We start from the raw sequence: 144,179 nt of genomic DNA, 5'->3' as shown, positions 1-144,179 counted from the left end.
CTAGTTACGCCCCTGACTACTACCTAAACTGGGGACACCAATAGACCTGGCTACTTATACTGTACTTAGAGGGGCAGGGCCGGCCCGCTCATGAGGCGGGGTGAAACATTTGCCTCAGGCGGCAGATCTGGGGGGCGGCACCCGCCTGTCCTTGGATGCTGGGGGCTGCCCGCCGAGCTGGAGGGGTAGCTGGCAGAAAAGTGGTATTGGGCCTAGCGGTGGGGAGGGGGGTCGCCCCCCCCCCTCCCTTGCTTGGGTCCCCCGATCTGCGCTGCTCCTCCAGCGTTAAACCAGCATGCATGTTATTAAGAGGCAACGGGTGGGGGAATCACTCACTTCTTCCGCGTTCCATCGTGTGCTCCACTGACGTCACTTCCGGCAATGCCGCCCACTGTATTGTAAGTGGACGGCCTTGCAGGAAGTGACGTCAGTGGAACGCGGATGATATGCACGCTGGTTTAACGCTGGAGGAGCAGCGCAGATCGGGGGACCCAGGGGAGGGGGGGGGCAACCCCCCTCCCCACTGCTAGGCCAATACCCCCTTTCTGCCCGCTACCCCTCCAGCTCGGGGCCCCCCCCCCCCACGGCTGGGGGGGGCGGCGATTTTTTATAATTTTGCCCCAGGCGGCAAAAAGTCTAGGGCCGGCCCTGTAGAGGGGTGTGGGAATGTTGGGGTGGAGGGTCCTGGAGGAATGTTTGGGTGGGAGGTCCGTGGGGTTGGAAGGTCGTGGACGGGGGGCTTATAAAACTTTTTTTCTATGGGGCCCAGTCATTTCTAGCTACGCCCCTGTCTACACAGCCTTGTAAATGATAGTCCATAGCATTATTGGGACACGGATGTGTGGAAGGGCAGAAAGCTACATGGTCTTCGACGTGTTGGGGGGGGGGGGGGGGGGCACACCCTAAGTGCAGCTGCAGAGCACTAAAAACCCCACTGAGGAGCCGTACTGAGCTATGCTGCTGTGAAGAGAGAAAATTGGTTCTGAAGCAGCGCTAAAAGCAGGTCACATACATTTTCATGTCTGGAGGTCTCAATGAAGGGGCTGGGGGGGGGGGGGGCATGACCAAAATGAGATCTACTTACCTGGGGCTTCCTCCAGCCCCTGGAAGGCTATGTGCCCCTCGTCGCAGCTCCGCTCCCAGCTGGTCTCCCGGGGTCCCCTCCGTTGCAGACGCCGTTGCGACCCGGCGAGATTGGTATCTTCTGCAACTGCGTGAGTGCACTTGTGCTCTTGTGGCCAGGAGATACTCAGTACTGTAGAGGTGATGCATTACTCAAATAAATTTGCGTAACTCTCATAGGGATGGTCGGAATGCCAATTTCCGATTCCGCGGTAAATCCGCATTCCGTCATGTACCGATTACCGATTCCACTTTCCGCTACCAATTTCCGCATTCCAAGGCGGAATTTCCGCCGGAAATCGCGGAAATTCCGCCCGACTTTAACATTGATTTTCTCAAAAACTGTAAGGTCTTTTTGAAAACTTTTTTTTGCATCTTGTTCAGAAGACTCTGATTAATAAACCCTGAAAATTTGGTGTTTCTAAGACTTACAGGGGCTTTGCTATTAACGCATACGTACAAAAAGGGCGCCTGGACAAAAAGGGCGCGGGGTGTAAACTCTAAATAATAATTAATAGAGATGGGACGACGAATCCGGCGAATCCACGAATCCCTCGAATATTGGGAAATATTCGAGATTCGTGGATTCGAATCCCGACGCCATTTTCCACTTTACGAATCCGCCGAATCCCGACGCTGCATCGCCGCGCATCCGCCGCTCGCACTCGTCCTCCTCCGACCCGCGCCTCCTCCGCCCGGCCGCCCGCATACTTTGTATCAACTCACCCGTCCAGTGGAGCGCAGACAGAGCGGCAGACCTCTCGCTGACTTCCTGGTTCCCTCTAGTGACGGCTTTTACAATGACGTCATCAGTAAAAGCCGGTCCGGCCACTAGAGGGAACCGAGAAGTAAGGACGAGGTCTGCCGCTCTGTCTGCGCTCCACTGGACATGTGAGTTGATACTTATGCAGGGGTGAGCGAGAAGGCACGGGGGACGGAGGAGGCCATGGGGGTGAGCGGAGGAGGCACGGGGGGGGGAGCGACACCTACCTACCTACCACTTTACCTACCTACCTGCCACTATACCTACCTAAAGGCCCCCTATACGTACCTACCTACCTACCGGGCACTATACCTACCTACCTACAGGCCCCTATACCTACCTAAAGGCCCCCTATACTACCTACCTACCACTATACCTACCTACCTACAGGCCCCTATACCTACCTAAAGGCCCCCTATATGTACCTACCTACCTAAAGGCCCCTATACCTACCTAAAGGCCTCTATACCTACCTACCTAAAGGCCCCCTATACGTGCCTACCTACCTAAAGGCCCCTATTCCTACCTACCTAAAGGCCCCTATACCTACCTACCTACATACCTACCTATACTTAAGGCCTTATACCCTGCTACCTATACTGAAGGTCCCTTTAACTACCTACCTACCTACAGGACACTATACCTACCTACCTACCGGCCACTATACCTACCTACCTACCTACAGGCCACTATACCTACCTAAAGGCCCCCTATACGTACCTACCTACCTACCTACCTAAAGGCCCCTATACCTACCTACCTACCTAAAGGCCCCTATACTTACCTACCTACCTACCTACCTAAAGGCCCCTATACCTACCTACAGGCCTCTATACCTACCTACCTACTTAAAGGACTCCTATACGTGCCTACCTACCTAAAGGCCCCTATACCTACCTACCTAAAGGCCCCTATACCTACCTACATACCTACCTATACTTAAGGCCCTATACCCTGCTACATATACTGAAGGTCCCTTTAACTACCTACAGGACACTATACCTACCTACCTACCGACCACTATACTTACCTACCTACCTACAGGCCACTATACCTACCTAAAGGCCCCCTATACGTACCTACCTACCTACCTAAAGGCCCCTATACCTACCTACCTACATACCTACCTATACTTAAGGCCCTATACCCTGCTACCTATACTGAAGGTCCCTTTACCTACCTAAAGGCCCCTATACCTACCTACATACCTACCTATACTTAAGGCCTCTATATACCCTGTTACCTATACTGAAGGCCCTATACCCTGCTACCTATACTGAAGGTCCCTTTACCTACCTAAAGGCCCCTATACCTACCTACATACCTACCTATACTTAAGGCCTCTATATACCCTGCTACCTATACTGAAGGCCCATATACCCTGCTACCTATACTGAAGGCCCCTATACCCTGCTACCTATACTGAAGGCCTATATACCCTGCTACCTATACTGAAGGCCCATATACCCTGCTACCTATACTGAAGGCCCATATACCCTGCTACCTATACTGAAGGCCCATATACCCTGCTACCTATACTGAAGGCCCATATACCCTGCTACCTATACTGAAGGCACATATACCTTGCTACCTATACTGAAGGCCTATATACCCTGCTACCTATACTGAAGGCACATATACCCTGCTATCTATACTGAAGGCCCCTATACCCTGCTACCTATACTGAAGGCCCATATACCCTGCTACCTATACTGAAGGCCCATATACCCTGCTACCTATACTGAAGGCACATATACCCTGCTACCTATACTGAAGGCACATATACCCTGCTACCTATACTGAAGGCCTATATACCCTGCTACCTATACTGAAGGCCCATATACCTTTCTACCTATACTGAAGGCCCATATACCTTGCTACCTATACTGAAAGCTACCAATATTGAAGGCACCCATACCTAGCTAGCTATACTGAAGGCACCTTTACCTCGCTACCTATACTGCGGGCAACTATACCACGGATCGCACAATTCGTATGTGCAGGATTCGTTAGATTCGGGATTCGAAAGGTTCGAGATATTCGAGAACCTTTTTAGATTCGGATCCGGATTCGGATTCGAAGAAATTGTGGATTCGTCCCATCCCTAATAATTAATCATTAATAGGGTTTATAAATATAGTGTGCTATATTTCGTTTACAAATAATGTTTAACAAAATTATAAATCATTAAATAATGTTTATGAAATCGGAAATTGTGAAAACGTTAATCTTCCCTGTTTCAAAAGTTAAACTTATAATTACGTTTATAAAAAAACCAATAATATATGTTTAATTGTTATAATTGTATATTATTGTGAATAACCGTCATTTATGGTTTGTTCTTATAATAAAATCTGAAAATATTGTTTATAAAGATGATATAAATATAACTACGTTCGTAATAAGTGTTGTAATACATTAGTAATTATTACTAAAATTTTAATAAAACTATACCTAAGCCTACTCTTACACAGAACCCTACCTGTACCTATCCCTAACCCCTAGACTCCCCTGTTGGTGCCTAAACCTAAGACCCCCCTGTTGGTGCCTAAACCTAAGACCCCCCTGTTGGTGCCTAAACCTAAGACCCCCCTGTTGGTACCTAAACCTAAGACCCCCCTGTTGGTACCTAAACCTTAGACCCCCCTGTTGGTGCCTAAACCTAAGACCCCCCTGTTGGTGCCTAAACCTAAGACCCCCCTGTTGGTGCCTAAACCTAAGACCCCCCCCTGTTGGTGCCTAAGTAACCCTCCCTGTACCTACCCCTAACCCCTAGACCCCCCTCTTGGTGCCTAAACCTAAGACCCCCCTGTTGGTGCCTAAACCTAAGACCCCCCTGTTGGTGCCTAAACCTAAGACCCCCCCTGTTGTTGCCTAAGTACCCCTCCCTGTACCTACCCCTAACCCCTAGACCCCCCTATTGGTGCCTAAACCTAAGACCCCCCTGTTGGTGCCTAAACCTAAGACCCCCCTTTATTATGTGGATAATAATGTTTTACTAATTGTGGATTCAAAAAATATTTTGCAATTTACGTTACGTACTGATCGCTTTATTTTGTGAATAATAATGTTTTACAAACAGTAAGGGATAAAACTTTAAATAATGTTTTAATTATTTAAATAAGATAAATATGTTTAGTATTTTCATAAACGTTATTCGGCACGGGTGCATTTTATAAACGTAAATCACCACAAGTTCAGTTATAAATCATTAAACATCGCCGGGCGCCGTTTGTAAACTTTATTTAGCTCCTGGCGCCGTTTATAAACTTTATTTAGCTCCGGCGCCCTTTTTTCCTACTCGGCGCCCATTAAACGCTATTTATTATGGGAGTGAATGGCGGTGCCCTTTTTGTCCACTAGCGGCATGCGCCCTTTTTTCCCAGCTCCGCTATTAACTGCTAAAGTCGGTGGATTTTTACTGTAATGTAAAAGGCAGAAAATAGGTAGATGCAGATTTTCTGCATTTTACATTACAGTAAAAATCCGCCAACTTTAGTGGTTAATAGCAAAGCCCCCTTAAGTCCTAGAAACACCAAATTTTCAGGGTTTATTAAACCGAATCTTATGAACAAGATGCAAAAAAAAGTTTTCAAAAAGACCTTATAGTTTATGAGAAAATCGATGTTAAATTCGGGTGGAATTTCCGCGATTTCTGGCGGAAATTTCCGTGATTTCCGGCGGAAATCCGCCTACGACACTTGCATTACCGATTTCCGCATTCCGATGCGGAAATGCAATTTCCGATCGGAATTTCGGAAATTACATTTCCGCGGAATCCAAATGAGCATCCCTAACTCTCAGAATCTAGATGTTGGAATTACATGAATTCTGAATCTGGACTTTCAAAATTAAGTTGCAAGATTTTGATGCGAAAGTTAGAATTTTTAATTCTGCAAAACCTGCACACTTATCTCTAATTATTAGCATCTTATTGACCGACCGTCATTCGCAGTATAATCTCGTTAAAATAAACTCAGGTATAGTAAACATTCCGGTATAGTAAACTACCTATCCAGATCCTGGCCAATATCCATTATAAGTCTATGGGAGCAACACCTGGTATAGTAAACCCAGATATAATAAAACTTCTGTTATAGTAAACATATTTTTGTCCCCATGTGATGCTGACTTTGGATATAGTAAAAAGTGGGCAGAGCATGAGTCACATGTCAGAGTGAAAGCCATGGTCGGCTGCTCTCTTCAGGCTGGTTGCAAGTGAGTTGATGCCTGATAAGCTTTTGTAAGGGAAGAGTAATGGTACAAGTGCTGGCTATACAGTACTGTACAAATAAGCAGCCTGGCTAAAATGAGGATACCCACACTCCGGGTATCTCTTCCCTTGCTAGCAATGGCGCTCCTGGCAGCGTGTGGAGCGCAATACAGGCTGCCTACACTTGTAATGCAGATCAGAGCGGGCCTACTTGCTGCAAAACTAAGAGTGGAGATGAGAGTGCTAAGTCCTGCCTGCGGAGGTATTGGAGCCACTCACATTCCAGAAGCGAGTGGCTTATCAGGATTGGCTGCAGTGGTGCTCAGCAGAGCTCGAATATTCGAGTAGCTCGAATATTCGAGCTCTTTTTCAGCTATTCGAGCTCGGATACCGAGCTCGAATAGCTGCAGCTATTCGAATGGGCTATTCGAGTAAACTCGAATAGCTCATTCACTATTCGAGCTATTCGAGCTAACAGCGCTATTCGAGCTCGAATACCGAGCTCGAATAGCGTCATAGCCCAGATTGATGTCCTTAGAGCCAATCAGAGGGCTCCCAGGCCCTCTGACGGCAGCCAATCACAGAGGGGGACCCTGGTCAGCCCCTACCCTATAAATAGCGGCCGCCATGTTCCGTTTTTCCGTCCTTGCCTGACTTTGTACAGAGAGAGATCTGCTCCTTTGTGCTTTGGCTTAGTAAGAGCTTTATTGTGGTCAACTACCTAGCGTTTTTGCTCACATACACCTCCTATATACACCTATATTGTTGTTAGTTAGATAGACATTGTATTTTACTTAGTAGCTTGTGTGTTACATAGAGACAGACACAGCTGCTGCAGGCAAGCTCACAGCTTTAGGCCTCAGGGCCTTGCCTGTGTGGGCAGCTGTCCTCCTGTCCTCTGTTAGTTTATTATACCAGTGTTTCTGCTGTCCTTTACTATTGATTGATTGTATTTTGTAGTAACTGTACTAGGACACTCACTGTCACTGTTTGTTCATAGCTCCTGCGTGTGTGCGTGCACAGTACACACACTCTATTTCCTTCTGATTACTATTGATTATTGTAATTTCTAGTTGTACTTACTAACTACTTACTACTAGGGACACTCAGTCACTGTTCATAGGCTAGCTCCTGCGCTGCGTGTGCGTGCACTGTCAGTACACACACTCTATTTCCTTCTGATTACTACTGATTATTGTAATTTCTAGTTGTACACTTACTTACTACTTACTACTAGGGACACTCAGTCACTGTTCATAGGCTAGCTCCTGCGTGTGTGTGTGCGTGCACTCATTACACACACACACACTCTATTTCCTTCTACTTAATCTGATTACTACTGATTATTGTATTTTCTAGTTAGTGTACTAGGGGACACACTCACTGTTCACTGTTCACACTTATACTGATTACTGAATTATTGTATTTTGTATTAGTACTGTACTAGTAATCACTTAGCGATCTAATCACTTAGTGATTAGTGTCACCTCACCCACCAACCCACTCCATTAAAGTACCCCACTTTTTCACCCGCCCTTTTAAAAAACTTTTTTGTTTACGCCCAAAACATCAAAGATGTCTGGAAGTGGCAGCCAGCGCGGTTTGGGCAAGGGGAAGGGCAGCAAGGGAATCAAGAGGAGAGGGAGCAGCATTGTGGCAAGCCGCGGCCGCGCCACCATGCACAGTTCCGCAGCAGCAGCAGCTGCGTCAGTGGCTAACATTCCTCCTATAGCCACTGGCCGTGGACGCCTTGGGCGCCGCCCAGCAGGAGCAACTCACGCTGCAGAGACACAGCAACAGCAGCAGCAGCAGCAGCGTGTAGTACCTGCTCCTATTTTCCTCCAGCCGGGTCGGAAACGTCCCATTGAGGAAAAGGATGCAGACACTGCGGTGCAACTGATGACGGAGGATGAGCAGCCCGCCATCAGCTCTGCATCCGAGGCCTCCACCCTCACCACCACCACCACCCCTGTTCGCAGCAGCCACCCAGCAGGGCCTGGGGAGGAGGCCAGTTCACCGTCACAAGTTGGCAACCTGTCACTCAGCAGTATTTTTACCCCAGGCACCATCAGGGTATTGTCTGCTGTTGTTGGCGATTTGGAGGAGGAGATGCTGATGGGCACTTTGGGGGAGGAGGGATTGGACAGCAAGACTGTGGCGACAGTCAAGCAGCCCATCCATGCATCAGGAGAGGAGTTTGGGGGGTCATCATCCCAGCAGGACATGTTTCAGGAGGGGGAGGATGATGATGATGATGATGACACGGTGATAGACAAAGACTGGGTGCCACCAGCTCCAGGGGATGTCGTCATTAGCAGCTCTGAGGAGGAGGAGGAGGATGCGCTTGTGGGCCTTGCAAGGAGGCGCATCATTGCAAGCATTGGCAGCAGTAGGCAGGTCCCACAGCCTGCTGGTGTCTCAGGCTCAGCAGCAGCAGCAGCATCTGCCAGTACCACCACCAGCCGCACCCAAGCCCCCGCCCCAACCACCACAGGGAGACAGGCAGCAGCGGCTCCAGGCCGTAGGGGGTTGTTTTTGTCACCGATCTGGCGATTTTTCACCATGCCCACAGTGTACAGCAAGTACGCCACTTGCAACCACTGTCAGCGGAAGTTGAGCAGAGGTGCAGACCCCTTAAAGTTCAGCACCAGCTCGCTCATCAACCACCTTGCTGCGAAACATTTCCACCAGCATGAGGAGTTCCAGAGGCTGAAGGCATCTGGTGCTGGCAGTGGCACCACACTCATCACTGAACAGCCTTCAGCAGCAGCAGCAGCAACAGCAGCCACCCGCCCTCCTGCTCCTCCAGCAGCACCAGCAGGAGTGCGGAAACGCACTGCTCCTCCCCCCTCTGCAACTCCTGCCGCCGACACTGAGGCCTGTTCTGGCAGCCAGTCCTCAGTGGCCTCCTCTGCTGTGTCCGCTGATTCCCGTGCCAGCAAAAGGCCACGCCAGAGCCTTTTGAGCGAGTCCTTCCAGGGGGTAGTTAGGGCTCTGCCTCCCAGCAGCCGTCGCGTACGTCAGCTGAACGGCTTGCTGGCACGGGCCATGTGCTCCCAACTCCTGCCGTACACGCTCGTGCAGGAGGGGAGCGACATGCGTGCGCTGCTTGCTTGTGCAGCCCCAGACTGGCAGCTCCCCAGCAGACACTTTTTCGCCCGCAAGGCCATTCCTGCACTGCACCGCTTTGTGATGGCCAATGTGGAGCGAGGGCTGGAGCACGCGGTTGGTGAAAGGGTCCACGTCACCATGGACTCCTGGAGCAGCCGCTTCGGGACAGGCCGCTACCTGTCCTTCCCTGTCCACTGGGTCAGCTTGGTGGAAGGGGGTGAGGATGGGAGAGCAGCAGTGGGCACAGCAGCAGCAGCAACACAGTGGGTGGTGCCACCCCGCAGGGTCAGGGGAACTGCAGCAGGTTCCTCCGATCCTCTGCCATCCTCCGGCACACCTGGCCAAACCCCCCGCCTCAGCAGCAGCGTGAAGGCCCGCCACTGCCAAGCGCTGCTGCAGTTGGTCAGCCTTGGGAAGACCAAACTGACGGCAACCCATGTGTTGGCCAAACTCCAGGAGCAGGAGAGGATTTGGCTGACCCCCAGAGGCCTCAGAGTCGGAGAGGTGGTGGCCGACAATGGGGCCAATCTGGTTGCAGCAATTGACAGGGGAAACCTGACCCACATCCCCTGTCTTGCCCACGTGCTGAACCTGGTGGTGCAGAAGTTCTTGCGCACCTACCAGGGGATGGGCGAACTGCTGGAAACGGCAAGGAACGTTGTGCGTCACTTCCGGCGCTCGGCTGCAGCCTGCGCGAGCCTGGAAGACGCGCAAAAGGAGCTGGAGCTGCCACGCCATCGGCTGATCCTTGACGTTCAAACTTGCTGGAACTCCACCCTGGCGATGTTGGAGCGTCTGGTTGAACAGAAGCACGCTGTCAACCAGTACCTTGCCCTGGCCACTGTTTCCGCCGCTCAGAGAAGGGACAAGACCAGCAACATCCCATCCATCGTCCCCGATGATGACTGGAGGCACATGCAGCAGGTGTGCTTAGTGCTGGCTCCCTTTCTGCAGGCCACTAACATGGTGAGCAGGGACCATGCTATGGTCTGCGAGTGGGTGCCCCTGGTTTGTCTGCTGAACAGGGCCCTCAATGCTTTGCTGGAACAGGGAGCGGCAGCCTTGGACCAGCAGGAGTGGCAAGCAGCTGCACAGTCCACCTCTGAGGGGGAGGAGGAGGAGGACTTGGTGGAGGTCCCTGACCTTGCTGCTGATGAGGGGGATCAGCACAGCGCAGCTGAGTTGGTGCGGGGGTGGAGAGAGGATGAGGCGGCAGAGGAGGAGGATGAGGACAGCACTGCCGTCGATGTGCCAGCACACATGGCCCGCCTCTTCCCAATGGCAGCGCACATGCTGACGTGCCTGCGCAAGGACCCCAGGGTGATCCAGATGAAGCAGAGGGAGGACATCTGGATCAGCATGATGTTGGACCCACGCCTCAAGGGGAAGTTGAGCCAGTTCCTGCCGCCTGCAGGAGGAGACCCAGCGCAACAAATAAGGAGCTTGCAGCAGGCCCTTGTTGAGCGCTTGGAGGAAGCCTTCCCCCAGCCTTCCACCCCCACTGTCCAGCCAGCACAGAGGCAGCAGCAGGTGCCTGCATCCAGCAGCAAGCGCCCCACAGACATGGTGTCTCTCAGCAACGAGCTCTACAGGACTGTAGAGGCTCCAGCAGCAGTGACTAGAGAGGAGGTGCATGCAGCAGCATCCTCCTCCGGTCACAGCCAGCACCTGACCCGCATGGTGGCTGACTACATGGGGTCCTACAGCGGGCTTGACAGCGATGCCCCTGTTGATCCCATGGAGTATTGGGTCAAGCGCCTGGAGATCTGGAGCGAGCTGGCGCAGTACGCCCTGGAAGTGCTGTCCTGCCCCCCTTCCAGCGTGCTGTCCGAGCGCTGCTTCAGTGCAGCTGGTGGCGTGGTCACCGAGAAACGCTCACCGCTCACGTCTGTCTCACAAGTCTGTGGACAGACTGACATTTCTCAAGATGAACCAGGCGTGGGTGGAAGGCGAGTTCCTGGCCCCTGTTGTCGGCGAGAGGGGGACATGAACTGGCTGCCGGAAGAACCATCGTTAATGTGCCTTACCACCCTTTACCACCTCCTGGCTCCTGCTCACTAAGCCAGCCTGGTTCACTTTGACTATTACGTCGCCTGCAGCCACACATTTTACATCTACAGTGGGCTGCTGTGTACTGCCCTTCTGCTGTCTGTCTGTCTGTGTTTCCCACTGCCAGGGTACACAGATTTACCTTCTGCTGCCGCTCTGCCACCAGCTATTACGTCAAACAATAGCTATATCTGTGTAATTTGCTGTAAAAAAAAAAAAAAGTAAACCATTAAAAAAAAAAAAAGGTTTAATTTTTCTGAGGTGCCCGGGTTGAAAACTGTGTTGTCCCAGTTGTGTATTGGACACGATGTGGGCTGCACGACCGCTGTCTGGGACCTCCTGTTGTGTTTATTTACAGCCCTGGTATCAACGCTAGGTACCAGGGCTATTATGTCACGCTGCCTACCTACCTGCTGCCACACTCACACTACTCTCCTCCATTCCTCCTGCTGCTGCTGCTGTCTGTCTGTGTTTCCCACTGCCAAGGGTACACAGATTTTACCCTCTGCTGCCACTCTGCCACCAGCTATTACGTCAAACAATAGCTATATCTGTGTAATTTGCTGTAAAAAAAAAAAAAAGTAAACCATTAAAAAAAAAAAAAAAAAGGTTTAATTTTTCTGAGGTGCCCGGGTTGAAAACTGTGTTGTCCCAGTTGTGTATTGGACACGATGTGGGCTGCACGACCGCTGTCTGGGACCTCCTGTTGTGTTTATTTACAGCCCTGGTATCAACGCTAGGTACCAGGGCTATTATGTCACGCTGCCTACCTACCTGCTGCCACACTCACACTACTCTCCTCCATTCCTCCTGCTGCTGCTGCTGTCTGTCTGTGTTTCCCACTGCCAATGGTACACAGATTTTACCTTCTGCTGCCACTCTGCCACCAGCTATTACGCCCAACAATAGCTACTCTCATTACTCCTCCATTCCTCCTGCTGCTGCTGCTGTCTGTCTGTGTTTCCCACTGCCAAGGGTACACAGAATTACCTTCTGCTGCCACTCTGCCACCAGCTATTACGCCCAACAATAGCTACTCTCATTACTCCTCCATTCCTCCTGCTGCTGCTGCTGTCTGTCTGTGTTTCCCACTGCCAGGGTACACAGAATTACCTTCTGCTGCCACTCTGCCACCAGCTATTACGTCAAACAATAGCTACTCTCATTACTCCTCCATTCCTCCTGCTGCTGCTGCTGTCTGTCTGTGTTTCCCACTGCCAGGGTACACAGAATTACCTTCTGCTACCACTCTGCCACCAGCTATTACGTCAAACAATAGCTATATCTGTGTAATTTGCTGTGAAAACAAAACAAAAAAAACATTAAAAAAAAAGGTTTAATTTTTCTGAGGTGCCCGGGTTGAAAACTGTGTTGTCCCAGTTGTGTATTGGACACGATGTGGGCTGCACGACCGCTGTCTGGGACCTCCTGTTGTGTTTATTTACAGCCCTGGTATCAACGCTAGGTACCAGGGCTATTATGTCACGCTGCCTACCTACCTGCTGCCACACTCACACTACTCTCCTCCATTCCTCCTGCTGCTGCTGCTGTCTGTCTGTGTTTCCCACTGCCAAGGGTACACAGATTTTACCTTCTGCTGCCACTCTGCCACCAGCTATTACGTCCAACAATAGCTACTCTCATTACTCCTCCATTCCTCCTGCTGCTGCTGCTGTCTGTCTGTGTTTCCCACTGCCAATGGTACACAGAATTACCTTCTGCTGCCACTCTGCCACCAGCTATTACGTCCAACAATAGCTACTCTCATTACTCCTCCATTCCTCCTGCTGCTGCTGCTGTCTGTCTGTGTTTCCCACTGCCAGGGTACACAGAATTACCTTCTGCTGCCACTCTGCCACCAGCTATTACGTCCAACAATAGCTACTCTCATTACTCCTCCATTCCTCCTGCTGCTGCTGCTGTCTGTCTGTGTTTCCCACTGCCAGGGTACACAGAATTACCTTCTGCTGCCACTCTGCCACCAGCTATTACGTCAAACAATAGCTACTCTCATTACTCCTCCATTCCTCCTGCTGCTGCTGCTGTCTGTCTGTGTTTCCCACTGCCAGGGTACACAGAATTACCTTCTGCTGCCACTCTGCCACCAGCTATTACGTCAAACAATAGCTATATCTGTGTAATTTGCTGTGAAAACAAAACAAAAAAAACATTAAAAAAAAAAAAAAAGGTTTAATTTTTCTGAGGTGCCCGAGTTGAAAACTGTGTTGTCCCAGTTGTGTATTGGACACGATGTGGGCTGCACGACCGCTGTCTGTGACCTCCTGTTGTGTTTATTTACAGCCCTGGTATCACCGCTAGGTACCAGGGCTATTATGTCACGCTGCCTACCTACCTGACTGCCTGCTGCCACACACTCATCCTCCTCCTCCTGCTGCTGAATTTACCTCCTGCTGTCTGTGTGTTTCCACTGCCAGGGAGCACATACAATGGCGCTTCCACCATGCGCCACCAGCTATTTGTTACGCTCAAAAATAGCTGCATTTCTTTAAAAAAACAAAAAAAATATATATACTTTTTATTAATACTTTGTGATATTATTTTTAAAGGTGTCCGGGTTGAAAACTGTGTTGTCCCAGTTGTGTATTGGACATGATGTGGGCTTCACGACCGCTGTCTGGAACCTCATGCTGTGTATTTACGGCCTGGTACCATCGCTAGGTACCACACAGCCTATTATGTCTCGCTGCCTGCCTCATTGACTGCCTGCTGCCACACAATCATCCTCCTCCTCCTGCTGCTGCTGCTGAATTTACCTCTTGCTGTCTGTGTGTTTCCACTGCCAGGGAGCACATACAATGGCGCTTCCAACATGCGTGAGCCACCAGCTATTTATTACGCTCAAAAATAGCTGCATTTCTTTAAAAAAAATATATAAAAGAGTAATAAGGGAAGAAGAAGAAGACGATATAGAAGAAGAAGAAGATATAGAAAAAGAAGAAGAAGGAGAAGAAGAAGAAGATATAGAAAAAGAAGAAGACGAAATAGAAAAATAATAATAATAAGAGGATATATCTTCTTTTTCTATATCTTACATACTATGTAACTATGTAACTATATGTAAGATATAGAAAAAGAAGATATAGAAGAAGAAGATGAAGAAGAAGAAGATGAAGAAAAAGAAGATGAAGAAGATGAAGATGAAGAAGATGAAGAAGATGAAGAAGAAGAAGAAGATGATGAAGAAGATGAAGATGAAGAAGATGAAGAAGAAGAAGATGAAGAAGAAGAAGATGAAGAAGAAGATGAAGAAGAAGAAGATGAAGAAGAAGAAGAAGAAGAAGAAGAAGAAGAAGAAGAAGAAGAAGAAGAAGAAGAAGAAGAAGAAGAAGAAGAAGAAGAAGAAGAAGAAGAAGAAGATATAGAAGAAGAAGAAGAAGAAGAAGAAGATATAGAAGAAGAAGATATAGAAGAAGAAGAAGAAAATGAAGAGGAAGAAGAAGAAGAAGATATAGAAGAAGAAAAAGAAGAAGATATAGAAGAAGAAGAAGAAGAAGAAGATATAGAAGATAAAGAAGAAGAAGAAGAAGAAGAAGAAGAAGTATATACACTACTGAACAGAATTTTGGACACAACTTCTCTTCTCTTTCCACCTTTTTTTTTAAAGGAACATCCCCACATAATCACTTGCTGTTGTTACTTGGAAAAAAAGATGTTTCTTGCATCATTCACCCTCAAAACAAGTGTTGGAAGCTATTTAAGGCCAATTCGAATAGTCAGATATATCTTCTTTTTCTATATCTTACATACTATGTAACTATGTAACTATATGTAAGATATAGAAAAAGAAGATATAGAAGAAGAAGATGAAGAAGAAGAAGATGAAGAAAAAGAAGATGAAGAAGATGAAGATGAAGAAGATGAAGAAGATGAAGAAGAAGAAGAAGATGATGAAGAAGATGAAGATGAAGAAGATGAAGAAGAAGAAGATGAAGAAGAAGAAGAAGAAGAAGAAGAAGAAGAAGAAGAAGAAGAAGAAGAAGAAGAAGAAGAAGAAGAAGAAGAAGAAGAAGATATAGAAGAAGAAGAAGAAGAAGAAGAAGATATAGAAGAAGAAGATATAGAAGAAGAAGAAGAAAATGAAGAGGAAGAAGAAGAAGAAGATATAGAAGAAGAAAAAGAAGAAGATATAGAAGAAGAAGAAGAAGAAGAAGATATAGAAGATAAAGAAGAAGAAGAAGAAGAAGAAGAAGAAGAAGAAGTATATACACTACTGAACAGAATTTTGGACACAACTTCTCTTCTCTTTCCACCTTTTTTTTTAAAGGAACATCCCCACATAATCACTTGCTGTTGTTACTTGGAAAAAAAGATGTTTCTTGCATCATTCACCCTCAAAACAAGTGTTGGAAGCTATTTAAGGCCAATTCGAATAGTCAGTTTGAATAATGAGCTCGAATACCGACTCGAATAGTGAGCTCGAAGTCCGAGGTCGAATCGAATAGTAAAAAATATTCGACTCGAATATTCGACCGAATTCGAATAATTTACTATTCGAATTCGAGCAAACTCGAATAATAAAAAGGGGTATCCGAGCATCACTGATTGGCTGTATTATGAAGAGAGGCTTCATTACTGGTTTAGGTGTGAGCAGAAAGTTTGCAGGATACGTGCTGCAAGTCCCGCCCACAGAGGTATCAGAGCCACTCACAGGAAGCGAGTGGCTGCCTCAATTTAGTGACTGCCCTGAGGTATTCAGTACTTAACCTTGTATTCCACCAAATGCGCTTGTACTGTAGCTCCAATGGGAGGAGAGAGTTGTTCCTTTGCAGCAGAGAATGTACAAGGGCATACTGGCACATTTCTAGGACAATTTGTGATATCATGGGTGTAACAATCACCCCTGCGACCCCTGCTATCGCAGGGGGGCCCAGAGGCTTTGAGGGCCCTTCTCCTCCCTCTCCCCAACCGAAAGTGAAGACAATTAGCAGAAAACCCTCCCTGTTTACTCACAACAACTATCCTCCTGCTATGCAGAAGAACATTGCGTAGCAGGAGCGTCTATACGTTTTTCCTGCTTCCAGATATTGCTTCACAGCAGAACACTCCCTGCTGGCATTCGCCAGCTCCTGATCATGTGACCCTTATGGGGTTCAAGGACCAAGGGGGCTCCATGCTAACATCGCTGCTGGGGGCCCCTATTAAATCTAGTTACGCCCCTGTGTGATATAGGAAACCACTTTCCCTGGTACCTTAAAGTTTACTATAACAAAATAATATTGTATCTATTGTATCACGCATTTCAGTACTACAGATTTTTAGATTTTTCCGTTTTTCACAGCTAACTCCTCTGCAGATCACGATGTTCTCCTGGTAAAGCAGAAGATTTAGGGTGCGTCACAGAATTTCACATCAAGTGATCACTAGTGGACGAGTAGTTTGCACTGATCCACCGTTTTCCGCAGCAAACATTACCAGCCTCTCCCCGGATCTATCCAAGGCGTCTCTGTCTGCCGCTTATCACAGGCTGGGATTGATTTGACATTTCAGGCCGATATATTGTTCATATCCCGGCGTGACAGTTTGATCTGCTCTGGCTATCATTACTGGTAGGAGGACAAGCTTTCTCAATGCTGCATGGAAGAGATGGATTTTCTAGCATCTAAATTAGAAGAAGTAAGCATTACAGTCTTCAGCTATAGGAAATAGAAGCCATTTTTTTCTCTTCATTTATATGTCTTACAGCTGGCAGCATCTGAACAATGCTAAGGCCAATAACTCATATGGAATGATTACATTTCCCTGGTGCGTTAATGCTTTAAAGAGGGACTGTTGTGAAATTCTTATAAGTTAAAACATATACAAATAAGAAGTATACTTCTTCTAGAGTAAAATGAGCCATAAATTACTTTTCTCCTATGTTGCTGTCACTTACAGTAGGTAGTAGAAATCTGACATTACCGACAGGTTTTGGGTTAGTTCATCTCTTCATGGGGGATTCTCAGCATGGCCTTTATTCTTTTTAAAGACACTCCCAGATTTATATAAAGATGCTGGCCAGCCTCCATGTTCGCAGCACACTTTTTTGGCAGTTGGACGGAGCAACTGCCATTCACTAAGTGCTTTTAAAAATAAAGAAAACCCTGAGAATTCCCCATTAGAAGATGGGCTAGTCCAAAATCTGTTGGTAAGGTCAGATTTCTACTATTTACTGTAAGTGACAGCAACATAGGAGAAAAGACAATTATGGCTCATTTTACTCAGGATGAAATGGACTTCTTTTTTTTATGTGTTTACAAGTATGTTAAATTTTACGATTTTTGCGACAGAGGTCCTTTAGGTAACCCTGAGTAAACCTGATTTAAATTAAGCATCTCCTAAAAAGCACCTATTTTGTAATTTATATACGTTAAATGTAAAGCTCTATCTCACAGTTTCAAGGACCAATGGATGTCAGCAGCACTGTTGATTAGCCAGAGTGTAGTGCAGGCGCGATAATAAACGTAGCAGAGGCCGCGCTAGTGAAGTATCATGGCTGCACTACACCACTATCGTGCGGTAATTAGAACGAATGCATTTAACTTCACGCTACACTGAAAGGAGCGCTCATACCATGCGCTCATTTTAACCCGCAATGCTTGTGTACGGTTCGTTTACCGCTTTGCAGTGAATCAAACCCAAAGTACCATCAAACAACCAGCAGCGCAAGCACCAAAATAAATAGAGTTCATTTGTCATAGAAAAACATCCAGCCATATAGGTACATGTTGATTTGATAGAAAAAGTACAGCATAAATGGCAAATACTAGGGAGAGGACGCTTACAACTTAGATAAGAATCAAGACAGAGGTATAGAGTGCCTCTTGGCTGGCACTTATTACAGTTGTCAATTATCCAGAGATAAGCAAGCCGATACTGCTCTCTTTTACACACACACAGGACATGCTTGTTAATGCTTTCAAATGTTCTTTTATGTACCTAAGAGTCGTTACTGAAATTTTAGTTTTGGGAGTATAATCTCACTTTAAGGGAGCATTTGAAGTTTCCAGACCTGGAGCATGGTGATCAAGGTGTAGAAGAGAATTCTAAAGGAATTGGTGAGATTTATGAGACGTTCTGGGTGGTAGAATATGAGGGGACCAAAGAAGAGAACAGTAAAGTGTTGTAACGTCCACGGAAGCAGCGGCTGCGGGCTCGCAGGGTGTCTCCGCAGCCGCCTCGCTTCCCTGCTCTGGGACTTCGCCCGTTCCTCTGGCGTCTAGTACGCCGAGGACGGGGTTGTCCATTGCTCATAGGGTTGCTGTATCGCGCGGGCGCGCGCGGAGACAGGACCTTTATGCGGGGAGGAGGCGCGTCATCTGACTGGCTGGTCGGCTGATGTCAGAGGAGACTCACGGTGCTCAGGATTGGCTGATTGGTGGTGGGCACGGCCGTGGGGTCTCCTCCGCTTCAAAAGCCTTCAGTCTTCACTCGCAACCTGTCTGCTGTTGCGAATACTTAAGTGTTAGCGCTCAGACCTTAGATAGTATCCAGTGTGCTTTGATCTGGGAGGAAACCAGGGATTTCACACAAGACTAGGATTATTGTATGATTGTATATTTGATATTCTGTGTATTACTCTGCCTATCCTCTGACCCTGCTCTTGCTTATCGATTTTGTACTTCTGCCCATCTGACTCTGTTGCTGAACTCTGCCTGATATCTCACTACTCTCTTGCCTGTCGATTTTGCACTGTACCTGCCCGCCTGTTACTGATCCTAGCCTGTCTTTCCATTCTACTCACCAGTGAACCCTGTCACTGGTGAAGTGCTCTTTGCTAGTACTCATCAGCTCCTCTGGTGAGATCTAGTCCATTAATCTATTACTGTGTACTATAGTACCCACCAGCTCCTCTGGTGAGGTTTAGCAAAACTATTCAGTTACTGTACCTATAATGCCCACCAGCTCCTCTGGTGAGGTCTAGTTAAACTATTCAGTTACTGTTCCACCAAGCACTATTCAACTTGCTATTCTGCTAGCTATACTTGCATTATTGGTGATTCTGCAGATCACCACATAATCAGGTATAGCGTATTATCGGTGATTCTGCAGATCACACATAATCAGACGTCTGTGTTGCTACACCAATCGTTACAAGTGTCATGGAACGATCTAAGATTGCAAGTGGGATGGTATCCAGAAATTAGTGAAGAAATGTATGGAGGGGGTAACTTATGGGGAACTTTATAAGAGAGAATTGGATGTTTGAACTGGATCCTTTGGGTAATTGGCAGTCAGTGGTGTAAATGGGAAAGAGGGGCCACATCAAAGTAACAGGAAGAGAGGAGGATGAGCAGCATCTCAGGATATATAGTCGTGTCACTAACTGTCCCTCAGAGGTGCTCAAAATCTAATCCCTACCATAGACATATCCATCGTAGTCTAAGGCCAGTTTAACTTGTGTGTGTTTTTGGGGTAAGGAAGGAAAGCCGAACTTCAGAAAACGTAGGGGGGCCCATCAAAGCTTTACTGAGGTGATCACTGATTTAAAGTTCCATTCATGATCTTTACAAAGCTTTTGTGAGGAAACGCGGAAAGCCGCCGCGTGTGCCAAGAGCTAGGCGGCTGACTCCGCGTCCTGCGCGGCGGTTTGCACGCGTCTGGGTGTGTGGTGGAACGCGGAAAGGCCGCCGCATGTCCTGACAGCAAAGCGGCTGTTTGCATGCAGCAGCGTGTGCTTGGTGTGGCTGGGTCTGTTAGTGCACTTAGGCAGATGGAGAGCTATGCACGCGCGGGCCTGAATCCAGGACCTTTATACTAGCAGGGGAAGTGTCAGCTGATCAGGAAGGTCAGCTGATTCCTGCAGGACTCATGATTGGCTGAATGGTTCGGGCGGGGCGGCAGTGTCCAGCAACTATATATTCTGCTGCTTGGTCAGTTGCTGGTTGCCTGTCGTTGCGATCACAATGTGGGAGCACGCAGACCCGTAGTCAGATCCTTAAGTGTGCCGGGACCAGCTGGAGCTGTAATCCTACACTTAGCTAGATTCTGTTGATAGCTTAAAGTACTAGTTTGATTGTGATTATCTGTTATGACTTTCTGCCTGTCTGACTACTCTCCTGATATCTGATCCTGTACTTTGTTTGTCTGTGAGTTCTCGACCCTGAGAACTATCTCTATCGATAGGAGATAGTTCATGCCCTGTATGTGCTGGGCACCTGCTCCACAGGGCCAGCGCTGTATTTGCTGGGCACCTGCTCCACAGGGCCAGCTCTGTATTTGCTGGGCACCTGCTCTCCAGGGCCAGCACTGTATTTGCTGGGCACCTGCTCCTCAGGGCCAGCGCTGTATTTGCTGGGCACCTGCTTCCCAGGGCCAGCGCTGTATTTGCTGGGCACCTGCTCCACAGGGCCAGCTCTGTATTTGCTGGGCACCTGCTCTCCAGGGCCAGCACTGTATTTGCTGGGCACCTGCTCCTCAGGGCCAGCGCTGTATTTGCTGGGCACCTGCTTCCCAGGGCCAGCGCTGTATTTGCTGGGCACCTGCTCCACAGGGCCAGCTCTGTATTTGCTGGGCACCTGCTCTCCAGGGCCAGCACTGTATTTGCTGGGCACCTGCTCCTCAGGGCCAGCGCTGTATTGGCTGGGCACCTGCTCCCCAGGGCCAGCGCTGTATTTGCTGGGCACCTGCTTCCCAGGGCCAGCGCTGTATTTGCTGGGCACCTGCTCCACAGGGCCAGCTCTGTATTTGCTGGGCACCTGCTCTCCAGGGCCAGCACTGTATTTGCTGAGCACCTGCTACCCAGGGCCAGCGCTGTATTTGCTGGGCACCTGCTCCCCAGGGCCAGCGCTGTATTTTCTGGGCACCTGCTTCCCAGGGCCAGCGCTGTATTTGCTGGGCACCTGCTCCACAGGGCCAGCTCTGTATTTGCTGGGCACCTGCTCTCCAGGGCCAGCACTGTATTTGCTGAGCACCTGCTCCCCAGGGCCAGTGCTGTATTTTCTGGGCACTTGCTCCCCAGGGCCAGCACTGTATTTGCTGGGCACCTGCTCCCCAGGGCCAGCGCTGTATTTGCTGGGCACCTGCTTCCCAGGGCCAGCACTGTATTTGCTGGGCACCTGCTCCACAGGGCCAGCTCTGTATTTGCTGGGCACCTGCTCCCCAGGTTCTCCAAGCTTGTTACTATTCTTCTGTATTCTGATCTTGTACCCTGTCATTCTGATACCCTGTTGCCGAACCTCGGCTCGCTCTTAAACTCTACATCTGACTCCTGATTCTGTACCCCGATATTTCTGATACCCTGTTGCCAAACCCTGCCTGTTTATTAGACTCCGCCTCTGCTTTCTGTATCTGCACTGTATCTGTCCGTGTGTTACGACCTGGCTTGCCCGACTTCGAGAACTGACCTTGCTGTTAGAGGCAGTTCCCAGATCTGTTAGTGACGCCCTCTCCTAGGTGTCACTCACGTTCTGTCCTTCCTACGCTCCGCCTGACTCCTCCCCCGGGAGAGTCCAGGCCTTCGGAAGGAATCTGTATTGCTGCAGTACTTCATACAGTACGGCACTTGTTTCTGAGGCTTAGTCCTCACGGTATTACTGTTGCACCAAGCACTCACACTACTCAGGTGTTCAGAGGTTAGCATTATATCGGATTATCGGTGATACTGCAGATCATCAATAATCGGATATATATCTGTATTCCCAGTGATACTGCAGATCACCGAGAATCAGACCCTCTCTGCTACACCGATCGTGACAGAACGACAGGCCCAAAAAACATGGTGACACTTGATGAACGGATCGATGTGTTAACCGCTACTCTTAAGGAGGTTAGGAAAGCAGTTGATACATTACAGACTCAGGTTAACCAACTGACTGAGTCAATTAAGTGTATTTTTAACTCTGTTGCACCAGTGTCACCCCCCTCTGTAATTCAATCTAGAGTACCCTCACTAGGGAAATTCGTAGGGCACCACTCTAGGTTATCTGAATCAGAGAGGACGCGAAGACGCCTAGAGGGTCTTTGCTTCTATTGCGGACAACATGACCATTGGGTACGAGATTGCAGGAAAAAGTCAAGAAAATTTTTTTGGGGGATGGTGAGAGGCCCGAGTTCTAAGGAGTCTGCTGCGCCATCCCCGGGAAATACGGGATCTGGTGCTAGTTCAGATCCCGGTCTCCAGAAACCATGTGCTGGTGTATCTGAACTCCTGGTGGGAAGTCTGTCGCTCAAGTCTTTCCCCGATTTAGATACCTCCCGTCCGTCTGATAAATCTTTTCCATGTTCACAGTGTAAAGAGGATTTTGTATATTATGCGGATCTCCTCAATCATAGAAAGTCCCACGTACATCCTGCACAACCTATGATTCCTGAGAAATCGCGTTCTGGTGAGAACTCATATAGGGGAAGTATGACCTCACTGGGAGCGGAAAATAGTTTTGAAGAACAGATAGAGAGCTACTATGCGGATAACATTTCCGAACTTTATGAGAGTGATGGCTCTATCTATAGTCATGAATCTGCTGCGCAAGGGTCAAGCTTGCTTATTGCAGCAAATCGAGTTCAGGAGTCTGAAACCGTACAGTCTTCAGCTCCATCATCTGACCAGATTCTAAGTAACCAGAAACCACATTCATGTTCTGAGCAGAAATTAGATCTTGTTAATCATAGTAGGCCCCACTTTAAGGGATACATATATTCATGTTCTAAGTGTGGGGACTCTTTTGTACCTGAGGGACGACCTGTGACTAATGGGAAATCTCACACAGGTGAGAAATTATACGTGTGTCCTGTATGTGAGGAGAAACTTCTCAGTCATGGGAAGTCTCACACCAATGAGAAAACGTATTCATGTTTTGAGTGTGGGGTCCCTTTTGTACCCGAACTACCGCCTGCAGCCCATGGGAGATCTCACACCGGTGAGAAGCTATACTGGTGTTCTGTATGTGAGGAAGAACTCCTCAGTCATGGGAAGTCCCACACTGATAAGAAATCACATTAATGTTCTGAGTGTGGGAAATGTTTTTCGCCTGATCCACCGGTTGTCACTCATGAGAAATCTCGCACCTGTGAAAGGTTGTATTTATGTTCTGAATGCGAGGAATTTAGTGACTATCACATTTATGCCTTGTTCCAAAATCCTGAATCTGACACAGGACGGTCCTCGACTTTGGTAGCTGACCTCGCTATCATTGTCTCCTGGGGATCTGTCTGGGGCGTGTCCGGAGTCCACGCCTCGGGGGGGTACTGTGAGGAAACGCGGAAAGCCGCCGCGTGTGCCAAGAGCTAGGCGGCTGACTCCGCGTCCTGCGCGGCAGTTTGCACGCGTCTGGGTGTGTGGTGGAACGCGGAAAGGCCCCTGCATGTCCTGACAGCAAAGCGGCTGTTTGCATGCAGCAGCGTGTGCTTGGTGTGGCTGGGTCTGTTAGTGCACTTAGGCAGATGGAGAGCTATGCACGCGCGGGCCTGAATCCAGGACCTTTATACTAGCAGGGGAAGTGTCAGCTGATCAGGAAGGTCAGCTGATTCCTGCAGGACTCATGATTGGCTGAATGGTTCGGGCTGGGCGGCAGTGTCCAGCAACTATATATTCTGCTGCTTGGTCAGTTGCTGGTTGCCTGTCGTTGCGATCACAATGTGGGAGCACGCAGACCCGTAGTCAGATCCTTAAGTGTGCCGGGACCAGCTGGAGCTGTAATCCTACACTTAGCTAGATTCTGTTGATAGCTTAAAGTACTAGTTTGATTGTGATTATCTGTTATGACTTTCTGCCTGTCTGACTACTCTCCTGATATCTGATCCTGTACTTTGTTTGTCTGTGAGTTCTCGACCCTGAAAACTATCTCTATCGATAGGAGATAGTTCATGCCCTGTATGTGCTGGGCACTTGCTCCACAGGGCCAGCGCTGTATTTGCTGCGCTGTATTGGCTGGGCACCTGCTCCCCAGGGCCAGCACTGTATTTGCTGGGCACCTGCTTCCCAGGGCCAGCGCTGTATTTGCTGGGCACCTGCTCCACAGGGCCAGCTCTGTATTTGCTGGGCACCTGCTCCCCAGGTTCTCCAAGCTTGTTACTATTCTTCTGTATTCTGATCTTGTACCCTGTCATTCTGATACCCTGTTGCCGAACCTCGGCTCGCTCTTAGACTCTGCATCTGACTCCTGATTCTGTACCCCGATATTTCTGATACCCTGTTGCCGAACCCTGCCTGTTTATTAGACTCCGCCTCTGCTTTCTGTATCTGTACTGTATCTGTCCGTGTGTTACGACCTGGCTTGCCCGACTTCGAGAACTGACCTTGCTGTTAGAGGCAGTTCCCAGATCTGTTAGTGACGCCCTCTCCTAGGTGTCACTCACGTTCTGTCCTTCCTACGCTCCGCCTGACTCCTCCCCCGGGAGAGTCCAGGCCTTCGGAAGGAATCTGTATTGCTGCAGTACTTCATACAGTACGGCACTTGTTTCTGAGGCTTAGTCCTCACGGTATTACTGTTGCACCAAGCACTCACACTACTCAGGTGTTCAGAGGTTATTATATCGGATTATCGGTGATACTGCAGATCATCAATAATCGGATATATATCTGTATTCCCAGTGATACTGCAGATCACCGAGAATCAGACCCTCTCTGCTACACCGATCGTGACAGCTTTACAGCAGTCTTTAAATTATATTACATGCCACGGCAGTCAATGGCCTCAATTCTGGTAGCTATATGAGGTAAATATTTTTTTGTAGGTAAAATACCTCATGAGGTAAAGCATGACTAAAACCTACCAAAATTGCTAAATGTCATTACTTATGAGGTAAATTACCTCACATGAGATAATTTGTTTGATAACCCTACCAGAATTGAGGCCAATGAGTCATGCTGAATAACCAAACCACACTCCTCTTCTCTCCAAAGCAAAGAAAATAGACCTCACCCTTTTTATGTCAAAAATGTTGACTACAGGCACACACAAAGGTTGTGCTGCTTTTTTATCTTCCAAAACAAGAGCAACTTATCCGCAATCAGTATTTCACTCTCATGTGTTTATCAAACTTTTGACACCAGAAACGATAATATAGCAAGAAAAAGAGAAGAGTGAAAAGATTAAAGATATAATTTTGAATAAAATTTACTGAGGACAGAAAAAAAACAACAAAAATAAGTTCTACATTTTAACAAACTTACAAAGTTACTGAGAAATGCCAATAATTATTTCAATTAACATGCCTTCAATGTCCCCCTTGTTGTTCGGCAAGTGCTGAAGAAGATGAGACGATAGCGCGAGACAAAGAGCCGCCATTCGATTTTCACACTCTTCTTTTGGAAAATGTTGTCTGGTAATTGGACTTTATCAGACTAGCAGGATATTGCTTATGCGGACCAGAAGATGGTTATTTTGAATTATTCAGGTGGGTTATTCAAAAGAGCCTTTGATGGAGGGGCCCAGAGAAAACAGATGAAGGCCCTAATATTAAACGACAGCAAATAAATTAAATAGCGGCACGTTCAGAGGAATCTCAGTTCCCGGTGAAGGAAGGTCCTTCTCTCATCCGCTTTTATCTGCTTTGAGTAATTATCATCTTGGTAATTTAATCTCCTGCTTTGAGCGGACATCTGTAAGGTTATTTACAAGAACAGATGAACTGTAAATCTTAATAAGCGTGCTAACTTAAAGGGAAGGTCCAAGCAAAAAAAAAAAATGAGTTTCACTTACCTGGGGCTTCTACCAGCCCCATGTAGCCATCCTGTGCCCTCGTAGTCACTCACTGCTGCTCCAGTCCCCCGCTGGCAGCTTTCTGACCTCGGAGGTCAGGGCCGCATTGCATACATTTTTACGCATTCCAGCTAGTGCAGGAACAAAAATTTATGCGTTGCACCACTAACGCGTAAAAATGTATATGTTAATGTTCCTGCACTAGCGGGAATGCGTAAAAATGTACGCAATGCGGCCCTGACCTCCGAGGTCAGAAAGCTGCCAGCGGGGGACTGGAGCAGCAGTGAGTGACTATGAGGGCACAGGATGGCTACATGGGGCTGGTAGAAGCCCCAGGTAAGTGAAACTCATTTTTTTTTTTTTGCTTGGACCTTCCCTTTAAAACAAGGTAAATCAAATTCATTAGCTGATTATCAAATGGCTGGCAACTGGTTAATTAATCAGCAGGTACTGAGTACAGTGGGCTCAAGTCAGTGGAAAGAGCAGTGACCATTGGAGCTTGTTGAAGTTGGTCAAAGTTTGGACAAGTCAAGGTGCCAGTGTGTCTTGCATAGTGGAGGATGGAACGGGACAATAACTGTCATGAGCTGCCTCTTGCCAACTGTTAAAGAGAACGTTAACCAAGGATTGAACTGCATTCCAATCAGTAGCTGAATATTATTATTATTTATTAAGCACCGACATCTTACGCAGCACTGTACAGAGTATATTGGCTTGTCACTAACTGTCCCTCAGAGGAGCTCACAATCTAATCCCTACCACAGTCATATGTCCATGTATGTATCGTGAAGCGTATATATCGTAGTCTAGGGTCAATTTTCAGGGGGAAGCCAATTAACTTATCTGTATGTTTTTGGGATGTGGAAAGAAACTGGAGTACCTGGAGGAAACTCACACAGACATGAGGAGAACATACAAACTCCTTGCAGATGCTGGCCTGGCTGGGATTCAAAACAAGGGACCCAGTGCTGCAAGGTGAGAGCACTAAGTACTACACCACTGTGCTGACCACCAAGCTGGTACCTCCTTTCCCTCGAGAAATCTTTACCTTTTCTCAAATAGATGATCAGGGGGGTCTGTGTGGCTGAAATTGTGGTGAAACACCTCCCACAGTGTGATGTCATGACCAAGGTCCTGACATTGTGAAGGAGGATAGATCGGAACTAGATGATTGGCTGAGCAGTTGAGGGGACTGGGAGCAGGTGCACTGGCTGTGCCTCCAGATATGACAGCTATATAGTAACTGAAATGTGTAGAGGTAAGGAATCCGGGCACCAGCCAATATAGTCCAAAACATCACCTTTATTGCATCCACAAAACAACCAACATAGATTGAAAACGGTAACCCTGTGAAACGGCTGTCAGGCCATACACTTTGCAATCCATGTCGGTTGTTTTGAGGATGCAATAAAGGTGATGTTTTGGACTATATTGGCTGGTGTCCAGGTTCCTTACCTCTGCACACTTTGGTTAATACCAAGGTCATCAAGGCGTGATTTGTACTTTTTACCACCTAAAGGTGGCCATACACTGGTCGATTTGCCATCAGATTCGACCAACAGATAGATCCCTCTCTGATCGAATCTGATCAGAGAGGGATCGTATGGCCACCTTTACTGCAAACAGATTGTGAATCGATTTCAGCCTGAAACCGATCACAATCTGTGGAGGTGCCGCTGCTGCCGCCCCCCCCCCTCCCCCCCGCATACATTACCTGCTCCGGCCGGTGCTGGGACAGGAAGTTCTGTGTAGCTCTGGAGCCCGAAGCGGAGAAGAAGAACAGGGGACTCGCGCTGGCTGGAGCAGGTAATGTATTTCCGCTGTATTGCGTTGGTCGTCGGGCATTCGAACGCCGCTAACGACGCCTTCTCGACCCGCCAGCGAATGAAAACAATCTTCCGCACGAATGGGCCGACGGGAATCGACGGGAACGATCGATTTCGGACAGAAATCGATCATTCTGTCAGTGGTGTGCGCGGCGATTTCACAGCCGTTTCGATCACTGTGATCGAAACGGCTGTATATCGGCGGGAAAATTGTTAGATGTATGGGCCCCTTAAGGCCCACTATCATCAACTTGCCCTGGACAACAGCATCCTAAACTTCCCCCCTAACAAGGCAGGGATAAGATTGTTAGCTCCTCAGAGGACAGTTAGTGATGGCAGAGATTACATTATAAGGTCCTCTGAGGACAATTAGCAACTTGATGGCAGGGATTAGATTGTAAGCTCATTTGGTGAGTGACAGGCATCTCAGAGATCACTGTAAGTGCCCGTTCACTGCCTCTCCATCCCCCGAGTGCCAAACATTCGTCAGGCTAACTGCTATTGCCACCCTGCTGCCCACAGCCAGCCCCTTGCTTTCCTGGTGCCCTAGGCCATGGCCTTTGTGACCTTGCCAAAAATCTGGCCATAAAGGTCATGACAGTTTACTGTCTGTGAATCTCGTTGCATTGGCCTCAATTCACTAAGCTTTATAAAAACACTTTATCAAACGTTTGATAATTTACCTCATGGGTAAAATCTATTTTTGAATGCTCTAAGGTGTTATAGATTTATTGAACGTTTTATCGATAAAACATCTGATTCAAAATTAGATTTTACCCATGAAGTAAATTATCAAACGTTTGATAAAGTGTTTGATAAAGCTTAGTGAACTGAGGCCATTGTGGAGGATAACGTCTTTTTCCAACTGCCAAGCAAGCAATATCTCCGCCTGTGCACAGAACTCTCAGTCAGTGCTGCTCATCACGCCCTTGTGAACACGGAATAGCCATGATCACAAGCATTTTTTCACTATCCGACATCGTGATCCAAATCCATGATCACATAGCGATCATGGATTCAGTTCTGAATGCACTCGTAATCATGGTCCAAATCCGGCTAGTGATCACGGATTTAGCCGTGATCACAGCCATGATTAAAACCGCCAAAACCTGCTGACTTTAGCGGGTTAGTAGAAAAGCCCCCTTACATGATAAAAACACCAAATTTGCAGGATATGTTAAGTAGAACAGTGGGAACAAGTGGAAAAAAGACCTAACAGTTTTTGAGAAAATCGATTTTAAAGTTCCAAAGGAAAATAGAAAATAGTATACATTTAAATGCGGTAATAGCAGTAAATGACAGTTAATGTATTTGCCGCATTTACATGTATACTTTTTTCCTTTGAAACTTCATTTGAAACTTTAAAACCGATTTTCTCAAAAACTATAAGGTCTTTTTGAAAAAAAAAGTCCCCCCTTGTTCCCACTGTTCTACTTAAAGAGAACCCGAGGTGAGTTTTACAAATCCTATTCAGGGCTGGATTTCTGGGAAGGTCAGAAGGCCATGGCCTAGGGCGATAAAAATCAGATAAGATCAGTAGGGCGGCAGGACTTGGAGTGAGAAGAGGTCATATGTCAAAGTAAATCACCTCTTCTGGTCCCGCAGCGCAGCCAGCCAGCGCCCTGCTCTGCACTAATAGCTGAATTCCACAGTTCCCCAATCCCTGCTTCTCTCTCTCACTTCCTGATGTGTTATGACAATCAGCATCTGCTGTCACCTCCTGATAATCTTTTCCTCTGTAAAATGGACATACAAGTCAATATGAGAAATGCCAGAGATTTACATTACAAAGCAGATAGAACTAAGTTCCGCTGAGTTTTAATGCAGGCATTCCCAAACATCAGTGAGCTCTGCTAGTTTCTTCACTTTCTCTTTTACAGCTGTGACACTGACCCCAGCAGCTTTAAATTACACTCGTATCTCTACCTAAAATTAGGGCTTTAGGTTATCTTTCTTCCCAGCCAGCAGTGGTCTCTTCTCTTCCTTAGTTAACTCTTTATTGACTCATTTTATGTCCTTCCGTTCCTACCATCTATGAGAACTGCAGGAATAAAAATGCTGTTTGCTTCCCTTTCATTGCTAAACTGTCACTTTAAAGGGCACCTGAGCTGTTACTACCTCTATGCTAGTGTGTATGGTTTGGCATCCTTATACCTTCCTGTAGCAGTAGAGCATTGTACCATCTTAGTTATCAGCGAAAGCAGAGAGTTTTGAATCAGGATGATACCATATATTGGTTTAAAAGAAAAAGAGTAAGCTTTCTGCTAAAAAGCCTTCTTCAGACTTTGTTCCTATATACGGTCAATATGTGAGAGCACACCACCATATGTACTTTAAGCATTCAAAAGAGATGCATAGATTTTTCAGCAAATATAAATAAATGTCATTCAGATGTTTTAAAGTGGAGCTGAACTGTTGCACAGGACAGAAGGACAACATAGAGAAATACACCCTGTATGTATTTAGAGAGCCTGTCTAATTCCCTCTCATCTGTGTCTAATCACAAGTTGTACCCTGTGTCACCTGACTGCCACAACAATTAAGCTCATTTGAAAGCACAGGATGTTAACAATATGTCTGCTTCCATGAAAGCAAGAAGTAGGCACACTGCAGATTTATTGCAGGATTTATATCAGCTGTAACACAGAAATGTTTTTCTTTAAAGAGACACTGAAGCGAGACTAAATCTCGCTTCAGGTCTTATATATAGCAGGGGCACGTGTGCCCCTGCTAAAACGCCGCTATCCCGCGGCTAAACGGGGGTCCCTTCACCCCCAACCCACCCCCCGCAAAAGATGGTCGGCAAGTTGGTCGTGGGGATTGTCTTCCTGGAGGCAGGGCTAACGGCTGCAGCCCTGCCTCCAGTCGCGTCTATCAGACGCTCATCGCCGCCTCTCCCCCGCCCCTCTCAGTGAAGGAAGACTGAGAGGGGCGGGGGAGAGGCGGAGATACGCGTCTGACAGACGCGCATGGGGCAGGGCTGCGGCGGTTAGCCCTGCCCCAACCAGGAAGCACTCCCCCGCTGCACGGAGGGGGTTTGGGGGGACAGGGACCCCCGTTAAGCCGCGCTATAGCGGCGTTTTAGCAGGGACACGCATGCCCCTGCTAGCTATGAGGTCTGAAGCGAGATCTATTCTCGCTTCAGACTCTCTTTAAAGGTTATGTTGTTGCATATCTTTTAGAGCAGAGAGGATGTTATGAGTTCAGGTCCACTCGCTCCTGCCCAGATGTGCACAGCGGCGGTTGGTGACAGCAGGCCTAGGGCACTAGGGCACTGGAAAGTACAAATTCAGCCCTGACTGCGGCCACCTACTACTATCTACACTTATCCCTGGCTACCTATACTGCGGCCACCTATTACTGGCTACACCCATACCTGGCTACCTATACAGCGGCCACTTATTACTGGCTAAACCTATTCCTGGCTACCTATACTGCGGCCACCTACTACTGGCTACACCTATCCATGGTTACCTATACTGCGGCCACCTATTCCTGGCCACCTATACTGCGGCCACCTACTATTGGCTACACCTATTCCTGGCTGCTTATACTATTAATTGTATAATACCGTATACTGTGATACCGTCATACCATAGTATTATTTTAGAAAGATTAGAGCGAGAAAGAAATTACATTAGGGGTGCACAGTGTCAAGGCAGCGCACAGGGCCGATTCTGGATCGATTTCATGCTGAAGTTGATTGGGAATCGGCCTGTGGTGTATGGGCAGCTGACAGATCTCTCTCTTCTGAGAGAGAGAGATTTGTCTCTTGGTTGAATCTGCCCATACATCGCTAGATCTATGGGCACCTAAAGTAGGGTTGTATCTGATATTGCAGTATATAAACTTTATTCAAAACAGCAGTAAGTAGCTAAGAGGTTAGTTAGGGAGGCATGGGCATCCGCACATAGGCAAAATGGGACAGGGCCCCCCAGGCCGTCAAACGGCCAGCTCCCCCCAACTAAGGGTGCTGGTAGTACCAACCCTGGGGCATCTCTGACCCAAATTTGGGTCAATGGCACTGACAGAATCTGATTTAGGGCCCGAAAACTCCCAAAAATCGTCATTGTTCAACTGTGATTTTACAACTGTCACTTTCCAACTGTAATTTTCCAACTTCCATTTTCATCTGTCACTTTCCAGCTGTCATTTTCCAACTGCCACATTTCAACTGTCATTTTCCAACTGTCATTTTTCAACTGTCACTTTCCAACTGCCAAATTTCAGCTGTCATTTTCAACTGTCATTTTCCAACTGCTACTTTCCAACTGTCATTTTCCAACTGCCACTTTTCAACTGTCACTTTCCAACTGTCATTTTCCAACTGCCATTTTTCAACTGTCATTTCCCAACTGCCAGATTTCAACTGTCATTTTCAAACGGTCATTTTCAACTGTCATTTTCCAACTGCCATTTTTCAACTGTCACTTTCCAACTGCTATTTTTAACCACTTGAGGACCTAGGGCTTTCTACCCCTTAAGGACCGGCCACTTTTTTTCCATTCAGACCACTGCAGCTTTCACGGTTTATTGCTCGCTCATACAACCTACCACCTAAATGAATTTTGGCTCCTTTTCTTGTCACTAATAAAGCTTTCTTTTGGTGCTATTTGATTGCTCCTGCGATTTTTACTTTTTATTATATTCATCAAAAAAGACATGAATTTTGGCAAATAAATGATTTTTTTAACTTTCTGTGCTGACATTTTTCAAATAAAGTAAAATTTCTGTATACATGCAGCGCGAAAAATGTGGACAAACATGTTTTTGATAAAAAAAACCCATTCAGTGTATATTTATTGGTTTGGGTAAAAGTTATAGCGTTTACAAACTATGGTGCAAAAAGTGAATTTTCCCATTTTCAAGCATCTCTGACTTTTCTGACCCCCTGTCATGTTTCATGAGGGGCTAGAATTCCAGGATAGTATAAATACCCCCCAAATGACCCCATTTTGGAAAGAAGACATCCCAAAGTATTCACTGAGAGGCATAGTGAGTTCATAGAAGATATTATTTTTTGTCACAAGTAAGCGGAAAATGACACTTTGTGAGAAAAAAAAAAAAAAAAAAGTTTCCATTTCTTCTAACTTGCGACAAAAAAAAATGAAATCTGCCACGGACTCACCATGCCCCTCTCTGAATACCTTGAAGGGTCTACTTTCCAAAATGGGGTCATTTGTGGGGTGTGTTTACTGTCCTGACATTTTGGTGGGTGCTAAATTGTAAGCACCCCTGTAAAGCCTAAAGGTGCTCATTGGACTTTGGACCCCTTAGCGCAGTTAGGCTGCAAAAAAGTGCCACACATGTGGTATTGCCATACTCAGGAGAAGTAGTATAATGTGTTTTGGGGTGTATTTTTACACATACCCATGCTGGGTGGGAGAAATATCTCTGTAAATGACAATTTGTTAATTTTTATAACACACAATTGTCCATTTACAGAGATCTTTCTCCCACTCAGCATGGGTAGGTGTAAAAATACACCACAAAACACATTATACTACTTCTCCTGAGTACGGCGATACCACATGTGTGGCACTTTTTTGCACCCTAACTGCGCTAAAGGGCCCAAAGTCCAATGAGTACCTTTAGGATTTCACAGGTCATTTTGAGAAATTTCGTTTCAAGACTTCTCCTCACGGTTTAGGGCCCCTAAAATGCCAGGGCAGTATAGGAACCCCACAAATGACCCCATTTTAGAAAGAAGACACCCCAAGGTATTCCGTTAGGAGTATGGTGAGTTCATAGAAGATTTTATTTTTTGTCAAAAGTTAGCGGAAAATGACACTTTGTGAAAAAACACAATTAAAATCAATTTCCGCTAACTTGTGACAAAAAATAAAATCTTCTATGAACTCGCCATACTACTAACGGAATACCTTGGGGTGTCTTCTTTCTAAAATGGGGTCATTTGTGGGGTTCCTATACTGCCCTGGCATTTTAGGGGCCCTAAACCGTGAGGAGTAGTCTTGAAACGAAATTTCTCAAAATGACCTGTGAAATCCTAAAGGTACTCATTGGACTTTGGGCCCTTTAGCGCAGTTAGGGTGCAAAAAAGTGCCACACATGTGGTATCGCCATACTCGGGAGAAGTAGTACAATGTGTTTTGGGGTGTATTTTTACACATACCCATGCTGGGTGGGAGAAATACCTCTGTAAATGGACAATTGTGTGTAAAAAAATCAAAAGATTGTCATTTACAGAGGTATTTCTCCCACCCAGCATGGGTATGTGTAAAAATACACCCCAAAACACATTATACTACTTCTCCCGAGTACGGCGATACCACATGTGTGGCACTTTTTTGCACCCTAACTGCACTAAGGGGCCCAAAGTCCAATGAGTAACTTTAGGATTTCACAGGTCATTTTTGTTTCAAGACTACTCCTCGCGGTTTAGGGCCCCTAAAATGCCAGGGCAGTATAGGAACCCCACTAATGACCCCATTTTAGAAAGAAGACACCCCAAGGTATTCCGTTAGGAGTATGGTGAGTTCATAGAAGTTTTTATTTTTTTGTCACAAGTTAGCGGACATTGATTTTAATAGTTTTTTTTCACAAAGTGTCATTTTCCGCTAACTTGTGACAAAAAATAAAATCTTCTATGAACTCACCATACTCCGTACGGAATACCTTTGGGTGTCTTCTTTCTAGAATGGGGTCATTTGTGGGGTTCCTATACTGCCCTGGCATTTTAGGGGCCCTAAACCGTGAGGAGTAGTCTTGAAACCAAATGTCGCAAAATGACCTGTGAAATCCTAAAGGTACTCATTGGACTTTGGGCCCCTTAGCGTACTTAGGGTGTAAAAAAGTGCCACACATGTGGTACCGCCGTACTCAGGAGAAGTAGTATAATGCGTTTTGGGGTGTATTTTTACACATACCCATGCTAAGTGGGAGAAATATCTCTGTAAATGACAATTGTTTGATTTTTTTACACACAATTGTCCATTTACATAGAAATTTCTCCCACCCAGCATGGGTATGTGTAAAAATACACCCTAAAACACATTATACTACTTTTCCTGAGTACGGCGGTACCACATGTGTGACACTTTTTTGCAGCCTAGGTGCGCTAAGGGGCCCAACGTCCTATTCACAGATCATTTTGAAGCATTTGTTTTCTAGACTACTCCTCGCGGTTTAGGGGCCCTAAAATGCCAGGGCAGTATAGGAACCCCACAAGTGACCCCATTTTAGAAAGAAGACACCCCAAGGTATTCTGTTAGGTGTATGGCGAGTTCATAGAAGATTTTATTTTTTGTCACAAGTTAGTGAAAAATGACACTTTGGGAAAAAAACCAATAAAAATTAATTTCCTGTATATTAAGGAGAGACGCGCACAAATGTCTCAAACCGGATAAGATCAGAAAGGTCTCACAATTTCAAGCACTGGAGGAATTTCCAGGAGATCCTGTCAGACAATGTCCTAATAATCTTTATCCTTGGACCAACATTTCCACATGTAAAGAAGAAGAAAGACAAATATAGCGTAATCCTGCGAGTACGCAGACTCCTTATCAAAAAGGAAAAGGCCGTCACCAGGATCCCTTAATGTGCCAAATGCTAGAAAGACACCTCTAAACCAGTAGCAGTGCCAGGACACCCCCCCCAAGTGCCCGAACTCACCGCACTGGCCTCCTAGATCTCCGGAGGTAGGATTGAAGGTATATGGGGGTTTTTTCCAGAGATGTCTCAAGACCTTGGTTACAGCCTGCCCATCCAACTAGAACTTAAAGACAGCGGATATAGCGTAATATTGCCAATTTATTAAAAAAAGTTAAAAACGGATTCACTCACAAGCCTCGCAGGGTAACAAGCGTGTATCAAAAACAGTTAGGGTCCCCGGGAACCGCTCAGCTGCTTTAGCGTCAGATCCAAGCTCGCTCCGTCTCCCCGCCGGCACTGCTTCCTGGTCCAGTCACGTGCATCAAAGCTCCGCCCTATGCATTTCGTCAATACGTTGACTCATCAGGGGCTGTTGATGCACGGGTGACTGGCTGAGTTATACTGACTAAACTCCTCCCCTCCTATGCATATCGCAAAGCTCTATTAAGAAAGATTAAAAAAAGGTAAAAAAGGGGATTTTGCATTGCGGAAACCCGTAGGATCCTCAGTTCAAACCTCTGAGCGTCCCCTCACATAATAATGACCTAATCTAATACAAATACAACAACTCCTATTCTACATCGATCCCCACCCCCATACACATTTCAATGCCATTGCTTACAACCTCTCTACTTCCTGCCTTGAAACTAAGCTCATAGCAAATAGATCTACCCATACATATATCAGATATCCTGAAACCCACCATTATCCATTATTAATGAAGCAGTTTATATCCAGGTCTATGTTAAGACCTTTGGGTGCTGCGGATTCTAAATCGTGAATCCATCTAGTTTCCTTCTTGGATACCTCCCTCACTTTATTGCATCCTCTCCATGATGGTATCAACTTCTCCACTCCGCAGAAAAACATTTTAGTTGGATCAGATCCATGTTTTTCCTTAAAATGCAAGGATACACTATGTAACATAAATCCCTTTTTGATATTATTTATATGTTCTCCAATGCGCTCTTTAAGCGATCTGGTGGTGCGGCCCACATATTGTAAGCCGCACTCACACCAGATCACATACACGATATAAGTGGAGGAACAATTAATATGGTTACGTATTTTAAAAGTTTTACCATTTACTGCAGACACAATCTCCTTTGATTTGACCGGCTTTGCCTCCCTACAGCACTTACAGGACCTGCAGGGAAAAAACCCATCAGACTGCCACCCGGTTAAACCTGGTGGTCTAGGGGGTGCAACACAGCTGGGGGCCAGGGCATTCTTTAGGTTCTGAGCCTTCCTATACACAAAGGATGGTCTCGGGGGTATAGCTCCCCCCAAAACATGGTCTCCCTGCAGTATACCCCAGTGCTTATGAAAAGCTCTTTCCACCTGTTTGAATTGTGCAGAGAAGTTGGAACAGAAGGCAAAAGGGTCAAAAACATCTTGGGTTCTATCCTTTGAGGTATGTATAAGGGGTGTTCTATCTAAATTGGCCACCTCCTGCTGAATTCCCTCTAACCATATCATATTGTAACCCTTTTCTCCAAACCTCTGTTTGATAACCTCAGACTGATGGGTATAGTCTTCAATTTTAGAGCAATTCCTCCTAATGCGTATAAATTGTCCCTTAGGGACTCCCTTCAGCCAATTGGGGTGATGACAACTTGTGGTCTCTATATAGCCATTCCGGTCAGTTGGCTTAAAATAACTTTTAGTCCCAAAATTAGTCCCTTCCCTCTCTATCACCAAGTCCAGGAAGTTGATACTTACCTGACTGCTCTCTGCGGTCACCTGGATGTTAGACCTCAGTCCATTAATATCCCTTATAAATCTATTGAATCCCTCCTCATCCCCCTTCCAGAGGATAAGGAGGTCATCAATATACCTTTTCCAGAGCAATATTCTATCACCCCCCAAGACAATGGACTCCTCCTCCCACAGGGCCATGTACAGATTTGCTAGGGACGGAGCAAAGGCCGCCCCCATTGCACATCCGTACACCTGTCTAAAGAATTCCCCCTTGTGCCAGAAATAATTCCTGGCCAGGGCAAAGTCTAATAATTCCATTAAAAAATTAATTTGTGCTGTAGGGAGTTCTGATCCACAAGAGAGAAAGTGTCTTGCAGCTTCAACCCCCCCTTCATGGGGGATGTTCGTATATAAGGAGCTTACATCAGCCGTTGCGAGAATGACATTCCCCTCAATCTCCAGTCCATCCAGGACCTGCAACACATGTTTGGTGTCCCTCAGGACCCTAGGTAGTCCAGAGATCAAAGGCTGAAGAAAATGGTCCACATACTGTCCCAACCTATGTATCAGAGAACCTACACCACTCAGGATCGGTCGACCAGGAGGGTCGGTCAAAGATTTGTGGATCTTCGGTAGTTGGTAGATGACTGGCACCCTGGGGGCAGAAGGGACCAAAAAATCGCACTCCTGTTTCCCCAAGAGGCCAGCCATCATACCTTCATCCAACAATAGGGATAAATCCCTCTTGTATTTAGTGGTCGGGTCCCCTGACAATTTCTCATAGGTGCTAGGATCGTATACTAGCCTATCCAGCTCTCTAAAATATTGTTCCTTGGTTAGAATCACCGTACCACCCCCCTTATCAGCTGATCTCACTACGAGATCTTTCTCTTTTAGTAATTTATCTACGGTCTCTTGGTGATTTTCAGTTTGTCTCGGTCTGATCTTTCTAAGATCCATCAAAACCCGGTCCTTAAAAATTTCCACCGTATTTCTATTTGAAGTATCCTGAGGGTTAAAAGTTGAGGCTGTCCTAAATCTAGTCGACCCTCCTACATTATTGGCCCTACTATTTGGACCCTCCTTTTGCAAGAAATACTTTTTGATATTTAATTTACGAGCATATTTATGTACATCAATAAATGTCTGGAACTTATTCACACTCTGTTTTGGTGCGTATTTCAAACCATGGTCTAATAATTTCCATTCCTTTCTATCCAGTTCTATCCCACTTAAATTAAAAATACCTGCTCCTACCACTGCTTTCTTTTTTTGTTCCCTCCTCCCGGCTCTGCACCCCCTTCTGCTCCTCTTTTTCTTGGGCTTGGGTATCGATCCCCCATATACTCCCCTTCGCCCCATTCCTCTCTCCAGAGTTTGGGGCGGGGTACTAAAAAATGGGCCTGTTCATAATCTCTCTGTTCATAATCCCTACCGGAGAGGGGTTGAAACCTGTTAAAGGTAGGCACAGGTGGAGGTCTTTGATATTGATCATTCCTCCTTATGTTATTCCAGTGGGGGGGCTTATTAGCATTGAAATTCTGATTATTAACATTTCTATACTCACCTAATCCTGAAGGTCTGGGTATATAGTCCCCCTTAGGGTTTTGTGGTACTTGCGTTGCTGGAGGGGGTACATAAGGCGTTGTTGGGGTCGGTTGTTCACTACTCAATGTATTATTAGGTTCTTTGTCTCTTTTCTCTTTTAAACGCTTTTCAACTATAGGTTGCCATTTATATGCAATTTTCCGTTTATGGGCATCTAAGTCCCTGGCGAATTTTTTCTGTTTATCTAAGATAAGATTTTTCTCAGATACCGCTAATTTCTCCTGAATTTTCTTACTCCTCACATTATACTGTTCGGTGTTTTTATGTGGTTCTAATTTTTCTTTCATTTGTTCAATTTCCCCCCCTAATCTTTGTAACCTTCCTGTTTTTCTCTTAATTAACAGTTCTATCAGACCCAACCCACATTTATCAAAATATTCCTCCCATTCCTTGTTGTTTTCCTCTGAATCCTCTCCATCGTTTGGTACTAAATCCCACCTTATCCGTTTGGGTATTATCCCCTCTTTATGATATTTATTTAGAGTGGCTATATCCCACCATGTTTGTTGTTCTCTATTCAAAGTTGTGTGCAATTGCCTAAATTCATTTTCTACATTTACCACTACCGGCGCTGTCTCTTTAAAGATTTCATCCAAATCAATGGCCTTACGTCTATTCTTATCAAACAAATCCATAGCAGCATATAAACACAAAAATACAGATACAAATTTCAAATCAGATATGCGCTTCAGGAAGTAAAAACAAATTCAGTGGTTCGCGTTTCTCAATGTCACTGTGCAAACATATATATACTGTATATTAAGGAGAGACGCGCACAAATGTCTCAAACCGGATAAGATCAGAAAGGTCTCACAATTTCAAGCACTGGAGGAATTTCCAGGAGATCCTGTCAGACAATGTCCTAATAATCTTTATCCTTGGACCAACACTTCCACATGTAAAGAAGAAGAAAGACAAATATAGCGTAATCCTGCGAGTACGCAGACTCCTTATCAAAAAGGAAAAGGCCGTCACCAGGATCCCTTAATGTGCCAAATGCTAGAAAGACACCTCTAAACCAGTAGCAGTGCCAGGACACCCCCCCCAAGTGCCCGCACTCACCGCACTGGCCTCCTAGATCTCCGGAGGTAGGATTGAAGGTATATGGGGTTTTTTTCCAGAGATGTCTCAAGACCTTGGTTACAGCCACTTCTTCTTTACACTGAATTTGTTTTTACTTCCTGAAGCGCATATCTGATTTGAAATTTGTATCTGTATTTTTGTGTTTATATGCTGCTATGGATTTGTTTGATAAGAATAGACGTAAGGCCATTGATTTGGATGAAATCTTTAAAGAGACAGCGCCGGTAGTGGTAAATGTAGAAAATGAATTTAGGCAATTGCACACAACTTTGAATAGAGAACAACAAACATGGTGGGATATAGCCACTCTAAATAAATATCATAAAGAGGGGATAATACCCAAACGGATAAGGTGGGATTTGGTACCAAACGATGGAGAGGATTCAGAGGAAAACAACAAGGAATGGGAGGAATATTTTGATAAATGTGGGTTGGGTCTGATAGAACTGTTAATTAAGAGAAAAACAGGAAGGTTACAAAGATTAGGGGGGGAAATTGAACAAATGAAAGAAAAATTAGAACCACATAAAAACACCGAACAGTATAATGTGAGGAGTAAGAAAATTCAGGAGCAATTAGCGGTATCTGAGAAAAATCTTATCTTAGATAAACAGAAAAAATTCGCCAGGGACTTAGATGCCCATAAACGGAAAATTGCATATAAATGGCAACCTATAGTTGAAAAGCGTTTAAAAGAGAAAAGAGACAAAGAACCTAATAATACATTGAGTAGTGAACAACCGACCCCAACAACGCCTTATGTACCCCCTCCAGCAACGCAAGTACCACAAAACCCTAAGGGGGACTATATACCCAGACCTTCAGGATTAGGTGAGTATAGAAATGTTAATAATCAGAATTTCAATGCTAATAAGCCCCCCCACTGGAATAACATAAGGAGGAATGATCAATATCAAAGACCTCCACCTGTGCCTACCTTTAACAGGTTTCAACCCCTCTCCGGTAGGGATTATGAACAGAGAGATTATGAACAGGCCCATTTTTTAGTACCCCGCCCCAAACTCTGGAGAGAGGAATGGGGCGAAGGGGAGTATATGGGGGATCGATACCCAAGCCCAAGAAAAAGAGGAGCAGAAGGGGGTGCAGAGCCGGGAGGAGGGAACAAAAAAAGAAAGCAGTGGTAGGAGCAGGTATTTTTAATTTAAGTGGGATAGAACTGGATAGAAAGGAATGGAAATTATTAGACCATGGTTTGAAATACGCACCAAAACAGAGTGTGAATAAGTTCCAGACATTTATTGATGTACATAAATATGCTCATAAATTAAATATCAAAAAGTATTTCTTGCAAAAGGAGGGTCCAAATAGTAGGGCCAATAATGTAGGAGGGTCGACTAGATTTAGGACAGCCTCAACTTTTAACCCTCAGGATACTTCAAATAGAAATACGGTGGAAATTTTTAAGGACCGGGTTTTGATGGATCTTAGAAAGATCAGACCGAGACAAACTGAAAATCACCAAGAGACCGTAGATAAATTACTAAAAGAGAAAGATCTCGTAGTGAGATCAGCTGATAAGGGGGGTGGTACGGTGATTCTAACCAAGGAACAATATTTTAGAGAGCTGGATAGGCTAGTATACGATCCTAGCACCTATGAGAAATTGTCAGGGGACCCGACCACTAAATACAAGAGGGATTTATCCCTATTGTTGGATGAAGGTATGATGGCTGGCCTCTTGGGGAAACAGGAGTGCGATTTTTTGGTCCCTTCTGCCCCCAGGGTGCCAGTTATCTACCAACCACCGAAGATCCACAAATCTTTGACCGACCCTCCCGGTCGACCGATCCTGAGTGGTGTAGGTTCTCTGATACATAGGTTGGGACAGTATGTGGACCATTTTCTTCAGCCTTTGATCTCTGGACTACCTAGGGTCCTGAGGGACACCAAACATGTGTTGCAGGTCCTGGATGGACTGGAGATTGAGGGGAATGTCATTCTCGCAACGGCTGATGTAAGCTCCTTATATACGAACATCCCCCATGAAGGGGGGGTTGAAGCTGCAAGACACTTTCTCTCTTGTGGATCAGAACTCCCTACAGCACAAATTAATTTTTTAATGGAATTATTAGACTTTGCCCTGGCCAGGAATTATTTCTGGCACAAGGGGGAATTCTTTAGACAGGTGTACGGATGTGCAATGGGGGCGGCCTTTGCTCCGTCCCTAGCAAATCTGTACATGGCCCTGTGGGAGGAGGAGTCCATTGTCTTGGGGGGTGATAGAATATTGCTCTGGAAAAGGTATATTGATGACCTCCTCATCCTCTGGAAGGGGGATGAGGAGGGATTCAATAGATTTATAAGGGATATTAATGGACTGAGGTCTAACATCCAGGTGACCGCAGAGAGCAGTCAGGTAAGTATCAACTTCCTGGACTTGGTGATAGAGAGGGAAGGGACTAATTTTGGGACTAAAAGTTATTTTAAGCCAACTGACCGGAATGGCTATATAGAGACCACAAGTTGTCATCACCCCAATTGGCTGAAGGGAGTCCCTAAGGGACAATTTATACGCATTAGGAGGAATTGCTCTAAAATTGAAGACTATACCCATCAGTCTGAGGTTATCAAACAGAGGTTTGGAGAAAAGGGTTACAATATGATATGGTTAGAGGGAATTCAGCAGGAGGTGGCCAATTTAGATAGAACACCCCTTATACATACCTCAAAGGATAGAACCTAAGATGTTTTTGACCCTTTTGCCTTCTGTTCCAACTTCTCTGCACAATTCAAACAGGTGGAAAGAGCTTTTCATAAGCACTGGGGTATACTGCAGGGAGACCATGTTTTGGGGGGAGCTATACCCCCGAGACCATCCTTTGTGTATAGGAAGGCTCAGAACCTAAAGAATGCCCTGGCCCCCAGCTGTGTTGCACCCCCTAGACCACCAGGTTTAACCGGGTGGCAGTCTGATGGGTTTTTTCCCTGCAGGTCCTGTGTGTGCTGTAGGGAGGCAAAGCCGGTCAAATCAAAGGAGATTGTGTCTGCAGTAAATGGTAAAACTTTTAAAATACGTAACCATATTAATTGTTCCTCCACTTATATCGTGTATGTGATCTGGTGTGAGTGCGGCTTACAATATGTGGGCCGCACCACCAGATCGCTTAAAGAGCGCATTGGAGAACATATAAATAATATAAAAAAGGCATTTATGTTACATAGTGTATCCTTGCATTTTAAGGAAAAACATGGATCTGATCCAACTAAAATGTTCTTCTGCGGAGTGGAGAAGTTGATACCATCATGGAGAGGATGCAATAAAGTGAGGGAGGTATCCAAGAAGGAAACTAGATGGATTCACGATTTAGAATCCGCAGCACCCAAAGGTCTTAACATAGACCTGGATATAAACTGCTTCATTAATAATGGATAATGGTGGGTTTCAGGATATCTGATATATGTATGGGTAGATCTATTTGCTATGAGCTTAGTTTCAAGGCAGGAAGTAGAGAGGTTGTAAGCAATGGCATTGAAATGTGTATGGGGGTGGGGATCGATGTAGAATAGGAGTTGTTGTATTTGTATTAGATTAGGTCATTATTATGTGAGGGGACGCTCAGAGGTTTGAACTGAGGATCCTACGGGTTTCCGCAATGCAAAATCCCCTTTTTTACCTTTTTTTAATCTTTCTTAATAGAGCTTTGCGATATGCATAGGAGGGGAGGAGTTTAGTCAGTATAACTCAGCCAGTCACCCGTGCATCAACAGCCCCTGATGAGTCAACGTATTGACGAAATGCATAGGGCGGAGCTTTGATGCACGTGACTGGACCAGGAAGCAGTGCCGGCGGGGAGACGGAGCGAGCTTGGATCTGACGCTAAAGCAGCTGAGCGGTTCCCGGGGACCCTAACTGTTTTTGATACACGCTTGTTACCCTGCGAGGCTTGTGAGTGAATCCGTTTTTAACTTTTTTTAATAAATTGGCAATATTACGCTATATCCGCTGTCTTTAAGTTCTAGTTGGATGGGCAGGCTGTAACCAAGGTCTTGAGACATCTCTGGAAAAAACCCCCATATACCTTCAATCCTACCTCCGGAGATCTAGGAGGCCAGTGCGGTGAGTGCGGGCACTTGGGGGGGTGTCCTGGCACTGCTACTGGTTTAGAGGTGTCTTTCTAGCATTTGGCACATTAAGGGATCCTGGTGACGGCCTTTTCCTTTTTGATAAGGAGTCTGCGTACTCGCAGGATTACGCTATATTTGTCTTTCTTCTTCTTTACATGTGGAAGTGTTGGTCCAAGGATAAAGATTATTAGGACATTGTCTGACAGGATCTCCTGGAAATTCCTCCAGTGCTTGAAATTGTGAGACCTTTCTGATCTTATCCGGTTTGAGACATTTGTGCGCGTCTCTCCTTAATATACAGTATATATATGTTTGCACAGTGACATTGAGAAACGCGAACCACTGAATTTGTTTTTACTTCCTGAAGCGCATATCTGATTTGAAAAATTAATTTCCGCTAACTTTTGACAAAAAATAAAATCTTCTATGAACTCGTCATACACCTAACAAAATACCTTGGGGTGTCTTTTTTTCTAAAATGGGGTCACTTGTGGGGTTCCTATACCGCCCTGGCATTTTACAGGCCCAAAACCGTGAGTAGTCTGGAAACCAAATGTCTCAAAATGACTGTTCATGGGTATAAGCATCTGCAAATTTTGATGACAGGTGGTCTATGAGGGGGCGAATTTTGTGGAACCGGTCATAAGCAGGGTGGCCTTTTAGATGACAGGTTGTATTGGGCCTGATCTGATGGATAGGAGTGCTAGGGGGGGTGACAGGAGGTGATTTATGGGTGTCTCAGGGGGTGGTTAGAGGGGAAAATAGATGCAATCAATGCACTGGGGAGGTGATCGGAAGGGGGTCTGAGGGGGATCTGAGGGTTTGGCCGAGTGATCAGGAGCCCACACGGGGCAAATTGGGGCCTGATCTGATGGGTAGGTGTGCTAGGGGGTGACAGGAGGTGATTGATGGGTGTCTCAAGGTGTGATTAGAGGGGGGAATAGATGCAAGCAATGCACTGGCGAGGTGATCAGGGCTGGGGTCTGAGGGCATTCTGAGGGTGTGGGCGGGTGATTGAGTGCCCTAGGGGCAGATAGGGGTCTAATCTGATAGGTAGCATTGACAGGGGGTGATTGATGGGTAATTAGTGGGTGTTTAGGGTAGAGAATAGATGGAAACACTGCGCTTGGGTGGTGATCTGATGTCGGATCTGCGGGCGATCTATTGGTGTGGGTGGGTGATCAGTTTGCCCGCAAGGGGCAGGTTAGGGGCTGATTGATGGGTGGCAGTGACAGCGGGTGATTGATGGGTGGCAGTGACAGGGGGTGATTGATGGGTGGCAGTGACAGGGGGTGATTGATGGGTGATAGGTGATTGGCAGGTGATTGACAGGTGATCAGTGGGTTATTACAGGGAAGGACAGATGTAAATATTGCACTGGCGAATTGATAAGGGGGGGTCTGAGGGCAATCTGAGCGTGTAGGCGGGTGATTGGGTGCCCGCAAGGGGCAGATTAGGGTCTGATCTGATGGGTAACAGTGACAGGTGGTGATAGGGGGTGATTGATGGGTAATTAGTGGGTGTTTAGAGGAGAGAATAGATGTAAACGCTGCGCTTGGGTGGTGATCTGATGTCGGATCTGCGGGCGATCTATTTGTGTGGGTGGGTGATCAGATTGCCCGCAAGGGGCAGGTTAGGGGCTGATTGTTGGGTGGCAGTGACAGGGGGTGATTGATAGGTGATAGGTGATTGGCAGGTGATTGACAGGTGATCAGTGGGTTATTACAGGGAAGGACAGATGTAATTAATGCACTGGCGAATTGATAAGAGGGGGGTCTGAGGGCAATCTGAGCGTGTGGGCGGGTGATTGGGTGCCCGCAAGGGGCAGATTAGGGTCTGATCTGATAGGTAACAGTGACAGGTGGTGATAGGGGGTGATTGATGGGTGATTGATGGGTAATTAGTGGGTGTTTAGAGAAGATAACAGATGTAAACGATACATTTGGGAGGTAATCTGACGGCGGGTTTGCGGGCGATCTAATGGTGTGGGTGGGTGATCAGATTGCCCGCAAGGGGCAGGTTAGGGGCTGATTGATGGGTGGCAGTGACAGGGGGTGACAGGGGGTGATTGATGGGTGATAGGTGATTGGCAGGTGATTGACAGGTGATCAGTGGGTTATTACAGGGAAGAACAGATGTAATTAATGCACTGGTGAATTGATAAGGGGGGGTCAGAGGGCAATCTGAGCGTGTGGGCGGGTGATTGGGTGCCCGCAAGGGGCAGATTAGGGTCTGATCTGATAGGTAAAAGTGACAGGTGGTGATAGGGGGTGATTGATGGGTGATTGATGGGTAATTAGTGGGTGTTTAGAGGAGAGAATAGATGTAAACAATGGATTTGGGAGGTGATCTGATGTCGGATCTGCGGGCGATCTATTGGTGTGGGGGGGTGATCAGATTGCCCGCAAGGGGCAGGTTAGGGGCTGATTGATGGGTGGCAGTGACAGGGGGTGATTGATGGGTGATTGACAGGCGATTGACAGGTGATTGACAGGTGATTGACAGGTGATCAGGGGGGATAGATGCATACAGTACATGGGGGGGGGGTCTGGGGGGGGGTCTGGGGAGAATCTGAGGGGTGGGGAGGTGATCAGGAGGGAGCAGTGGGCAGGGGGGGGGGATAAAAAAAAAATAGCGTTGACAGATAGTGACAGGGAGTGATTGATGGGTGATTAGGGGGGTGATTGGGTGCAAACAGGGGTCTGGGGGGTGGGCAGGGGGGGGGTCTGATGGGTGCTGTGGGCGATCTGGGGCAGGGGGGGTAAAAAATCAGTGTGCTTGGTGCAGACTAGGGTGGCTGCAGCCTGCCCTGGTGGTCCCTCGGACACTGGGACCACCAGGGCAGGAGGCAGCCTGTATAATACACTTTGTAAACATTACAAAGTGTATTATACACTTTGTATGCGGCGATCGTCGGGTTAACATCCCGCCGGCGCTTCCGTATGGCCGGCGGGATGTTGCGGCGGGTGAGCGGCGCCAGGCGGAGGCGGAGGATCGCGTCACGGATGACGCGATCGCTCCGCCCATGCCCCTACAAGGACCGCCGCCAATTGTCAATACGGCGGTCCTTGCGGGGTGCACTTCCCGGCCGCCAATTGTCAATACGGCGGTCGGGAAGTGGTTAAACTGACATTTTTCAACTGTCATTTTCCAACTGTCATTTTTCAACTGACATTTTTAAGCTGTCATTTTCCAACTGTCACTTTCCAACTGCCATTTTTCAACTGTCGTTTTCCAACTGTCATTTTTCAACTGTCACTTCCTAACTGTCATTTCCAACTGCCAAATTTCAACTGTCATTTTCCAACTGCCATTTTAACTGCCATTTTCCAACTGTCACTTTCCAACTGCCATTTTCCAACTGTCGTTTTTCAACTCTCACTTTCCAACTGTCACTTTTCAACTGTCATTTTCCAACTGTCATTTTCAACTGTCATTTTCCAACTGTCATTTTCAACTGTCATTTTCCAACTGCCATTTTTAACTGCCATTTTCAACTGTCACTTTCCAACTGACATTTTTCAACTGTCACTTTCCAACTCATTTTCCAACTGCCATTTTTCAACGGTCATTTCCCAACTGCCAGATTTCAACTGTCACTTTCTAACTGCTATTTTTAAACTGCCATTTTCAACTGTCATTTTCCAACTGCCAAATTTCAACTGTCTTTTTTCAACTGCCATTTTAAACTGTCATTTTCCAATGGTCACTTTCCAACTGCCATTTTGCAACTGCCATTTTGCAACTGTCATTTTTTAACTGCCATTTTTCAACTGTCATTTTCCAACTGCCATTTTTAACTGTCACTTTCCAACTGTCATTTTCCAACTGCCATTTTTAACTGTTACTTTCCACACTTTCCAACTGTCACTTTCCGACTGCCAAATTTCAACTGTCATTTTCCAACTGCCATTTTTAACTGCCATTTTTCAACTGTCATTTTTCAACAGTCATTTTCCAACTGTCATTTTCATTTGTCATTTTCCAACTGCCACTTTTCAACTGTCACTTTCCAACTGTCATTTTCCAACTACCATTTTTCAACTGTCACTTTCCAACTGCAATTTTTCAACTGTCACTTTCCAACTGTCATTTTCCAACTGCCATATTTCAACTGTCATTTTTCAACTGTTATTTCCCAGCTGCCAGATTTCCACTGTCATTTTCAAATGGTCATTTTCAACTGTCATTTTCCAACTGCCATTTTTCAACTGTCACTTTCCCACTGCTATTTTTCAACTGTCATTTTCCAACTGCCATTTTTTAACTGTCACTTTTCAACTGTCATTTTCCAACTGCCACATTTTCAACTGTCATTTTCAACTGTCATTTTACAACTGTTGTTTTACAACTGTTGTTTTACAACTACCAAATATTAACTGTTGTTTTACAACTGTCATTTCTCAAATGCCAAATTTCAATTGCCATTTTTCAAATGCCATTTTCCAACTGACAAATTTCAACTGTTTTTCAACTGCCATTTTTCAACTATCGTTTACCATTGTCAATTTTCGAGTGCCATTTTTCAACGGTCGTTTATGATTGGGAGAATGACACCACCAGATGACTCACGTTCACCTATTGCGATCCAAGCAATAGAGGTCCCGTCATCCGGAACCCATCTGTCTCCTCTAGAGTGCTGCCGCTCTGTTACTACTACTATTACTACTTCCTACTTCCTGTCTGATCTGAACGAGCGGCTGCACTGTAGAAGAGACAGATGGGTTTCATATGACGGGATCTCTATCGCTTGGATCATGGATAGGTGAGTGAGCGTTTGCCATCTGCTGCTATCATACTTGCTGCAGCTGTGGTTCTCTGTGGGAAGGGAGGGAGGAGTGGGCAGCGGCAGAGCGCACAGTAGCAGGAGGGGGACCCAGGAGGAGAGCCCGGCTCTGAAGACAAACAGCAGCGCATGGCATAATTTGCCAAGACAAGACAAATAACATTTATATCGCGCTTTTCTCCTGGCGGACTCAAAGCGCCAGAGCTACAGCTACTAGGACGCACCCTATAGGCAGTAGCAATGTTAGAGAAACTTGCCTAAGGTCTCCTACTGAATAGGTGCTGGCTTACTGAACAGGCAGAGCCGAGATTCGAACCCTGGTCTCCTGTGTCAGAGGCAGAGCCCTTAAAGGGACTCCGAGCAGTGCCTGTGGGTATGCCTTTAAGCATACCCACAACTAATTAATTACATCCTCACACCTACCAGCATGATGTTTGTAATTATATCCCCCTGGGTTTCTTATATTTCATTGTATTGTGCTGAATCGAGCTGCCGACTTTGGAGAAAAGTCGTCCTGTGTAATACAATGTAACTATGGAAAGATGCATATCATTTTGAAGCTCTCTTTCTCCTCTTTTTAATGATAGATAAACTGCCACCTTATGCCTTTTAGTTTTCGCTATTTTCGCGATCGAAATCGCGGCCACAGCAATTTTGATCGCGAAAATAGCGAAAACTAAAAGGCGTAAGGTGGCAGTTTATCAATCATTGGAAAGAGGAGAAAGAGAGCTTCAAAATGATATGCATCTTTCCATAGTTACATTGTATTACACAGGACGACTTTTCTCCAAAGTCGACAACTCGATTCAGCACTGCTGTGGCCGCGATTTCAATCGCGAAAATAGCGAAAACTAAAAGGCATAGGGCGGTGGTTTATATATCATTGGAAAGAGGAGAAAGAGAGCTTTCAAATGATATGCATCTTTCCATAGTTACTGCACTGCTCAGAGCCCCTTTAACCATTATACCATCCAGCCACCGCTGACAGGATGGCGAGGGCTGGTTTATGTGCTCTGAATGGGGCCCCAAGCGACTGCTTTTGTTGCCTGGTCAGTAATCCGGCCTGCTGCAGACTGCTCTAATAGTGTGGAGCAGCTGGAGGAAGCTTCTCTTCCTCTTTTTCAACGGCGTCCCCGGCTTCCCTGTAGATGTGAATCAGCATGATTTATTCCCCGGCTCCCCTGTAGATGTGGGTCGGCGTGTTGTTTTTTGGCAGGACGCGCGCAGCTCAGAGCTGCCTTTATAGGCTGAGGAGGCGTGTTTGATGGGGTGTCAGCTGTGAAGTCATCAGCTGACACCTTTTTGCAGGAGGTGCTGTCAATTCTGGGGGCTGGGCTTTTGCTCTGCCTCCTGGGTACTTAAAGAGTAACTGTCAGGCTGCAAAAGCTAATTTAAACCTCTATTCTCCTGTGTTAAACAGTTTAGAAGGAAGCCAAAAAGGCAATACTGAAGTTAAAAATCTCTCTTATGCTAGGAATACACGGTTCGTTTTTGCCTTCGTTTAAACCTTCGATTCGTTCGGTAAACGAATCGAGTGTTGAAAACGTATGTGAAAATAGTCATAATCTCATTATAGTTTCGATTAATAGACCCCAAAAACGAACGACTAGTGATCGAACATGTTTGATATTATCTCTCTTTATCCATCTAATCGAGCCATTGGTAGGCTTGATGGCTGTTCAGATCGATTATATATTCGTTTATGCTAGTCCGTCCCTGTAAAAAGGGATTTTCGTTTCGTTTCTTTGCAGCCTTCGATCATTGGAAAAACGAAACCATCAGAATCGGAAAAAAAAACGAAACCGTGGGTGGTGATATTAACCGTATGACCGATTATTTCGGGATCGAAAAGGACAAAAGGCACAATCGAAACGAAGGTTTAAACGAAGGCAAAAACGAACCGTGTATTCCCAGCATTAGTTTTGATGTGTGCTTATCAGCAAGGATGTTAGACCCAAGCTCTTAAGAAGCCGAGAGCCGCATACCATACAGCAAAGCATTCTGGGGCCCTCCCCTCGGCTGCTAGTGATAAGTTACAGGGCTCGTGTTACAAAAGCAGCAGCCCACAGCACTGAAAAAACTCCCGGCAGAGTACACTGCAGAAGTCGGCTATTGTTCCTAGCCACATGGCTAATTAATATTCACTGCACAGTAGTGTTTTACATTACCGATCTTTTGTGTGAGTCTAATCATCAGGAAGCAGGCAGGACATGACGACACATTTGGCTTCATAGGAGACAGACAAACATGGAACCTGCCATGAGCTGTCAGGAGCATCATTCTCTGCAAATACTATATAAAGATACTGTGAAATCCAAACGTGGACAGTGAAATGCATATGTAATGTAAGTACAGCCAATGTTTAGCTACTGATATATGTGTTTATTTTCTCTGAGACCCTATACCTAACAGCTCCTCTTTAAAGAGACTCTGAAGCGAAAAAAAAATTATGATATTATGATTTGTATGTGTAGTACAGCTAAGAAATAAAACATTAAGATCAGATACATCAGTCTAATTGTTTCCAGTACAGGAAGAGTTAAGAAACTCCAGTTGTTATCTCTATGCAAACAAGCCATTAAGCTCTACGACTTTCAAAGTCGTGGAGAGGGCTGTTATCTGACTTTTATTATTTCAACTGTTATTGAACTATTTACTTTTTCTCTGCCAGAGGAGAGGTCATTAGTTCACATGACTGCTCTGAAATAATCATTTAGAATGCTGAGTGTTGTGTAATCTGCACATATTAGAGAATGATGCAATGTTAGAAAAAACACTATATACCTGAAAATAAAAATATGAGAATATTTTCTTTGCTGCTAATCTTCTAGTAATTATTCATAGTACACAACCAATTCACTATATCATATTTTTTTTTCGCTTCAGTGTCTCTTTAAGGCCAGAGTATTCACTTGCTCGTTGGCCTTGATACTAATCAGTTCGCTGGTTCTTGGCCCTAGCTAGTGAGATATTGAAAGCTACATTTCATATATTGGGCATCATAATATTGTATATTATCTGTGTACCGACCTTTTGCCTGCCTCTTGACCTCGCTCTTGCCTAGCCCTTCTGTACCACTGCCATCTGATATATGTGTATGACTCGGCCTGTCCCTGACTTTGCTACTGTTTGATCCTTCCAATATGACTGACATCTGACTTATGTGTATGACCCTGCCTGTTAATTGACTACAATTTTGCCTAACTCTATTGTACTTCACTCATCTGCTCTTGTGAATGACTTCGGCCTGACCCTGACTACACTTTTCTCACTAAAACTGAGATTTACACTAGTTACGCTAGATCTCTTCACGTATCAGCGTGATATCAAGTCTATAGGTGTCCCCAGAATAGGTAGCCAGATCTATAGGTGTCCCCAGAATAGGTAGCCAGATCTATATGTGTCCCCAGCAGGAGGGGTGGCAGCACAGTGAAGGGGGAGCAGCGGGCACAGCGGCAGGGAAGGGGGGCCACCTGCCCCCCTTCCCTTACATTGGGGCTGCCCCTTCTGTGTTCCTCCCTTCAGAATTTAGTATTTCCAAAGTGAGGCAGGCACACCATCCGTTTCTCGGGGTGCTTGGCGAGCTGGCATAGGCAGTGCCACACTCAAAGTCCAAACTCACAGATCTCACCAGCACACCACAGGTTAAAGCGCACCTTTTATTGTGCCAGTATCCACAGAATCCAACAATTGTTTCGGGGCCACGCAGGGTCCCCCTTTGTCAAGGCATATGGTTACATCACACATAAATGATCATTCCTCTATATACACACCTAATCACCAACCCCACCCGGACAAAAGTGACCTCACGAATGACATCATGGTTATTAGCATAAGTAAACACAATCTGTTTGAGCCCAATGCTATCCATCATGGAGTTATTTACATTATACACATACATAAAAATGTGCACCACCTAACTCTATCTGCGTACCTACCATTATCAGGTGCGCCCAGATCGCTCCTGGCGTGCTTGGGTCAAATTGTTATATTCAAACTTCCTGAGCCTTCCCCCTCCGTCCGTTACCCATCACTGTTAGCCTAATCCAGCGGAGCGCTCGCCGCCAATACCGCCCATGGGCGTGGACACCGCTCGTTTCGCCGCTCCAATTGGCTAATCAGCACGTTGATACATGATGACGCGTATGCGGCTTCCAAGTCGCATGCATCACATAGGGAAAACAACACAAGCGTTTTCCGCATTGTGTAGTAATGGAGCCAGGCGTGCCAGTGCGTCCTAGCCCCGCCCCTCCGGTATCCGGCCATCCAATCAGAGAGATGAGGCGAGCGTGTCAATAGACCTCAACCTCGCCCCCATCTCTCATGCTGTCTCTGACATCACGTGGCGCCCCACACATTATGTACCTAGGTATTACTGCCAAATAGCATCAAATGATGCCAATTTACGGCAAGAATACCCATTCCCTTTATAACTGTCCACAGGACTAGCAATTGCACAGCAGTCGATCAGTGGGGCAATCATCCCCACATCAACTGTGCGTAGGTTAGGTTACTTCAGGAGGGGAAAGTTTGAAGCTGAATAGAATATTCAAATAATTTTAGTTACTCACCACCTTACGATCTCTGGGGCACCTCATAATGAGAGACGCTGTCAAGGGAAGCCGGGGGGACAGGGAAGCGGACCACCCTGAGATGAAGGGAAGGCTCTAAGAAAGAAAAAGGGAAACAGAATTTTTATGTCACTCATATTGCAACAAAACATGATGATGCAGTGAAAATAAAAACAAGTTTAAAAATCCAAAGACATCCTGCAATAAAAAAGAAAGATTAATGTCAATATGATGACGCTTGCTGGTACATTATCGTTCCCCTAAGAAACATGTTAGCGGATTGTTCTTATTTAGACCCTTAGGGACAACCGTCCCCATTTCAAAAATCCAAAAGGCTTCTCGCTGCAACAGTTTTCTCTCCCAGTCGCCTCCCCGTTTAGGCTTATTAACTTGTTCTATGACTACCCCTCATATTTGGTGAGCTCTATGGTTGTTTTCCACACAGTGTATGGCCACCGGTTTGGTGTAGTCAAGATTCTCACCCTTTTCTTTGGCTGCCCACGCCACCCTAATGTCACTTCGATGATGTTGGAAGCGTTTCTTAAACGGATTAGTGGTCTGTCCTATATAAGCTAGGCCACATGGGCACTTTAACATGTACACACAATGATCCGTATTGCAATTGAAATATCCGTTCATTTTATATTTTTTGCCACTATTAGGGTTCACAAATTCTGGGCCCGTTATGATAGAATCACAGATATTACAATTGTGGCATCTGTAGCAACCCTTTTTCGTTGAGAATACAAATTCTTTTTTATATTTTGGTTGGGGGTCGGCCTGTACCAGGAGATTCCTAAGATTGGCACTGGATCTGTATGCAAACATGGGTCTTTCCTTTATTTCAGGGGCAAGTGTCCTGTCCGCTTGGAGAATATCTAAATTCTTGATGGTGGCCTTTTTAACCAATCCCACATTCTCACTGTATGTTTGTACAAACGGTATTCCTTTTCTGGAATTGACGTTTCTTGTGCTTCTCCCATCAGCAATTTCAAATGCTTTCTTTTTGGCTCTCTCTAGCACCTCAACAGGGTAACCCCTTTCTAGGAACCTCGCTTCCATCTCCACCATATTTGCTCTACACATCTCACTATCCTTACATATCCTCAGAACTCTGAGGAATTGGGATATGGGGAGGCCCTCCCTCAGATGTTTCGGGTGAGCACTTTGGAAGTGCAACAAGGTATTCCTATCCGTGGGTTTGCGGTATAGGGTTGTGGTCAGGGATCCTTCATCATTAATCACCATTACATCCAGAAAAGGTATCTGGATCTCTGATACCTCAGGGTTGAACACAATGCCTTCAAACATATCATTAAGAAAGTTCACAAACTCATAAAATTCTTGTTTGGTTCCGCTCCAAAGGACAAAGATGTCGTCTATGAATCTAGCCCACCACACCACATGGAGATTGTATGGTGTAGAGGTATAGACGAACTCCTGCTCCAACCATCCCATAAAAAGATTAGCGAAGGCCGGTGCAGCCGAGCTCCCCATAGCGGTGCCTCTATGTTGTTTATACCATTGTGTCTCAAATCGGAAGTAATTTGATGTCAAAATAAGCTCCAAACCTTCTATTATAAATTCAGCGGGGATTTTGGGATGCTGAGATTTGTTCAAAAAGTGACGTACTGCTCTTAATCCGGCCAGATTTGGTATAGATGTGTACAATGCCCCAATGTCCATTGTACACAATAGGGTATCTTCTGTTACCTCTCTTATGTTCCCTAGTTTAGTAAGGAAATCATTGGTGTCCTTCAGATAGGCTGGCATGCTTCTCACCAATGGTTGTAGGACGAAATCGATAAACTGGGCCAAAGGCTGTGTTACCGATTCCGTTCCAGAAAACCCAAGCTCAGACAGCGAGGCAGGGGCAGGACCCTCGGGTTCTTTTCAACAGGCCAGAGAAGCAGACGACCCCGGAGGAGCAAGCGCAAAAATAGCGATAAAAAAACACCAAATGGAAACAAGGAAAGTGACCAACCGTGCCCGGTAATTAACCTATCACAACGATGCCTAGACCAAGCAGAGAGGAGCCTATTATCCAAGGGACTATCATTTTGCCCCAATAACCCCAAGAGTGATTTCCAGCTGGAAGTGGATATGTTCAAATTCGAACGCACTTTGAAAATCAAGCAATTCTTCTTCAGGCAACCGCCTAAACCCCAGAGCCAGACACAGGAGGTGAATCCTTTTAAATTAAAGAGTAAGTTTGTGCCACCAGGTAACTTTCCGAGCATTGAAAGTTTCAGCAACATGGTCAAATTTGAGACCAAACGAGGAGAGGGGAGCAGGAAGTCGCACCCTAACTTGACCAGAGCAGAAAGGGAAGCTATTAAACGCCTGAGGGATGATGATACTATAATCATAAAGCCAGCTGATAAGGGGGGAGCAATTGTGATCATGGACTATGAAAAGTATAGAGAGGGCATACTTGACATGCTGAGTGATACCAGTAGTGATGCTCAAATACCCCTTTTTAAAATTCGAGTTTGGTCGAATTCGAATAGTAAATTATTCGAGGTCAGTCGAATATTCGAGTCGAATAATTTTTACTATTCGATTCGACCTCGGACTTCGAGCTCACTATTCGAGTCGGTATTCGAGCTCACTATTCGAGCTGACTATTCGAATTGGCCTTAAATAGCTTCCAACACTTGTTTTGAGGGTGAATGATGCAAGAAACATCTTTTTTTCCAAGTAACAACAGCAAGTGATTATGTGGGGATGTTCCTTTAAAAAAAAATGTGGAAAGAGAAGTTGTGTCCTTAATTTTGTTCAGTAGTGTTACTGTATATACTTGTTCTTCTTCTTCTTTATCTTTCTTCTTCTTCTTCTAGATCTTCTTCTTCTATATCTTCTTCTTCTTCTTCTATATTGTCTTCTTCTTCTTCTTCTTCATCATCTTCTTCTTCTTCTTCTTCTTCATCATCTTCTTCTTCTTCTTCATCATCTTCTTCTTCTTCTTCATCATCTTCTTCTTCATCTTCTTCTTCTTCTTCTTCATCTTCATCTTCTTCTTCTTCTTCATCTTCATCTTCTTCATCTTCTTCTTCTTCATCTTCTTCTTCTTCTTCATCTTCTTCTTCTTCATCTTCTTCTTCTTCTTCTTCATCTTCTTCTTCTTCATCTTCTTCTTCTTCATCTTCTTCATCTTCTTCATCTTCTTCTTCTTTTTCATCTTCTTCTTCATCATCTTCTTCATCTTCTTCTTCATCTTCTTCTTCATCTTCATCTTCTCCTTCTCCTTCTTTTTCAATATCGTCTTCTTCTTCTTCTTCACGTATTTCTCTTTTCAATTTTTTTTTTAAAGAAATGCAGCTATTTTTGAGCGTAACAAATAGCTGGTGGGCGCACGCATGTTGGAAGCGCCATTGTATGTGCTCCCTGGCAGTGGAAACACACAGACAGCAGGAGGTAAATTCAGCAGCAGGAGGAGGAGGATGAGTGTGTGGCAGCAGGCAGTCAATGAGGCAGGCAGCTCGCCGTGACATAATAGCCCTGGTACCTAGCGGTGATACCAGGGCTGTAAATAAACACAACAGGAGGTCCCAGACAGCGGTCGTGCAGCCCACATTGTGTCCAATACACAACTGGGACAACACAGTTTTCAACCCGGGCACCTCAGAAAAATTAAACCTTTTTTTTTTTTTAATGGTTTGTTTGGTTTTGGTTTTGCAACCAATATAGCTATTGTTTGACGTAATAGCTGGTGGCAGAGTGGCAGCAGAAGGTAATTCTGTGTACCCTGGCAGTGGGAAACACAGACAGACAGCAACAGCAGCAGGAGGAATGGAGGAGTAATGTGAGCAGCTATTGTTTGACGTAATAGCTGGTGGCAGAGTGGCAGCAGAAGGTAAATCATCTGTGTAGTGTACCCTGGCAGTGGGAAACACAGACAGACAGCAGCAGCAGCAGCAGGAGGAGGTGTGGAGGAGCAGTGTGAGTGTGGCAGCAGGTAGGCAGCGTGACATAATAGCCCTGGTACCTAGCGGTGATACCAGGTCTGTAAATAAACACAACAGGAGGTCCCAGACAGCGGTCGTGCAGCCCACATTGTGTCCAATACACAACTGGGACAACACAGTTTTCAACCCGGGCACCTCAGAAAAATTAAACCTTTTTTTTTTTTTTAATGGTTTGTTTGGTTTTGGTTTTGCAACCAATATAGCTATTGTTTGACGTAATAGCTGGTGGCAGAGTGGCAGCAGAAGGTAATTCTGTGTACCCTGGCAGTGGGAAACACAGACAGACAGCAACAGCAGCAGGAGGAATGGAGGAGTAATGTGAGCAGCTATTGTTTGACGTAATAGCTGGTGGCAGAGTGGCAGCAGAAGGTAAATCATCTGTGTAGTGTACCCTGGCAGTGGGAAACACAGACAGACAGCAGCAGCAGCAGCAGGAGGAGGTGTGGAGGAGCAGTGTGAGTGTGGCAGCAGGTAGGCAGCGTGACATAATAGCCCTGGTACCTAGCGGTGATACCAGGTCTGTAAATAAACACAACAGGAGGTCCCAGACAGCGGTCGTGCAGCCCACATTGTGTCCAATACACAACTGGGACAACACAGTTTTCAACCCGGGCACCTCAGAAAAATTAAACCTTTTTTTTTTTTTTAATGGTTTGTTTGGTTTTGGTTTTGCAACCAATATAGCTATTGTTTGACGTAATAGCTGGTGGCAGAGTGGCAGCAGAAGGTAATTCTGTGTACCCTGGCAGTGGGAAACACAGACAGACAGCAACAGCAGCAGGAGGAATGGAGGAGTAATGTGAGCAGCTATTGTTTGACGTAATAGCTGGTGGCAGAGTGGCAGCAGAAGGTAAATCACCTGTGTAGTGTACCCTGGCAGTGGGAAACACAGACAGACAGCAGCAGCAGCAGCAGGAGGTGGTGTGGAGGAGCAGTGTGAGTGTGGCAGCAGGTAGGCAGCGTGACATAATAGCCCTGGTACCTAGCGGTGATACCAGGTCTGTAAATAAACACAACAGGAGGTCCCAGACAGCGGTCGTGCAGCCCACATTGTGTCCAATACACAACTGGGACAACACAGTTTTCAACCCGGGCACCTCAGAAAAATTAAACCTTTTTTTTTTTTGAATGGTTTGTTTGGTTTTGGTTTTGCAACCAATATAGCTATTGTTTGACGTAATAGCTGGTGGCAGAGTGGCAGCAGAAGGTAATTCTGTGTACCCTGGCAGTGGGAAACACAGACAGACAGCAACAGCAGCAGGAGGAATGGAGGAGTAATGTGAGCAGCTATTGTTTGACGTAATAGCTGGTGGCAGAGTGGCAGCAGAAGGTAAATCATCTGTGTAGTGTACCCTGGCAGTGGGAAACACAGACAGACAGCAGCAGCAGCAGCAGGAGGAGGTATGGAGGAGCAGTGTGAGTGTGGCAGCAGGTAGGCAGCGTGACATAATAGCCCTGGTACCTAGCGGTGATACCAGGGCTGTAAATAAACACAACAGGAGGTCCCAGACAGCGGTCGTGCAGCCCACATTGTGTCCAATACACAACTGGGACAACACAGTTTTCAACCTGGGCACCTCAGAAAAATTAAACCTTTTTTTTTTTTTTATGGTTTTTTGGTTTTTGGTTTTACAACCAATATAGCTATTGTTTGACGTAATAGCTGGTGGCAGAGTGGCAGCAGAAGGTAAATCATCTGTGTACCCTGGCAGTGGGAAACACAGACAGACAGCAGCAGCAGGAGGAGGAATGGAGGAGTAGGCGAGCAGCTATTGTTTGACGTAATAGCTGGTGGCAGAGTGGCAGCAGAAGAAGGTAATTCTGTGTACCCTGGCAGTGGGAAACACAGACAGACAGCAGAAGGGCAGTACACAGCAGCCCACTGTAGGTGTAAAATGTGTGGCTGCAGGCGACGTAATAGTCAAAGTGAACCAGGCTGGCTTAGTGAGCAGGAGCCAGGAGGTGGTAAAGGGTGGTAAGGCACATTAACGATGGTTCCGGCAGCCAGTTCATGTCCCCCTCTCGCCGACAACAGGGGCCAGGAACTCGCCTTCCACCCACGCCTGGTTCATCTTGAGAAACGTCAGTCTGTCCACAGACTTGTGAGACAGACGTGAGCGTTTCTCGGTGACCACGCCACCAGCTGCACTGAAGCAGCGCTCGGACAGCACGCTGGAAGGGGGGCAGGACAGCACTTCCAGGGCGTACTGCGCCAGCTCGCTCCAGATCTCCATGCGCTTGACCCAATACTCCATGGGATCAACAGGGGCATCGCTGTCAAGCCCGCTGTACGACCCCATGTAGTCAGCCACCATGCGGGTCAGGCGCTGGCTGTGACCGGAGGAGGATGCTGCTGCATGCATCTCCTCTCTAGTCACTGCTGCCGGAGCCTCTACAGTCCTGTAGAGCTCGTGGCTGAGAGACAGCAGGTCTGTGGGGCGCTTGCTGCTGCTGGATGCAGGCACCTGCTGCTGCCTCTGTGCTGGCTGCTGGACAGTGGGGGTGGAAGGCTGGGGGAAGGCTTCCTCCAAGCGCTCAACAAGGGCCTGCTGCAAGCTCCTTATTTGTTGCGCTGGGTCTCCTCCTGCAGGCGGCAGGAACTGGCTCAACTTCCCCTTGAGGCGTGGGTCCAACATCATGCTGATCCAGATGTCCTCCCTCTGCTTCATCTGGATCACCCTGGGGTCCCTGCGCAGGCACGTCAGCATGTGCGCTGCCATTGGGAAGAGGCGGGCCACGTCTGCTGGCACATCGACGTCAGTGCTGTCCTCATCCTCCTCCTCTGCCGCCTCATCCTCTCTCCACCCCCGCACCAACTCAGCTGCGCTGTGCTGATCCCCCTCATCAGCAGCCAGGTCAGGGACCTCCACCAAGTCCTCCTCCTCCTCCCCCTCAGAGGTGGACTGCGCAGCTGGTTGCCGCTCCTGCTGGTCCAAGGCTGCCGCTCCCTGTTCCAGCAAAGCATCGAGGGCCCTGTTCAGCAGAGAAACCAGGGGCACCCACTCGCAGACCATAGCATGGTCCCTGCTCACCATGTTTGTGGCCTGCAGGAAGGGAGCCAGCACAAAGCACACCTGCTGCATGTGCCTCCAGTCATCATCGGGGACGATGGACGGGATGTTGCTGGTCTTGTCCCTTCTCTGAGCTGCGGAAACAGTGGCCAGGGCAAGGTACTGTTTGACAGCGTGCCTCTGTTCAACCAGACGCTCCAACATCGCCAGGGTGGAGTTCCAGCGAGTCGGAACGTCAAGGATCAGCCGATGGCGTGGCAGATCCAGCTCCTTTTGCACGTCTTCCAGGCTCGCACAGGCTGCAGCCGAGCGCCGGAAGTGACGCACAACATTCCTTGCCGTTTCCAGCAGTTCGCCCATCCCCTGGTAGGTGCGCAGGAACTTCTGCACCACCAGGTTCAGCACGTGGGCAAGACAGGGGATGTGGGTCAGGTTTCCCCTGTCTATTGCGGCAACCAGTTTGGCCCCATTGTCGGCCACCACCTCTCCGACTCTGAGGCCTCTGGGGGTCAGCCAAATCCTCTCCTGCTCCTGGAGTTTGGCCAACACATGGGTTGCCGTCAGCTTGGTCTTCCCAAGGCTGACCAAGTGCAGCAGCGCTTGGCAGTGGCGGGCCTTCACGCTGCTGCTGAGGCGGGGGGTTTGGCCAGGTGTGCCGGAGGATGGCAGAGGATCGGAGGAACCTGCTGCAGTTCCCCTGACCCTGCGGGGTGGCACCACCCACTGTGTTGCTGCTGCTGCTGTGCCCGCTGCTGCTCTCCCATCCTCACCCCCTTCCACCAAGCTGACCCAGTGGACAGTGAAGGACAGGTAGCGGCCTGTCCCGAAGCGGCTGCTCCAGGAGTCCATGGTGACGTGGACCCTTTCACCAACCGCGTGCTCCAGCCCTCGCTCCACATTGGCCATCACAAAGCGGTGCAGTGCAGGAATGGCCTTGCGGGCAAAGAAGTGTCTGCTGGGGAGCTGCCAGTCTGGGGCTGCGCAAGCAAGCAGCGCACGAATGTCGCTCCCCTCCTGCACGAGCGTGTACGGCAGGAGTTGGGAGCACATGGCCCGTGCCAGCAAGCCGTTCAGCTGCCGCACGCGACGGCTGCTGGGAGGCAGAGCCCTAACCACCCCCTGGAAGGACTCGCTCAAAAGGCTCTGGCGTGGCCTTTTGCTGACACGGGAATCAGCAGACACAGCAGAGGTGGCCACTGAGGACTGGCTGCCAGAACAGGCCTCAGTGTCGGCGGCAGGAGTTGCAGAGGGGGGAGGAGCAGTGCGTTTCCGCACTCCTGCTGGTGCTGCTGGAGGAGCAGGAGGGCGGGTGGCTGCTGTTGCTGCTGCTGCTGCTGAAGGCTGTGCAGTGATGGGTGTGGTGCCACTGCCAGCACCAGATGCCTTCAGCCTCTGGAACTCCTCATGCTGGTGGAAATGTTTAGCCGCAAGGTGGTTGATGAGCGAGCTGGTGCTGAACTTTAAGGGGTCTGCACCTCTGCTCAACTTCCGCTGACAGTGGTTGCAAGTGGCGTACTTGCTGTACACAGTGGGTATGGTGAAAAACCGCCAGATTGGTGACAGAAACATCCCCCTACGGCATGGAAGCGCTGCTGCCTGTCTCCCTGTGGTGGTTGGGGGGGGGGCTTGGGTGCGGCTGGTGGTGGTACTGGCTGATGCTGCTGCTGCTGCTGCTGAGCCTGAGACACCAGCAGGCTGTGGGACGCTGCCAATGCTTGCAATGATGCGCCTCCTTGCAAGGCCCACAAGCGCATCCTCCTCCTCCTCCTCAGAGCTGCTGAGGACGACATCCCCTGGAGGTGGTGGCACCCAGTCTCTGTCTGTCACCGGGTCATCATCATCATGCCCCTCCTGAAACATGTCCTGCTGGGATGATGACCCCCCAAACTCCTCTCCTGATGCATGGATGGGACGCTTGACTGTCGCCACAGTCTTGCTGTCCAATCCCTCCTCCCCCAAAGTGCCCATCAGCATCTCCTCCTCAAAATCGCCAACAACAGCAGACAATACCCTGATGGTGCCTGGGGTAAAAAGACTGCTGAGTGACAGGTCGGCGACTGATGGTGAACTGGCCTCCTCCCCAGGCCCTGCTGGGCGGCTGCTGCGAACAGGGGTGGTGGTGGTGGTGGTGAGGGTGGAGGCCTCGGATGCAGAGCTGATGGCGGGCTGCTCATCCTCCGTCATGAGTTGCACCACAGTGTCTGCATCCTTTTCCTCAATGGGACGTTTCCGACCCGGCTGGAGGAAAATGGGAGCAGGTGCTACACGCTGCTGCTGCTGTGTCTCTGCAGCGTGAGTTGCAGATGCTCCTGCTGGGCGGCGCCCAAGGCGTCCACGGCCAGTGGCTATGGGAGGAATGTTAGCCACTGACGCTGCTGCTGCTGCTGCGGAACTGTGCATGGTGGCGCGCCCGCGGCTTGCCACAATGCTGCTCCCTCTCCTCCTGATTCCCTTGCTGCCCTTCCCCTTGCCCAAACCGCGCTGGCTGCCACTTCCAGACATCTTCAATGTTTTGGGCGTGTAGACAAAAGTTTTTTAAAAGGGCGGGTGAAAAGTGGGGTACTTTAATGGAGTGGGTTGGTTGGTGAGGTGACTGAGTGAGTGTCCCCTAGTACAGTAAGTAAGTAGTAACAGTCAGGAAGTACAACTAGCAGTTACAATAATCAGTAGTAATCACAAGTAAATTTAGTGTGTGTACACTCAGACAGTGAGTGCACGCACGCAGGAGCTAGTAGCCTATGAACACAGTGACTGAGTGTCCTAGACTCCTAGTACAGTAAGAGTAAGTAGTAACAGTAAGTACAACTAACTAATTACGATAATCAATCAGCGATCAGAAGGAAATAGAGTGTGTGTTGTGTGTGTACACTCAGACAGTGAGTGCACGCACGCAGGAGCTAGTAGCCTATGAACACAGTGACTGAGTGTCCTAGACTCCTAGTACAGTAAGAGTAAGTAGTAACAGTAAGTAGAACTAACTAATTACAATAATCAATCAGCGATCAGAAGGAAATGGAGTGTGGGTGTGTGTACACTCAGACAGTGAGTGCACGCACGCAGGAGCTAGTAGCCTATGAACACAGTGACTGAGTGTCCTAGACTCCTAGTACAGTAAGAGTAAGTAGTAACAGTAAGTAGAACTAACTAATTACAATAATCAATCAGCGATCAGAAGGAAATGGAGTGTGGGTGGTGTGTGTACACTCAGACAGTGAGTGCACGCACGCAGGAGCTAGTAGCCTATGGACAGTGACTGAGTGTCCTAGACTCCTAGTACAGTAAGAGTAAGTAGTAACAGTAAGTACAACTAACTAATTACGATAATCAATCAGCGATCAGAAGGAAATGGAGTGTGGGTGTGTGTACACTCAGACAGTGAGTGCACGCACGCAGGAGCTAGTAGCCTATGAACACAGTGACTGAGTGTCCTAGACTCCTAGTACAGTAAGAGTAAGTAGTAACAGTAAGTAGAACTAACTAATTACAATAATCAATCAGCGATCAGAAGGAAATGGAGTGTGGGTGTGTGTACACTCAGACAGTGAGTGCACGCACGCAGGAGCTAGTAGCCTATGAACACAGTGACTGAGTGTCCTAGACTCCTAGTACAGTAAGAGTAAGTAGTAACAGTAAGTACAACTAACTAATTACGATAATCAATCAGCGATCAGAAGGAAATAGAGTGTGTGTTGTGTGTGTACACTCAGACAGTGAGTGCACGCACGCAGGAGCTAGTAGCCTATGAACACAGTGACTGAGTGTCCTAGACTCCTAGTACAGTAAGAGTAAGTAGTAACAGTAAGTAGAACTAACTAATTACAATAATCAATCAGCGATCAGAAGGAAATGGAGTGTGGGTGTGTGTACACTCAGACAGTGAGTGCACGCACGCAGGAGCTAGTAGCCTATGAACACAGTGACTGAGTGTCCTAGACTCCTAGTACAGTAAGAGTAAGTAGTAACAGTAAGTAGAACTAACTAATTACAATAATCAATCAGCGATCAGAAGGAAATGGAGTGTGGGTGGTGTGTGTACACTCAGACAGTGAGTGCACGCACGCAGGAGCTAGTAGCCTATGGACAGTGACTGAGTGTCCTAGACTCCTAGTACAGTAAGAGTAAGTAGTAACAGTAAGTACAACTAACTAATTACGATAATCAATCAGCGATCAGAAGGAAATAGAGTGTGTGTTGTGTGTGTACACTCAGACAGTGAGTGCAGTGCGCACACGCAGGAGCTAGTAGCCTATATGAACAGTGACAGTGAGTGTCCCTACGGGTACAGTAAGAGTAAGTAGTAAGTAAGTACAACTAACTAACAATAATCTATCAGTAATCAGAAGGAAATAGAGTGTGTGTACACACAGACAGTGAGTGAGTGCACACACGCAGAAGCTAGCTAGTAGCCTATAAACAGTGACAGTCAGTGAGTGTCCTACTCCTAGTACAGTATAACTACAATACTATTAGTAAAGGACAGCAGGAATACTGGTATAGATGAGAGAAATAAACAGCTGCCCACAGAGGCAAGGCCCCCCTGAGGCCTAAACCTGTAAGCTTGCAGCAGCTGCCTGTCTCTAATGTAACACACAAGCTACTAACTAAAATACAATGTCTAAATAACTAACAACAATATAGGTGTGTATAGGAGGTGTATGTGAGCAAAAACGCTAGGTAAATGACCACAATAGAGCTCTTGCTAAGCCAAAGCACAAAGGAGCAACTCTCTCTCTGTACAAGTCTCAGGCAAGCACGGAGAAACGGAACATGGCGGCCGCTATTTATAGGGTAGGGGCTGGCCAGGGTCCCCCTCTGTGATTGGCTGCCGTCAGAGGGCCTGGGAGCCCTCTGATTGGCTCTAAGGACATCAATCTGGGCTATGACGCTATTCGAGCTCGGTACCGAGCTCGAATAGCGCCGGGTTGCTCGAATAGCTCGAATAGTGAATGGGCTATTCGAGTGTACTCGGATAGCCCATTCGAATAGCTCCAGCTATTCGGAGCTCGAATACCGAGCTCGAATAGCTGAAAAAGAGCTCGAATATTCGAGCTACTCGAATATTCGAGCTCTGCTGAGCACCACTAGATACCAGTACCTATGCATGTCTGGGCAGCGATCCTACCAATGACATTAAACAAAGGTTAGGAGAATTGTTGAAACTGGGTTTGAACAGCGGTTGGTTAACTGAAAATGAATATGACTATATGCACATTTCCTATCCACAGAGACCAGTAATATATGGGCTCCCAAAAGTTCATAAGGGGACAAACCCACTAAAGTTCAGACCAATTGTATCTGGAACGGAATCGGTAACACAGCCTTTGGCCCAGTTTATCGATTTCGTCATAGAGGCACCGCTATGGGGAGCTCGGCTGCACCGGCCTTCGCTAATCTTTTTATGGGATGGTTGGAGGAGGAGTTCGTCTATACCTCTACACCATACAATCTCCATGTGGTGTGGTGGGCTAGATTCATAGACGACATCTTTGTCCTTTGGAGCGGAACCAAACAAGAATTTTATGAGTTTGTGAACTTTCTTAATGATATGTTTGAAGGCATTGTGTTCAACCCTGAGGTATCAGAGATCCAGATACCTTTTCTGGATGTGATGGTGATTAATGATGAAGGATCCCTGACCACAACCCTATACCGCAAACCCACGGATAGGAATACCTTGTTGCACTTCCAAAGTGCTCACCCGAAACATCTGAGGGAGGGCCTCCCCATATCCCAATTCCGCAGAGTTCTGAGGATATGTAAGGATAGTGAGATGTGTAGAGCAAATATGGTGGAGATGGAAGCGAGGTTCCTAGAAAGGGGTTACCCTGTTGAGGTGCTAGAGAGAGCCAAAAAGAAAGCATTTGAAATTGCTGATGGGAGAAGCACAAGAAACGTCAATTCCAGAAAAGGAATACCGTTTGTACAAACATACAGTGAGAATGTGGGATTGGTTAAAAAGGCCACCATCAAGAATTTAGATATTCTCCAAGCGGACAGGACACTTGCCCCTGAAATAAAGGAAAGACCCATGTTTGCATACAGATCCAGTGCCAATCTTAGGAATCTCCTGGTACAGGCCGACCCCCAACCAAAATATAAAAAAGAATTTGTATTCTCAACGAAAAAGGGTTGCTACAGATGCCACAATTGTAATATCTGTGATTCTATCATAACGGGCCCAGAATTTGTGAACCCTAATAGTGGCAAAAAATATAAAATGAACGGATATTTCAATTGCAATACGGATCATTGTGTGTACATGTTAAAGTGCCCATGTGGCCTAGCTTATATAGGACAGACCACTAATCCGTTTAAGAAACGCTTCCAACATCATCGAAGTGACATTAGGGTGGCGTGGGCAGCCAAAGAAAAGGGTGAGAATCTTGACTACACCAAACCGGTGGCCATACACTGTGTGGAAAACAACCATAGATCTCACCAAATACGAGGGGTAGTCATAGAACAAGTTAATAAGCCTAAACGGGGAGGCGACTGGGAGAGAAAACTGTTGCAGCGAGAAGCCTTTTGGATTTTTGAAATGGGGACGGTTGTCCCTAAGGGTCTAAATAAGAACAATCCGCTAACATGTTTCTTAGGGGAACGATAATGTACCAGCAAGCGTCATCATATTGACATTAATCTTTCTTTTTTATTGCAGGATGTCTTTGGATTTTTAAACTTGTTTTTATTTTCACTGCATCATCATGTTTTGTTGCAATATGAGTGACATAAAAATTCTGTTTCCCTTTTTCTTTCTTAGAGCCTTCCCTTCATCTCAGGGTGGTCCGCTTCCCTGTCCCCCCGGCTTCCCTTGACAGCGTCTCTCATTATGAGGTGCCCCAGAGATCGTAAGGTGGTAAATAACTAAAATTATTTGAATATTCTATTCAGCTTCAAACTTTCCCCACCTGAAGTAACCTAACCTACGCACAGTTGATGTGGGGATGATTGCCCCACTGATCGACTGCTGTGCAATTGCTAGTCCTGTGGACAGTTATAAAGGGAATGGGTATTCTTGCCGTAAATTGGCATCATTTGATGCTATTTGGCAGTAATACCTAGGTACATAATGTGTGGGGCGCCACGTGATGTCAGAGACAGCATGAGAGATGGGGGCGAGGTTGAGGTCTATTGACACGCTCGCCTCATCTCTCTGATTGGATGGCCGGATACCGGAGGGGCGGGGCTAGGACGCACTGGCACGCCTGGCTCCATTACTACACAATGCGGAAAACGCTTGTGTTGTTTTCCCTATGTGACGCATGCGACTTGGAAGCCGCATACGCGTCATCATGTATCAACGTGCTGATTAGCCAATTGGAGTGGCGAAACGAGCGGTGTCCACGCCCATGGGCGGTATTGGCGGCGAGCGCTCCGCTGGATTAGGCTAACAGTGATGGGTAACGGACGGAGGGGGAAGGCTCAGGAAGTTTGAATATAACAATTTGACCCAAGCACGCCAGGAGCGATCTGGGCGCACCTGATAATGGTAGGTACGCAGATAGAGTTAGGTGGTGCACATTTTTATGTATGTGTATAATGTAAATAACTCCATGATGGATAGCATTGGGCTCAAACAGATCGTGTTTACTTATGCTAATAACCATGATGTCATTCGTGAGGTCACTTTTGTCCGGGTGGGGTTGGTGATTAGGTGTGTATATAGAGGAATGATCATTTATGTGTGATGTAACCATATGCCTTGACAAAGGGGGACCCTGCGTGGCCCCGAAACAATTGTTGGATTCTGTGGATACTGGCACAATAAAAGGTGCGCTTTAACCTGTGGTGTGCTGGTGAGATCTGTGAGTTCAGAATTTAGTATTGTGGGCAGCTGGCAGCAGGTGGGGACTTACCTCTTCCTTGTTCCAGGCACAGAAGGGAGCTCTATGTGCCGCTAGTCTGGTCTACTCAGTCACTGAGTAGTGACTAAGGAGGGTGAGCGCAGCGGTGGGGGAGGGGGCAGAGTGAAGTTTCAACTCACCTTCCTTGATCCCCGCATGCAGCCTCTATCTCCAGCCTGTCCCGGCGTCTGTCGCTATGGTAACAGTAACGTAACCGCATGTCATCACAGGGGGAGCTCTTACCGATGCGATGGATGCCGGGACAGGATGAAGATAGAGGCTGCATGCGGGAATCGAGGAAGGTGAGTTGAAACTTCTCTCTGCCCGCTCCCCCCACCCTATGCTGGAGACACCTACCTATCTAACCTATACTGGGGGCATCTACCTAACCTATACTGAGGGGTACCTACCTAACTTACCTTTGCTGCGCAGGGCCGGATTTGAGGAAAGGCACCCAAAGCCCGTGCCTAGGGCGCCAGAATCCACGAGAATCCAAAGGGCGGCAAGTGGTGACAGGCTGACTGCACTTGTTGTCACTTGCGGTAAGAAGGACCACTCCGCAAGTCAGCAGCCGCCCGCCCCTTTACAACCGGCGGCTTGGAGTGCGCTGTTCTTCCAGGCAGCGTGGAGCGGCTTCCTGAGGCTTGGGCAGCAGGGTCACTCCGCTCAGCCGCAGCCCGCACCTCCCCCCGCCCCTGCCAGATTGGCCGCTAGATGCTATCCCCTGCCAAGTGCCAACTCTCCCCCCGCCCGCCGCCCTGTGCGGATGTCTTCTCCCCCCTCAAACCCCGAGAGAGAGTGGGAGTAGGCAATAGCAGAGTAACATACCTCTCCAGACTTCCAGCGCTGCCACCGAAGTTTCCGCTGTCAGCCGCCGTGCATCTCTCCCTCTCCTGCTGGCGACTCCTGTCATGTGACTCACCGGTAACTTGCCAGCGAGTCACATGTGAGAGACACCAGCAGGAGAGGGAGAGATGCACGGCGGCAGGTGACAGAGGAAACTTCGGTGGCAGCGCTGGAAGTCTGGGGAGGTACGTTACTCTGCTGCACCCGCTCTCTCTCGGGGTTGTGGGGTGGGGGGGGGGAGACATCCGCATAGGCTTCTGCTGGGGCAGGGGAGAGTTTACAGGGGATAGCATCTGGTGGCCAATCTCGGGGGGGGGGGGGGTTGCAGCACCTTTACTGGGGGGGAGGGGACTACCTATGCTAAAGGTGGGGACATGGCTACGGGCTACCTATACTGGGGGACAAGGGGGGAGAGAATCTGACTACCTATACTAAAGGGGGGGGGGTCATGGCATCTGGCTACCTATTCTGAGTGGGGAAGCCTCTGGCTACCTATATTACTGTAAAGGGGGGGGGGGGCAGGTTCTGACTGACTACCTATACAAAAGGGGGGACCACATCTGGATACCTACAGTGAGGGGGCAAAGGGGGACAGCATCAGACTACCTTTACTAAAGGGCAGGGGGGAGACACATAGCATCTGTCTGCCTATAGTAATGGAGGGCGAGGGGGGGGGGAGGAGTTCAGCATGTGACCACCTATACTGTGGAGATGTTGTAAAGTGTGTGGAGGTGTGTGTGTGGGGGGGGGGGGGAGCGGCTGGTGACAGTAGGCCTTGGGCGGTAAAAGGTACAAATCCGGCCCTGTTGCTGCGTGCACCTACCTATCTAATCTATACTGGGGGCATCAACCTATCTACCCTATACTGAGGAGTACCTACCTATCTAACCTAAACTGTGTGCACCTCCCTATCTAATCTATACTGGGGGCATCTACCTATCTAACCTATACTGAGGGGTACCTACCTATCTAACCTATGCTGCATGCACCTACCTATCTAATCTATACTGGGGGCATCTATCTATCTAACCTATACTGAGGGGTACCTACCTATTTAACCTATACTACATACTTCTACCTATCTAACCTATACTGCGTGCAACTACCTATCTAACCTATACTGTGGGCACTTACCTATCTAGCCTATACTGCGGACACCTACCTATCTAACCTATACTGGGGGCACCTACCTATCTAGCCCATACTGCTGGCACCTACCTATCTAACCTATACTGCCCAAAATTGCTAGTGCAATGAATCTTTATGGGATAGTTCATATCAGCACGTTTCGTCTGCTTTCCGCCCAGCAAATCGCTGCACGTTCCCTTTTTAGGGCGTTTTTGCTACAATGGAAGGTATAGGAAAAGCACAAAACGCTTTGTGGGCCGATTGCGTTCGTGCTTTTAAGAATAAATACATTGTATTTATTCTTTTCCGGATCAAAGAATTCACTTCCTGACTTGGGTCAGGAAGTGAAAAAATAGAATCGCTCTACAAAAGCGCTTTGAAAAGTGCTTTGAAAAGTGCTGTGCACAAAATCATAGTGCGTAGGTAGGCTCTGGGATGGGAAAAAAAACACTCACAAAATCGCAAAACGCTGGCGTTTGTGATTTCGATTTTAGATGTGAACAAAGCCTAAAGGAAACCAGAGCTGATTAAAGTAAAAAGTTTCATACATACCTGGGGCTTCCTCCAGCCCCATCCGCTCAGATCGCCCCCACGCCGCCATCCTCCGCTGTCTGCAGATGCGATACCAGTTCATGTCACTTCTGTCAGTTGGTGCCAGTCTGACGCAAGGGAAGAGCGATCTCTGCATTTCTCCTTGTGTCCCTAGTTGCAAATAAAAATAAAATGCAATTGCAGCAAAATCGATTTGTGATTTTGTGTTTTTAATTTGTAGCGTAAAATAGTCCTGGAGTCCTAGAAGTGGTACAGGTGAGATTTTACACTGCACAGACCCAGGAGGAGATTGAACAGGACATTTTCATTAGGCAGACTGTGGCCAGGGGTCCGTCACTTATGTTGGTCATCGTGATATAACAAGCTGCTACAGCTGCACATCTGATCGACCACATCAGACCGAGATTTTCCAACTTGCTTAATTGATATATTCAGTCTATTTCAGTCTGGCAATAATCAGATCATCGATCGGCATGCTTGTTGCCGCACCAATTTTCATCAGATTTCACAAAATTTTCAAACCATATTGTTGATTGGGCCAAAAAATCGCTAGATGTATGGGTACCCTTACACTATCTGTTTTTCCGTAGGAGAGATTTGCTTACTTCCTGTCATGCCCCGGACAAAACAAAATCAATAAAAACTCTTTAATAAGGATACAGATGGCAAAAAGTAAAAAAAAAAAAAAAATCTGTAGAAGTTCTAATGTTTCTCTACCTAAAGCTAAAAACGATATGTCTGAAATCCTGTTTTTAATGGTTGCATGGCATATACGAATCTTTCCATAATTTCCTTTATGTTTTGCAGATTCCTGGCCACTCAGATGGAGGAAGACTATGGATACAAGAGCATCTTCCATTTTGTCAAGCACCAGTCATAAGCTGTACAGGAAGGAGACCTGGGCTTTCGTTCAGAGACTAAATTTCAATACTTTTGTCTCCTTGCAGGAATGCTTAGAGGTGATGGGAGGCCAGGAGAACTGGATCTGGCAGCGTGAACGCCATCAGTGCCATGGGCAGGTATATCAGTGCTCATTATGTGGTGACAGCCAGCAGGTAAGTACCACTCCCTTTTTCTTATCCATCTTCCAGCCCAAGGGAGCCGTCATTCCTGGATTCTCTGGATGGGTGTTCCAGCCTTGAGGTAAATTCACCTAATGACAGCATTTCTTCCCCACAGCAGTCATCTGTCTGGTCTCCAGGAACATCTGACAGCCAGCAGGTAAGCTCCTACGCCTTGTGGTGCTCCAGGTGCCACCCCAACGGACCTGGCAGTCCTCTGGGCTTCCATCTGGGAGAACAAGAAATCTTCCTCTTTTTCCCAGCAGGAGCCACCCAGCTTGGCTTCTAGAACATCTCTTTTCTTTACCATCTGACAGCCAGCAGAGAAGATCCTTCACCCGGTGTGCTCCAGGTGTCACCTCACCAGAGCTGGCACTCCTCTGGGCTTCCATTTGGGAGAACAAGAAATCTTCCAGCCCAAGGGAGCCATCATTTCTTCATTCTCTGGATGGGCATTCCAGCCTTGAGGCACGTTCACCTAATGACAGTACTTTTTCCCAGAGCAGCCATCTGTCTCATCTTTTGGAACATGTGACAGCCAGCAGGTAAGCTCCTACTTATTGTGTGCTCCAGGTTCCACCCCACCAGAGCTGGCATTCATCTGGGCTTCCATCTGGGAGAACAAGAAATCTCCATCTTCCAGCCAGCAGATAAGTACCACTCCCTCTTCTTCTCCATCTTCCAACCTGCAGGTATGGTCATCTCCTTAGGCTCCTGAAGCATCTTCTACAGGACAGGTAATGCCAGCTGCCTCTGCCCATGGGGGGACAGCACACCCAGAGCCGGGACAAGGTCCTTCAGCACCCAAGGCTGAGACACCAAAGTGCGCCCCTCCATCCCTCCCCCCCCCCCCCAGCCGTCACACTGATTGCTACTAGACTAAGAGGCACCCCAGGGCCCCCAACCTCCCCAATACCTTAATCTCTAGTTATCTGACTTGCAGTCACTGCCATGTATCCCCTTTTCCTATTTCTTTCTGCTTCAAACACAATTGGGAAGGACAACTGAATGAATTGTGCGTCCCCTCCTATACTGCGCCCTGAGGCTGGAGCCTCTCCAGCCTCTGCCTCAGCCCGGCCCTGAGCACACCACACACACACACACACACACACACACACACACACACACACACACACACACACACACACACACACACACACACACACACACTCACACTCACACTCACACTCACACACACATACACACACACACACACCAGTAAATCTGAGAAGAAAAAGGACAGTACCTGGCACCAAACGCAGCAGGGCAGACACACCGGACCCAGGACAAAGAGCGTGCTCATTCACAAGTTTGTTGTATCCAGTAGGCTTGAAGGAAGGAAAAGGAGGCACCGCTTCTTTAAAATTCCTTTTATTCCGGTGGGGGAAGTAGCAGGTACACAGCAGTGGGGGTAAAAAGAGGCTCTTTTTACCCCCACTGCTGTGTACCTGCTACTTCCCGCACCGGAATAAAGGAATTTTAAAGAAGCGGTGCCTCCTTTTCCTTCCTTCAAGCCTACTGGACACACAAACATCAACATCATCATACACACATGTACAAATCAGGGCCGAATTTGTACTTTCCAGTGCCCTAGGCCTGCTGTCACCAACCGCCCCCTCCCACCACCACTACCACCACCACCACCAAAAAATATTCTGTCCAACACTCTAACTAGTGATCACTGGTTTAAATGGGCTCATTTCAGGTGTACTGCTCTGCCCCCCATTCAACAAGTAATTCCTGTAATTTGCGCTCCTGCCCGAATGTGCACAGCAGCCGATAGTGTTCTGAGCATGTATACTTGAGAAATTACGCTGATGTATGACCGGTACTTGTCAAGAATGCATAACACTGTATCGGCCTTGGTTGCTGTGCACATCTGGGCAGGAGCGAGAAATTACAAGGAGCGCGAGTGGCCAGAGTATGCACTGCTTCTTTGTCCACTGTGCACTGTCCACTTTGTCCGGCTGCAGTCGGAGCCACAAACAGGTTGCAGGGCAGTGCAATGGACAGAAGCCCATACAAAACAGAGAACAGGTAAGTATCAAACATCATTTCAAGACCCACTTTGGATGTTCTGTTGTAATTAGAGTGGAATTACATTTATTTATATTTGCTGAAAAATCTCTTTTGAATGCTGAATGTACATATGGGGGTGTGTTCTAACATATTGACAGTATATGTGAACGAAGTCTGAAGAAGGCTTATTAGCAGAAAGCTTACTCTTTTTCTTTTAAGCCAATAAATGGTATCATCCTGATTCAAAACTGTCTGCTTTCACTGATGGCTAAGATGGTACAATGCACTACTGCTACAGGAAAGAAGAAGGATGCAAAACCATACACACTAGCACAGAGGTAGTAGTAACAGCTCAGGTGACAGTTTAGCAATGAAAGGGAAGCAAACTACATTTTTATTCTGGCAGTTCTCATAGATGGTAGGAGCAGGACAGAAAATGAATCAGGATAGAGTTGACTGAAGCAGGGAAGAGATCACTGCTAGCTAGGAAAAAAAAAGAGAAACAGTCATAAATTAGAATTAGAAAGTAATTAACAACTGCTGGGGTCAGTGTCACAGCTGTAAAAGAGGTGAAGAAACTAGCAGAGCTCACTGATGTTTGTAAATGCCTGCATTAAACCTCAGCAGAACTTAGTTCTATCTGCTTTGTAATGTAAATCCCTGGTATTTCTCACATCCACTTGTACTGTATATCCATCATACAGAGGAATGGATCATCAGGTGACAGCAGATGAGATGCTGATTGTCATAACACATCAGGAAGGGAGAGAGAGAGAAGCAGGGATTGGGGAACTGTGGAATTCAGCTATTAGTTCAGTGCAGGGCTCTGGATGGCTGCGCTTCGGGACCAGACGAGATGATTTACTTTGACATATGACCTCTTCTCTCTCCAAGTCCTGCCGCCCTTCTTATCTTATCTGATTTTATTGCCCTAGGCCATGGCCTTGCTGGCCTTCCCAGAAATCTGGCCCTGGTACAAATGCACATCTGCATGCACGCATACACTCACACACACACCACACACACTACCTTATCGTGGTGAGGGGGTTTGCGTGCCCTGTTATGACCCAGTGAGCTATGCTGGTAGGGACATATATTCCTGGTAGGGTCACCAAAGTCAGACAGGTCAAAGGGCAGGGGCCAGATAGAGAGCAGTCTGCACATTATCACACACACACACACACACACACACACACACACACACACACACACACACACACACACACACACACACACACACACACCATAAGCCTCCAGCAAATGCGCAGTTCTCTAAAGACTGAACCGCGCATGCACAGGACGTTTAAGGCAACCAGCTCGACGGGGGCACTTCACCCAAAGTCGCAGATTACCAGAGCCGCCAGCAGGACTAGAAGAGGATGCCGGAGGACCTCGCGGGCTACGGGGGACTGGAGGTAGCCTCAGGTAAGTCCAAATTTTGTTTTTATTTACCGCTCAGGGTCCTTTTAATTAAAGATCAGTATTTCTGGTTAATTGAGATTATTAAAGGACTTTTTTTTGATAGGACTTAACTTTATTTAACTATTAACTCATTGTGTAAATGGGACAGGTAAGGAATACTTCAGTACCCCTATGCCCATTTCACCTGGGGGGTATCTGGGGGTCTCCCTTTTAAAGGGACCCCAGATGCCACCATAAACCTCCCCAGGAAGTAGATCCATAGTGCTGCTCATAGCATTCTGGAGCAAGTAAAAAAAACCCTCTTAAATCGCTCCAAAATGTCTAATCCTAGCGCTTTTTGATATGAATCAGCCCTACGTATTTCACAAGTAAATACGTGTTAATGTGATGATACAACTGTATTCCTATTCTATAAATAGAAATATTTCTAATTTTTAAATGTTAATATGAAGGAAAAGAAGTGATGATAAAAAACACTGTGTAGTTGAGAGATCAAATTACAGTTGTGATTAGTCACAGATGAGGGAGAATTAGACAGGCTAAACTCTCTAAATACATACAAGGTGCATTTCTCTATGTTTTCCTTCTGTCCTGTGCAAGTTTTCAGGTTTACTTTAAAAACTCCTGGTGGTTAATTAGTTAAAGGATAATTCTGGCTAGTTCTGGTAACATGATGCACAGAATATGGAGAGAGGGCTTGAAGCAAATTTTTGATTTTACATCTAAGTGGAGCATTTTGTTAAATACACCAAAAATGACCCCCGGAATTGGAGCAATTATATGAAATGGCTCAGGTCTGTGAAATTCCAACTAATTATCCGTAAATTTTGCGAGGACAATCACGACGCTTCTACAGCCTATGCACAGCAAGCGCTTCACCTTTTGCATCAATAGATAAAAATATTTACTTCTGCAGATCGATGGGCATCCGTTTGCTGCTCGTCAGTGCAAGGCTGAATGTCAGTGACTAGAAAAACAACTCCTATAATGAAAGTGGCTGGAAAAGGGCAGACATGGTCCATTATAGAGAATATAAATGTTAAATGACAGCCTGGTCAAAGCCCCAGTCTTCTTCACCTGTTATTTCCATGTTTTTTACAAATGTGACTTAAAGCGGTCTGAAACTCTGACATAACATTCAATAAAAATTAGTTTTTCTACTTTGTATTATTCATACAGTTATCATAATTGCTTTTGTGCACAAGTAATATTCAGGGCAGTTTCTAAGCTAAATTTCACCCAGGGCGAGGGTGTAAAAGTCCCCCCCCCTCCCATGGAGCCAGGAATAGGTGCCCGCAGTACAGGTTAGCTACGTAAGTGCCTCCAGTATAGGGTAGCCTGTATAGTTGCCCCCAGTATAGATTAGATAGGTAGTTGCCCTAAGTGTAGGTTAGATAGGTAGGTGCCTGCTTTATAGGTTATCTACGTAGGTGCCTCCAGTATAGGGTAGCCCGTATAGGTTAGTTAGGTAGGTTCCCGCAGTATAGGTTAGTTAGGTAGGTTCCCCCAGTATAGGTTAGTTAGATAGGTTCCCCCAGTATAGGTTAGTTAGGTAGGTTCCCGCAGTATAGGTTAGTTAGGTAGGTTCCTGCAGTTTAGGTTAGTTAGGTAGGTTCCAGCAGTTTAGGTTAAATAGGTAGGCTCCCGCAGTTTAGGTTAAATAGGTAGGTTGCCGCCGTTTAGGTTAGTTAGGTAGGTGCCCCGCAATATAGGTGTTAGGTAGGTTCCCACAGTTTAGGTTAAATAGGTAGGTTCCCGCAGTTTAGGTTAGTTAGGTAGGTGCCCCACAATATTGGTGTTAGGTAGGTTCCCGCAGTTTAGGTTAGTTAGGTATGGGCAGCATGAGTTGGGCGCTGGAGCGGACATAATAGTAATAACTCACCTGCTTCCACCGAACCCGTGCTGCTTCAATGTCCTTCCTTTCCCGACATCTATCTCATTAGTAACAGCACTTCCTGTGATGACATGCGATACGTCATCACAGGGGGCACTGTTACCAGGCGATGGACGCCGGGAGAGGAAAGACATTGAAACTGCGGGGGAACGGAGGAAGAAGGTGAGTTATAACTATTATGCCCGTTCCCCTTGTCAAAAACCTGAGCGGTTTTTGCCTTTTTCATGATTGCTAACTCAGTAAAGGACCAGCCCTTAAAGCGTTGCTATCATATAAATCCGGCATAGTGGGGTCTGTACCCTCTATAACAGTAATTATAGATTGACGGTATACCTTGAAATGAATCAGAGCACTCAGTATATGATTTTATATAAAAAATTGTATTTGCTTATCATACAGCATATATACAAAATATGAACAGTTCCAAGTAGTGTTTCCTTATAACAGTATTCCATCTCATCAAGGCTTTATAGCCAAGCAATTATCAATCTTCTAAGTACATTCAAAAAAGAATATAACAGTTGTGTTATGTAGAATAAGATCAAAAGTAGTCTCATCTATATCAATAGCTATGTATCTAGTAGCTGTGTAAAACTTGTAGTAATCTTCTTAAAGAAATAGCATAAAAATAGCTTCTAAAAAACTTCTTGCTAACATCTTAATAAAACTTAATGCTGAAAAATTAATAAAGTAAATCACCAGAATATTAAGCATATTACCCCTTCTCTGACATCTCTTCAGCATCTAGAACCACGTGTGGGAAGGTAGCTTCTGCCTCATGTGTCTTCTCAGGAGATTGCTGGGCTTCTGCAAACTATGAACTTTCAAGCCCTACTTTTATAGGGGTTGGAGGCAATATGGCTGCCTAATCTGGAACTTCCCTGGATCCCAGGCTCTGATTGGCTAAAGCTTCCGTGCGTCAATGCTTTATCATGTTTTGATTACCTAAGTCACAATATTATTGTTTATAAATTCTTAATTACCTTATCTTGTGGGAATTAACGTCATTTGGAGTGCTTGACATTTTGTTTAGGTCATTTCTGACGCACGTAAATAAAAATGGACGTCAACAGCCATCTTGTCTGTTGGCTGACCCAGACATGGAGACTAAACAATGTCATTCATGACGCATTTCTGATAAAGTGTTCGCTGCTAATTATGTTGGAATGTCATGGTACTTCCCCAGACATGAGATTGGTCAGGTTGACACTGTAACCAGACCTGTGAGAGCCTTCAGCAATTTAAGGCTTATCGAAACATACAGGGCTTCTAATATACTTATTTAAATATAAAGCTTATTATATAATTCTTAAAACAATTATTCATATAAGAAATAATTGCATATTAAATCTTAATAATATAAAATTATTTTCCATATATTTGTCTTTCTGATGAAGAAATAAATATCTAATTTCATCCGGCAGAGGTCAGCCTTTCATAACAAATAACAAACAGTATTAATAATGTTGATTTCATAAGACCGCCAGGTGGCATCATGGAATGATCTTTAACTAATTGGGAAAACAACTTCTTTGTTTAATATTTATATAACTTGTTCCCAAAACATCATGTGTTATCAGCTTTCTGAGACTGGAGCACTTCAACAATTCTTCCAGAACCATAACAATCTCACGAGAAAGTCTTACTGTCTCATCTTTCACGGGTAGAATACAGCTTACATGTTTCAAAGTAATAGATTCTATTATTTAGGGTTTTACAATAACTATTTCTTTCTTTAGAAGGACTGTATTGATCATTAATATTTAGATTAATAATATATGTGTGTAATAAGTATGTGCATTTATAATTACTGCAGTAATGTGAGTTTAATTTGCTTTTCTGTCTTCACACAGAAGCCTCTTTAAATGTCATGGCCACGCACTAGCATAAACAAGAATGCTCTGACTTTTTGTAACTAGAATAATCTTATAGGCCTCACAGCCTGGAATATGTTATGTCACAGAGCAATATAAAGTACTCTAACTTTTCACTTTACAATGAAATTTTGTATAGAACATTAAAGCTTAAACCATACACTTATGACAGCTTTTTCCTGCATAAATAAAACCGCTAGAATTCTGACATCCCCCCTTGCAGGAAAATGATGGCAGATGATTAGCGATCTCCGTAGTTGTTATATTTCTCCGGAAGAAAAAAAATAAAAAATCTATAATCAAAATTAAAAGTAATGCAATCTTTCATTCATGCAAAACCTTGCTCATTAAGTAACGTTTTCTGCTGTGTTGCCAGCCTGACAATAAACTCAATAGTAAAATTAATATCTTCTCCAATAAACATATTTTGCTGGTCTAGATATGGCTATAGTCTTTGTATATGACATATGTATGGATTCATCCTTGAATTTGTAGTTTCTATCACTGTGGTAGCTTGTGTAGATATGTAGGAAAATTCTAGGCAATATTTGTCACCCATTAAAACATGTGGTAAAACTTAAAGTTCAAAATGTATAAACAGGAATTATACCGTTCATGTGGCCCCTAGGTTCTTTTGAACACAATACATTCAACATTTTATTGTTAGCTTACAACAGGTTAATTAGTTAGTTGGTTAGTATTATGTATTAATACAGTTAATTACACCTTTCTTATACCACAAGGTTTCTTTCACAAATGGTATGTAGTAAAATAAAGTATGTGTAGTTTACCAGCAGAATCCCATAAAATATCATTTTTCTATTTAAATATAGATATCATATCAAAATGTAGGCATGGAAAAGTTCTTTAGCAATTCAAATTGCAAGCTAACTAGTTGCAGTAGCTGTTTTCAAATATATTGTAAATAAAACATATATATTAACATCTCATTGTTGAAGTTGCTTCTCCACTTCATGTTTCCAATATTTAGGAGTAATTCTCTCTCTTGAATTAATCAGGATCTTTACTGTTGAATTAAAAGTCTCTTGAAACTTATGTTGTAGACTGTCAGCTTTCTTGTATGTAAATCTTGGCATGTTTATTTTCTCAAAAAGTCAAATGTGATAGATTATCTTGTAGATTAAGTTTGATATATGGTTGTTTTCTTGTTAAGCACAGTCTCTTCTTATGGCAATATTTAATGTAGTTACACGCTTGATCCTGGATATGTCATGTGTAGATCTTCTCTCTGATGGAAGTAATTCTCCGCACTAATCATTCATTAGTATTGGAATCAATAGTCATTCAGAATTTTCTTTTCTGGAAACTTCTTTAACAGGTATCATATGGTTCATATAGCTTTCAGTGAAGTATCTGTAAATCTTGTATGCAGTAAGGATCCCCCCTTGTGCCGCTTTATAGCAATCTAGTACCAGTCCAATGTTTTACTAGCAGTGAAGTCTGCCACTTTAACGCATTATTGACAGTTCAGGTTGTTTAGAACATTTCATCTGTAATATTATCAATAGTTTCGCAAATAACTCTGTTTTCTGAGTTGACTATGGCTAGTCATCTTGCATCTTTAAATCTAGTGTATAAGACAGTCTTTGCATATCATGGCACTTGAAGGCGTTTCACTCTCTTAGTTTCTTCAGTACTTTTCTTGAATATATACGGATTATGTATTTAATTGATATTTGAGCTGTTCTTGTCAAGTCATGTAGCGGGTGCTCCTCTAATTATGGTGCATCTTCCTTTTCCACCATCAGGCAATAACTTGTATGCTAGAACCAGTCATAGGGCAATTTCATTTGTCCCAGGATGCTTTCTTGGAACTTGAAAAGGATGAGTAACAACGGTCATCTACAAGTTGTATTATTAAACGGAACGTTGTATTATTTTCATTATCAGTCGGGTTGCAATTTAGTACAGTTTCATTCACTATGCAGAGCTGTGTGCAGATTTACGATAGTCCCTTGCTGAACATATCTTTTCACCATTTAGGATATTTTCATCTCTCTTGGGATGCAAACAAATGTTAAACTGTCCTTTATTCTAGTGAATTGGATTTTCTCTTTTAATTGTCCATGTATTGCATATTTGAACATTTCTGAAGAATATTTTTCTTTAACTTCATGTGAACAGTGCAGTGGCGTAGAGGTTAGTGCTCTCGCCTTGCAGTGCTGGGTCTGCAAGGAGTTTTTATGTGCTCTCGGTGTCTGTGTGGGTTTCCTCAGGACACTCTGGTTTCCAACTCTTCAGATAGTACTGGAATGGCTAGGTTGGGCATCCTCTTCAAGGATAAAGGCTGTATGAGCAAATCCAGCAGTCACTCTTGTTCAGGCGCTGGGCATACTGTTGATGCATCAAGTTCAATTTATTTTGAAGTCTTCCTTGTAGTTGCAAAGTTCAGCTTTTGTATTCATCAAATGTATCAGGTACAGCAAACCCCATTGTATGGGGTTTTTTGCGGATAATTGATATTGTTCTCAGCACCTATGAGAAAAATAAAAAGGAAGAGGAAGAGAAGGGGAAAACACAAAAAAGTAATATGCAACATTCTGGTGAATTTTCAGCATAAAAAAAAACTAAACTAACTACTACCTTGCCACCTGTGGTTCAAAAAGAAAAATATTATTGATGCTATATGGTGCTGGGTGCATTCTTACTAGTTTGCTATAGTGTTCAAACTTATAACAGCAGGTTCCTTCTCTTCTTGCTTATGTCTTTTCTTAAGTTTATCTTGTAAAAAATCAAAGTAGTATTATCCATTTTCTGTAAATGTTGAGATATTTCTTCTCTTTAAAAACTGTTCATTTTTTTCTTCTGAAAATAAAAACTTTCACGTTTAAGCTGTGTATTAAATCCATTGATAGCATATCATACACGTCTTCATTGGTTGCTTCATGTGTGTCGTGGCTTTTATCATAGCTTGACATCAGTAAGTCCTTGTTCCATGTACAAAAACATTTTCTCTTGTTATCTGTTCATCACTTTAGTTAACTGTTGTCCTCAGCGTTACACTTCTTGAATAGAGTATTCATCTTGAAACTGTTCTTCTTGAACTTCGTCAGTCGATTACCTAAGGCATGGATTTTTCTTCCAGTCTCTTGGTGTACATAACTTCTTTTCTCCTTTATATATTTAAAAGTCTTCATCAATCTAGGCTTCATTCTTCACATTAGGCCTTTAATCATCTTGTACATGTAATGTAGTTTAGTGCAGTCTTCCATAGTACCAGCTTGAATGCTGTGTGTCATTATTGTGAACAGTTATCTCCTTGTTTCTCCTGTAGTATGGCTTTCTTCCTGTAACTTCTCATAAGTCTTTATGGCATCTGCTTCTGTATCTGTAGCATGGTAGTATATCGCTGCATAGGTAGAAAAATCTATATCTTCCACATCTTCTTCATATACGGAATCAAAAATAGAATATCTATGTATATTTATCAGTCTTTTTCAAAAACTTTACATTGGCTGTCTTCTTCTATAACTGGATGATCTTGACATCTTAGTCTTGATCTTGAAATCTTGATATGATGTAACAGTCTCTATTGTAGTTTCAAATGTCTATCAAAACCTTCTTTCACTCATCTTCTGGTATTTTCTATGTCATAAATCTTTCCTCTTCTAGTTCATCAGATTTATCTGTAAAAACTGAATATCTCCATCTTGTAATGCTCTCTCTTCACCCACCTGATAATCTCATTTATCTTTTAACCTGATGTATTCTTCTGTCTGGTCTTCTTTTCTTGTATTCCTTCAGGCCCACTTTTCTCTTAGTTTTGTCTCGATCTTCTCTCAGCTGGTGCGTCAACCAGTGGTTGGAGTTGTTAAAGAAGTAAAAGTACGGCTTAGTCCTCACACTTCTCTGGTTACTCCAGTTCCAATTGTTTCTTCTTCAGCTGTTTTCAGATCAGAGCTTCTTATAACATAGCCTCATCAAATGGCTTGTCTTCATGTTGATGTCTTTGCATAGTCTTCTAGCATGTAGCTTTCATCGCTTTATCTAAGCGGGTTTCTTCTGGGTGCCTGCAAGGAATGCTTGTTTGGAGTCTTCTTTGGTTCAGACAAAAGAGATTATCTTGTGAGACTTCCAAGCTTCAATAGCAACATTTTCAATTCTTCTTTAGTGAAACCTTCTTAGTATAATGTAGTCACAAAAATAGAGTCTCTTGATGCTTCTTAATAGGATCTAGCCTCAAAAATGAGTAGAGATTTCCCCCCTTGAGGCTAGGACTATAAAAATGAAAAACCTTCTTGTTTAACGGTCACTTCTGTATATTCATGCGTTACATCTCAACATGGCAGCTGCTATATATGAGTCTTCATCTCTCTTTTAGCTTCTCATGGCAAATAATTAAAAACAAACAAAAAAAACTTAAATCTTCACTAGTGCATTCTTCTTCTATTTCCTTCTAGGCATAATTGTTGATTAACTTCTGTATAAAAAGACTGTAGTAGTCCTTTTTTTTTTCTTTCTTTCTTATCTTCAACAAAAAAACTCAGAAGTCATATAAAAAAATCTTTCATTTGTAGTCTGAGAGAGAAAAAAAAAATCAAGTGTCATATCTCTTTAAGTCTATTTCTGAATGCATGTTGTGTTGCTGCCTGTTTGAGGATTGTCTTGTCTTCTTCTGTGTCGGCATCTAGTAGTGCTAACCACAGACTAAAGATTCTTGTTCTCATAAAAAAAATTACAAAAATTAAAATAAACATTTCTTCTTACATCTCATTTATGTCTGCTGCAACTTGTCTTGTATCTGTAGTCTTCTACATTTAAAGAGCCATACATCTTTAAAACAGGATTTTTCTCTTTTTTTTCAAAAAAGTTATTTATAGGAGCTTTTGCTTTCATCACAAAGTCTGTTCAATTGTCCAGTATAAAAAACAATGTTACTTCTCTTGATAGTAGTTCTCTTCATGTATTTATAAAAAAATGTTCTATGTTTGACAAAATCTGCTCTCTCATTTTTCACTGAGCTTGTCTCAAAAAGTTTTCTGCACTTCTAAGGTAGCCATTTTCATAATGTATAGCTATATACTCTGCTTCAGTATGCTGCTCCAATGTAATCTGCTTCATTTTGTCAGAAAAGTACATGTAGCGCTATTCCTTTTCTCAGGTTCAATAGGCCAAAGTATTTATTTTCTCTTCTAAGTCTTTTCATAGACTATAAACTGAGTGTGCTCATTAGTAATTCTCTTCTATGAGATTTTTAAGCATAAGAATATCTTCCTTCTTTGCTTTAGATTTTTGGATGCTTCATATGCATATCCAACTCTATATTTGAGTATATAATTACTTTTTTATTCTCTTATCGCGATAGAAAACTATGGTCTATATTTCCACCATAGAAAGTATACTTCAAGATAACAAACAAGATAACCATCAACTGTTGGGCGCCAACTGTCAAAAACCTGAGCGGTTTTTGCCTTTTTCATGATTGCTAACTCAGTAAAGGACCAGCCCTTAAAGCGTTGCTATCATATAAATCCGGCATAGTGGGGTCTGTACCCTCTATAACAGTAATTATAGATTGACGGTATACCTTGAAATGAATCAGAGCACTCAGTATATGATTTTATATAAAAAATTGTATTTGCTTATCATACAGCATATATACAAAATATGAACAGTTCCAAGTAGTGTTTCCTTATAACAGTATTCCATCTCATCAAGGCTTTATAGCCAAGCAATTATCAATCTTCTAAGTACATTCAAAAAAGAATATAACAGTTGTGTTATGTAGAATAAGATCAAAAGTAGTCTCATCTATATCAATAGCTATGTATCTAGTAGCTGTGTAAAACTTGTAGTAATCTTCTTAAAGAAATAGCATAAAAATAGCTTCTAAAAAACTTCTTGCTAACATCTTAATAAAACTTAATGCTGAAAAATTAATAAAGTAAATCACCAGAATATTAAGCATATTACCCCTTCTCTGACATCTCTTCAGCATCTAGAACCACGTGTGGGAAGGTAGCTTCTGCCTCATGTGTCTTCTCAGGAGATTGCTGGGCTTCTGCAAACTATGAACTTTCAAGCCCTACTTTTATAGGGGTTGGAGGCAATATGGCTGCCTAATCTGGAACTTCCCTGGATCCCAGGCTCTGATTGGCTAAAGCTTCCGTGCGTCAATGCTTTATCATGTTTTGATTACCTAAGTCACAATATTATTGTTTATAAATTCTTAATTACCTTATCTTGTGGGAATTAACGTCATTTGGAGTGCTTGACATTTTGTTTAGGTCATTTCTGACGCACGTAAATAAAAATAGACGTCAACAGCCATCTTGTCTGTTGGCTGACCCAGACATGGAGACTAAACAATGTCATTCATGACGCATTTCTGATAAAGTGTTCGCTGCTAATTATGTTGGAATGTCATGGTACTTCCCCAGACATGAGATTGGTCAGGTTGACACTGTAACCAGACCTGTGAGAGCCTTCAGCAATTTAAGGCTTATTGAAACATACAGGGCTTCTAATATACTTATTTAAATATAAAGCTTATTATATAATTCTTAAAACAATTAATCATATAAGAAATAATTGCATATTAAATCTTAATAATATAAAATTATTTTCCATATATTTGTCTTTCTGATGAAGAAATAAATATCTAATTTCATCCGGCAGAGGTCAGCCTTTCATAACAAATAACAAACAGTATTAATAATGTTGATTTCATAAGACCGCCAGGTGGCATCATGGAATGATCTTTAACTAATTGGGAAAACAACTTCTTTGTTTAATATTTATATAACTTGTTCCCAAAACATCATGTGTTATCAGCTTTCTGAGACTGGAGCACGTCGACAATTCTTCCAGAACCATAACAATCTCACGAGAATGTCTTACTGTCTCATCTTTCACGGGTAGAATACAGCTTACATGTTTCAAAGTAATAGATTCTATTATTTAGGGTTTTACAATAACTATTTCTTTCTTTAGAAGGACTGTATTGATCATTAATATTTAGATTAATAATATATGTGTGTAATAAGTATGTGCATTTATAATTACTGCAGTAATGTGAGTTTAATTTGCTTTTCTGTCTTCACACAGAAGCCTCTTTAAATGTCATGGCCACGCACTAGCATAAACAAGAATGCTCTGACTTTTTGTAACTAGAATAATCTTATAGGCCTCACAGCCTGGAATATGTTATGTCACAGAGCAATATAAAGTACTCTAACTTTTCACTTTACAATGAAATTTTGTATAGAACATTAAAGCTTAAACCATACACTTATGACAGCTTTTTCCTGCATAAATAAAACCGCTAGAATTCTGACACCCTGCTCCGGCGCCCCCCTCCTGCCGCACAATAAAGCACCCCGGGCGATTGCACGTATTGCACTCCCATAGAAACAGGGCTGGTAATATTGTCTGTCTACAAATTACAAGTCTCCAAAGCATAGTTTTTCTTGCCCTGAAAACTCTCATTGTATTTTATTCCAACTGCTTTTTATTATATACTAGCTGATACCCCAGCGTTGCCCAGGTATGTAATTGGCTGGTGTTGGCTCTGCCATAATACACAAATACTCAGTGACCAAGTTTTTGAGCTATTGGGTCTTTTCCCATTGAAATGAAACAAATCTGATTTGCTGTTTGCAGCTCCACTCCCTTTTCTGAATTTGAACCCCAGTCAGCCAATGACCGACTGTAGCACCTTTGAAGCCTCTGCCATTAACCGTGTAAGAATGGCAGCAGTTTAAATATTCCCCATGAAAATTAATAGGTGAATTTGTATTGGCTGTTGTGGGTTCCACCCACTTTTCTGAATATTAATCCCATTCACCCAGTGACTAACTGTGCAATGTTTGACAACCCTGCCATTAACAGTGTAAGAATGGCTGCAGTTTACATTTTTCCAGTGAAATTTGTATTTGTCTACGCCCACTTTTTGTAACCTTGACGCACAGTCACTCAATGACCAAGTTTATAAACTTTCAGGTTCCTGGCATCAAAATTGTGTGAATTGAAGCAGTTTATCAAACAAAGAAATCTGATTGGCTGTTTGTGGCTCAGCCCCAGAATGGCAGCAGTTTATATATTCCCCTTGAAAATCAATAGGTGAATTTTAATTGGCTGTTGTAGGCTCCCCCCGCTTTTCTAAATATTAATCCCAGTCACCCAGTGGCCAACTGTGTCAAGTTAAAAAACCCTGCCATTAACAGTGTAACAGTGGCTGCAGTTTACATTTTCTCATGTAAAAAGTTAGTTGTTTTCTGCTCCGCCCACTGTTTCTAACCTTGATATACAGTCACTCAATGACCAAGTTTATGAGCTTTGGGGTCCTTGGCATCAATAATTTGCATTTTACCGCTGAAATTAAAAAAATTCACTGTTTATGGCCCCGCCCCTTTTCAGAACTTGAATCCCAATCACCCAGTGACTGATTGTCCCAGATTTGAGGCCTCTGCCAATAACAGTGTAAGAATGGCACCAATGTAAATATTACTCTTGAAAATCAATAGGTGGTCCTTCCTGAATATTAATCCCAGTCACCCAGTGACCAACTGTGTGAAGTCTGAGAACCCTGCCATTAACAGAGTAAGAATGGCTGCAGTTTATCTTTTCCCTTGTAAAAAAAAAAATTAGTTGTTGGGTCCACCCACTTTTTCTAACCTTGACATACAGTCACTCACTGACCAAGTTTGTGATGTTTCACTGAAATGAAACAAATCTAATTGGCTGTTTGTGGCCCCGCCCCTTTAAAATGTGAACAACAGTCACCCAGTGACCAACTGTACCAGGTTTGAGGCCTTTGCCATTAAGAGTGTAAGAATGTCAGCAACGTAAATATTTCCCTGGAAAATCAATAGGTGAATTATGATTGGCTGTTGTAGGCTCCACCCACTTTTCTAAATATGAATACCATTCACCCAGTGGACAACTGTGTCAAGTTTGAGAACCCTGGCATTAACAGTGTAAGAATCGCTGCAGTTTATATTTTTGCATGTAAAAAATGTAGTTGTTTTTGGATCCTCCCACTTTTTTTTACCTTGACATACAGTCACTCAATTACAAAGTTTATGAGCTTTGAGGTCCTTGATATCAATCATTTGTATATTCCCATAGAAATAAAACAAATCTAATGGTCTGTTTGTGGCTCCACCCCCTTCCAGAATTTGAACCGCAGTCACCCAGTGACTGACTGTATTAGGTTTGAGGCATCTGCCATTAACCGTGTAAAAATGGCAGCAAATTAAATATTCCCATTGAAAATCAATAGGTGAATTTTGATTGGCTGTTGTAGGCTCTACCCACTCCCCTGAATATTAATCTCAGTCACCCAGTGACCAACTGTGCAAAGTTTGAGAACCATAACATTAACAATGTAAGAATGGCTGCAGTTTATATTTTTCCAGTGAAATTTGTTTTTGGCTCCGCCCACTTTTTACAACCTTGACACACAGTCACTCAATGACCAAGTTTGTGAGCTTTCAGGTTGCTGGCATCAAAGATGTGTGAATGGAAGCAGTTTATCCACCAAAGAAATCTGATTGGCTGTTTGTGGCTCTGCCCCCTTTAGTGAATTTGAACCCCAGTCACCCAGTGACCAACTGTGGCAAGTTTGAAAACTGTGCGATTAACAGTGTAAGAATGGCAGCAGTTTAAATATTCCCCTTGAAAATTAATAGGTGAATTTTGGTTGGCTGTTGTAGGCTTCACCCACTTTCCTGAATATTAATCTCATTCACCTAGTGACCGACTGTGGCAAGTTTGAAACCCTGTGATTAACAGTGTAAGAATGGCTGCAGTTTACATTTTCCCATTAAAAATGAATGGCTGAAATTTGATTGGCTGTTTTATGCTCCCCCCACTTTTCCTGGATTTGTACCCTCGGTCACCAAGTGACCAACTGTGCCAAGTGTGGAGACTCTGGCTTGATTACTGTTAGAATGGCAGCCTTTTACATTTTTCCCATTGACATGCATGGCTGAAATCTGATTTGCTGTTCGTAGCTCCGCCCAGGAGTGCAGGGGGGACATGAGACCCCGAGAACATATCATCCCAGGTAGTAAGGGATCTGCATGCCATGTTTTGTTCAAATCGGTCAAGGCGTTTTTGCGTGATCGCGGCACACACACGCACACACACACACACAGATCTGCATGCCAAGTTTTGTTCAAATCGGTCAAGGCGTTTTTCGCACATACACACACACACACACACACACACACACACGCACACACACACATCCGATTTCATATATATAAATTAAAGTCTTCTAACGAGTTGTTCTGAGCTCTGTGTGCGCCTGAAGCAGAAACACCTTCTCAGAAAGTGTTTTTTACTTGTTACAGACAACTGTATCAACACTGGAATGCAAACAAGGATATTGTTATCTCCAGTTTGGATGCGGATTTGAAGCTGAATAGCAGGACAAAGTGCTTTGTTTAACCATTTCAGTAATGTTCTGCCAAAAAAAAATGTCTGGGATAGTAGCTTTAAAGCTGTGAGGAATCTTTTAGAGCAAAGCAGAAATGCTGACTTTCAGACCACTTTTACCTATCTCTGTACGGCCTCTCAACACTGAGACGCATACATGTAAAAAAGGCACCTGGAAAAAAGGGCGCAGGGGTTTGCCATTAATACAACCTCGCTAAAATTAGCAATATTCTACTACTGAATTCTGATAGTAAAATATTGGTAATATTTACTGATATTTTAATATGGCTAAACCTAACCCTGCTCTCACACAGAACTCTCCCTCTACTGCCCCTAAGACCCTCCCCCCGGTGGTGCCTAACCCTAAGATCCCCTTACTGGTGCCTAACCCTAACAACCCCCTGGTGCTGCCTAATCCTAAGATCCCCCTACTGGTGCCTAGACCTAACACCCCCCTGTTGCTGCCTAATCCTAAAACCCCCTCAGTGGGGCCTAACCCTAACACCCCCCTGGTGCTGCCTAATCCTAAGAACCCCTCAGTGGTGCCTAACACTAACACCCCCCTGGTGCTGCCAAATCCTAAGACCCCCTCAGTGGTGCCTAACCCTAAAACCCCCCTGGTGCTGCCTAATCCTAAGACCCCCTCAGTGGTGCCTAACACTAACACCCCCCTGGTGCTGCCTAATCCTAAAACCCCCTCAGTGGTGCCTAACCCTAACACCCCCTGGTGCTGCCTAATCCTAAGACCCCCTCAGTGGTGCCTAACCCTAACACCCCCCTGGTGCTGCCTAATCCTAAGACCCCCTCAGTGGTGCCTAACCCTAACACCCCCCTGGTGCTGCCTAATCCTAAAACCCCCTCAGTGGTGCCTAACGTTAAGACCCTTCCTGGTGGTGCCTTACTCTAACCCATGCTGGTGGCACCTAACCCTAAACCACCCTTTAAACCTTTACTTTCCCCTCTACCGCAAAACCACAATGTGCGACAATCAAGGTACATTTCGGCACCCGAAGGCGCCCGATAGCGGCCGCTGTCGTGACCCTAAATTTCCTTTCTTCATGACTACTCGCAGCTTTTAGGATTTTTTTTCCAAAGGGCTCCTGAGCCCTCTTTCCTGATTCGCACTTGGGCACATGCCCTGATTCACTAAACTTTACTGTGCACTGACAATGCAAGAGAGGTTTAGCAGGCATAGTGCAAAGACTGTAACATGCTATCAGAGAAGGATTATGATGTAATGGGGCCCTAGGCCAGGTAGTCGATTTAGGGCCCCTTTGTGGTCCTTTTGGTAAGCTGAAGTGAGAGAGGTCAAAGAAGGTGGCAGGTGGACCCCTTGACACCCACTAGGCCCCTAGGTTGCCTGGTGGATGATCCGGCTCTGTGTGCTGTACTAACAGTGTAACTCGCGTTATGCTCACTCCATACATGGCTGTTCTGTTCATTATTGGTATATATAACGCATGTTACAGTACAGTATATTTTGTGTGCATAATGTGAGTTACATTATTCATGTGAGTTACATGCATTGTCTGTGCACAACACAGTTAGTTGGGAACATAGATAGATGGATAGATAGACAATAGAAAGTCAGACAGATAGACACATAGGTGTAATGATCGCTGCTGCAGCAGCTATTACTGGAAGTAGTAGTGCTGCAGCTCAGGCAGTTCTGATCTATTTCCATGCAAGCTGCATAGATTTGTCTGTCTTTCCCTGCTGTCAGCTTGTGACTGATTATCATTCACCTGTGTGGGAATCTGCATGTCTGCTCCCATTGGATGACCTCAGTATAAAGATCTGCTTCCTGCAGGGTTTCCTTGGGTTTTCATAGCTTCAGCTTAAGCCTGCCTTGCTGTCGCTTTAGCCCCCGATCGTGTTTCTTGTTATAAAGATACTTTGCTGGTTTTACATCATATATTGGTTCATTGCCAATATATATGCATACCAGCACGTTTATTATTTTCCTTGTATTTGTGTTACGTGATACATCAGTGTCGCTGATGTATACGTACACGAACTGTTTATATCCTGTGTTCAGTTAGTCAGTTTCCAGCACGTTTTGGTAGTTTGCGCGTACCGTGAACACCCGTGCTGAGCTAGTTATCCTGTTCCTGGTCCTGTTTGTGGATTGCGTTCATCTCTGCGAAGAGATAACGAATCCTTCTGAATCCTGTTCTGTTACTGTTTGTGGATTGCGTTCATCTCTGCGAAGAGATAACGAATCCTTCTGAATCCTGTTCTGTTACCGTTTGTGGATTGCGTTCATCTCTGCGAAGAGATAGCGAATCCTTCTGAGTCCTGTTCCCTGTATTACTCCATTCCTAGTCAGCGTTCCTGCTTATGTCATATATCGGTTCATTGCCGATATATACATATGTTAGTCAGACGTTACAAATAGTTTCATTGATAGCTGTAATTGTAATACGCTAGGAAAACATACTTATTGTATATTTATCTGTGTTACGTTCATCTATCTTAATCCTGCTATTTTCTGACTATCCTGTCCTGTCTTTGTGAGGCACGCCATCGCCGCATCGCATTGGCTGCCTCATTCCAGTCTGTCTGGTTTTGGACGCTTGCTGTCGCTAAGTAGCCGCTAGCTAGCAAGCGTTCATTCTGTCTACCTGTCCTGATCTCCTCAGTTTTGGTTTATGCGCTCAGCGCTACTTTGCGCTGAGACGTTATAACGAAAGCATTGTTTGTGGCTGTCAGATCTGCACCGGCTCTGTGCGCCACAATCTCCTATTGGAGTCAGTCCTCCCCTCCACTATACTAGGGATAGCCTGTTTCCTGGTGCTAGTGTGTGTACCTCCTCCACGCCAGCTCATGCGTTGCATGCTGACTGTGGAGAATACACCACCAAGCCTCACATTATGAAAACCCCATTACCAATCCCCATTGTGGGGGGGATTCCCAGAAAGTATGACACTGTTAATTATGGTTCCTGTTCCTTTAAGAAATTTGAAGAACTTAGCTCTGAAACAGAAAATGAGTTTTTCTCTGAATGTGCCAGGTTCCTGACCAATCCTGATCTCCAAGCGACTCCTGTTTCAACCTGGGCACTCCAACTAAGTTATATTTTGTTTAAAGGGGAATTATTCCAGTGGGCATTTGATGTTCTCAATCATTCCGATTTGAAAGATAGACCGCTGGAATTTCTAGCGTTTGTGATCCATAACTGGTTGCGCATAGATCCATTGCCTTTTCCTCTTAATGAACTCCTGGCAGCAGGCCAATCAGCTGCTCCTTCAATTGCTTGCAAGAATGAGCAGCAAGCAGAAAGTGTTACTGATAATTTTCCTGCAGCTTTGAATAAATCACCAAAAACCGCAAGGTCAAAGGCAAAACGCAAACGTTCTAAGAAACGTGTCCAATCTGCAGAATCGTTATCCTTAGCGACTGAGACCTATAATGAGATTCTGCCATTAACAGATAATGAAATGCAATTGTCTTTCAGGGGAGTTAAATGGACTTATGAAACTACTAATGAACTTTCCTCCCTGGCTAGGGAAAATAAAGATTTTTGTTTAAAAGAATTATCTGAGTATGATTATGATGAGATATTACAGAGTATTGAACAAATCAACTTATTTGTGAACCAAGGGAAGTTTGCATACACTACAGTTCAACACTTGCTACAGGTATTGGAGATTCTTAAGAATAAGGAATCTGCCAATCACCTGCTAATTAACCCTATACATGTGCCTGCCACAATCATATCTGCAGACTGTGATCAGCCTAAATGTTTCGCTGTTAAGTATGCATGGGATCCTCCATTCGAGAGGGGAGAGATGGAAGCCCTGGTCTGTGAATGGAAGAATGATTCAAGTTCATTTTGTCAATTTTACAGTGCAAAAAGTGAAATGGTATTGAACGCATGCATTAAATCAGCCTATAACCTAATAGAGGCTGGTGTGTGTAGGTATGACTGTGTGGCTCCCTTGATTGATGTGTGGGAACTGATTTTGGATGATTTTTATGTGACTCCGAATTCGCAAATTTGGCGTTCTGACCCGCCTGCTTCAGCACCTTTGGCTGATTCAGCAGGTGATTCGGAGCTCTTTTTGTGTGAAATTGAAGTTCCTGCAATTCCACCCTGTACCATGGATAACTCAGTGTTACTTCCCAGTAAAACAGAAGCCACTGATACATTCTTAACCTTGCCCTGCGCAAATTTCTCAGCAGAGAATCCAGAGGTCCTGCTGACTTCCGAGTCCAGCCTAGCCAGTACTCATGACTCTTTGTTTAGTGAAACAGACACCAGAAAAATCTTGCCTGTCTCTGCAAACACTTCTGCAGAAATTACCTGTGTTAATAAAGTCCAACTCCTGTCTGATCCAGCAGATGCCAATAGATGCACTACATCAGTTTCCGAGTCCCAGCAATCCTGTCTAGTAAACTCAGAACCCCAGCATCTGAATTTTCCAATTTTACAAATGAATGGTGATTCAGATGCGCAAACATTGTGTCTTGATCTTCCTGTTTCTACACCTCGCTCTAGTTTCGTGAATAGCTCAGAGCATCTGCTCTGTGAACCTGAAATCGCAGAATTATTACCTTGTTCAGAAAATGTTCCAATAAATTTGCCCTGTACCATGAATTGTGCAGTAGATCTCTCCAATGAAACTCAGGTCACAGAATCATTATGCTGTCCAGCAGGTGCTTCCATGGTTTTGCCCTGCAATATGGACTGTTCAGTGATCCTGTCCAGTGAAGCTGTGGTCGCAGAGTCTTATGCTTCACCCAGTACTTTGGATATTTCAAACCCTCTAGCAGAAGGGTCTGAGGCACTGCTTACCTCAGTTGGTGTTGCAGTAATATTCACTTGTCTAGCAGCTGTTTTGGAATTACAGTCTGCTCTAATAAAACTTGATGAATTTCTGTCCAGCAAAGCAGAAGCCATTGAAATATTGTCCTCGTCAGCAATTGTGTTAGATACCTTGCCCTGTACACAGTCTGATTTAACCAATGTTGAGTCCCTCTCCAGTGTTGTAACAGCCGAGGAACTCCAGCCCTGTCCTCTGAATGTTTCAGAAGTCTTGCCCTGTAACATGGATAATTCTGATTCTCTGGTCAAAATAATAGAAATCTCAGAATTTCAGTCCGGTCTGATGAGTGTTCCTGAAACCCAGCCCTGTATCCTGAAAGATTCTGGTTCTCTGGCCGCTGTGGCAGAGGTTCCAGAGTCCCCTTCCTGTCCAGGGAATTCCTCAGTTTTGCCTAGTCCAGTGGGGGCTGCTGCAATACTGACTTGTTCTGCAGCGCCTCATGAGCTCCAATCCAGTGTATTAAATGAGTCTCTGTCCAGTCCAGAGGTAATTGTGGAGTCCCTATCTGGTTCAGTGCATACATCAGAAGATTTGTCCTGTCTTGTTAGTGCCCCTGAATCTGATTTGTTACTGACTTTGCTGGAATCAGCGACATCTAAGTCTGATCCAGCATTCTCGTGTAAAAGTCCAGTAGTTGCGAAGTTTAGTCATGATGATTTTTTTTTGGCCAGTCCTGGTTTTGGTCCTGTCTTGGCTGACCCTGAGGCTCACAGTTCCTTGACATGCCCAGAGGTTTCTCTTGTGCCGGTTTGCCCAGATGTTCTTTGTGTGCCAGAATGCCCAAGTGTGTCTAAGGTGTTAGCGTGCTCTGATGCTTCCTTAGTGGGAACACGTTCTGATGTTGCCAGTCTGCCTGCATGCCCAGAGATGGTTCTGGTCCCTGAAAGCCCTGATATTGATGTTTGTCCTTGTGGCCCTGACTCGGGAATTGCCCTAGGTTCCATAGGGGTTCTTGATAGTTCTCCATGTGAGCCTAAGGGGCATTCTGACCTATGGGGATCTCTTTGGAGCTTCAAGGTGTTCTGGGAGGTCTCTGAGAAAACTTGTCCTGGTGCCTTGGACTGGTTCAACAGTGGGTTTTGTCTTGGTAAAGACAGTACCGGTGGGCATTGCAAAGGCTTTGGCGTTTCTGAACGGTTCCTGGAAGGCGGTGGGTATCGCTCAGGGAATTTCGGAGGGCTTTCTTCTGGAAATCATGGTTCTGATGGGTGTCACACTGGGGCTTGTAGTACTGATGGGCATGGTTCTGTAGGTTCTGGTTCTGATGGGTCCAGTCTTGTGGGGACTGATTCTGGAATTCGGTCTTGCCGGGCTGTCCCGGTCATCATGAATTATCAGTCAGACTGTTTTGTTGGGAATTTCAGTTTTGAAAAGCGTCTGGAATCTGCTTTTAAAGGCGGGGGTACTGTAATGATCGCTGCTGCAGCAGCTATTACTGGAAGTAGTAGTGCTGCAGCTCAGGCAGTTCTGATCTATTTCCATGCAAGCTGCATAGATTTGTCTGTCTTTCCCTGCTGTCAGCTTGTGACTGATTATCATTCACCTGTGTGGGAATCTGCATGTCTGCTCCCATTGGATGACCTCAGTATAAAGATCTGCTTCCTGCAGGGTTTCCTTGGGTTTTCATAGCTTCAGCTTAAGCCTGCCTTGCTGTCGCTTTAGCCCCCGATCGTGTTTCTTGTTATAAAGATACTTTGCTGGTTTTACATCATATATTGGTTCATTGCCAATATATATGCATACCAGCACGTTTATTATTTTCCTTGTATTTGTGTTACGTGATACATCAGTGTCGCTGATGTATACGTACACGAACTGTTTATATCCTGTGTTCAGTTAGTCAGTTTCCAGCACGTTTTGGTAGTTTGCGCGTACCGTGAACACCCGTGCTGAGCTAGTTATCCTGTTCCTGGTCCTGTTTGTGGATTGCGTTCATCTCTGCGAAGAGATAACGAATCCTTCTGAATCCTGTTCTGTTACTGTTTGTGGATTGCGTTCATCTCTGCGAAGAGATAACGAATCCTTCTGAATCCTGTTCTGTTACCGTTTGTGGATTGCGTTCATCTCTGCGAAGAGATAGCGAATCCTTCTGAGTCCTGTTCCCTGTATTACTCCATTCCTAGTCAGCGTTCCTGCTTATGTCATATATCGGTTCATTGCCGATATATACATATGTTAGTCAGACGTTACAAATAGTTTCATTGATAGCTGTAATTGTAATACGCTAGGAAAACATACTTATTGTATATTTATCTGGGTTACGTTCATCTATCTTAATCCTGCTATTTTCTGACTATCCTGTCCTGTCTTTGTGAGGCACGCCATCGCCGCATCGCATTGGCTGCCTCATTCCAGTCTGTCTGGTTTTGGACGCTTGCTGTCGCTAAGTAGCCGCTAGCTAGCAAGCGTTCATTCTGTCTACCTGTCCTGATCTCCTCAGTTTTGGTTTATGCGCTCAGCGCTACTTTGCGCTGAGACGTTATAACGAAAGCATTGTTTGTGGCTGTCAGATCTGCACCGGCTCTGTGCGCCACAATCTCCTATTGGAGTCAGTCCTCCCCTCCACTATACTAGGGATAGCCTGTTTCCTGGTGCTAGTGTGTGTACCTCCTCCACGCCAGCTCATGCGTTGCATGCTGACTGTGGAGAATACACCACCAAGCCTCACAATAGGCCTGTATTCAGTTCATTTTTTCTCCTAAGTTTTCTCCTAGGAGATAATTTTGCAATCTTCTGTTTAAAATAAATCTACACACATGCAATAATTGTTGGCTGATAACGACCGTTTAAACCGCACAGCATCGGCCCACAAATAGTTGCTTGGGGATTGTTTCCTAGGCAACATTTATCACCTGTACTTAGCTCAACTGTTCCGCACTCTGCAATTGAAAAAGTGCCAAAAAGTAGGAGAAAAAGGTACTGTCAAAATTATTCTTGTACGATTTTCTTGCTGGCTCAACAAAAGGCATGTTGTTGATAAGGTGTGAAAATATCACCTAGGAGAAAAAAAATATTTGAATAAGGGCAATGGACAGGGGTGTAGCAATAGACCCTGCAAGGGATGCAGCTGCGGGGGGGGGGGGGGGGGATGGGGGTGTGGAAAGCCACAGTAGGGCGCATCCTGAGATACTGACAACTTAGAGCAAGGAGAGAAAAACATTCTGCTCTCTGCACAATTGTTCTAACGACTGCATGTGTTCAGCCACTAATAAGGAATCATACATAGTTTTGCAGACAAAGATTTCCAGGGGGGCCCAGTGATTAATAGTTACTCCCCTGGCCATGGACATATACATACACAAGGCCGGTGCTATAATAGAGGCACAGGGGTCAAATTCCCCAAGATCCCAGAGTCTGTAGCCCCCCCCAAGTATCCACTATCACCTCTCTCAATTGGCCTGCTGCGGCTGCCGCCAGGGGGTGTGAAGTTGCTTTGTGTGGTGGGAGTGTGAAGTGCATTCCACCGGTTTGGAAGAGGATATACATGAGGACAAATGGGCAAAACAGCCCTCTGGTGTCATCTGATGTCCAATGGCTAAATGAAGCACAACCAGTGTAATTACTAATGACCACGGGCACAGCTAAACGTTAAATGTGCTGGCAGGCTACAGAAAGGAAGTGGATACAGGAAAAAAATCCTAATTTATCACAGCCAATTATTGATGGGGGGGGGGGGGGGAGAGGGTGACCTGGGGGGACTGGAAGACAGCCCTGGGGGGGAATTGGCAACGAAGGGCTCCTATTGCCCCTTTAGGGATGAAGGAGAGGAGGTCAGGTCTGTCAGGGAGGGGGGATAGATAGATAGATAGATAGATAGATAGATAGATAGATAGATAGATAGATCACTGCTATGCTGATTGCACCCAGCAATATTTATCATTCATAGCTGACATTCATGCTGAAATCTATTGAAAATCAATGTGCTGTGTGGCAGGAATTGACCCTTCTCCGATCAGATTTAGATTAGAAAGGAAACTAGCTTTTTGTCACATTGGGTGGCAATCTTCAAATGTATGGCCACCTTAAAGTGAAGCAATTCATAAGGTATGTTAAGTGCATCAATGCCATAGATAGATAGATAGATAGATAGATAGATAGAGACAGAAGGATAGCTCCGGTAAGGGGACAGTTAGTGACATGGCTATCTACTCACTACTCAGTAAGCCGCTGTAGAAGTTGTCTTAGCGCTATATAAATGTGTAACAGCAATAATAACAATAATAGATAGGTATTCACCTAAGTCATAGTGTGTATCTGGTTACCATGATAACAAGGCAGTTGGCGAGCAATTGTTATACACAGTGAATATCTGTAATCTCTTGATTTATATTTAGCTGAAATAATGCCTTGCGGGTAAATGACAGCCAGCGCTGCCATTTTATAGTTAGAAAAAAGGGAATATTACCTTTTGTTGCTTTGTTTTTTTTATATAGAATTACTCTGATGTGATAAGGACTCTCTGAAGGCTGAGGACCTGAAAACTCACACATAACACTGGACCCTAATTCCCAGAGCTAACTTGCTGAAAGGCAAATAGGGCTCTCATAATGAGGGACTGAGAGGCTTTTGACTAACCTCAGCACTAGCAGCCCCACCCTTTTTTTCTTTAGGTCTTCTGATGTGCTGACACAATGGGGAAACTCACATACACTTTGTGAAAAGTATCTGTGTTAAAGTGGAACTAAGCTTACAACTTCTTCTCTGCTCCAAAAGATTAGCAGTAGCAAGGGCCGGATTTACCATAAGGCAATGAAGGCACGTGCCTACAGGCATCTGATGATGGAAAGGTGGCTCCCTCCCCTCCCTCCTTCCCTATGCAGAGTCCTGATGTGAGTGTAAATGAGAGGTTACTCACCCTGCTCCACTGACGAGATCTCCCTTCAGTCACGGGCACCTCTAGCTACTTAATACTGAGGTTACTTTAGCTACATAATACTTGGGGGCACCTCTAGCTACTTAATGTTGAGGGTACTTTTGGCTACCTAATGCTAAGGGACACCTGTAGCTACCTATGACAGGCGGGGAAAAGAGAAGTGACAGCTGGGACAGCCAGCACACTCACGGTGCAGTTTATTTGGTGTTTGTAGGTTCATGGAGGGGGAAGTAAGGACTCAAGGGTGCCAGGACATCCTGTATGGTAAATCCAGACCTGTTGGTAGCATGAAAACTTCTTTGTGTTTTTATTTCTTCATTATAATTTATAAAAATCCTTGCAGAAGGCACTGAAAGTGTTAAGCCTCAATGTTTACCAAATACGTTAAAAAGGGGCGCTAGGAAAAAAGGGCGCGGGGTTTTAAACGATAAGCATGGATAACGTTTAAAAATGAATTGTACTGTATTTCGTTTAAAATTAATGTTTTATAAAGTTATAAATCATTAAATAATGTGCATGAAATCAGCAATTGTAAAAACGTTAATCTTCCGTTTAAATAGTGAAATGTATAATAACGTTTAATTTTTTTTTACTAAGTAACCCTCCCTGTACCTACCCCTAACCCCTAGACCCCCCTGTTGGTGCCTAAACCTAAGACCCCCCTGTTGGTGCCTAAACCTAAGACCCCCCTGTTGGTGCCTAAACCTAAGACCCCCCTGTTGGTGCCTAAACCTAAGACCCCCCTGTTGGTGCCTAAACCTAAGACCCCCCTGATGGTGCCTAAACCTAAGACCCTCCTTAGAGATCACTGTATTGTGTGTAGAATAATGTTTTAAAAACAGTAAAAACAGTAAGGGAAAAAATATAGTACAATTTACGTTACGTACTGATCGCTTTGTTTCGTGAATAATAATGTTTTACAAACACTAAGGGATAACTTTTAAAATAATGTTTTATTGAAATAGGAAACGTAAATCATCACAAGCAGTTATAAAACATGAAAAATCTTTGGGCGCCGTTGGTAAACATTATTCTCGGGCGCCCTTTTTTCCTGTTCGGCGCCCAGTAAACGATAATTATTATGGGAGTGAATGGCGGCGCCCGATTTGTCCACTAGCCTCCTGCGCCCTTTTTTACTGTTTCCATGGAGAGCTGCCTTTGCAGAGCTCTCCAGGAGTATATTCACAGTTGCTGATGTAAATTAGACAGGTTCATTTGCCTAAATAAACACAAAGCCCTGAGAAGTGAATTTCTTCTGTAACTATACAGTATGTGGAACAAAGACTTTTAATTGCGTGCTGTGCAAGAGTTTGAGTCCATTTAAACACATTATGGATTTTTGATCATATTTTGGATAAATTCTGTAAAACACCCACAGAGTAATTTTTTACTTTCTTTTAGAGCTTGGCACAAGAGGAAGTCACATGATGGAAGCTCAGGATAGAATGGAACTGGTGAGTGGTTGACATTACTAAAGACTATGGAGTCCATGCTTCGATGAGTCAGACCCCACAGAACATCTCCAAAGGTCTTATGGAGTCCATGCCTCGTTGGGTTAGACCCCACAGAACAGATTTTGAGGCTTTATGAAGTCCATGCCTCAATCATTTAGACCCCACAGAACTTCTTCAGAGGTCTTATGGAGTCCATGCCTCGATGGGTCAGAGCAGTTTTGGGAAACAAGGAGAACTACCCAATATAAGACAGGTGGTTTAATGTTTTGGCTGATCGAACTAAATGAACATGCAGTATTATAAATTCAATGTAACAATAAGTATTACAACAACAAAAGTAAAAATAAATAAATCAATGGGAGCCCCACTCATCACCAACCAAGAGAGAAGGAGATGGATAAAAATGAAGGATACTGTAATTTACAGGTGGCCATTTTGTTCTGTTTTTATTTCGCAAGAATGTTTCTGTTTTTTACAGTTGATTATTTTTCACACTTATCTGCTTAACGAAGTGAATCCCGAAGGGTAATTTGCGCTGAGGATATTCCGGGCTTCCTACATAATGACTCGTAGCATGCTCTCTGCACGAGATCTAAGTCATTATGAACAAGCTAACATGTTTCAGCTCCACTTGACTTTGATGAATTAAAGGAGGGAAGACAGAGATGGAGCATAAGGCTGATAGAAGCTACATTTTCACTAATTACTGGAAAAAATATGCTAGTTGTGAGAGTACTTAAACATAAGCAATCCCTGTATGCATTTTACGGCATTGAATGGTTTATCTGTAACTGCAAATGTACGCACGACTGTTGATGCTGAGGCCAAAAAAATGACAATTCCAAGAAAGCTCTTGTCAGACTGTGTCTTAGTATATGGATCTTCTTCCTCTGTAAGTTATCGGTTTAACTTTAGTGGAGCATTTATTTACTTTGTTAAAGTGGAAGTGTTATTAGATTGGGTGTGCAATAGGTATAGCATCTAGAATTTACCTATTTGTAAATTGTTTTTGGTCTTGCAGTCAAGTGCAGAAGTTTCAACTATTCTCCAAAATGACTTTCTGGCCATTGGTCACTTCATCTCTAGATCTTCTTCATAGCTTAAGGATACCAGAGCCCAATTCGCTTTGCTAAAAAAAACATTGTGCTGGTGGGAGGGTGTCAGCTTTCACTAACTGCTCCCTCTGTTTGAGGCTGTGTGCCTCCGTTCAGCCCGTTCCCGGGCCCGTCCTGTCTCCTGACCCATCCGTCCAGTATGGAAGTACTGCACCGCGCATGTGCAGTATTACCTTCTTTGCCCTTGTGACTGCGCCTACGTCATTACTAGACCCACCCGCTTACTCCCGTCTGCAGGCATCCTGGCATGCACTCCACAGACCTCTGCAGTTTTGTGGAGGGCTGTGGAGCAAGCACGCCAGGACGCTTGCAGATGGGAGTCTAGGGATGACGGAGGAGCATGGTCACAGGGGAGAAGAAGGAAATATTGCACATGCGCTGCGCAATATTTCCATACTGGATGGACAGGTCGGGAGACAGGACAGCCCGAGAATGGGTCGAATGGAGGCATACAGCCTCAAACAGAGGTAGCGGTAAGTGAAAGCTGAGACCCTCCCACTAGCACAATATGTTTTTTTAGCAAAGCTAATTTGGCTCTGGTATCCTTTAACTAGTTCACCACTGAGGGGTTTTTCCCCTTATGGACCAGAGAAACTTTCTCCTTTCAGCGCTCCTTCCATTCCTTTGCCAATAACTTTATTACTATTTATCACAACAAAATCTTGTTTTTTTTCACCACCAATTAGGCTTTCTTTGGGTGGTATATTTTGCTAAGAAATTTTTTTAAAAAATAACTATTTTTCAGTTTTTAGTCATTATAATTGTAAAATAATACATGCTACTATAACTAAAACCCACATATTTTATTTGTCCATTTGTCCCAGTTATTACACTGTTTAAATAATGTCCCTATCACAATGTATGTTGGCAATATTTTATTTGGAAATAAAGGTATATTTTTTTTTAAGTTTTGCACTGTTACTAATTACAAGCCCTTATTTTAAAAAAAACAACAGTAATATGCCCTCATGACATACATATTAAAAAAGTTGAGTCCCTAAATGAAATTATTTATGTTTTTTATGTCATTTTTTTTTTAAATATAAAAGTGTTTTATCTTGGTAACTATGGGAGGGGAGGTAAGGGGTTAATTAATGGGGTATTTTTTCTAACTAGTTAAGATAACTGGTAGGAAGAGGCGCCTAAAAAAATAAAATACATTAAGAACTTTAAAAGGAGAGGAAGAGACTGGCCTACCTCCTGATGACAGGGCCAGTCATATAGTGACTAGATAGAAAGGTTTTTATAGAGGTGCTCATTCCTTTACATTGCAGCCACCAGGTACAATCTTTATTGACTAGAGAAAGCAGGATCACCCTGCGAAATGCATTCTTTTTGTGCAATAAATTCTAATTAGCTACTGCTGTTTACGCCTTTGTTGGAAGGTTGCATATCAGTTTCCTCCCCCATTAACCCCTGGTTTCATCCTCCCTACCTGTTTGCACACTATTCTGGCGGTTGGTGAAAGAAACTGCCATTCAGGTAGGGCTCATTCACACCAATGTGCGGCCCTGTCAGTTATGACACACCGCACATAGGACTCAATTCACAAAGCCATGATAAATGCTATCACGGCCGTGATAAGCTTAGCGCGCGGGTCAGCGTGCGTACAGGTTTGCATGCACAATAGTAAAGGTTTGCGCGCATTAACTTTTCCCATTCACACGCTAACCCACATGTTAATGTGTGAACGGGAAAGTTAATGCACGCAAACCTTTACTATTATGCGTGCAAACCTGAAAGCGCGCTGACCCGCGCGCTAAGCTTATCACGACCAATGATAGCATTTATCACGGATTTGTGAATCAGGCCATATTGTGCATATATGTCTATTGTGTCCATAGACTATCATGAGACCATTCACAGTACATCGGTGCGTTCCCACGCTTTGCAATGTAGTAGTGTGGCCAGGAGCATTTTATCACTTAAAGGGAAGGTTCAGGGAGGGTGGAGGAAAAATAAAAATCAATTTCCACTTACCTGGGGCTTCCTCCAGCCCGTGGCAGGCAGGAGGTGCCCTCGCCGCCGCTCCGCAGGCTCCCGGTGGTCTCCGGTGGCCGACCCGACCTGGCCAGGCCGGCTGCCAGGTCGGGATCTTCTGCGCTCCAAGTCCTGGTACTTCTGCGTCCTACGCCGGCGCTCTGACGTCATCGGACGTCCGCCGGGCTGTACTGCGCATGCGCATACGGCTGCAGCAGCAAACCGGGCGACAGCAGTAGCGGCTGCGGCAAAGTATGGGGCAGTATGGCGCCCATGGTGATGTGGCGCCTATGGCAGCAGCCATACCTACACCCCTGTAGATACGCCTCTTTATGTGCCTTCAGTATAGGTAGGTAGGTATAGGGGCCTTCAGTAAAGGTAGCAAGGTACATGTGCCTTCAGTATAGGAAGGTAGCTAGGTATAGGGGCCTTCAGTATAGGTAGCAAGGTATATGTGCCTTCAGTTTAGATAGGTAGGTAGGTATAGGGGCCTTCAGTATAGGTAGCAAGGTACATGTGCCTTCAGTATAGGTAGGTAAAGGGGCCTTCAGTATAGGTAGCAGGGTATAGGGGCCCTCAGTATAGGTAGCAGGGTATATGTGCCTTCAGTATAGGTAGCAGGGTATATGTGCCTTCAGTATAGGTAGCAGGGTATATGTGCCTTCAGTATAGGTAGCAGGGTATAGGGTCCTTCAGTATAGGTAGCAAGGTACATGTGCCTTCAGTATAGGTAGGTAGCTAGGTATAGGGGCCTTCAGTATAGGTAGCAAGGTATGTGTGCCTTCAGTATAGGTAGGTAGGTATAGGAGCCATCAGTATAGGTAACAAGGTACAGTATGACGCCAAACGCGTCATGCGGACGCGCTTTACGGCTCTTTACGACGGGGAATCCGGAAGAAGATGACGCTTTGCCCGAGGACGACTGGCAGTCGTCCGAAAACGAAACTTAGCGGCGGAGGGAGACCGGAGGGCACCGAAGGACCGGCGCGGGCACAGGACGGCTGCAGGAGGCTTGGGAAAGCCCCCAGGTAAGTGAATTATTTTTTCCCCGCCAGTTAAGGTTCCCTTTAAGGACGAGGTCAGTGCTGGGGGTTAGGGGTTTGATGTGGTATAGTAGAACAGGGGTGTGATGATTGGGTGATAGCCAGATGTATGATGTGCTGGGGGAAGTTGTGATGTTTGAAGGACAGCTGGGGTGTGATTTGTTGGAGGGGACAGCCAGGCGAACGATGTGCTGGGGGAGGGTGGAGGGGGGGGGCAGGGGAATGATGTGCTTGGGGGGGGGGGGGCAGGGGAATGACGTGCTGGGGAGGCAGGGGTGTGATGTGCTTGGGGGACAGCCAGGGGTTTGATGTGCTGGGGGGACAGGGGATTGATGTTTCGGGGATGCCCAGGGTTTGATATGTTGTGGACAGCCAGGGGTGTAATGTGCTGTGGGCACAGGAGAGTGATGTTTGGGGGATGCCCAGGGGTGTGTAATGATGGGGACAGCCAGGGGTGTAATGTGCTGGGGAGGGCAGGGGTGTGATGTTTGGTTGACAGCCATGGGTGTGATGTGCTGGGGGGGGGGGGGGGCAGGAGAGTGATGTTTGGGGGATGCCCATGGGTGAGATATGTTGGGGACAGCCAGGGGTGTAATGTGCTGGGGGGGGGGGGGGGCAGGAGAGTGATGTTTGGGGGATGCCCATGGGTGATTATGTTGGGACAGCCATGGGTGTGATGTGCTGGGGGGCAGGAGAGTGATGTTTGGGGATGCCCATGGGTGTGATATGTTGGGGACAGCCAGAGGTGTGATGTGCTGGGGGGGCAGAGGTGTCACGTACTGGGTTGGACAGGTATGACGACCCTGTCTTCCCAGCACATGATACCACTGCCCCCCCCTTCCACATGACACCACTGTGTTCCCCCCCCCCCCCTGACATCCCTGCACATGACACCCCAGTACCTCAGTACATGACGTGCTGGAGGACAGAGAGGAAGGGGTGTTATGTGCTGAGGGGGACAGGGGGTTTCATGTGCTGAAGAGAGGAGAGGGTGCACAGTACCAATTCAAATGCAGAGGAAATATTATTGGTCACTACCCACATGTAAAGTGTGCCATGCCACACTGTGTGCCCTCCCCTTTCGTTGATCGCCATTGATATGTGGTCTGTAAAAAATGAAGAGCCTGAGGCAGCCAAATTACACCAATGTGGGGGGTGGCTACTTATACTTCCTTAGGCTTCCTTACCTACACTGGAGGAGAGAGGGGGACACAGGCACTTCTCACTACCTATACTGGGGGGGGGGGGGGGTGTCTGACAAACTACACTGTGGCCCCCTCTGGCTACCTTAACTGGGGGCTACTGCTACCTATACTGGGGTGTTGACTCTGGTTAATACTGGGGGAACCTCTGGATACCTAACATGGGGGGGGGGGGGGGGACCTGGATACCTATTAGTATTCTTTCTACCTCATACATTTGGGGTACTTTTAGCTACCTAGTACTATTTGAGGGGCACTGGCACATCTGTCGACCTAATACTGCTAAATAAGGGACAGCTATAGCTCCGGCTAAAACTGATATACAGGGGCACATGGCTACTTAATTCTGTTTTCTGGGCAATATGGCTATTTAATTCATGTATGCAGGGGCGCACTTGGCCACTTAATTATTTTATCTTGACACACCTGGCTATCTAATCTATCATGAGGCACCTGTCCTGGCTACTTTATATCTTAATTGGGTAGCATGTGACTCTTATCTGGAAGCATGTGACTATTTTTTAATTTTGATGCAGAGAATGATCACTATTGTATGTAAAAGGAAGGGAGGGGGGGGGCGCAATTTAAGTTTTTGCCATGGGCGCCATATTACCCAGATACGCCACTGGGCACATATACCTTGCTACCTATACTGAAGGCCCCTATACCTACCTATACTGAAGGCACATATACCTTGCTACCTATACTGAAGGCCCCTATACCTACCTACCTATCTATACTGAAGGCACATATACCTAGCTACCTACCTACACTGATGGCACATGAACCTTGCTACCTATACTGAAGGCCCCTATACCTACCTACCTATACTGAAGGCACATATACCCTGCTACCTATACTGAAGGCCCCTTTACCTACCTATACTGAAGGCACATGTACCTTGCTACCTATACTGAAGGCCCCTATACCTACCTACCTATCTATACTGAAGGCACATATACCTTGCTACCTATACTGAAGGCCCCTTTACCTACCTATACTGAAGGCACATGTACCTTGCTACCTATACTGAAGGACCCTATACCTACCTACCTATCTATACTGAAGGCACATATACCTTGCTACCTATACTGAAGGCCCCTATACCTAGCTACCTACCTATACTGAAGGCACATGTACCTTGCTACCTATACTGAAGGCCCCTATACCCTGCTACCTATACTGAAGGCACATATACCCTGCTACCTATACTGAAGGCCCCTATACCCTGCTACCTATACTGAAGGCCCCTTTACCTACCTATACTGAAGGCACATGTACCTTGCTACCTATACTGAAGGCCCTTATACCTACCTACCTATCTATACTGAAGGCACATATACCTTGCTACCTATACTGAAGGCCCCTATACCTAGCTACCTACCTATACTGAAGGCACATGTACCTTGCTACCTATACTGAAGGCCCTATACCTACCTACCTATACTGAAGGCACATATACCTTGCTACCTATACTGATGGCCCCTATACCTACCTATACTGAAGGCACATGTACCTTGCTACCTATACTGAAGGCCCCTATACCTACCTACCTATCTATACTGAAGGCACACATACCTTGCTACCTATACTGAAGGCCCCTATACCTACCGACCTATAGTGAAGGCACATATACCCTGCTACCTATACTGAAGCCCCTTTTACATACCTATACTGAAGGCACATGTACCTTGCTACCTATACTGAAGGCCCCTATACCTACCTACCTATCTATACTGAAGGCACATATACCTTGCTACCTATACTGAAGGCCCCTATACCTAGCTACCTACCTATACTGAAGGCACATGTACCTTGCTACCTATACTGTAGGCCCCGAAACCTACCTACCTATCTATACTAAAGGCACATATACCTTGCTACCTATACTGAAGGCCCCTATACCTACCTACCTATACTGAAGGCACATATACCTTGCTACCTATACTGAAGGCACATGTACCTTGCTACCTATACTGAAGGCCCCTATACCTACCTACCTATACTGAAGGCACATATACCCTGCTACCTATACTGAAGGCCCCTTTACCTACCTATACTGAAGGCACATGTACCTTGCTACATATACTGAAGGCCCCTATACCTACCTACCTATCTATATTGAAGGCACATATACCTTGCTACCTATACTAAAGGCCCCTATACCTAGCTATCTACCTATACTGAAGGCACATGTACCTTGCTACCTATACTGAAGGCCTCTATACCCTGCTACCTATACTGAAGGCACATGTACCTTGCTACCTATACTGGAGGCCCCTATACCTACCTACCTATCTATACAGAAGGCACATATACCTTGCTACCTATACTGAAGGCCCCTATACCTATCTGCCTACCTATACTGAAGGCACATGTACCTTGCTACCTATACTGAAGGCCTCTATACCCTGCTACCTATACGGAAGGCACATGTACCTTGCTAGTACCGATACTGAAGGCCTCTATACCCTGCTACCTATACTGAAGGCCCATATAAACTGCTACCTATACAGAAGGCACATATACCTTGCTACCTATACTGAAGGCACATATACCCTGCTACCTATACTGAAGGCACATATACCCTGCTACCTATACTGAAGGCACATATACCCTGCTACCTATACTGAAGGCACATATACCCTGCTACCTATACTGAAGGCCCATATACCTTGCTACCTATACTGAAAGCTACCAATATTGAAGGCACCCATGCTTAGCTAGCTATACTGAAGGCATCTTTACCTCGCTACCTGTACTGTGAGTACCTATGCCTGGGTACCTATACTGCGGGCAATTATACCACAGATCGCACAATTCTTATGTGCAGGATTCTTTAGATTCGTGATTCGAAAGGTTCAAGATATTCGAGAACCTTTTTAGATTCGGATTCGGAGAAATTGTGCATCTGTCCCATCCCTAGTGGAAATCATTAACAAACTGTTCCCCATCCTGATTGACCTTCTAACACTATAGTGGTCCTTGTCAGGTTTTGGTGCACCATACCAATTGTTCTGCTTAGAGTGCATGTAAAGCCTGCACTGAGGCCAAAGCTCCTTAGCTATGCCACTGTTAACCACATCTGTGTAATGTAAAGTCCATACCTCTATGTAACAGGATTTCCATTTATGGTAATGTCCGGTGGCCATTGTCCAGTGAAAAGTGTTGGCTTGGAAGGAATTCAGGTTAGTTCCCCCAGTATCGTGAAAAGACACCAAGATGCCTATACAACACCGTTATCGGCCAGATGGTATAGTCTGGCATTCTTTACATATTCATTTGCACCAGTTTAAGGATTGGTATTGTATTAATAAATATTGTATTTATTAAGCGTCAACTATGTTTGTCTTATTTCATATGCACTGCACTAAAAGAACCCACCATCATGTGTATTACTCCATGAGGAAACAGTCCAACATTTCTTTCTCAAGTTGATGCGTGTGGGTTTAAATGAGGCATGTCCAAATTCTGGCCCGGGGACCAAATAAAGCCCGCTGAGCCTTTTCTGGTGACCCCCAAAGCACTATAGAGTTGTTAATTCCATACAGGCCGTAGCTGCGTTGCCACATGCAGGGGCCACTTTGTGTCGTCAGTCACTCTGCCTCCTCTTTTGCTCACCTATAGGTTTTCAGCTACCACTGTAGCTGCAGCAGCAGCCACTGATAAGCATCTGCTACTGTGCCTACTGCACTTGGTATAGGGGTTATTTCCTGTGGAAATATTTTATTTGACAAAATGTCACAGGCACAGTGCACCTAACTGCAATCAGCAAAAGATTGTTTTAGTTTCATTTCAGTAGTTCAGCTCCCTAGCACTCACAAGAACGGCGATATGGCCCTTGGCCTAAAAAGTTTGGACGCCCGTGGTTTAAAGGAAACTTTAGCGCTAATTGAAATAAAAAAATGACCCCCTGTGTGTGTCGGGAGGTGTACAACGGCTTACCGCACCTCCCTTGGCCCGGCATCTTCTATGGTTCGCCCGCTGTGCCTCCCGTTCTGTATATCCTGGTCGGTGCAGTCGGAACCATTTGACCCAGACATACCGCCTAGCGCATGCGCAGTATGTCCCGTTGGGTTGCCTGTGCGCGCACTCCTTGGGGAACGTGCTCGTGATGTCGTGCGTGTGTACAGTATACGGGATCCTGGTGAGCGTGATCACAGGCAGCCCAATATGACATACAGTGCATGCGCAGTGCAATATGTCTGGGTCCGGGACATACAGAACGGGAGGCACAGCGGGCGAGCCATAGAAGACACTGGGAGGTGCGATAAGCCTATGTGTAATGATCAGTGGTATATCTGATGATCAGAACGAGCTCTATCAGCGCAATAGTCAGTATTTATTCAGAGTGTGATCACACGTGTTTTAGAGTGCACAGTAATATACAGAAGTACTCCTATGTGATAGCCCGTAGTGGCAGGGGCTATCACTAGATACAGAGTGGTCGTACAGGCAATGTCGGTAACAGGTCAGTCAGGCAGCGGTACAGAAACGTCAGGCAAAATCGTAGTGAGTAAACAGGCCGAGGTCGGTAACAGATCAGATCGGCGAAGGTACAGAATCCGAAGGCTAAATCAGAGTAGAGGTCGGGCCGAGGTCGGCAGCAGATCAGATTGGCAAAGGTACAGAATCGAGAGGCAGAGAGTAATCAGAGGTTCAGGCAAAAGGTCATACACTGAAAATCAATAACAATAATATATTTCTCCTAAGCTAAGTGTGAATCCTCGGGGTCCTTCCGGATCAAGCACACACGGATCTGACTAAGGTCCGAGAGCTTTCACTGCAAAGTTTCAGCAACAGCAGACAACGAGCCACAGGGCTTAAATACAGACAAGCAATTCCAAATATTCCGCCCAGAGAACCCCGGCCAATCAGCGACAAGAGTCAGACCACCGGTCAGCTGACCCACCTCCTCAGCGCATAAAGGTCCTGTCTCCTGGTGCTACTCTGCTCTGATATAACCTGGAGAGACCTGCTCTGCCGGAAGGAGATGACTGAGAGGACGCGGCGAGACCAGCGGTGACGTCAGACGCGGGAGCGGCGGCCGCACCGCTCCCCGCTGCAGAGGTAACTAAGTCACTCCTAACACTATGAGCACCTCCCCCCACACAAACAGGGCAACATTTTTAGATTTAAATTAGCGCTAAGGTATCCTTTAAATGATTGGTTGTTACATTAGATATTAAAGGTTAGTCATGAGACAAGTAGATTCTGAGATAAATGCAGCAATTGGTTAAAATAAAAGGACAGATGATTTAACCCTCAGTAATGGTGGTCTTTATTTGCAGGGAAGATTACCAGCAGGAGATGATGAGGTTTCTTGTAGGAAGCTAGCTTTATAACCCACTAGTGAGAATAAGCAGGCATTTAAAAACCATCCTGTTGGAATGACTTAGATGGGGGGTCCTTACAGATAAAGATTTTTAATTACTTCACAAAGAATGCCTGTGATATATTATGCAGCTAAGATGCATAAAGACCTCACTAACCCTCTGGGACGCCCAGTAATCAGTGGCTTTGGCTCATTAACTCAGAGAATAGGAAATGATATTGACACATTTTTATAGCCAGTGGTAAAAGAAATTGAGCACCTGCTGAGGGACACTAAACACATGCTGCACATGCTACAAGCTGTGGAAACACATAATATGTTGCAGAATAATGCACTTGTCGTCGCAGCAGATGTGGTGTTTATGTGCAGTATTATTCAGAGTCATGAGACATGGAAGTGTGCTGTAAAACAAACATCCCTGGAGGTTAGTCACCTTAGCCAATAGCCAGTTCGTGTTTGTGGCTATTAGTTTGTAACACAATGGCCTCAATTCACAAAGCAGTTTAGACTAGTCTACTGATGGTTTTTAGTCTACTGATGGCTTGGTGTAAATCAGTTGCATGAAAAGGGAATTCACTAATAATTACCGAATGTTTTAGACCTGTTTTTAGACCTGGTCTAAAGCATTCGGTAATTAGGTGGGTAAAGCAGGGGAAATGATCAAAAGATGCAATTCACAAACGAGTAGCTATGACTGATAGCCTTCTCCTCTGATAAACTCTCTTCTGGATACAATTAAACTCCTGCATAATTAATTCAAAAGGTTCCATCTTCACATCTAAAATACCTCACAACAGGGGTCCCCAACCTTTTCCGGCCCGGGGACCACTTTCTGACAGCTGAGGGCGCGGGGGGGATGGAGGGCAAGAGGACTGTCCCGCGGCCCAACTGCAAACGTCCCACGGACCAGCAGTGGGCCGCGGACCGGTAGTTGGGGACTTCTGCCTCACAGAATTACTTTACCGACAGAAATCAGCTGGTCTAATCTATGTCAGAAAAAGTGGGCGTGGTTACTCCTGGTTTGCCTTTGTGAATTGCATCTTTTGATAATTTTCCCTGCTTTACCGACCTAATTACCGAATGTTTAAGACCAGGTCTAAAAACAGGTCTAAAACATTTCACCAAACAATCAGTAGACTAAAAACCATCAGTAGACTAGTCTAAACTGCTTAGTCATAGCCCCCAACTGTCCCGGATTCGGTAGGACTGTGCCGATTTGGGGGGGAGCCTCCCGCTATCCCAGGCCCCCCCCTCTTGTGTCCCGCCGGCTGGGCAGAGAATGGAGGCGGAACACATGATTGATGCCTCAGCCATGGTAATGAGGGATGCGGGAGCCGGCTTCATTACTTCCTCCCTCCCTCTCTCTGAATGCCCCCCAATGTATGTCTGTATCCCCCCCCCCTGTAGGCAGAGTGAGCGCAGCGGAGCGCGCAGTCGAGTCCTCTTACCGCAGAGCCACGCGTACTGGCATCGGACTTCAATCTGCTTCCTGTTTACTATGACGTCACAAGAAGCAGATTGAAGTCCGATGCCAGTACGCGTGGATCAGCGTTAAGAGCACTCGACTGCCCACTCAGCTGCGCTCACTCTGCATACAGGGATGGGGGGGAAACAGACATACATTAGGGGGCATTCAGAGAAAGAGGGAGGGAGGGAGGAAGTAATGAAGCCGGCTCCCGCATTCCTCATTACCGCGGCTGGGGTATCGATCATTTTTTCACCACTTCTATGCCCAGGCAATCCCTCCCCCCCACCTAAAAGTGGCACCCTCTTCCCTACCCATGGGCATTCTCCCCCCACCTCCACTGACAACCCCCTTACCCACTAGCACCCTCCTCCCCACCAAGTGTAAATGCACCCTGGCCCCTGCCCCAGGTACCCAGCCCCTGCACCCTGCCCCAGGCACCCTGCACCCTTCCCCAGGCACCCTGTCCCAGGCACCCAGTCCCTGCACCCTGCTCCAAGCACCCTGCACCCTTCCACAGGCACCCTACCCCTGGCCCAGGCACCCAGTCCATGCCCCAGGCACCCTGGCCCCTGCCCCTGTCCCAGGCACCTAGTCCCTGCCCCCTGTCCCAGGCACCCTGCCCCCTGGCCCAGGCATCCGGTCCCTGCACCCTGCTCCAAGCACCCTGCACCCTTCCCCAGGCACCCTACCCCTGGCCCAGGCACCCAGTCCCTGCCCCCTGTCCCTGCACCCTGCCCCAGGCACCCTGGCCCCTGCACCCTGCCCCTGTCCCAGGCACCCAATCCCTTCCCCCTGTCCCAGGCACCCTGCCCCCTGCCCCAGGCACCCTGCCCTTGGCCCCTGTCCCAGACACCCGGTCTCTTCCCCCTGTCCCAGGCACACTGTCCCTGCAACCTGCTCCAGGCACCCTGCACCCTTCCCCAGGCACCCTGGCCCCTGCCCCAGGCACCCTGTACCAGGAACCCAGTCCCTGCACCAGGCACCCTGCACCCTTCCCCAGGCACCCTGTCCCTGCATCAGGAACTCTGTCCCTGCACCCAGTCCCTGCACCCTGCTCCAACCACAACTGCCCTAATCCGCACCCTGTCCCCGCCACAGCCACAACTGCCCTAACCAGCACCCTGTTCCTGCCTCAGCCACAACTACCCTAACCAGCACCCTGCCCCAGCCTGGACATGCCCTAACCAGCACCCTGCCCCGGCCACAACTGCCCTAACCACCAGCACCCTGTCCCTGGACCTTCCTCAGCCTGAACTGCCCTACCCTGCACCCCGCCCCAGCCACTAGCATGAACTGCCGAACCACCAGCACCCTGTCCCTGCCCCAGCCTGAACTGCCCTAACCAGCACCCTGTCCCTGCACACTGCCCTAACCAGCACCCTTTCCCTGTGTATACAGTAAAAAATGGAGAAGAGTAAAAAATGGTGCACCGTTCTGCAGATCATAAAACGCTATTTACCGTTTAATTTAAATACATGAAAACGGTAAATAGCGTTTTATAAAACAGCGGAACAGTGCGTCATTGAAAAATGCAGGGAGCTAGTCAGGCAGAGGGGGTCAGGCTGGAGAGGCAGCGGACAGTAGGCTTGCAGCGGGGGTCGGGCTGGAGAGGCAGCGGGTAGGGATGCTCGGAGAATTCCGCGGAATTATAAATTCCGTGATTCCGGCCGGAATTAGGTCAATTCCGATAGTCAAATCGGAATTCCTATCCCTCTCAAACGGAATTCCGCAGAAATTTTTTAATTCCGACGGAATTTTCCGGAATGACATAAAAAATCTCTCTCTCTCTCCCTCTCTCCCTCTTCCTCCTCCTCCTATCCATCCATCCATCCAATGCAGTAGGGAATTGCAGATTTTCAAAACAGCTTATATACCATAGCTGGGATTTGAACCCAGAACCTAGTGTGTAGTAGGTATCTGTCTTACCCTCTAGACCATGACCCACACTACATGCTAAAGCTGCCGGTAGCATAAACCATACTTCCATTATGATCAATTCGATAGAAAAAGTAGCATGATTAAGGATTTGTACTTTTTGAAAAGCATGCTTATTTATATACCATAGCTAGGATTTGAACCCAGAACCTAGTGTGTAGTAGGTATCTGTCTTACCCTCTAGACCATGACCCACACTACATGCTAAAGCTGCCGGTAGCATAAACCATACTTCCATTATGATCAATTCGATAGAAAAAGTAGCATGATTAAGGATTTGTACTTTTTGAAAAGCATGCTTATTTATATACCATAGCTAGGATTTGAACCCAGAACCTAGTGTGTAGTAGGTATCTGTCTTACCCTCTAGACCATGACCCACACTACATGCTAAAGCTGCCGGTAGCATAAACCATACTTCCATTATGATCAATTCGATAGAAAAAGTAGCATGATTAAGGATTTGTACTTTTTGAAAAGCATGCTTATTTATATACCATAGCTAGGATTTGAACCCAGAACCTAGTGGGTAGTAGGTATCTGTCTTACCCTCTAGACCATGACCCACACTACATGCTAAAGCTGCCGGTAGCATAAACCATACTTCCATTATGATCAATTCGATAGAAAAAGTAGCATGATTAAGGATTTGTACTTTTTGAAAAGCATGCTTATTTATATACCATAGCTAGGATTTGAACCCAGAACCTAGTGTGTAGTGTGTAGTAGGTATCTGTCTTACCCTCTAGACCATGCCCCACACTACATGCTAAAGCTGCCGGTAGCATAAACCATACTTCCATTATGATCAATTCGATAGAAAAAGTAGCATGATTAAGGATTTGTACTTTTTGAAAAGCATGCTTATTTATATACCATAGCTAGGATTTGAACCCAGAACCTAGTGTGTAGTAGGTATCTGTCTTACCCTCTAGACCATGACCCACACTACATGCTAAAGCTGCCGGTAGCATAAACCATACTTCCATTATGATCAATTCGATAGAAAAAGTATCATGATTAAGGATTTGTACTTTTTGAAAAGCATGCTTATTTATATACCATAGCTAGGATTTGAACCCAGAACCTAGTGGGTAGTAGGTATCTGTCTTACCCTCTAGACCATGCCCCACACTACATGCTAAAGCTGCCGGTAGCATAAACCATACTTCCATTATGATCAATTCGATAGAAAAAGTAGCATGATTAAGGATTTGTACTTTTTGAAAAGCATGCTTATTTATATACCATAGCTGGGATTTGAACCCAGAACCTAGTGGGTAGTAGGTATCTGTCTTACCCTCTAGACCATGACCCACACTACATGCTAAAGCTGCCGGTAGCATAAACCATACTTCCATTATGATCAATTCGATAGAAAAATTAGCATGATTAAGGATTTGTACTTTTTGAAAAGCATGCTTATTTATATACCATAGCTGGGATTTGAACCCAGAACCTAGTGTGTAGTAGGTATCTGTCTTACCCTCTAGACCATGAACCACGCTGCATGGAAGTAGGTATCTGTCTTACCCACTAGTAAGGCTGAGGCTGGAGAGGCTGCAGCCTCAGGGCGCAGTGTAGGAGGGGGTGCACAATTCATTCAGCTGTCATTCCCAATTGTGTTTGAAGCAGAAAGAAATAAGAAAAGGTGATACATGGCAGCGACAGCAAGCCAGATAAGTAGAGATTAAGGTGTTGGGGGTGGTACCGTCGGAATGGAACGGTAACGGAATTTCTATATGTCGGAATGCGGAATAGTGCCGGAAACGGAAATCGGCTATTCCGACCATGCCTGGCAGCGGGGTGGAGGGAGGATTACGTAGCATTGGTAAACATTACCTTGTCCCGGCCGGCGATCGCTCCTTCACTTCATAGCTTGCAGGAGTCCTGCATCCAGCCAATCACCATGCAGAAACTGAAGCTGCATGATGATTGGCTGGATGCAGGACTCCTGCAAGCTATGAAGTGAAGGAGCGATCGCCGGCTGGGACAAGGTAATGTATACGTCCTCTGCACACATCCTCTCTTCACCCCGCTGCCTCTCCAGCCCGACCCCCGCTGCCAGCCTACTGCCGGCTGCCTCTCCATCCCGACCCTCACTCCCAGCCCTCTTCCCGCTGCCTCTCCAGCCCGATCCCTGTTACAAAAAATTTAACATATAAAACGATAAATATAGTTTTAAGTTAATTACTGCAGCGCCATTCTGACACTATTGGCCTATTTTTGCCTGTCCCTCCTCCTGCACCCACCCACCAGCCTGCACACTGCCTTAACCAGCACCCTGTCCCTGCACTAACCTGAACCCAGCCAGCAATTGGGGGTCCGCTATGGCTACCTAATATCTAGGGGCACATTTTTCTACCTAATTCTGATATCTATGGGCACATAGCTATCTAATTCTTTTATATGGTGAACATGGCTATTTAATTTATGTATCCAGGGTGGACTTGGCTACTAAATTGTTTTATCTTGAGGCATCTGTCTATGTAATTTGTTTATTGTGAGGCACCTGGTTACTTAATTAATTTATCTGGTTGACTATTACAGCTTTATTTTTATTGGGCAGCATGCGACTACTTGATGAATTATCTGATGGCATGTGATTACTTGATGAATTATCTGATGGCATGTGACTACTTGATGAATTATCTGATGGTATGTGGCTACTTGATGAATTATTTGATGGCATGTGACTACTTGATTAATTATCTGATGCCATGAAACTGCTTGATTAATTATCTGATGGCATGAGACTGCTTGATGAATTATCTGATGGCATGTGACTACTTGATGAATTATCTGATGGCATGCACTGTATTACCCAGATATGCCTCTGCGTGTCACCCTCCTCTCTGCCCACTGGCACCTTCCTCCCCCACCCACTGGCACACTCCTTTCCACCCAGTGTCATCCTCTCCCACCCACTGGCACCCTCCCCCGCACACTACCTCCCATTGTCGCCCTCTTGCAAAAGCAGGGGTGTGGCTTAAGGCTAGTGTTGGGCGAACAGTGTTCGCCACTGTTCGGGTTCTGCAGAACATCACCCTCTTCGGGTGATGTTCGAGTTCGGCCGAACACCTGATGGTGTTCGGCCAAACCGTTCGGCCATACGGCCGAACTAAGAGCGCATGGCCGAACGTTCCCCGAACGTTCGGCTAGCGCTGTGATTGGCCGAACGGGTCACGTGGTTCGGACCCGAACGCGCTCTGATTGGCCGAACGGGTCACGTGAAATAAATACCTGATCTACGTCATTTCTCCGGCCATTTGGCTGTGGGTTTAGCTTTGGGTAGGCAGGCAGGGTAGTTCTCTCTCCAGCCAGGCTAGCCAGGGTCCCCCCAGTCATTGTGTCGCTGCTGGGAACAGTAGTACACCGCTCACCCACACTATATAGCATTGTGTTTACTGCCACTCTGTGTCTCTGCTGGGAACAGTAGTACACCGCTCACCCGCCACTGTATAGCATTGTGCTCTGTGTCGCTGCTGGGAATAGTAGTACACCGCTCACCCACCACTGTATAGCATTGTGTTTACTGCCACTCTGTGTCTCTGCTGGGAACAGTAGTACACCGCTCACCCACCACTGTATAGCATTGTGCTCTGTGTCGCTGCTGGGAACAGTAGTACACCGCTCACCCACCACTGTATAGCATTGTGCTCTGTGTCGCTGCTGGGAACAGTAGTACACCGCTCACCCACCGGTCCCTTTTCCTGGAACCTCTCATCTGTATTACATTTATGACTGCATGCCGACAAAAAGCAAATTGCTATCCGCACGCTTCTTGTCCTCATGCAAGGCCTGGGTTGTTGTGTCTCAAAGCGTGGCCTTCTCCTCCTGCGCCGCCCTCCTCCTGTTCCATCACGTGTGCTGCTGCTGGGTTAGCGTTACCGGTCCCTTTTCCTGGAACCTCTCATCTGTATTACATTTATGACTGCATGCCGACAAAAAGCATGTTACCTGTGCAAAGAAAACAGACATTTCCCGCATTTAAAAGACAGTTTTCCCTTTGAAACTTTAAAATCGATTTTCTCAAAAACTATAAGCTCTTTTTGCTAATTTTTTTCCCTCTTGTACCCACTCCCAAGGTGCACATACCCTGTAAATTTGGGGTATGTAGCATGTAAGGAGGCTTTACAAAGCACGAATGTTCGGGTCCCCATTGACTTCCATTATGTTCGGAGTTCGGCTCGAACACCCGAACATCGCGGCCATGTTCGGCCTGTTCGGCCCGAACCCGAACATCTAGATGTTCGCCCAACACTACTTAAGGCCACACAGGGGGCGTGGCTTAAGTGTCCCTCTTTCACATCTTCAAATGTTGGGAAGTATGGCTTAGTGAATTGAGGTCATTAGATTTTCATAGCAGGGGGTGATCAGCGGGGCGAAAGGAACAGCAGGACCACTGCTACGGGTGTAACTACAGGGGAGCAGGCCCTGCAACTGCAGGGGGGCCCAGAGGTGTAAGGGGGCCCCGACTACTAATCTTACCTTTCTCTGATACTCCAGATCAGGCTCCATATGCAATTACAACTTGCAAATCAAGTGCCTTTTAAACCACCAGCTAGCAAACAAATACTCAAAATCATTTTGAAAGTACCTTTTCGCCTCGGGTTTGTTACTTTTTCCATTACAAAGTGCTAAAAAGTTATTTTAAACTGAAAATGAAAAATTATCTCCTAGGAGAAAACTCAGGAGAAAAAGTGAATTGCATATGGGCCCAGGTGTTTTGTGGCTACACTTGTTATAGGTGTGAAGACCCTGATGTCCACATTTGTTTTATGACCCTTGTAAGGTGGGCCCCAGAATGTGAGTCACCAAGGGGAGGGATGTGAACATTAAGGGGGCCCCATAAGTTTTGCTGAGGGGCCCCATGATTTATACACCTCTCTGAGTCCACTGCTATGAAAATCTACTATGAAACTACCATCCACAAACACTTCATGTATTTCCGGTAGTGCAGTCCGGAAGTGGTTAACCACTTAAGTACCAGGGGTCTCTGCCCCCTTAAAGGGAACCAGAGACGCCGGAATCTTAAAAAGAAAAAAAAAGATTTTATACATACCTGGGGCTTCTTCCAGCCCCATAAGCCAGCATCGCTCCCACGCCTTCCTGGATCGCCGGTACCGGGTCCCGTCACTTCCGGCGGACGCGGCTAAATGTCCGCATGAGCAGGGGCTCCCTCCATACCCTTACGCGTGCTGTGATGCGGACAATTGTCCGCGTGCTGCCGCCGACTGGCCGAAACTACGGGACCCGGTACCGCCGGATACAGGAAGCGGAGGGTGGCGGCGTGGGAGCGATCCGTGCGTATGGGGCTGGAGGAAGCCCCAGGTATGTATAAAATCTTCTTTCTGGGGCCTCTGGTTCCCTTTGAGGGCCAGAGACCGCTGGTACAAGAAATGGCGGAACAACAATAAATCGCTGCACATACCAGCCGCAATTGCCCTCCACTCTGCACGTTGGGATCCTCAGCCACCCACTCTGCCGTCTCTGTGACTGCAGAGTTCCTGTGAGCCGGTCAGGAGCTGCTTTCATTGCCTCTTGACCCTGACTATCAATGTATTGGTGACAATACATGGTAAAAAATTTTCTCATACAATCTTACCATTTCTATGTAGTATAAGGGCAAATTAAGTGAATATACTGAAAGGATAATTTAAGCAGTTCCCCTATATTACATAGAAATGGTAAGATATGAAACAATTGTACCATGTATGGCCACCATAAGCCAATGGGAGCTGCTTACGTTGATACACAGGGTCAGGAACCAATGAAATCAGCTCCTGACCTTCTCACAAGGCTCTGCCATTATAGAGATGGCAGAGCGAGTAAGCTGTGGTGGGGAGACAGTGGCGAGATCGTCGGGAGTGACGAAAGCGGCAGAACGCATGGTGTCAGAGTACTAAAATCTACGCCCAGGCAGCCAGGTGCACAACTGAGCAGCATGGAGAGGGAGGGGTAAGGAGAAGAACAATGGAGAAAAAATTGGAGACCAATGTGACAAGACTCGGATACCACTGAGTTTTACTGAATTCTGAAGCCTGTGATTGGTTTAATGCTTCTGAAGTATTTGGCCAATCAGAGAATTTGGTAGTGTATCAAGGATGTCCGCATAATAGTTGATTCCGAAAAAAAACTTAAAAAAGTAACTTAACACAAATGACCCCCACCACCACCACCACACCTTTCCAAGGAAAATGGTAATTGGTATCAGAAAATCGTGTTTCCGAGGAAATCGCACAGAATACATATTCTGCGTTATCCAAAATTGGAATTTCCGCAGAACCGGAAATCAGGGGTCATGCTCTGCTGGCCTGGCTGACGGTGATGCTCTACTGGCCTGTCTGGCAGTGATGCAATGGGAGGAGGAGGCTGGACCACCAATTACAAGATGAACCTAACCCCCTAGCGACTGGCCTGATGGAGGTGATGCTCTGCTGGCCTGGCTGGAGTTGATGCTCTGCTGGCATGGTTAGACGTGATGCTCTGCTGGCCTGGCTGGCAGTGATGTTCTGCTGGCCTGGTTGGCAGTGATGCTCTGCTGGCCTGGCTGGCGGTGATGCATTTCTGCTCTGGCTGCCAGTGATGCTCTGCTGGCCTGGCTGGCGGTGATGCTCTGCTGGCCTGTTTGGCAGTGATTCTCTACTGGCCTGGCTGGAGGTAATGCTCTGCTGGCCTGGCTGGTGGTGATGCTGCGCTGGCTGGCAGGTGGTGATGCTCTGCTGGCCTGGCTGGCGGTGATGTTCTGCTTGCCTGGCTGGTGGTGATGCTGTAGTATTATAGTTGGGAGTATGTCTTTATTATATACGGAAGAAAGACTAAAAAACCTTAAGTCCTTTTTGATGTGATCCACCTCACTTCAAAACAACTTCCTGCGTTTGTAGAAAGGACTATAATATAAACATGAAGCACAGAGTCTTTCAAAGTCTTATGGTACAAAAATATCAAAAATCTTTATTGACACAAATACAAGATTCTTAAAAAAAGGGGGAGGTCTCTGCAGGAAGCTCCTTATTTGCATAAACAATTGTCCAAAACAGGAATTTGACAATCAATCGTAGTAAAGGCTTAAGCCTCTTTCACAGTGGGACTGAGGGGTTTTACCCCCTGACCACCAGAGCAATTTTCACCTTTCAGCGCTCCTTCCATTCATTCATCTATAATTTTATCATTACTTATCCCAATGAAATGAACTATATCTTGTTTTTTTTGCCACCAATTAGGCTTTCTTTAGGTGGGACATTATGCCAAGAATAATTTTATTCTAAATGTGTTTTAATGGGAAAATAGGAAAAAATGTGGGAAAAAATTTATTATTTTTCAGTTTTCGGCCTTTATAGTTTTTAAATAATGCATGCTACTGTAATTAAAACCCATTAAATGTATATGCCTATTTATCCCGGTTATAAAACCGTTTAAATTATGTCCCTATCACAATGTTTGCCGCCAATATTTTAGTTGGAAATAAAGGTGCATTTTTTTCAGTTTTGCGTCCATCCCTAATTACAAGCCCATAGTTTATAAAGTAACAGTGTTATACCCTCTTGACATAAATATTTAAAAAGTTCAGTCCCTAAGGTAACTATTTATATTTTTTTTTTTATTGTAAATTTTTTATTTTTTTTTTAATTACAAAAAAAAAAAAATTGGTGGAGTGTGGGAGGTAAGGAGTTAATTTTTTGTGTAAAACAAGTTTATTTGTGTGTAGAAAATGGTTAGGGTGTAGTTTTACTATTTGGCCACAAGATGGCAACATTACCAATTTGTTTCATGCGACCTGCAAGCGTCCTTCCGGACGCTTGCAGGAAGTAGAAAGAGGCTGGGACTTTGTTATTTTTTCACAATGATCGCGCTGCTCAGCCGAGCGGCAGCAGGTCATTGCGGGGCTTAGATCAACGAACGGGAATGGATTTTCCCATTCGTTGATCTCTGGGCGAGCGGGCGGCGGCGTGTTTACTAGCGGCGGGCGGCGTGTTTATGAGCGGGAACGTGGACAGCGGCGCGAGTGCGCAAAGTACGGATTTCTCCGTCCCTGGGGGTGAAAGGATGGAAAAAGGGGCGGAGAAATCCGTACGCGCGGGGGTAAAGTGGTTAAAGTGCTAAACGCACAGCATGCAGCACTTTCTAAATATTGCTACACGGTACACACAACGCAACATGTGCACTGTGAATGTCGCACAGACTTTTTATTGCTGTGCGTTAGTCTGCGTTATAATTTTTTGTAACGTGCGAATTTAACGTCCCACTGTGAAAGAGGCCTTAAAGAGACTCTGAAGCGAGAATAAATCTCGCTTCAGAGCTCATAGTTAGCAGGGGCACGTGTGCTCCTGCTAAACCACCGCTATAGCGCCACTAAACGGGGGTCCCTTCACCCCCAAACCCCCCACTGCGACACTTGGTCGCAGACTTGGTCGCTCCTGGAGGCAGGGCTAATGGCTGCAGCCCTGCCTCCAGTATAGCATAGAAAGCATTATGGCAAATGTAACATGAGGCAGTAAATATTGGCTCACTGTAACGATTGCGGAATTATCTCCATGGTCAGCGCACAAGATGTGCGCTGACACTGCGGAACTCCTCCACAAGCGTATAAAACGACAGAACCCAGCTTTGGTGCAATGCACCTGTAGAGAGAAAGTGAGCACAGAAACAGAATGTATGTGTGTCCACTAATCTAGTTGCCACCCGGCGACGGTGAACACACAACAGCGGAAACCAAGTGGGAACGCAATTGCAAGAGTGGCGATTGCCAACAGTGACACAAGACCGAGTAGAGACAGAGCACAAGTGTAGCGAGAAAGACACAGCAAGCAACAATGATCAGAATGCCAAGGAAAATAACAAACACACTCGCTAAGCGCGGTCGCCGCACGAAAAGCGCAACAGCGACAAAACACGCTAATGGCGCGGTCTTCGCATGAAAAGCGCAAAACAGAGACAAAACGCGCCAACCCTAACTAACCAATGTAACATGAAAATAAAGATAGAATGCGAACGCTTGCTAAACGGTTACCTCACCGAGCCTCCAGACAAGACAGACAGAAGGAGTAACCAGTAGCAACCGCAGCTCTGGCCAACACTCCCAGACAGAGTACAGAAGGAACCACCGCCACTACCGCTAGGGCGGATGCGATCCAGACAGACAGACAGATGGAGCAACCAGTAGCAACCGCTGCTCTGGCTTGCACCCCTAAGACAGAGGAACCACCGCCACTACCGCTAGGGCGAATGCGATCCCAACAGACAGAACGATTTCCTGTCGACCACCGCTGGCGACAAGACAATCGCAACAGATAGACAGACAAGGCAATACAGATAATTACAACCTGACTACTCTAGAAGGAATGCTAGTGCACACCCAAGGAATTACTCTAAGATAATCTTAGTAAACAATTAGCAAAGGCTGAGACTCCAGGTAAGTTAGCAGGAACAATTCTCATAGCAAAAGGTATTTATACTGCAAGCCATCAAAGGAAGCAGCTAAGCAATTTGCATGACAAGTAGATGCAAATTCCTCCCCAGCAGAGCAACTCTGTGAAGACAGGTCTCCTTTTCAGGGACCTGCAGAACTCAGACCTACAAAATAGTCAAAAAGCTGTCTGTCTGTGCAGACAGCAGAGTGAACCATTACACTCAATAGCCACATTGCCAGAGATGTAAAAAAGAGCAATGGAAGAATAGTATAGCCCCAGCCGAGTAGAACCTGTATCAGAGATGGTAGCAACAACCACACGGAACCTGTAAATACTGGTCCAAAATGTTGCACTAGAAAGAGATAAAGACCTATAGACGTGACACAGTAACCAAAAAAGGCTTATATATAATATATACACACAAACCTATAGGTCCTGTTGGCACTACATGGCAGGAGCAAGGAACAAGACAGAAACTACGTCTGGCCAAGCAGATGCATATCGCACCTGGCAAGTAATACAAAACATAGAATAACGTGCACTCCAAGACACAGCATAATCCGCATAATAAAGGAAATGAAGGATATTCACTAAAGGGGAGCTGGGAAAAAAGGGTGCAGGCAGCTAGTGGACAAAAAGGGCGCCGCCATTCACTCCCATAATAAATAACGTTTAATGGGCGCAGAGCAGGAAAAAAGGGCGCCGGAGCTAAATAAAGTTTACAAACGGCGCCCGGAGCTAAATAAAGTTTACAAACGGCGCCCGGAGCTGTTTAATGATTTATAACTGAGCTTGTGTTCATTTACATTTATAAAATGCACCCGTGCCGAATAACGTTTATGAAAATACTAAATATATTTATCTTATTTAAATAATTAAAACATTATTTAAAGTTTTATCCCTTACTGTTTTTAAAACATTATTCACAAAACAAAGCGATCAGTACGTAATGTAAATTGGAATATATTTTTTTATTTAAAGTTTTATCCCTTACTGTTTTTAGAACATTATTCACAAAATAAAGCGATCAGTACGTAATGTAAATTGGAATATATTTTTTGCATCCATAATTAGTAAAAAATTATTATCCACATAATAAAGGGGGGTCTTAGGTTTAGGCACCACCAGGGGGGTCTTAGGTTTAGGCACCACCAGGGGGGTCTTAGGTTTAGGCACTAACAGGGGGGTCTTAGGTTTAGGCACCACCAGGGGGGTCTTAGGTTTAGGCACTAACAGGGGGGTCTTAGGTTTAAGCACCAACAGGGGGGTCTTAGGTTTAGGCACTAACAGGGGGGTCTTAGGTTTAGGCACCACCAGGGGGGTCTTAGGTTTAGGCACCAACAGGGGGGTCTTAGGTTTAGGCACCAACAGGGGGGTCTTAGGTTTAGGCACCAACAGGGGGGTCTTAGGTTTAGGCACCAACAGGGGGGTCTAGGGGTTAGGGGTAGGTACAGGGAGGGTTACTTAGGCACCAACAGGGGGGGTCTTAGGTTTAGGCACCAACAGGGGGGTCTTAGGTTTAGGCACCAACAGGGGGGTCTTAGGTTTAGGCACCAACAGGGGGGTCTTAGGTTTAGGCACCAACAGGGGGGTCTAATGGTTAGGGATAGGTACAGGGAGGGTTCTGTGTAAGAGTAGGCTTAGGTATAGTTTTAGTAAAATTTTAGTAATAATTACTAATGTTTTACAACACTTATTACGAACGTACTTATATTTATATCATCGTTATAAAGAATATTTTCAGATTTTATTATAAGAACAAACCATAAATGAAGGTTATTCACAATAATATACAATTATAACAATTAAACATATATTATTGTTTTTTTAATAAAAGTAATTATAAGTTTAACTTTAGAAATAGGGAAGATTAACGTTTTCACAATTTCCGATTTTATAAACATTATTTAATGATTTATAATTTTGTTAAACTTTATTTGTAAACAAAATATAGCACACTATTTTTATAAACCCTATTAATGATTAATTATTATTTAGAGTTTACACCCCGCGCCCTTTTTGTCCAGGCGCCCTTTTTGTACGTACGCCACTAAAGGTATTACACCATGGGCTTGATTTACTAAGAGGTGCTAACCTACTTAGCACGTCTAAAGTCTTAAGGCGCGCTAACCAGGGTGCTAAGTAGGTTAGCACCGGATTTCTCAATCAGATCGCGCGCAAAGTTTTGCGCGCAAAGTTTTACACGCGCTAAGTCCCATAGGCTTTAATGGGCACTTCGCGCGGAGCGCCCTGCAGAGCGCAGGGCGCTCCGCGCGAAGTGCCCATTAAAGCCTATGGGACTTAGCGCGTGTAAAACTTTGCAGTGCAGTGCGCGCGCAAAACTTTGTGCACGGTACTTTGCACACGATCACTACTTCTCACATTTCAACTGAGTTTAGACGTGCTAAGGGCCAGTGCTAAAGTTAGCACCACTTTGTAAATCAAGCCCCATGTGTGCTATTTTTGTCATGGGTATTGCTGAAATAACAGCAACATAGGCTTATAATAAGGCATGATAATGATATATCAAAAATGTAGCAATGATAAAAAATTAATATAAACATAAGATGCACAAAAGCATGTATACAAAGAGTTAGCTTGACAGCACGCCTATAACACAAACTGTTGCACAGTAACTTCCCACATTAGGTCAGCCGCTATTGTAAAAGGCATGTAAAGGGAATCAAATATTAAATCCAAAAGTTACACAACCTAAGCTTAAAGAGACTCCGTAACAAAAATTGCATCCTGTTTTTTATCATCCTACAACTACAACTTCCAAAAGCTATTCTAATGTGTTCTTGCTTACTGCAGCACTTTCTGCTATCACAGTCTCTGTAATAAATCAACTTATCTCTCTCTTGTCAGACTTGTCAGCCTGTGTCTGGAAGGCTGCCAAGTTCTTCAGTGTTGTGGTTCTGTGATGCATCTCCCCCCTCCAGGCCCCTCTCTGCACACTGCCTGTGTATTATTTAGATTAGGGCAGCTTCTCTCTGCTCTATTATCTTTTACAAGCTGGATAAATCCTCCTCTGAGCTGGCTGGGCTTTCACATAGTGTTGGGCGAACAGTGTTCGCCACTGTTCGGGTTCTGCAGAACATCACCCTGTTCGGGTGATGTTCGGGTTCGGCCGAACACCTGATGGTGTTCGGCCAAACTGTTCGGCCATATGGCCGAACTAAGAGCGCATGGCCGAACGTTACCCGAACGTTCGGCTAGCGCTGTGATTGGCCGAACGGGTCACGTGTAGTGTTGGGCGAACATCTAGATGTTCGGGCCGAACATGGCCGCGATGTTCGGGTGTTCGAGCCGAACTCCGAACATAATGGAAGTCAATGGGGACCCGAACTTTAGTGCTTTGTAAAGCCTCCTTATATGCTACATACCCCAAATTTACAGAGTATATGCACCTTGGGAGTGGGTACAAGAGGAAAAAAAATTAGCAAAAAGAGCTTATAGTTTTTGAGAAAATCGATTTTAAAGTTTCAAAGGGAAAACTGTCTTTTAAATGCGGGAAATGTCTGTTTTCTTTGCACAGGTAACATGCTTTTTGTCGGCATGCAGTCATAAATGTAATACATATAAGAGGTTCCAGGAAAAGGGACCAGTAACGCTAACCCAGCAGCAGCACACGTGATGGAACAGGAGGAGGGTGGCGCAGGAGGAGAAGGCCACGCTTTGAGACACAACAACCCAGGCCTTGCATGAGGACAAGAAGCGTGCGGATAGCAATTTGCGTTTTGTCGCCATGCAGTCATAAATTTAATACAGATGAGAGGTTCAATAAACAGGGACCGGAAACGCTAACCCATCACAGATGTTCATTGTTCATGTTACTTGGTTGGGGTCCGGGAGTGTTGCGTAGTCGTTTCCAATCCAGGATTGATTCATTTTAATTTGAGTCAGACGGTCTGCATTTTCTGTGGAGATGCGGATACGCCGATCTGTGACAATGCCTCCGGCAGCACTGAAACAGCGTTCCGACATAACGCTGGCTGCCGGGCAAGCCAGCACCTCTATTGCGTACATTGCCAGTTTGTGCCAGGTGTCTAGCTTCGATACCCAATAGTTGAAGGGTGCAGATGGATTGTTTAACACAGCTATGCCATCTGACATGTAGTCCTTGACCATCTTCTCCAGGCGATCGGTGTTGGAGGTGGATCTGCACGCTGGCTGTTCTGTGTGCTGCTGCATGGGTGTCAGAAAATTTTCCCACTCCAAGGACACTGCCGATACCATTCCCTTTTGGGCACTAGCTGCGGCTTGTGTTGTTTGCTGCCCTCCTGGTCGTCCTGGGTTTGCGGAAGTCAGTCTGTCGGCGAACAACTGGCTAGAGGAGGGGGAGGATGTCAATCTCCTCTTTAAAGTCTCAACAAGGGCCTGCTGGTATTCTTCCATTTTGACCTGTCGGACTCTTTCTTCAAGCAGTTTTGGAACATTGTGTTTGTACCGTGGATCCAGAAGGGTATAAACCCAGTAATTGGTGTTGTCCAGAATGCGCACAATGCGTGGGTCGCGTTCAATGCAGTCCTAGGCCGAAGATCTCAGATCTCAGCCATGGCCGTTAGCAACGTCTGAATTTCACGAAATGTCTCATGCAGGTAGAAGACATATTGTTAGACTTGGATTCCAAAGATGGGGTCCCTACATCTCTGCAAACCAGAGTTACAGGGGTCCAAAATTGGTAAAATCCCCCATAGGCTTTCATTGGGCCTCCTATTTACAGTTCCAAAATCTCACATCTTTTCAAAGGGCAATTGATCAGCAGTGGCAAATTTTCTAGCATTGTAGGGTCCCTTAAGGGGGAACATGACTGGTGAGTTTTGGGCCCCTAGGCCAAAGAGGTCATAGCCTGGGGTCACAAAAACCTGTTTATTTGGGTTATTTCAATGTTAGTGATGGTGATGTACATAAATCTCAGCCATGGCCGTTAGCAACGTCTGAATTTCACGAAATGTCTCATGCAGGTAGAAGACATATTGTTAGACTTGGATTCCAAAGATGGGGTCCCTACATCTCTGCAAACCAGAGTTACAGGGGTCCAAAATTGGTAAAATCCCCCATAGACTTTCATTGCCTCCCTATTTCACTTTCCAAAATCTCACATCTTTTCAAAGGGCAATGGCTCAGCAGTACCAAATTTTCTAGCATTGTAGGGACCCTTAGGGGGAACATGACTGGTGAGTTTCGGGCCCCTAGGCCAAAGAGGTCATAGCCTAGGGTCACAAAAACCTGTTTATTTGGGCTATTTCAATGGTAGTGATGGTGACGTACATAAATCTCAGCTATGGCCGTTAGCAACGTCTGAATTTCACGAAATGTCTCATGCAGGTAGAAGACATATTGTTAGACTTGGATTCCAAAGATGGGGTCCCTACATCTCTGCAAACCAGAGTTACAGGGGTCCAAAATTGGTAAAATCAATTTTGGAACTGTAAATAGGAGGCCCAATGAAAGCCTATGGGGGATTTTACCAATTTTGGACCCCTGTAACTCTGGTTTGCAGAGATGTAGGGACCCCATCTTTGGAATCCAAGTCTAACAATATGTCTTCTACCTGCATGAGAGATTTCATGAAATTCAGACGTTGCTAACGGCCATGGCTGAGATTTATGTACGTCACCATCACTACCATTGAAATAGCCCAAATAAACAGGTTTTTGTGACCCTAGGCTATGACCTCTTCGGCCTAGGACTGCATTGAACGCGACCCAGGCATTGTGCGCATTCTGGACAACACCAATTACTGGGTTTATACCCTTCTGGATCCACGGTACAAACACAATGTTCCAAAACTGCTTGAAGAAAGAGTCCGACAGGTCAAAATGGAAGAATACCAGCAGGCCCTTGTGGAGACTTTAAAGAGGAGATTGACATCCTCCCCCTCCTCTAGCCAGTTGTACGCTGACAGACTGACTTCCGCAAACCCAGGACGACCAGGAGGGCAGCAAACAACACAAGCCGCAGCTAGTGCCCAAAAGGGAATGGTATCGGCAGTGTCCTTGGAGTGGGAAAATTTTCTGACACCCATGCAGCAGCACACAGAACAGCAAGCGTGCAGATTCACCTCCAACACCGATCGCCTGGAGAAGATGGTCAAGGACTACATGTCAGATGGCATAGCTGTGTTGAACAATCCATCTGCACCCTTCAACTATTGGGTATCGAAGCTAGACACCTGGCACAAACTAGCAATGTACGCAATAGAGGTGCTGGCTTGCCCGGCAGCCAGCGTTATGTCGGAACGCTGTTTTAGTGCTGCCGGAGGCATCGTCACAGATCGGCGTATCCGCCTCTCCACAGAAAATGCAGACCGTCTGACTCAAATTAAAATGAATCAATCCTGGATTGGAAACGACTACGCAACACTCCCGGACCCCAACCAAGTAACATGAACAATGAACATCTGTGATGGGTTAGCGTTTCCGGTCCCTGTTTATTGAACCTCTCATCTGTATTAAATTTATGACTACATGGCGACAAAACGCAAATTGCTATCCGCACGCTTCTTGTCCTCATGCAAGGCCTGGGTTGTTGTGTCTCAAAGCGTGGCCTTCTCCTCCTGCGCCACCCTCCTCCTGTTCCATCACATGTGCTGCTGCTGGGTTAGCGTTACCGGTCCCTTTTTCTGGAACCTCTTATATGTATTACATTTAGGACTGCATGCCGACAAAAAGCATGTTACCTGTGCAAAGAAAACAGACATTTCCCGCATTTAAAAGACAGTTTTCCCTTTGAAACTTTAAAATCGATTTTCTCAAAAACTATAAACTCTTTTTGCTAAAATTTTTTTCCTCTTGTACCCACTCCCAAGGTGCACACACCCTGTAAATTTGGGGTATGTAGCATGTAAGGAGGCTTTACAAAGCACAAAAGTTCGGGTCCCCATTGACTTCCATTATGTTCGGAGTTCGGCTTGAACACCCGAACATCGCGGCCATGTTCGGCGTGTTCGGCCCGAACCCGAACATCTAGGTGTTCGCCCAACAAGTTTCACATACTGAGGAATTACATACAGGCAGAGCTGTCTGCACTCTGCAGGAAGAAACAGCCTGACACTTAAGTGGAAGATAGCTGCAGGGGGAAAGAAACACACAAATGATCTCTTGAGATTAAAAAGAAAGGCAGTATACAGCCTGCTTGTGTATGAATGTATTTTCTATGTGTGGACATACTGTACATCAACCTACTTCCTGTTTTGGTGGCCATTTTGTTTGCTTATAAACAAACTTTTTAAAACTGTTTTTAACCACTTTTAATGCGGCAAGGAGCTGCGAAATTGTGACAGAGGGTAATAGGAGATGTCCCCTAACGCACTGGTATGTTTACTTTTGTGCGATTTTAACAATACAGATTCTCTTTAATGCATTCGGCAAAATATTTATTGGCATTGACATGCTCGTTTCGGGCGTACAATGCCCTTCGTCAGGCCACTGTATAAGCACTTTCTACGAAAGAATAAAGCATGTTGCAAGACTCTGTTTTGGTGCAAATACTTTATTGTATTTTTGTAAATTGGTTTTCTTTGTTCTGTTTTTTATAGTTTTTGATGTACTTCAATCAGCAATGATCTTATGCTGTATAATACTCACCTCACATTGGCCTACATGGTATGGTGACAAGGTAGGCCTGGTATTAATGACCTGCGCTCCATGACATTGTTTTGTTTATGCAAATAAGGAGCTTCCTGCAGAGACCTCCCTCTTTTTTTAAGAATTTTGTATTTCTGTCAATAAAGATGTTTGGTGGTGATGCTGAGCTGGCCTGGTCTGTGGTGATGCTTTGCTAGCCTGGCTGGCAGTGATGCTGCGCTGACCTGGCTGGCGGTGATCTGTGGCGGTGCCAGGGGGGGCTTTGGGGTCCAAGCACCCTATTAGCACCCCCCAGCGTGAACTGCATCAGTACACTGGCAGCAGCAGCCCACAGCTCCGGCAGCGGCAGAGCAGGGCTACGGTAAAATGGTGTCCGAGGCCCTGCTCTGGAGACTTTGAGTCTGCAGTGCAGGGCTTCGGGCGCCATTTTCCCGTAGCCCTGCTCTCAGGGCGGGAGTTTCAATTGCTGGCTGGCAGAGGAATGTGGGAGCTGCGTGCCGGACAAAGGCTGGGACAGGAGGTCTGCTGCAGGTGAGTAAATGTTTTTTTTTATTTATTTATTTATTTAGTTATTTATTTATTAGCAGGTGTATTTGCTGGGCATGTCTGCCACATGATTGAAGGTGTTTCCTGGTCAGGTCTGCCACATGATTGAAGTGTTTTCTGGGCAAGTCTGACACGCGATTGAAGTGTTTTCTGGTCAAGTCTGCCACATGAGTGAAGTGTTTTCTGGGCAAGTCTGCCACATTATTGAAGGTGTTTTCTGGTCAAGTCTGACACATGATTGAATTGTTTTCTGGTCAGGTCTGCCACATGATTGAAGTGTTTTCTGGTCAAATCTGCCACATGATTGAACGTATTTTCTGGTCAAGTCTGCCACATGATTGAAGTGTTTTCTGGTCAAATCTGCTGACATGATTGCATGTATTTTCTGGTCAAATCTGCCGACATGATTGAAGTGTTTTCTGGTCAAGTCTGCCACATGATTGAAGTGTTTTCTGGTCAAGTCTGCCACATGATTGCACGTATTTTCTGGTCAAATCTGCCGACATGATTGAACGTATTGTCTGGTCAAATCTGCCACATGATTGAACGTGTTTTTTGGTCAAATCTGCCGATATGATTGAACATATTTTCTGGGCAAATCTGCTCACATTACATGTATTTTCTTGAGAAAACCTGCACAATGATGTGAATTTTCTGGGAAAGGATCACCAAAACTTGGGCCCACTGTCTTTGCGTTGCACTTATAAAGGGAACCCGAGGTGAGAATAATATTGAGGCTGCCATATTTATCTCCTTTTAAGCAATACCAGTTGCCTGGCTGCCGTGCTGGTCCTCTGCCTCTAATTCTTTCAACCATAGACCCTGAACAAGCATGCAGCAGGTCAGAACTGACAAGATTAGCTGCATGCTTGTTTCCAGTGTAATTCAGTTCACTACTGCAGCCAAATAGATCAGCAGGGCTGCCAGGCAACTAGTATTGTTTAAAAGGAAATAAATATGGCAGCCTCCATATCACTCTCACCTCGGGTTCACTTTAAATTACAGTTAGCTCCGCCCTCATCCGGTCATGGCCGTGGCGCGCAAATGCAGGTTATAACCACACCCATTTTTTGCCGCGGTGCGCAAGGGTCATCAGCTACCCCAGAAGTTGGTCCAGCACCTGCATAACACACCCCCAAAAAAATCCTGGAGGCTCCACTGGCGGTGATGCATTTCTAGGCTGGCTGTAGGTGATGCTCTGCTGGCCGGGCTAGCAGTGATGCATTTCTGGCCTGGCTGGCAGTGATGCTCTGCTAGCATGGCTGGCGGTGATGCTCTGTTGGCCTTGTTGGCGGTGATGTTCTACTGGCCTGGCTGGTGGTGATGCTCTGTTGGCCTGGTTGGCGGTGATGCTCTTCTGGCCTGGCTTGTTGTGATGCTGTGCTGGCCTGGCTGGCTGTGATGCATTTCTGGCCTGGCTGGGGGTGATGCTCTGTTGGCCTGGCTGGCGGTGATACTCTTCTAGCCTGGCTGGCGGTGATGCTCTGTTGGCCTGGTTGGAGGTTATGCTCTACTGGCCTGGCTGGTGGTGATGCTGTGCTGGCCTGGCTGGCAGTTATGCTCTGCTGGCCTGGCTGGCAGTGCTGCTCTACTGGCCTGGCTGGCAGTCATGCTGTGCTGGCCTGGCTGGCGGTGATGCATTTCTAGCCTGGTTGGCGGTGATGCATTTCTGGCCTGGCTGGTGGTGATGCTCTGCTGGCCTGGCTGGCGGTGATGCTCTGCTGACCTGGCTGGCGGTGATCCTCTGTTGGCCTGGCTGGCAGTGATGCTCTTCTAGCCTGGCTGGCGTGATGCTCTTTATGCCTGGCTGGCGGTGATGCTCTGTTGGCCTGGCTGGCGGTGATGCTCTGCTGGCCTGGCTGGCGGTGATGCTGTGCTGGCCTGGCTGGCAGTGATGCTCTGCTGGCCTGGCTGGCCGTGATGCTCTGTTGGCCTGGCTGGAGGTGATGCTCTGCTGGCCTGGCTGGCGGTGATGCTGTGCTGGCCTGGCTGGCGATGATGCTCTGCTGGCCTGGCTGGCCGTGATGCTCTGTTGGCCTGGCTGGAGGTGATGCTCTGCTGGCCCAGCTGGCGGTGATGCTCTGTTGGCCCAGCTGGTGGTGATGCTCTGCTGGCCTGGCTGGAGGTGATGCTCTGCTGGCCTGGCTGGTGGTGATGCTGTGCTGGCCTGGCTGGTGGTGATTCTCTGCTGGCCTGGCTGGCCGTGATGCTCTGTTGGCCTGGCTGGAGGTGATGCTCTGCTGACCCAGCTGGCGGTGATGCTCTGTTGGCCCAGCTGGTGGTGATGCTCTGCTGGCCTGGCTAGAGGTGATGCTCTGCTGGCCTGGCTGGTGGTGATGCTGTGCTGGCCTGGCTGGTGGTGATGCTCTGCTGGCCTGGCTGGCGGTGATGCTGTGCTGGCCTGGCTGGTGGTAATATGAATCTCACCCCCTAGCAACTCGCCAGATGATGGACATGTGACTATGGTAGGGATTAGATTGTGAGCTCCCTTGAGGGCAGTCAGTGACATAAGTATATACTCTGTAAAGTGCTGCAGAAGATGTGAGCACTATATAATTACCTAATAACAATTATATATACACACACACACACACACACACACACACACACACACACACACACACACACACACACACACACACATATATATATATATATATATATATATATATATATATATATATATATACATATATATATATATATATATATATATATATAGACTGACAGTCATATGATGCTTGGCAAAAAACACAGAAATGTAGCCCATCCAAAACAGCTATCCCTAACAGGACTGATCATCTTGGTGAGATCTGTAGAGCACTGAATGTAATTCTTCTATGGTGGGCGTTAGTGACTGTTGCACTTTTGCAATGTTTCTTTTATACATCATAATTTTCAGGGTCATCAAGATGATTTTTTAAATATATCTTTTCATTATAATAGCAAGATCTGATTTTATTATCTGTGTCAGCGGGTTGCCGCCCCACTTATCCTACTTGGCTCTTTAGAAAGCAAAGCGTCTCCTGGAGAGTTGCCAAAATGATGTTCTTCTTATCCATTTCCTGTTCTCTGTCTTTTGTCGCTGTCCGATGCATCCCAGGACTCCTACTGCTTCTGGCAATTCCCAGCGTTTTCAGCAGTTTGTTTGGCACAGTGAGGGGGGAGCAGACAGGCGATGTCATTTTTGGAAAAGAGTCCGTCTCTTTGTGATCCTGGAGCATTATTCGCTATGGAAGATAATCGCGCTCCCCATGGTATTTCACTGTTGATTGCAATCTTTTTTGGCAGAGGAAGAGAAAAGAGCACCTCGCCATTGATTGGAAAAGATCTTCACTGTAAAATAAGATAGGTTAACTGATCAAGTGCATTTTTTTTTAAATTCCTTTCACTTTGCATGGTACTTGCTGTTCATCTTAAAGACGAACTGTAACCAAGGATTAAACTTTACCCCAATCAATACTCCTTATCCCAAATCAAATAGATAATCTGGAATGTCTGTATAGGTGGCCACTAATGATATGATTTGCTGAACGATCGATTATGAACGATTCTTTGTATGAACGATCAGAAATGATCGTTTGGGACCACTTTTGGACAAAAATCTACTAACCAATCCAATCAGATTAATGAAATTGATCCGAATTTCAGTTCGATCCCATCAATCTGATCAGATTGGTTAGAAGATTTTTTTTCCATTTGTGGTACCAAATGATCATTTACGTTCATACAAAGAATCGTTCGCAATTGATCCTTCAGTAAATTGTATCCTTAGTGGCCACCTTATGGCTAATATTGTGGTGAAACCATTCCCAAAGTTTGATGCCAGAAACGAGATTGGTCCTGTAGTACCAATATTTAGATTGAACATTGATTGGAAATGTCATTTTTTGTTGATCATTTTAGTGGCCAAGATTGAAATAACAAGGTAGGACTTTTTGTTTTTTTATTTTGGATGGTAACAACATCCAATAGAAATCATTTCAATGGAAATTACATCAATCCTTGTGCATTCGATCACATAGAAAGGGGCTGCCCATGAAATGCCTTCATATGCAATCTTGTTCTACAGAGCAGGGTGTTGGAAGTATTACCTTCCGACCATAGTTGGAGCTGTTCTGAAGACATGACCATTGTGTAGCCTGGAAGGTACCTGTTGGTATGAAAATGGCAGCTCCTGCTGCTTACTTGGGCAGCACGGTGGTGTAGTGGTTAGCGATCTTGCCTTGCATCACTGGGACCCCGGTTCGAATCCCAGCCAGGTCAACATCTATGAGGAGTTTGTATGTTCTCCATGTGTCTTTGTGGGTTTCCTCCGGGTACTCTGTTTTCCTCCCACATCCAAAAAACATACAGATAAGTTAATTGGCTCCCCCTAAAATTGGCCCTAGACTATGGTACATGCACCACATGACATAGACATATAACTATGGTAGGGACACTAGATTGTGAGCCCCACTGAGGGACAGTTAGTGACAAGACAATATACTCTGTACAGCGCTGTGTAATATGTTGATGCTATATATAAATACTTAATAATACTTAATAACAGTAAATAAAATATGGAAACAACTGCCAAACAGAGAAGAAATCTCTTGTACTTTCTTTTGTATTTCAAATAAATAATCAAACTGTAATGATCTGCTCTGTTGTCTGCACAGGCAGACAGATTTTTCAGAATCAGAATCAGAATCAGAATCAATTTATTTTCGCCAAGTAAGTTTGCACCTACAAGGAATTTGTCTTGCCAGTTGCTTAACAAACACAAACAAAAAACAATACAAGGACAGACAGTGTGAATATTACAAGTTAAGGACATTATAAGTATAGTGGCAGTAAGCAATGTGAGAATTGTTCATGTTTAGTTCTGTGCTGATTACTTTCAGTCCTAGCAGCTCTAACATGGTTCAGCATTAAGTATGGCTACCGCTTGAGGAAAAAAACTGTTCCTGTGTCTGGAGGTTTTGGTAGCGATTGACCGGAATCTTACTCCTGAAGGCATGCGCTGGAAGATGGAGTAAGCTGGGTGAGAGGGGTCAGAGGCAATTTTGGTCGCTCTCTTTCTGCACCTGCTAGTGTAAAGATCCTGCAGGGAAGGTAAGCTACAGCCAATTATCCTTTCCGCTGATCGGATGATGCGCTGCAGCCTCCCCTTTTCTAATGCTGAGCAGGAGCTGAACCATACAGTCATGGATGATGTTATGGTGGATTCGATAATTGCAGTGTAGAACTGCACCATTAGCTTTTGAGGTAGGCCAAACTTTTTCAGCTGCCGCAGATGGTACATTCTCTGTTGTGCTTTCTTGACAATAGTGGCAGTGTTGTTGTCCCATTTTAAGTCGTTTGAGATCGTGGACCCAAGAAACTTGAATGACTCTACTTGGGTTATTGTAGATCCATTTATGGTTAAGGGGAGGTGCTGGGGGGGGGAGATCTCCTAAAGTCTATTATCATCTCCATGGTTTTGAGAGCATTTAGTTCTAAGTTGTTGCTGCTGCACCAGGAGGAAAGCTGTCCCACCACATGCCTGTATGCAGACTCATCCCCGTTTTGAATGAGACCAACAACTGTTGTGTCGTCTGCAAACTTCAGAACCTTAACAGATGGATCTGTGGAGATGCAGTCATTGGTGTAAAGTGAGTACAGCAGTGGGGAAAGCACACAGCCCTGGGGTGCACCAGTACTGACTGTCAGAGAGCTTGATGTGAGTTTACCAAGTCTAACACGCTGTCTTCTGTCAGTTAAGAAGTCGGTTATCCATTTGCAGAGGGATTCAGGTATGTGTAGCTGGGAGAGCTTGCTGTGCAGCAGTGATGGAATTATGGTATTAAATACAGAGCTGAAATCTATAAATAAAATCCTGGTGTAGGTTCCTGGGTTATCTAAATGCTGTAGTACATAATGCATACACATGTTCACGGCATCGTCTGCGGATCTCTTTTGACCATTTTTAGGCCTGAGTGCTGCAGGTCCCTGGAAAAGAGACCTGTCTTCACTCTGCAAGTTGCAGAGTTGCTGTTCTGGTGAGGAATTTGCATCCACTTGTCATGCAAATTGCTTAGCTGCTTCCTTTGATGGCTTGCAGTGTGGACGCCATTTCCTCCCAGAATTCCCTGCTGGTCATAAAGGTTTGATCCTGCTATACTTACCTTGAGTCTCAGCCCTTTGCAAATTGTTTGCTAATATTATCTGTATTGCCTAGTTCTGTCTATCTGTTGCGATTGTTCTGTCGCCAGCGGCGGCCGACAGAAAATCACTCTGTCTGTTTGGATCGCATTCGCCCTAGCGGTAGAGGCGGTGGTTGCTTCTGTATTCTGCCTTAGGAGTATAGCCAGAGCAGCGGTTGCTACTGGTCGCTCCATCTGTCTGTCTGTTTGGATCGCATTCGCCCTAGCGGTAGAGGCGGTGGTTCCTTCTGTATTTTGCCTTAGGAGTGTAGCCAGAGCAGCGGTTGCTACTGGTTACTCCTTCTGTCTGTTTTGTCTGGAACGAACGCTTGCTGTCGTCTCAGTGAGGTAACCGTTTAGCAAGCGTTCGCGATCTCTTTTGTTTTCGTGTTTCTTTGGTTAGTCAGGGTTGGTACGCTTTGTCGCTATTGCGCTTATCGTATGGCAACCGTGCCATGCACGCGATTTGTCGCTATTGCGCTTAACATGTGGTGACCGCATGTAGTTAGTCCTGTCTGCTCCTTTGCGTTGGATTACAGTTTGTTATCAGTTCTGTCTTTATTCTTCCTTTGTCTTACTCAGTCTGGTGTCGCTATTAGCAATCGCCATTCTTGTGATTGCGTTCCCACTTGGTCTTTGCTGTTGTGTGTTCACCGTCGCCGGGTGGCGACTAGATTGGTGGACACACATACACTCTGGGCCTGATTCACAAAGCGGTGCAAAGTGTTTGCACGCGAGTGAAAACCCCTTAATCACGCCTAAACTCAGTTTAGGCATGATAAGAAGAAACTCGCGCGAATTTTCCGCGCGCAAAGCTCCCATTAATCCCTATGGGACTTTGCGCGCGCACATACGCGCGTACGCGCGGTAGCTTCGCGCGAGTTAGAGCACAAAGCGGTGATAACTTTGCTAGTGCAAAGGTTATCACGCCTAAAGTCTTTTAGGCGTGATAACTGAGTTATCACCGCTTTGTGAATCAGGTCCTCTGTCTCTGTGCTCACTCTCTCTCTCTAAGGGCTATCTCGCCCTATATTGTTTCACAACGTACAATTTCCTGCCGATGGGAATTTCTCTCTACAGGTGCACTGCACCAAAGCTGGGTTCTGTTGTTTTAAACGCTTGTGGAGAACCTCCGCAGTGTCAGCGCACATCTTGTGCGCTGACCACGGAAATGATTCCCCATTCGTTACACAAACCACCTGTGTCACCTTTTTCCTTTTTCTTTAAAGCAGATTAATCTGTAGCTGTACATTACTGCTAATAAATCTAAATCATTTTTATTAATAAAGTGGCACATCAAGTGTGTTTTGCATTAGCAGTACTTTAGAAAAAAACTGGCGGACAAAAGGCTCCTGAACATGTACTAGCTTGCACCCAGCATGTGCTGGTTACATCACATCTTTTGACCAAACGGAGGAAAAAAATATATTGTAAACTTAAGATTAATATGTGCACAGAATTCTTCACAATGTAATAGAGCAGAAATTGTAAAACCTAATGTTAATATGACTCAGCAAGCAAAAAGTAACTCAAAAGTAAAATATGGAAAATGAAGCAAGGCAAAATGTCATTAGTAGCAATCCACTCTGCCATAATTATATACAGAAAAGGGAAATCGAGCCTGTGGGAAGGTAAATATCTGCCCGCCACTATATAGTGAGGTTGATTGGAAGAGATTACCACTGACTGAGCGAGTCATAATGGCCAAGCAGCAGTTCCCATGGGCACAGGAAAGTGCTTGAGAAGTCTAAACTAAGGCGGTTATGTGACAAACTGGCAGCAAGGCTCTCCTTCAAAAAAAATCCCTACACACTGGACGGTTGCGAGAGGGCACTGTATCATTCAGCTTGTTTTTTAAACTGGCAATGACTACCCTTAACTTGCCAATGTACTGTAGGTTTGCAGTTCATTGACAAAGGGGTTGACTTTAAAATTAGCATCTGTAGTCATCTCATTAGTGAAGGCTTGCAGTCCATGGATGAAGGCAGGGGCATAACTACAAATCAAGGGCCCCTTTAATGTTCAGTCCTATTTCTCTCCTTAGTGACCCTCACAGCTTGGGGACCCATCTTACAAGGGTCATAAAACAAGCATGGCCATCATGAGTTTCATACCAATAACATGAGTAGCCACAAAAACACCTGATCTGGAGTATCGGAGGGTGGGGAGGTTAGTAGTTGTGGCCTTCTCACACCTCTGGGCCGCCTACAGTCTCAGGGGCTGCTCCGCTATAGTTACTCCCCTGGACGTAGGGGTTGTATTTTAAAATTAACGTCTGTCCTTATCTCATTGATGAAGGCTTGCAGTCCATAGGCTTTGAAAGTTCTTCTAATTCAATCATTTCTTATTGAATTTTCAAGAAACAGTAAGAACAAAGAATATTGTAACACAAGTATACAGCAATGTAAAGAATTCAGGGAATAGTACAGAATGCATTTTGACCTTTTGGTCTAGATGTATGAACAATAATGAACATTCAATGGAGATCAGTATCAAAATTGTCCAATATAAAAATGTCACTCGTAAATGGAAGTAGAAGTTCTGACTAAAATAGAATGGTTGGGGGAGAAAGGATACGTTTAAGATATGGCTAAAGGTGGCCACTAATGAGCCAATCTTTTTCATCCAATCTTACCATTTCTATGTAATATAAGGTAACTGCCTGAAGTATCCGTTCTCTATATTTATTCAATTTACCCTTATACTACATAGATTTGGTGAGATTGGATGAAAAAGATTGTATCATTAGCGGCCACCATTAGGAGAACACCAACTACCCATTAACTAAACCAATCGTGGTTAGGTAGTGTTGTACTCTCCTAAAACTTCTGTCAGTAACATGCGAAGCCCTGTCTGCAGTGATAACAGGCCTTGGATGCACACTGAGGGTGCCAAAAAATGTCAAAAAGGGGAGAACTATTCTTGTAGATTAACCTGAAGCAGAAAATTGGATTATTAAGATGATCAACTATAAAAGCTAAGGTCAAAAATAATTCTTTATCCGTACTAAGATAATGAAACATAGACAAGAGAAATGCGAGGCAAAGAAGAAAGAAAACTAAAGACCGAAGAAGTAGTAGAGCAAGAGAGAAGAGAATAAGAATAGATTTAGAAAAGGAAGAAAATATAGGAGCATGGGGACGAGGAGCTGTCTAATAGCATCCATAGATAAATAAAAGTTGTATAGTTACCCAGGTTAAAAGTTTCCAACCTGCAAACTCATTTCTGGACCTAATATATAGTTAGAAAATGGAGTCCAAATGTTATAAAATTTCTTCAAGCCCTCTACGCAGGTCATACATTTCCTTAGAACCCTGTGGTTATGGATGCTTTCTCGTCGTTTTGCATCTGCCTACTTATTATTATTTTTTTATCAGGTATTTCTTCAGCAAAAACTGGTGGCTGGCATATACAGTGGTTTGCAAAAGGCCCCCTTGAAGTTTTCCACATTTTGTCACATTACTGCCACAAACATGAATCAATTTTATTGGAATTCCACGTGAAAGACCAATACAAAGTGGTGTACATGTGAGAATTGAATCGAAAATCATACATCATTCCAAACATTTTTTACAAATAAATAACTGCAAAGTGAGGTGTGTGTAATCATTCGGCCCCATGAGTCAATACTTTGTAGAGCCACCTTCTGCTGCAATTACAGCTGCCAGTCTTTTAGGGTATGTCTCTACCAGCTTTGCACATCTAGAGACTGAAATCCTTGCCCATTCTTCTTTGAAAAACAGCTCCAGCTCAGTCAGATTAGATGGACAGCGTTTGTGAACAGCAGTTTTCAGATCTTGCCACAGATTCTCGATTGGATTTAGATCTAGACTTTGACTGGGCTATTCTAACACATAGATATGACTCGTTTTAAACCATTCCATTGTTGCCTTGGCTTTATGTTTAGGGTCATTGTCCTGCTGGAAGGTGAACCTCCGCCCCAGTCTCAAGTCTTTTACTGTCTCCAAGAGGTTTTCTTCCAAGTTTGCCCTGTATTTGGCTCCATCCATCTTCCCATCAACTCTGACCAGCATCCCTGTCCCTGCTGAAGAGATGCACCCCCCGAGCATGATGCTGCCACCACCATATTGGACGGTGGGGATGGTGTGTTCAGAGTGATGTGCAGTGTTAGTTTTCTGCCGCACATAGCGTTTTGCATTTTGGCCAAAAAGTTCCAATTTGGTCTCATCTGACCAGAGCACTTTCTTCCACATGGTTGCTGTGTCCCCCACATGGCTTGTGGCAAACTGCAAATGGGACTTCTTATGCTTTCTGTTAACAATGCCTTTCTTCTTGCCACTCTTCCATAAAGGTCAACTTTGTACAGTGCATGACTAATAGTTGTCCTATGGACAGAGTCTCTCACCTGAGCTGTAGATCTCTGCAGCTCGTCCAGAGTCACCATGGGCCTCTTGACTGTATTTCTGATCAGCGCTCTCCTTGTTCGGCCTGTGCATTTAGGTGGATGGCCTTGTCTTGGTAGGTTTACAGTTGTGTCATACTCCTTCCTTCTGTTTCTGAATGATCGCTTGAACAGTGCTCCGTGGGATGTTCAAGGCTTTGAAAATCTTTTTGTAGCCTAAGGCTGCTTTTAAATTTCTCAATAACTGAATCCCTGACCTGTCTTGTGTGTTCTTTGTACTTCACGGTGTTGATGCTCCCAATATTCTCTTAGACAACCTCTGAGGCCCTCACAGAGCATCTGTATTTGTACTGACATTAGATTACACACAGGTGCACTCTATTTAGTCATTAGCACTCATCAGGCAATGTCTATAGGCAACTGACTGCACTCTGATCAAAGGGGGCCGAATAATTATGCACACACCACTTTGCAGTTATTTATTTGTAAAAAATGTTTGGAATTCAGTTTGTTTAAGAGAAAAAATTCTTACTTGGTTGGAGGTTACGAGTGCATGCATAATGTAATTGTAATTTCAGCCCCTTACTTTGTGGGCCTTTGTTTGGCTTGAGGAATTAAAGTGCTCAGATGTTACCCTTTTTTGTGCGTGAAACAAAGTGTCCTGTAATAAAAAAAGGGATCACATGACCTAAACCAGCAGAGTAGGAGTTAGCAGAAGGCTCTGTGGCTGGGGCTGCTGTTGCCTTGATTGCATGATCCTGCTGCGAGGAGGCGGGGCAATGAACTCTCTGAGAAGAATGCCCTCACTGGAAGTCCCCAGTAAAAGAAAGTGAACTGTAAAGGAATGCCTACGTGATAAAATAAAAGTCCTGCCACTGCCTGCTGCACAGGACTAGGAAAACATTTGTGGCTCTATTCCCTGCTGTGGGTTGCATTATATCAAGTATACTCTGATACATACATATTTGTTTGGAGTATTCCGCAATTGAGTATGAATGCTTTCCATATACTCCATTATGCATTGATTCATCTAAAAGTTCAGTACATTTCAATTTGGTTGTATATATACTTTTTTTTGAGTACATACTAACTCGCCGCTGCTCGGTTCGGCGCGAGGAGAGCTGAATGACGGCTCTCACCGATGCTGCTTAACTCCGAGGCGGCGTTAAATACTATTCCCCCTCCGAGTTGTCGCAACTCGGAGGGAGATGTAATTCGGGGTCTGGCAGCCGCCTGAGCCCTGAATTACTACTATGCGCCCGCGCAGCATAGCATTGCTGCTATGGGGCGCCCAGCTTCGGCGCTCGGCTCTTAGAGCCGCGCGCCGCAATGAACTGATCCGCCTTTTTTTTTACCAAGAAACTTGCTGTAATGAATTGGTTGCAACAAGGTTAAGTACCAGCTGAACTATCACAAGTACCCTCAAGTTGGCTAACCTAGGTGGTAGAAGTCAGATCCCTAGTGTACACAGTTACAAGGTAGGCATGTTTATCTTATATCCCCTCTATACATATCAGAGCTGCATCATCCACAATGCAATTCAAGGCAGTTGCCTAGGGCCTGGAGAGAGTCTAAGGGCCCAGTAAATGATAGCCCTCACCAAATTTAACTAAAAAATCCAGGTGAACATCACTGCTTGGCAAAAAGTGCTATAATGCCTTGGGCCCCATTT

The sequence above is a fragment of the Hyperolius riggenbachi genome, chromosome 3 (genome assembly GCF_040937935.1).
Source record: "Hyperolius riggenbachi isolate aHypRig1 chromosome 3, aHypRig1.pri, whole genome shotgun sequence".
NCBI classification, from domain to species: Eukaryota; Metazoa; Chordata; class Amphibia; order Anura; family Hyperoliidae; genus Hyperolius; species Hyperolius riggenbachi.
The sequence above is the reverse complement of the archived record's forward strand: the minus strand, read 5'-3'. Positions refer to the sequence as shown.